General features: G+C 37.3%; 4 protein-coding genes across 13 annotated transcripts in view; 3 read left to right on the forward strand and 1 right to left on the reverse strand.

The window, feature by feature from the left end:
- Positions 1–2,519: 2,519 nt before the first annotated feature.
- Positions 2,520–107,372, reverse strand: dysf (dysferlin, limb girdle muscular dystrophy 2B (autosomal recessive)). Of its 10 annotated transcripts, none has more exons than XM_067401629.1 (57): positions 107,020–107,372; positions 97,903–97,958; positions 97,690–97,781; positions 94,475–94,580; positions 91,659–91,773; positions 90,056–90,273; positions 89,060–89,188; positions 88,915–88,977; positions 88,787–88,837; positions 88,548–88,578; positions 88,242–88,357; positions 88,022–88,148; positions 87,842–87,945; positions 87,059–87,127; positions 86,935–86,978; positions 86,745–86,827; positions 83,793–83,825; positions 83,390–83,505; positions 81,389–81,502; positions 81,129–81,306; positions 79,490–79,614; positions 79,297–79,403; positions 79,016–79,211; positions 76,258–76,404; positions 76,019–76,150; positions 74,891–75,057; positions 74,656–74,770; positions 74,377–74,482; positions 74,128–74,270; positions 72,045–72,218; positions 69,363–69,450; positions 69,164–69,241; positions 60,535–60,716; positions 57,960–58,100; positions 55,850–55,879; positions 55,300–55,335; positions 55,137–55,178; positions 51,792–51,893; positions 51,142–51,303; positions 50,287–50,452; positions 50,067–50,140; positions 38,818–38,874; positions 27,027–27,125; positions 22,010–22,138; positions 20,529–20,684; positions 19,833–19,924; positions 19,355–19,525; positions 16,010–16,152; positions 14,312–14,451; positions 12,627–12,715; positions 12,443–12,538; positions 12,018–12,159; positions 9,627–9,726; positions 8,659–8,831; positions 5,220–5,329; positions 4,908–5,055; positions 2,520–4,298 (listed from the first exon to the last, which is right to left on the reverse strand). In XM_067401629.1, exons 1-57 carry the CDS (start codon positions 107,105–107,107, stop codon positions 4,239–4,241), a joined length of 6,351 nt encoding a protein of 2,116 aa, XP_067257730.1. In that variant the 5' UTR covers positions 107,108–107,372; the 3' UTR covers positions 2,520–4,238. The 10 variants fall into 10 exon arrangements, with proteins under 10 accessions (XP_067257730.1, XP_067257728.1, XP_067257727.1 ...); XM_067401627.1 differs by lacking the exon at positions 107,020–107,372 and adding an exon at positions 103,109–103,519 and having other exon boundaries at positions 72,045–72,215; XM_067401626.1 differs by lacking the exon at positions 107,020–107,372 and adding an exon at positions 103,109–103,519.
- A 6,767-nt stretch (positions 107,373–114,139) lies between these two features.
- LOC137030702 (tripartite motif-containing protein 29-like) lies at positions 114,140–120,264 on the forward strand. Its single transcript, XM_067401141.1, has 7 exons — positions 114,140–114,197; positions 115,753–116,348; positions 117,888–117,983; positions 118,119–118,337; positions 118,413–118,563; positions 120,006–120,134; positions 120,185–120,264. The coding sequence occupies exons 2-7, from the start codon at positions 115,761–115,763 to the stop codon at positions 120,262–120,264; spliced, it is 1,263 nt and encodes a 420-aa protein (XP_067257242.1). The 5' UTR covers positions 114,140–114,197; positions 115,753–115,760.
- A 27-nt stretch (positions 120,265–120,291) lies between these two features.
- On the forward strand, positions 120,292–122,417 carry LOC137031056 (nuclear factor 7, ovary-like). The gene is made up of 3 exons (XM_067401654.1): positions 120,292–120,389; positions 120,473–120,967; positions 121,805–122,417. The coding sequence occupies exons 1-3, from the start codon at positions 120,302–120,304 to the stop codon at positions 121,861–121,863; spliced, it is 642 nt and encodes a 213-aa protein (XP_067257755.1). The 5' UTR covers positions 120,292–120,301; the 3' UTR covers positions 121,864–122,417.
- A 19,301-nt stretch (positions 122,418–141,718) lies between these two features.
- The window catches only part of si:ch73-211e3.1 (mastermind-like domain-containing protein 1), an 85,200-nt gene continuing 82,739 nt past the window's right edge, over positions 141,719–144,179 (forward strand). Inside the window, exon 1 of the mRNA XM_067401637.1 lies at positions 141,719–142,028. Coding sequence (XP_067257738.1) covers positions 141,981–142,028 — 48 coding nt within the window. The 5' untranslated portion in view covers positions 141,719–141,980. The remainder of the gene's footprint in view (positions 142,029–144,179) is intronic.

Genomic DNA, 144,179 nt, shown 5'->3' on the forward strand with positions numbered 1-144,179 from the left:
CACTGACCTGATTTTCTGATTACTTTTAGTAATAAAAAGAAATACTGAAGGAGTGACCATATTTACAGACACAAGAATACTTTGTTTTTTAATCACATTATGAGAAAATTACAAACAGCTATTTTGCACCCTTGCGCACTTTGGGAACTTTGAGAACACTTTGGGGACTTTGTTCTAAATGAGAGTGAACAACTGAATCCCTCCATGAAAGGCCCTTCCTCAAGTCCGTTAGCGAAAGGTTAAGGTATATGAAGATAGGTATATAAGGTATTACTTCAAGTAATTTAATCATTTATGGTCATGCGACCCAGGGTGGCTAATCACTTCCGATTGGAATTTGTCCTATATATATAATTTGCATAATTTTTAGCAGCCATTATTCCAGTCTTCAGTGTCACATGACCCTTCAGAAATCATTCTAATATGCTGATTTGGTGCTTAAGAAACATTTATTATTATGATCAATGTTGAAAACAGTTGTGCTGCTCAATATTTTTGTGTAATTCTATTACAAATATAAAGTTCAAACAAAATTAGTATTTACTGCTTTCGTGCCCTTGCTGAATAAAAGTATTAAAGGTGCCATCGAACGTTTTTTTACAAGATGTAATATAAGTCCAAGGTGTCCCCTGAACTTGTCTGTGAAGTTTCAGCTCAAAATACCCCATATATTTTTTTTTATTTATTTATTTTTTTTAACTGCCTATTTTGGGGCATAATTAGTAATGCGCCGATTCAGGCTGCGGCCCCTTTAATTGCTTGCGTTCTCCACCCCCTCCCGAGCTCTCGACTCTATCATTGCATAAACAAAGTTCACACAGCTAATATAACCCTCAAAATGGATCTTTTTACAAAGTGTCCGTCATGCATGCTGCATGCATACATCGGATTATGTGAGTATTGCATTTATTTGGATGTTTACATTTGATTCTGAATGAGTTTGAGGCTATATGCTCCGTGGCTAATGGCTAATGCTACACTGTTGGAGAGATTTATAAAGAATGAAGTTGTGTTTATGAATTATACAGACTGCAAGTGTTTAATAATGAAAATAATGACGGCTCTTGTCTTCGTGAATACAGTAAGAAATGACGGTAACTTTAACCACATTTAGCAGTACATTAGCAACATGCTAACGAAACATTTAGAAAGACAATTTACAAAATCACAAAAAATATTGCTCCATCTGCCATTTTTCGCTATTGTTCTTGCTTGCTTACCTAGTCTGATGATTCAGCTGTGCACAGATTCAGACGTTAATACTGGCTGCCCTTGTCTAATGCCTTGAACATGAGCTGGCATATGCAAATATTGGGGACGTACATATTAATGATCCCGACTGTTACGTAACAGTCGGTTGTTGAGAGTCGCCTGTTCTTCTGAGTTCTTTTAAACAAATGAGATTTATATAAGAAGAAGGAAACAATGGAGTTTGAGACTCACTGTATGTCATTTCCATGAACTCTTGTTATTTAACTATGCCAAGGTAAATTCAATTTTTAATTCTAGGGCACCTTTAACACTTTATTTTGATGGTCCCCTTTAGACAGTTAATAAGTAATGTTGCACCTACAACTAATTCTTATTATAGTGTTAGTAGAGTATTAGTAGACTGTCTGCTTAATATCTACTTACACTTTATTGTGATGGTCCCCCAACAGACATTCTACTGACTATAAGTAACTTTGCAAGTACATGTCAACTTATTCTACCCCTACCCATCTACTAATTCTCTTTCTAATACTAAAACTAATACTCTAAATAGCTAGTTGACACGTAGGTGCAGCGTTACTTATTATCAACAGAATGTCTAAAGGTGACCATCAGAGTGTAACCCAAACTTTTGTATGGTAGTGTATATATTATATATTCCTGTAGATACAAACATTGTCACAAATATATGCACATGACCTGGTGTCTCTAGTCTCATTCAGATGAGCCAGAACATTACGCAGAGCTACAATGAGGATGTGGTGCCAAATATATCACTCTGTTACAACATGCACTGGATACTACAATGTAGCTATTTCTCTATAGTGTAACCTGGTTACAATGAGTGTGAGAGATACAGTGCCCCTTCAAAACGGTGACATACTCACCAGATTTACAATTTTATAACATTTAACATTTCCTCCCTGCACTGTTATGTGTTAACAAAACCCATGCAAGAGTACCCTACACCAAAAGAAAAGTGAACTGAGAACACTGCATTATTGTATCAAAGAATATGCAGTATTTTTTTTTTTTTTTAAATCACCCACTTTACAGAACAGCTGGTAGAAATGCAAGAGTAAGTTGCCGTTGGCTCCATGAATCCCTGGCTGGGCACTGGAGTGCTTCTAATTTGCTCTCAAGTCAAACAGCCTGACCAGTCTGTTGTGGTTTGGCTTTAAAAGGTTAAAGCTGCACATAAGGTGGTCCGCAGACCTGGTGAAAAAAAAAAAAAAAAAAAAAAAAAAACAAAGCAACACGGTTCTTTAGAATAGACTCCAGTTACATCGGACTCAAAATGGCTCAAATCAGAAAAGATCAAAATATTCAGAATATAATATATATAGGTATATATTTGATCATAGCATACAGTGCTCATGAGATACAAATATAGTTGATTTATCACAGTGAATTCATGATAGCAGAAGCTTTAAGGCAATTAGACGACATTCATCTTTACAGTAAAACTGCAAAATATCATTCATAAGTTCAATAACAGAAATATCCATCTTGATTGTCAAATTAAGTGACTTGTTGTGAAACTTGTATATGAATGAGAACTTTTCAACTCAGAGGGGATTTGTGTTTGGATAAATGCAGTTATACAGCTATATACTGTACAATATTTGGCAAGAGAGTGTTTTTACTTAAATGCAAGGATTTTTGATTCATTTTACTTTCATAAATGAGTGATATTGTAGATCCATGCACAGATGTGCAGAAAATAGTGTTATAAATGAGAGGGGGAAAAAAGAATTAAATTGTAATCACTCTTCTTGTATTTTCTGTGACTGAGATAGGAATGCATTCTCTTCACTGTCAAATCAGTGACGTTTATGGAAACACCAAATCCTTTCTTCTTTACATTACCCACATTTTTTAACAATAAAATGTAAACAATCCTGGAAATCCTACAGATTAGGTCGGATTAACCCAAATCTCTTGACATTTCCTGTTCATAGAGAAGATAGTATGATTCCTGCCATCAGATAAATGTAATGTGAGAATGCACAAAGTTGACAACAGATGCCCCTTATGTAACAGTTTTGAGATTCCAGTTTTACTAACTATGACTCCACATCAGTTTATACTCACTTAACTAGGTAGAAAAGGAGCCTATGACTTGGTCATGAAGAGAAAACAAGCAATTTGTGTATTCTGTCATGTAACAGCTCGTTCACAGGCATGTTTAGAAGTCTGGCAACTTCTTCCAGATGCGCCTGTTCATTTTCACTTTACAGAGTAAAAAGCAAAAAGGCACAAAGGCACCGGGGCGCGAGTGTAACATTTACACAAATAAACATGCCTTTTATCTCTTGTTCTCATTCACAGCCCACATTCCACAAACATATATACATTCACACAGATATAGCCAACCCACCGTTGACCTCGAACCCATTTAGTGGGGATTTCGCTAAAGCAAAATAACAGAGTGTGATAGTAATCAGAGAGGTGGGCTTGCTGACAGCGGGGGATCAGCTAATAACCAGCCTGTCTTGGACCTTATAGCCTAACTGTACAAATCAGTGTTTAACCTAAAGGAGAGGAAAGGAGAGGAACGAATGGACAGGAGGTGTTGCGACGCGGCTCTGTCTCCCTCTCTCTGCGTGAAGGAAGAAGAAAGAAGCATCTGGCTGTGAAGAAAGAACCCTGTTTTACAGGAGACATGAAAAAGGATTAAACAGGCTGGGAGATGAAAGTGTAAGTGGGAGTTAAAGAGAATATTGAAAGAGTTCAGGACCGGGTCATATACAGGGCAGGGAGCTTGATGTGTAATACATGTACAAACACACACAGATGTTATGCAACTTTCATGCATTTAGGACTAGAACAGGCTAACGAACACATAAAGGCACACGCACACAAGACTTCAAATAATCTCAGCCCGTCTTCAGCTTTCTCTTGGCTTGCACATGTGCACGAGTAAGGCAGATCTCTCCAGTAGGACGGACAAAGATGCGTGGATGGATTTTTGGTGAGGTTGGTTTTGAAACGTGAGGGTCTGTGTCCTTTTTCCCATCACAGTCTCACTGTGTTCCCTTTCCTACTCCACTGAAGGGTCCAACCATCTTCATAGCAGCATAGTTCTGTAAAAATTATAATAATATTTAAAAATACAAAATTCTAAATTTCTAAAAATTTAAATGACGCATGATCATTCTGATATGAGGCTCAATTAATATTTCATTGCAATTTCGAAAACAGTTTTTTTTTTTTGTGTGTGTAAACTGCAATACACTTTTTTCAGAACTATTTGATTACTATATTGCAAAAGGGCAGTGTTTAAATATTTTGTTACATTATAAATTTATTTACTGTTACTTTTGATTAATGTAATGCATCCTTGACTTTGTTCAATAAATGTATTAATTTAAAAAAATCTGTAAGAATTTACTGTCCGCAAACTTTTGAATGATTATAATATAATACATTGAACTATATATGATACAGTACATTGACTGATATGTTAGACAGAAGTGTATGAAATATCTTCAGTGTGAATGACTGTATGCGCGTGTATGAATGTGTTTGCAATACTGAATAATACATGCCACATTCTTGAACTACGATCAGACACACATCTCTGATCAAACACTTCTTGATCACAGAAACCCCCATTTTTACTTTAATCCTCTTCTTTCATTGACACAATTAATACCATAAGCTTGTACACACACATGCACACAGATACTTACAGGGAAGGCGTAGAGAAAGACTCCAAGGAAGAGAATAATGAAAAAGAGTATAAAGAGGCCCAAAATAAGCCACTTAAACCTCCTCCATACAATGAACCTAAACGTCTTGTATGGGGACGAGAACCAAAGGAATGAGGTCTCAGGACGCCTGAAGAGAGAAACAGACACTATATTAGTAACCTTATATTAAATTCTATAAATCCCACCTTGTGATGAGGACCCATAAAAAGGCTAATATTAAAAGCACTTTTTTTTTTGTTGGTGGTGGTTATTTGGTGAGAGGAATGACTATGATAGGCGTGCTTGACTTACTGTGGCTCCTCTAGATGAGGATTCATGTTGGGCTCATCTCTGCCGTGTCCTGCAGGCCTCTCATCCTGCTCCTGCTCCGAGACGATTTCCAGTGACATTTCCAACTTTCCCTAAATGACAAAGAGAGAGAGACAAAGTGGTAGTTGGAAAATGCACACTCTTATATTTTAAAATATTAAATTATTAATGTTAATATAAAATATTTAAATTTTTATTATTATAAATTATTATAAATATTATAACAAATATCTCTCTCTCTCTCTCTCTCTCTCTCTCTCTCTCTCTCTCTCTCTATATATATATAATATATATATATAATATATATATATATAATATATATATATAATATATATATATATATATATATATATATATATATATATATATATATATAATATATATGGAGACTTCAGATGCAAAAGCCTCTAAGTGCCGTCAGAAATTTTCCTCTAAAATAAGCATTTTTATCAAGCTTGTATGTTTAGGTTCAGTAATTCCACTTCAATGGCAATTAATAGGTCCTTTTCATTGCTATTAAAGTGAAATAACTCAATATTAACATACAAGCTTGATAAAAATGCTTATTTTAGAAGAAAATTGCTGACAGCACTTAGAGGCTTTTGCATCTGAAGTCTTCATATACACATACACACAGTGGGTACGGAAAGTATTCAGACCCCCTTAAATTTTTCACTCTTTGTTATATTGCAGCCATTTGCTATAATCATTTAAGTTCATTTTTTTCCTCATTAATGTACACACAGCACCCCATATTGACAGAAAAACACAGAATTGTTGATATTTTTGCAGATTTATTAAAAAAAAAAAAAATGAAATATCACAATGTCCTAAGTATTCAGACCCTTTGCTGTGACACTCATATATTTAACTCAGGTGCTGTCCATTTCTCCTGATCATCCTTGAGATGGTTCTACACCTTCATTTGAGTCCAGCTGTGTTTGATTATACTGATTGGACTTGATTAGGAAAGCCACACACCTGTCTATATAAGACCTTACAGCTCACAGTGCATGTCAGAGCAAATGAGAATCATGAGGTCAAAGGAACTGTCTGAAGAGCTCAGAGACAGAATTGTGGCAAGGCACAGATCTGGCCAAGGTTACAAAAAAATTTCTGCTGCATTTAAGGTTCCTAAGAGCACAGTGGCCTCTATTATCCTTAAATGGAAGACGTTTGGGAAGACCAGAACCCTTCCTAGAGCTGGCCTTCCGGCCAAACTGAGCTAACGGGGGAGAAGAGCCTTGGTGAGAGAGGTAAAGAAGAACCCAAAGATCACTGTGGCTGAGCTCCAGAGATGCAGTCGGGAGATGGGAGAAAGTTGTAGAAAGTCAACCATCACTGCAGCCCTCTTAATTCTAAGCGGTATGTGTGGAGAAAACCATGCACTGCTCATCACATGTCCAATACAGTCCCAACAGTGAAGCATGGTGGTGGCCGCATCATGCTGTGGGGGTGTTTTTCAGCTGCAGGGACAGGATGACTGGTTGCAATCGAGGGAAAGATGAATGCGCCCAAGTACAGGGATATCCTGGACGAAAACCTTCTCCAGAGTGCTCAGGACCTCAGAATGGGCCGAAGGTTTACCTTCCAACAAGACAATGACCCTAAGCACACAACTAAAATAACGAAGGAGTGGCTTCACAACAACTGTGACTGTTCTTGAATGGCCCAGCCAGAGTCCTGACTTAAACCCAATTGAGCATCTCTGGAGAGACCTAAAAATGGCTGTCCACCAATGTTTACCATCCAACCTGACAGAACTGGAGAGGATCTGCAAGGAGGAATGGCAGAGGATCCCCAAATCCAGGTGTGAAAAACTTGTTGCATCTTTCCCAAAAAGGCTGTATTAGATCAAAAGGGTTCTTCTACTAAATACTGAGCAAAGGGTCTGAATACTTAGGACCATGTGATATTTCAGTTTTTCTTTTTTAATAAATCTGCAAAAATGTCATCAATTCTGTGTTTTTCTGTCAATATGGGGTGCTGTGTGTACATTAATGAGGAAAAAAATGAACTTAAATAATTTTAGCAAACGGCTGCAATATAGCAAAGAGTTAAAAATGTAAGGGGGTCTGAATACTTTTCGTACCCACTGTATATGTAAGCAATAAGGTACAGTACGAAAGGCTGTGCTGTATCGTGAATAAGTCACGGCTGAAGAGCATTGTTAAGCACGACGTGAAGCAGAATGCTTGCAAGTACCTTATTGCTTTTACCACACAATATAAATATTAAAGCCAAAAATATGTATCAATGCTACTTTCATGAAGTAAACTTGAACTAAAAGCCTTCCTTTCACCAGAAAAAATAGTCCATGACCGTGAACAGCAACAGAAGTTACATTATTATGCCATTAGATAGCGGCAAAGACTGTCTTTATGAGTGTGTCAGTCAGTAGTGAAGACTTTTGCATTGAAAAGACTGAATTGTAGTGAACACGGAACAAAACGCAACTGATAAATGCTTTGACCAATGCCGTCAGTCACAGGAAAACCCCCTAACTGTTAAAAGGAGAAGATAATATATCTGACATTTAAACTGATTTTTTATTATAAACATAGGACTGACCTGAAGGAAAATGCTAAATCAGAATGCAGGTAATAAACTCACTTTTTCTCACAATACTCTTCTAGTTCTACATAATACAGTAAGCTTCAATTCAGTTTACGTTGCTAAGGGTGTTGTGTAGTGATACAAAGAACCATTGGGTGAAGCAGTCATCAAGGACAGGAACTAACCGTTATATATATATATATATACATATACATATACTAGATCAAAACAGATCAAAACTAAGAAAACTATTAATGTGTATTGTACTATAAATAAATAACATATAATAGTGTCCATAAGTGATGTCCGGCCTAGCAAAATTGGCATCTTCACCCTTTATTCCAATGTTATTAAAACTATGTTAAATATTTTGTAAGCGTATTGCATAATTGTGCTTGAAGTCAATTTTTTTATTTGTGATAAAGCAATGAAACAAATTGTGCAGACATAATTTTTGACCAGGCTGTGAAACAAAGAAATTATGCATACATGCAAAAACTAGAGAACCAACAAAATATTAATAACTTATTACGTTGTAGTCAGTGTATGCTTTTTCCTGTGAGCCTTTTGTTTTTTTCTATGCTTTTTTTAAATAGTAAAATAAAACATGTAGCTGTAGTTTGCCTTTTTTGCCAAATAATAACTGTCAGAAAAATACATTAACCAAGTTTAGTCTTTCATTCTTCCTTCATAGAAAAATAAATAAATAAAATATCTTCCTCATATTTTGATGGTTTAATCAAACTTGTACACTCATTAGAATCAAATATACCATCCGGACATCACTTTTGGTCTCTATCGTATTTACAAGAAAAAAGTGAATTTCTCAACACAATAATAACCCTGGATTGTGTGCAACTCTTACAGCAAGTATCTTCTCGTTTTCTCTGTCACACACGCAAGGCCACCAGCCTTTTACACTCTTCTGCTCAAACAAAGACACCAATTTGTCCTGGGACTGAGATAGCATGTCAAGGCCACACTTCTCTGGAGACTTTGCTGGACTCAGCATATGGTTCAGGTCCATCTCCAAAGAGCCTTAGAAAGAGAGAGAGAAGAAATTAAGCACCACAGTCTTGAAGTTCAATGATACACTATAGCAGTAAAATGTGCTGAAAAGAATAGAATGGAATAGAATAGAATAGAATAGAATAGAATAGAATAGAATAGAAGCAAAATCAGCAAGTATTTGAATCTTGCTTTCCCAATAATTTCCCATAATATCAGTCAGAAAAAATGTGTGTCCTTCAGCCTTTGCTGCTGGCAGTCTGTCATTTTCTTTGAGGTTTTCACATTGTGGTCAGATGCTAATTATTTTACAAATGTACAAAGATCCGTTTATTTTATAGAGGTCTTTAAAGAGTCAGATCATAACTTATTTCTCTTTCAGTTGTGCTGAGATGTTGGAAATTAGGTTCAGTTGATAATAATAACATTAGCAGTAAAGATGTTATAGAGTCATGTGGTCTGAATGATGTATTTGCGTTAAGGTTGTTAAGTGCATTTATGCTGACGGTCACGCTTCATAATAATGTGGTGGGTAACCTCACACAGGTTAAGGAGGTTCAGGTTTTGGTAACCATCTCCCTGTGCACTCATATCCATATAGACAGACATATAGGTTAATGACAATAAACCACACACATGGTCCTATCAGTGTGGTCCAGTCCCACAAAAAGTTTTTCATTTCTCTTGTCAAGGCTGAAAAATATGCTTGAAAAACAGCTTTGTGGTGCCGTGCAAGGTTAACACGAATGAATTTGCTGAGGGTAGCAAAGCTGAGGAAGGGAGTTGAGGAGTGATCTGGCATAAGGGACGACTATTAGGTCTTACCAAGAAAATCATCAAAGGAGAACTTGTCATTGTCCCAGATCTGGATAGTAAGTTTAGGAGGAAGTTTTGTTTCAACTTTATCCATACTCCAAAAATGCTCCTGAAGAAAAGGAAACACGAAAAGATTGACAGAAGTACAATTAGAACTACTTACTAATTTGTCGTTTTGCTGGTGTAACTGTAACATTCATTTAATTGTGTTACTGTTACTGTTGTAAACGACATTATGTAGCAAATGTTGTCCATTGAGCCTAACTTGTATTGAACTTAAAAATATAACTTCAAGCAACCTGGACTAGGTGCTAGAGATACACCAATATTAACATTTTGGCTGCATAAATGTCAAGCCAATAATTATTTTCATGTTATGGCTGATTTTATATATATATATATACACACATACACCAAAATTGTATATATTTTGTCTAAATAAAAAAACAAAAACAAAATCACAACATCAACCATTTTATATTACAAGTGAATTTAGGCATCAAAACATTATCATGTACAGTAATTATTACATTTAACAATTAAAAAGCATCAGTAATATGTGACCCTGGACCACAAAACAAGTCATAAGTCGCACAGGTATATTTGCAGCAATAGCCAACAATACATTGTACGGGTCAAAATTATCGATTTTTCTTTAATGCCAAAAATCATTAGGATATTAAGAAAAGATCATGTTCCACGAAGATATTTTGTAAATTTCCTACCTTAAATATATCAAAAATTTATTTTTGTGAGTGGATATGCATTGCTAAGGACTTAATTTGGACAACTTTAAAGGCGATTTTCTCAATATATATATATTTTTTTGCACCCTCAGATTCCAGATTTTCAAATAGTTGTATATCTAATATCCAAATATTGTCCTATCCTAACAAACCATACATCAATGGAAAGCTTATTTATTCAGCCTTCAGATGATGTATAATTCTCAATTTCAAAAAATGTACCCTTATGACTGGTTTTGTGGTCCAGGGTCACATATCGTCAGATAACCGATAAAAAGTTGGTATTAAAATTCTACACACATTATGTCTAACTAAAAAAGTAAAATAATATAAATGACTAAAATCAACCATTTTAAATGCTACAAGTGAATTTAGGCATCACACATTATAATAGTATCAAAAATGGATATTCATTTTATTATATATCTTGCTAAAGATTACATTTAACAGTGTTTTTAAATTATTAATGTATTAAAGATTAGTTAGTGTTAGATGATGGCAAAAGTACTCTAAAAAGGGAGAAATGAGCATCAACAATTAAATGTCCAATATCGTCAGATACCAGCACATTAAATAATGTCCAATATCCGCCAATAATCTACATATATTGTGCATCACTACTAAGTTGTTAGATTAGACTCAACAACCTTTTAGTTACCAGCCCAAGAAATGAAGTAGAAACAAACTGACAGACCAAGACAACGACTGAGAAAGACAGAGTGAGGAAATGATAGCGTGAATGTGCGAAGCAGAATTAGGAAGAGGGTGAGAGACAGAGAGAGAGTGAGAACCACCGAGAGCGACAGAAACGTCCCAGTCCGAAAAGAGTGTTAGCGACTCCCACTACAGCCCTGACTCTGCACCCCACCGCCAGACAGGATTCCATCTGCATGACAGCATTCCCACCGTACTGTACCCATGATGGATGTGTGGACAAACACGACGAGGATAATGAACTGAACTGCTGCCGTTCACCGGTAAATAGGCCCCGTCGGTTTGCACATCTTGCCTGACAACCGCATACAGCTCCATCAAAACAAACACTGCAAATAAGGACTCACTTCCAATTTATCACTGAGAGCAGTGTTTCATGCAAGAGAATCTGTTTCACTATGTATCGCTTCTATTATGTGTTGCTTCCAACAAAGCTCAGCCAAAGTGGATCTATCGTTTGACAGCTGTTGCGGGCCGCTCTCAGTTTAATGGGTGGAACCGCTATCTTCAATCTTACTATAACTGATCTCTTGCCTGCCAAAACCTCACTTTAAGTGCCTTGTCCATCACAGCTGTTTTCCCTGAGCTGGCTTGGCTGATGTCTGGACTGTCTTGCTGTTACAAGATGTTCGTGTACCACTTTCAGTAAGTGGGACTGTGCCAGATGCAGCCTGCAACATATCTGGGTTTGAAACATTGCATTAAACACCTGCCAACTGCAGTGATATCCTTCAAAATGTGGGCGTTAGACAAAACCTCTTCAAATCACGCAGGGTGACCTTCGGATCGCCTATTCAGACTCAATCAAGGTTGAGGGTTAGGGTTTTTGTTTTTAGCAACATAGCTGAAGTGCAGCGTGCGGATATAAATGCTGACAGGGTTGGAGTTTCCCTTTCATTTCTTTGTTCTTTGTTTCCACCAAACCTAGATTACGTCTTACCTTCTTATCAATGGTGCAGAGCTGTTCTGCAGGTAAATAGTGGAAGGGGAAGAGGAACCGCCAATTAAAGTTGCCTTCACCTCCCAGCGAGCGATAGTGCACGTCTGTTTTCTGCTTGTTCTCTTCGTGGCCCTGCATCCAGCTAGGATTGAAAAAATAACATTCGCAATTACCCGACACATCATTTCCAACACATTAGAAGACAATGCAGCTTAGCTGTAATTGACCTACAGCTTGGGTCTATGGTTGCTGTGCAACTGTGTGTTTGTTGCTACTGATCGATAATTTTTGCATGCCGTTGTTACTATTGGTCACAGTGGCAACAGACAAGCAACAGGCCCATGACATGGGAAACAATAACAACTTAATCTAACCAGAGCTCATACACACAAACCCAACAACCCATTTATGACACCCAGATGTACCCTTTCACATAAATGTCACTCATCTTCTCCCCAGTAACGCTGACATCATCCAAGATAACATCTCTCGTGTTCCATATAATACAGCGCAGGAAGAACCTATGGGAGCAGAAAACATTGACATGTTATGCTTCTGGAAGTGATTCGAGACAAACTGATAGATATTAAACAAAGGCAATGCTTTTACTTTTTAGCTTTACGTGGTGTGATATTGAATGGAGGTCCCGGTGGACCTAAAGATTTAGGGAACAGGTCCACCCACATCTGTATCCGCCCCTGTGTGTTGGCAAATAAAACAGCTCAACTCATGAAAAACATGAAAAACAAAAGAAATAAAAAATAATACATTTATTTATTATTAAATAAACTAAATTAAATTTTTAAAACAAAATAAAATTAAATACATTATATATTTAAAATAGAATAAAATAAAAATAATAAATATTATTATTAAAATTAAATGAATTGCATACTTAACCCTTTGAGCGGTACGGTCCCACATATGGGATTTCGAACGTTCAGCGACGTCACATAACTGGCAGATTCAAACTGTGCTTTCGCGCTCTGGCTGTGAGACGGACACGCGCAGCTCTTGTCATATCACAACTATGCAGTGTTTTCTGCCACATAACGTTTCTTTTAAGGTTTCATAATATTTTAAACACGCATAAGCACCATTAAAACAATATATTTAGAGTTTATAAAATATACACTGATGTCAGACATCAGTGGAAGGAGCAATAACAATCCATTCATATACAATTTGCCGATATTTGTTCATATCAGACACACATAATGGGCCCAAGTAACTACAAAGTTTACTCTATTATTCTTCCAATTCACCAGCCACTTACTTGCACATATTTCGGGAGAAACTGATGAATTCACCTGCTGTAAATCTGACTGACAGGACTGCGGGGCAAACTAAGATGGCGGCGCCCATCTCGCATTATAGATCAAGATAAAGATCATTTATAAAGGCTTTTAAACGACAAAACACTCACTTACACATATTTAACGGAATATCAGATAGTTGATGACATGGTAAGCAATTTTGCGAATATTTTAAATAACAAGGAAAAAAAAAAAATAGCGATCCATCTGTCTTACAGTGTTATTATGGCTGCGTTCAGCACTCGTGACACGAATGACGCGTCGCTATGGAAACATTAAAGGCAAACAGTCGCCTTAAAAATAACGGTTGCCTTAAAAAAAAAAAAAAAACTCACTCTGGGGGGACAGTTAGAATATTTTAAACCAAAGACTATAGAATAACACAAGACGCGTCATATTGTTTTGAATGGGAGAAAGTGTAACACGCAATATGGCGGAATAAGTCCCGCCTTCTAAATAAGAGCCAATCGCCGACTGGTAAAGTCATCGCGTCACTTCAGCGGCCGTTAGAATCACCGGTTTCTACAGAAACAGTCAGACGCGCATTTAGGTCTGCGCATGCACATTAGCTTGATCCAGCCTGAAAAATACAGTTTTTTGTCATGATTCGAGCGATTAGAAACTAAATTTATGAGCCGGTTGTTGTTAGATTTCATTGGTGATTTCAAATAGGAAATTTAATCATAAGGTTGGCGAACAGTTTTGGAGAATTTGATGTTTCCCCATTCAAACAGATTGCATGATGTCCAGGATGCCCGAGAGGCGTTTCAAAGATGGCCGCCGAGTGAAATGACTTGTCTTAAAGGGACTTTGTTTAAACTCACGCTCGAAAGGGTTAAAATAAACTACGCAATTCTACTACAAATCTACTAAAATAAACATTTAAATGAATAAATATAAAATAATATGTTTTAATATATTATTTAATTTATAAATATATAATATTAATTTTTGGAATAATAAATGAGCCTGTGTAACCTGTTCTATATCTGGCTGCAGGGGGCTGTAGAGGGGTCGCGTCTCTACATGTTCAGGCACCAGACCCTGCCTTCTCAACACCAACAGAGCTAGTCGCTCCATCACTGGTCCCAGGTAAGGGTTTAGAGGTTTCCCTTCATCTGAGGAACAAATGTAGTCAACCATAAGGTCATTGTAGTTTATATTCACATTGATGCAGAAGGTCCGAAATGTGGAGGCAACTTTTTTTTAGCTTAAAATTGTTTAACAGTTATAAGGAAGATTCATTATAATGTTATTTTCCATTAAAACCATGAAATGGAACCGCTATGTAACCTCTGGTTTGATATGAAGAACATTTGGGCATCGGGTTTTATGAAGTCATAACCGAGAGCAGAAAAAAAGCCAACATTCATGAAGCATTCCACTTAAATAGTCGGAAATGTTTATCTTTCCCCGTTCCTCAGATGATGCGTTGATTTCATTGCTGTTGATCTAAGAAGAGAGTTTCCCCTTTCAAAAAGCAAAAAGAGAGAGCGAGAGAAGAAAAAAAATAAACGTCCACTGTTGAGTTTATGGTTTGAAACCCTGTGTCATGTCCCTCAGGGAAACATGGTCGGAGTGTGGAGAAAAGAGGAAAAAGATTGAAGTGGAGGAAGACATTTTCTGCCATGAAGTTGGATGCCTGAAACGGCCACCTGATAATTGCTTTGACGCGTGGGTTGCCGCAGTTACGTGGGCCAAACAAAAAGATGTAGTATTCCTCCGTGGCGAGACATGGGAGCAGGAGGCTGAGAAGCCGGCCACAGTGTTGACCTTGGCTGAACATGCTTGCATGCTAGTTCACCATAAATTTGAAGCTGACCTCGTCCCAAAGCATCATGGAAGAGAAAATGGTTGGAGAGCTTGGCTTTCTGTAGGCTCTGTGTGACATCTGAATGGTAGAAAGACGGCCATGGGACTTTAAGGGCTTAAAGGTCAAACCAGAAGTGTTGGGAGGATCTGATGGAGGTTACACAGCAGTAAGATCAACATAATGCACACCTAATGGTGAACTAGCATTAGTTAGCATTGTCATCCCAAGGGCACACTTTAAAGCAGGTGGGGACGTCAGTTTGCTGTGGCAAGGAGTGATATATTTGCTGTGAATGAATGAGTATGTCAGAGGTGCTATATGTTTACACAGGTCCTTCGTCTTTACAATATTGCACTTGTTTTTCTTCACACAGAGGAACAACTCACTCTTTCCGCTCATAGCGCCCGAGCAAGAACAGCCAAGCGGCCTCCCCGACAGCTCTGTGATCCCACACACACAGATATGATGTATGGCGCAAACCGAGACATATATCGTTATTCTTTTTCTGTCAGTGTTTTCACAGAACCGCAGCCGATCTCGTGCTCGGCTCACTTTTTTTAATGACGGAAGATGTGATGGAGTCAGGCTGCTGCTTTGATTAGCTCTTACTCGTGACTAATGCTTTCAGCAGCTCCAAAGAAAAGACTTCCAATTTCTTTTTTCGCCATCCAGCCGGTGGGTTTGATAGGTCGTGATGCTCATGTTTATTCGTTCGTAGGTGCTGATGTGCATTGCTGAGCACAGTTCTCTAAGAAGCTGCTCTTTGGTAACGACAATCGCAGAATTAACGATTTAATATCATGATCGTTAAATTTAGTGGTAGGAAACTAGGTCTAGTTGCAGTGTGTGTTTGGGACACTGACCAAGGTCTGCAATGGTGTATTCCTGTCCTCTGAAATAGACTCTATCTTGCTTGTAGACGGGCAGTTTGTAGTTTCGCCTCTCGCACAGACGATGAAGTAACTGGGATGGTTTTAGCTGATCTCGCCACTGGTTAACTCCCGACCTAGAGTTGGCACAGAAACATAAAGAGTTCATTTGTAATGCAAAACCAAGGGTGTAACTGAGCAGAATGTGTTATCACAGTTGTTGGGACAGCCAACAGTTACTCAAAACTTTAATTATTATTATTATTTTGTTTTACATTTAAGGCATGATTACTACCCACTATCCTGGTATCCTAGCCAGGCCAAGCTGTTTAGGCTGATATGTTTATGCTGAACAACCCACTAAATAAACTATAGGGAGAAAGCTATTTGAGACAACATGGCCCTGCAAAATGGAAAATATGCATATATTTAAAATAAAATGAAATAAAATTTAAAAAAAGAAGAAAGAAATTAAATCAAAATATGCAATGCTTATAGCTAATATAAATAATTTAAATATTATTATTTAGGGAACACGAATATGAGACTGTGTAACCCAGGGGCGTCCAAACTTGCTCCTGGAGGGCCACTGTCCTGCAGAGTTTAGTTCCAACTTGCCTCAACACACCTGCTTGGAGGTTTATAGCCTATAGTAAGACCTTGATTAGTTGGTTCAGGTGTTTAATTAGGGTTGGAGCTAAACTCTGCAGGACAGTGGCCCTCCAGGAGCAGGATTGGACACCCTTGGTGCAACCTGAACAAGTTAAAGGGTTAGTTCACTCAAAAATGAAAATTCTGTCATTTATTACTCACCCTCATGCCGTTCCACACCCGTAAGACCTTCGTTAATCTTCGGAACGCAAATTAAGATATTTTAGTTGAAATCCGATGGCTCAGTGAGGCCTGCATTCACAGCAATGACATTTCCTCTCTCAAGATCCATTAATGTACTAAAAACATTTTTAAATCAGTTCATGTGAGTACAGTGGTTCAATATTAATATTATAAAGCGGCGAGAATATTTTTGGTGCGCCAAAAAAACACAAAATAACGACTTATATAGTGATGGCCGATTTCAAAACATTGCTTCAGGAAGCTTCGGAGCATAAATGAATCAGTGTAAATGAATCAGCGGTTCGGAGCGCAAAAGTCACATGATTTCAGCAGTTTGACACACGATCCGAATCATGATTCGACACAGTGTTTTGAAATCGGCCTTCACTAAATTAGTCAATATTTAGTTTTTTTGCCGCACCAAAAATATTCTCGTCGCTTTATAAAATTAATATTGTACTCACATGAACTGATTTATTAAATTATCACTGTACTCACATGAAGTGATTTAAATATGTTTTTAGTACATTAATGGATCTTGAGAGAGGAAATGTCATTGCTGGCTATGGAGGCCTCAATGAGTCATCGGATTTCAACAAAAATATCTTAATTTGTGTTCTGTAGATTAACAAAGGTCTTACGGGTGTGGAACGACATGAGGGTGAGTAATAAATGACATTATTTTCGTTTTTGTGTGAACTAACCCTTTAAAAAACAGAGGTAACACTTTACAATACGGGTGCACTAATATGCATTAATTTATGCTTAACTAATGCACAGATAATCATGTGTTAATGTATGACTCATGAAGAACTAAACCATTAATTCATGATTACTGCATCAGGAACTAATAAAGTTTCTATATGATTAATAGATTAAGTAATATATGAATTGTTATTAATTAAATGTGTCATAATGTATTAATTCCTTAATATTTTATATTAATAATTAATATTAATAATATTAATATTAATTAATATATTTTATATATATATATATATATATATATATATATATATATATATATATATATATATATATATATATATATATATATTTATTTATTTATTTATTAGTGGTGAGACTCTTATCGGGCGATAAAAAAAATATTGCCGTTAATCTATTCTCAAAGTTGGGTCCCAGCTTTAAAACTGTGTAGTTTTTTAAGAAATTCAAACAATAAAAACCGTTTTGTGGCTCTTTAATGTGTCGTGACCATGGTCGTGACAGATTGCTGTAGCGCCTCAGCTCAAGAGGCTCGTAAACTGATCATCTCTTACTACGAGTCCATTTATAGCATCAAATAAACATGAATGAACATGAGAATCAATGTTGTTTCAAACGCGTTGCTTTAGTTAATCATTAACTAATGATTTGAAAATGTATCATTATGTTATGACTTTACTTGTTGAGGCACATAACTATTAACTAATTGTTAAGTAATAGGCTATGTCATTTATGGGTTTTGACAGTTGCACATGCAGTGAGTGTAATGTCAGAGAATGTGAAGGATGGGTAAGTCGGGCTGCACACAAATATCAGCACACCACAATCTGGACTAATCCATGGCTTAGTGTATAATGTCAAAACCATAATGACATATTAGCTAAGAATTAGTTAATAGTCATGTGCCTCAACAAGTAAAGTCATAACATAATGATGCATTTGCAAATCATTTGTTAATGATTAATTAAAGCAGACAACTGGAAGTTGAAGTACATGGCTTTAATGACCATTGTGTTAATTAACACATTAATTTACACTACTAGTTAATAAAATATGTTATTAAGGAATGAATACATTATTACACATTTAATTGATAACAATTCATATATTACTTAATCTATTAATCATATAGAAATTTTATTAGTTGCTGATGCAGTAATCATTAATTAATGGTTTAGTTCTTCATGAGTCATACATTAACACATGATTATCTGTGCATTAGTTAAGCATAAATTAATGCATATTAGTGCACCCGTATTGTAAAGTGTTACCAAAACAGATTTCCCAAGTTTGGAGACCAGAAAAACCATCTTAAATCAGCTAAGACCAGCAGATGGCTTTAGGCTGGTTTAAGCTGGAAAATAAATGATGCATTTCAGGAACACAACATGATACAGGATTCATTTTTTTTTTTTTAAAGGTGGATTGCTGGTCTTTACTGGTCTACCAGCTTTGGTAAACTTGATTCAACTCGTTAAGCTGGTTGTCCAGCAAAACAGACAAGTCTAATAGCTTGGCCAGGCTAGAAGACCAGCCAACCATCTTAGACTGATTTAAGCAGGTTTTTTTTTTTTTTTTTTTTCAGCAGAGTCAGAGAAGATGGAGATCAGGATCAGAATATGACTGAATCCATGGGATTCAAAGGTCAAATGCTAGGTCATGGCTCCCAAAAGATAAAACTTAAACATGAATTTCCTGTTCTTTACAGTTTTCCTAATGACTACTAATAATAACTGGGAAGTGAAAGAAAATAGGATTAGAGACAGAGGCATTTCTTACAGACAGTAGGACTGTGGCAGGCCGCAGCGAGCACCATGGCGCGACAAAAAGCGATTCTCCAAATCAATGACAGTCTCTCCGATTTTCTCATCTTTAGTGACCATGTCATAATCATAGAGCATGATCTTTAGGTCCTTCTCAAGAGGCAGAGAGCATGTCAGCTCAAACATCCTAAAAGAGAACACACATTTCAACCTTTAAATACTTCCTTTTGTCAGAAATGATTTTGCTTCAAAGTTTTCAAAAGTTACTGTTTACTGTATTTTGTCTCTGTATCTTTTAGCCACAACATTCAAACATTCCTTCTTGCACGTATCCAACATCAAGACTCTTTTATATTAAGAAAGTCATCATTATTATGAGTGTGGCGGCCCCTGCTGGTATAATCAGTCCTTGCCATGACGTATTCCTGAATGTGTGTGTGAGAATCTGTCCAAAGAGACAGAAAGAAAGAGAGAGAAAAAAGAGACATACTCACTTTCCAAAGACGGGGTCCAAAGTACAGGGTATGTAATTGTCGTGGTCATCGACTGATTTCTTGCCAAGTGTGATCTTAACATAGGGGTCACACTATGAAAGAACAAGAAGTGCTTGTTAGTATGTGTTAACATAGCCACACACTCACACATATATACTATAAGCAACAATATCCAAAAAAGCACACCCTCTTTTTGTACTTAAAACAACCGCTCTTTGCTCTCACGGTGGAAAAAAGCATCAAATCTCTGTGATCAGTGCGTGTTTCATAGGCAGCGAGTACATGTGTGAAATGTTCCATATCATAACTCCTGGCCTGAGTAGGTGATGAAAGGACGTCATCTTAGCATATTCGCAACTAATGAAGGGAAAGCCCATCTGACGCAGGGCCAACGGTGGTGGCGTGTTGGCTAGGTCTCGGGCAGCGATTGAGAGTTTATGGTTGTGGGTAAAAGGGTGGCTCCATGTTTTCATAAAGCAATTTCTCTCCTCTCTTATGACTCTGGCACTGCAGAGGCTTCGCAAAGGGCTCGTCTGGCTGACAAAAAACTATAGAGATTTGTGAATGCATCTAGTGAAAATACAAGGGCTGTTGTAACACCCTCTCCCAACCCCAAGCCGTACACAAGGACACTGAAAAGCGAACGGCTAGTTACCATGTTCCTTTCCTTTTTGACGTGTTTTATGTTGCACCTACCTTGCCATTGGCATCTTTGGGCTGTAAGCCATAGGCCTGGATGATGTAGACGCGTACCAGGCACTCCTCTATTCCGTTCGGGGGGAGTTTGCAGAACCAGCGTGGGGGTACAGGCATAGAGGGATCATCAGGCAATGGATAGATCTTAAATGAACCCTGAAGGAGGACGGGACAGGAGTCAGTGTAACTCATGGTGCAATTTAGTTTTACTTTTTTTTTCCGGAGACCTGCTGTCTGGGGCCTCCAGACAGACCTCAAATTACACTTTAATCTCTCAAATTTAGTTCCCTCAAATCCTACTAGAACTAAACCAGTTGTAATCCAAATAAACCAAAAAAAAAGCATCCACACTCTTCAAATTAAAGGTTCCTATTAGAACCAAAATGGGTTTTACAGCCATATGCTGGATGCCATAGGAGAGTATTTTTAAAGGAATACCGCACCAAAAAATGAAAAACATTTAATCAAAATAAATCATTTACAAACCCAAATGTTCCACCCCATATTATTGACATTCTTTTTGTTGGTTCTTGCATGTCATGTGACCGATCGCAACACAGATTTTTTAACAAGATTAAAATCCTCAGAAGACTTTTTTAGATTGTATATAACTTATATGGACTACTTTTATTTCTTTTTTTCAGGATAAATTATATATCGATTTTTGTTTTATGTGGAAAAGGGGTGTAAAAAAGTGATATAGTGTTAACTAAAACTATTAAAAATAGTTTTCATTAATTGAAATAGAGCTTAAATACAATATAAATATTACATGAAAACATTTTAAATTACTAAAACTAAAATAAAAACAAATGAAAGAAAATATAAAATGAAATGAAAAAAAGAATAAGATAACATAACTAGAACTTAAACTAAAATTAAAACTAAAATTGAAAATATAAAAATAAAAGCTAATTCAAAATATTAATAAATACTATACTTCTGTCATGAAACTTCTAGTCTTAAATTCTATAAAACATCACTTGTTTACCACAGAAGAGAGATAATAATGACATGTTGAAAACATTAAAATTTTAGTGTGAATATTAATTTTGTTCCACACAAACATCTTATTCCCTATTCTACCACTACAATGACCTGAGGAACCCAGAATGTATCTTCAAGAACATTTGAATCTCCAGAAGCAGTGTCTGTAAAGAAGTCAAGGAGACACGTTTTGGGAGTTCATCAAAGGAATGGCATGAGACTGTACCTGTTGCAAAAAGCTCTAAATTAACAAAGTATTCAAAGGTAAATTTGACAAATTACAAACTGAACCTGCCAGATGCAAGTATGTGTTCAGATAAAGTCTCAGTTAAACAGAAGACCCGATTCATTGACTTTTTATTAGCTCAGCTAATAAGCATTGACAGCCATCCCTTGCTTCATCTGCCAATGTCTGAATGTTTTCCCTCTTGGAGACTGAATGAAAGCACATGTGATAGCAGCAGATAGTAGCTGAGATCTTATAATGACCCTACCTTGAACTCTCCAACAACAGAAGGGTCTTCACTCTCATTCTGGGTCCTTCCACGGTAAAGTTTAAATGTTTGACAGAAATCAGCAAACTGCTCAAAGCCTTCAGTTTTCTCCAGTTCTCTGTCATATACCTGAGAAAGGAAGCACACAAGAATGAGTATTTTGTGATATATGATTTGTATGCAGATCTAGTCCTTTAAAAATGTGCTCTAATCAACTCAAAGGGCTGAAAGGACACACACTATGTACAAGACATCCATTGTTTGTCTTGCCAAAGCAGTTTTCTTTAAGAATCTTGGACTCCGGGATCTTTAATTGTGGGTTTAACATTTCAGGCACAAATCAAACTACCTCAAATGCACCATTAATGCAAAAAGATCTGGAAATTCCTGATTATGAGAATGTTTAAAAACGGCAATAAAATGCGCAAAAACGATTTGTGCCCAAGGAAAATATGCTTTGCCGTGACATTACACAACTTTTAACTAGCGGCGCACAACTCTCCAACCAAACGGCCACCCAGGAGACAACTTAGTGACAAAAGTATGAAGGAATCCTCGTAAGCGAGTCGCTCTGTTTTTCTAGTTGACTCACTCAGGCCCGGTCCCTGAACGTGTGACACGGCACACATCACATGAAACCCTCTCCCAGTCTCTTTTGCTCTTTCCCTGCCTTATCTCTCCCTCAGGCACCATAAGCCCAAAATAACAGCTCATCTCAGCAGTTTTAGGGAAAGTGTTTCTGTCTGCCGCTCCTCCCGGTGCGTGGGACACTCTCACACGGTGGCAGCCAACAACTGGGCCTGTTCCTCGCAGGTAGTCCTGAGACCCAAGGTCCCTGCCAGATGACTAATGGACACGTTTAGATTGGAAAGGTTGGAAAGAGTGGCTAAGGCAAGTAGAGAGCAAACGTGGTGACAGGGGAGATCGCTGACAAACCGGCCAGAGATCGAGGGATGATAGGGAGGTGTGGGCTGGGGGGAAAACGGCTCGATGACGTCAGTAATGGAGCCCTTGTCTGCACTTGGTTATCCCCCTGCGGCAACCCCGACATGAATTCATCGGAAAAGTTGGGAATCTGGCAGCCACTGGCTCTATTATAAATGGATAAGCCTGTGGGAAGTGGGCTGGAGTGGACTGGAGTTGGGGTGAGTGAGTGTTTGAAAGTAGGCATATGCACTCCCTAGAGGGACCGCAGGGCTTTGAAGTTCCACTGTGGAGCTGATGTTTCTGCGACCTCTGATTCTGGCATCCTTATGTTGGTTTTGCTTGGGCACTGATAATGTCACTATAGTTACGATGAACTTTTGCTGATAATCTCCATGTACAAAATTATTACTTCTGGGATCATGTTAGACATGCCATTGGGAAGACATGAGTATGAATAAACAATGACAAAATGTTCATTTTTGGGTGAATTATTCCTTCAAGTTCCACAAAGAACTTTTTATTCTCTAGCTCTGAACATGAACTGTTTTTTCAAGAGGATAGTTCCCTCCAAATTGAAAGTCATGTCGTACCAAACCAGTATGACTTTCTTTCTTATGTGGGACACAAAAGAAGATATTTTTAAAAAATGTCTTGTGGGCTTTTTTACATTCTGAACCCTATGTAAATGGAATCCTGGGTTACTTTGTTTCACACTGCTCACACTTTATCCAGGGTTAAAAATGAATTCTGGGTATTTGTAAGCTGACGTTTTACACTGTACATTTCTAAACCCTGGATTAAAGGGAAAGTTCACCCAAAAATGAAATTTCTGTCATTAATTACTCATGTTGTTCCAAACTCATAAGACCTTTGTTCATCTTTGGAACACAAATTAAGATATTTTTGATGAAATCAGAGAGGTTTCTGAATCACACATAAGTAGCAACGTCATTGCACCTTTTGAGGTCCAGAAAGGTATTAAAGACATCATTAAAATAGTCCATGTGAATCTTAAAGAGATAGTTCACCCAAAAATGAAAATTATCCCATGATTTACTCAGCCTCAAGCCATCCTAGGTGTATACTGTATGACTATCTTCTATTAGGCGTGCCGTGTGAGCGGAGCTAAAGAGTGACGAGCATGCGCAGCTTTTGCGTAGCGATCGTTTGCAAGCTATCAATGGTCAGATAAACAAATGTATTTAATCACACACAATACACCATTGCATTATCCATTGCATTATATATCACTATAATAAATATAGCGTATAGTGAATGATGAATAATGAATTTATTAATTCACTATGTTCGTGTTGTTTACATTATATGCACTTAGTCGCCTGTTGCCAACAAAACAGACATTTGAAGCAGTTTTACTCACCACCTGCTGTTCTGACTCATGACTGGGATCATTATTGCTGTGACCGCTCCATCTTTCAGTTTCAAACGATCTGTAAATCCAGTGTAGAACTGGGCCTTGTTTATGAAACCATAAGCACCGATCCTGAGGGCTCGAGCAGCCACGGAAAACCACGAGATAATCTTCATTCATTTTAACCAATAAAAAAGTTATTGCAACTATCAGTTTCTATGGTTATTTTAATAACAAATATCGAGAGCGTATCAATGTAATGCGTGAGCACAAATCTCTCAGCTCCACTGGGTTCTTTGGGAAGCAAGGTTATCTTTCCCTCATAACCAAAAACACACTTCTTTGGTGACATTGTTGAATTCGTGGTCTAATAACAAAGTGACAAATCTTTCTCAAGCAAGTCCTGTCCAGGGCTGCTGACGACTTCCGTAAAGCTGAACAAAGCGCGTTGATGGGCGTGCTCATGCTCTCTCGCTCTGGTCGATGTGTGCACGTGCACTCTTCCGGGAGAAGTGCCCGTAGAAGGAATTACACCCTTTATTACATAATAAAGGGCCATACTCTAAAAAAATGGCCAAAGTTTTTGAGCAATCTGAAGAGTATTTTTGGCACAGAAATACTCCATTATATACGTCCAACTCGTGTTTTGAAACTTTGGCCATGTTTAGCATGAGAATCCAACTCTTTAACAGTGTAATTAAGTCAGAATGCATGAAATAGCATTAGACCCCCCATTTAAAAATATCCTTAGTCGTCTAGGGTTTAAAATGGTTGTGATTGCGTTTGTCTGAAAGAAGATAGTCATATACCTCTAGGATGGCTTGAGGGTGATCATGGGATCATTTTAATTTTTGGGTGAACTATCCCTTTAATGTTATGAAGCGACGAGCATTGTCATACGCTGTTGGCGTAGTGAACGCAGTGCAGCCCTTCCAGGTTTTATGTCAGAATGCCGACTCAGTATTGGCCGGCTCCTGTGTATTTCACATGTAGAGCATCAGCCAATCCCAAGCTGGCATTTGGACGTAAACACAGAAGCGCTGCACTGCGTTCACTATGCAAACAGCTTATGACGACAGTTCAAATTGTTGTTAAAAAGTCGTTATTTTTGTTTTGTTTTTGAGCACAAAAAATATTCCCATCGCTTCATAACATTATGGTTGAACCACTGCAGTCACATGGACTACTTTAACGATGTCTTTAGTACCTTTCTGGAACTCAAAAGGTGCAGTGACGTTGCTGCCTATGTTTAGTTCAGAAACCTTTGTATTTTATCAAAAATATCTTAATTTGTGTTCCAAAGATGAAAGAAAGTCTTAAAGGGTTAATTCATCCAAATATGAAAATTGTCATTAATGACTCACCCTCATGTTGTTCCAAACACGTAAGACCTTCGTTCTTCTTCGATTGAAAATGTATGTGCGGTATACTGTCCATGTCCAGAAAGGTAATAAAAACATCATCAAAGTAGTCCATGTGACATCAGTGGGTTAGTTAGAATTTTTTGAAGCATCGAAAATACATTTTGGTCCAAAAATAACAAAAACTATGACTTTATTAAGCATTGTCTTCTCTTCCGGGTCTGTTGTAAATCTGCGTTCACGACTCCGCAGTGACGCTGCTTGTGACAGCGGTTGCTGCTGTGTAGGAGCTTCTTCCATCGCTCTTAGTTCTTCATCCGTGTATTCGGGTTCAAAATAATGCAAGTCTTCCTCTGTGTCGAAATCCTTAGACATGTTTGTGAAGGTTGTTTTGTTTACAGCGTGCGTCTCCCTCAGACTGTAAACGAAGCTTGGGCGCTATAGGTAACACGTCATGAACGCAGATTGACAACAGACCCGGAAGAGAAGACAATGCTGAATAAAGTCGTAGTTTTTGTTATTTATTTAACAAAAATGTATTTTTGATGCTTCAAAAAATTCTAACTGACCCTCTGATGTCACATGGACTACTTTGATGCTGTTTTTATTACCTTTCTGGACATGGACAGTCTACCGTACATACATTTTCAATGGAGGGACAGAAAGCTCTCAGACTAAATCTAAAATATCTTAAACTGTGTTCTGAAGATGAACGGAGGTCTTACGGGTTTGGAACGACATGAGGGTGAGAGAATTTTCATTTTTGGGTGAACTAACCCTTTAAGGGTTTGAGACAACATGAGGGTAACATTGCGTTCATTATCGAAGGCGATTCATCTGCGATATGAACACGATATTGCGTGGCTTGTCAGTGATCTACGGCTCTGTCTATTAAATGCCGCTCTATTTGAAAGCAGGTGATGACGATTTAGCGGTAATCAGGGAACCGGCTTTACTGACGAAATGCGCGTGACAATCACATGCGATATATCGCCCAGCCCTAATTCTACACAGCATTGTTTCACACTGCACAAGCTTGGCACCACAGAGAAGGTTAACACTGCAAAAGTGGTGCTAACCCTGCTCCAGAGCAGGCCAGGTTTCCATAATCCTGGGTCAAAAGTGGTGCTAACCTTGCTTCTAAATTATAAGTGTGAAACGTTTTATGCCCTGGGTTAAAAGCACAGTTTAGATTGCTTTAATGGGTTTAATGTTGTTTTGGGCCCCATTGACTTTCATTGTATGGACAAAAACAATTATTCAAAATATCTTCTTTTGTGTTCTGCAGAAGTATGAAAGAAAGCCAGTCATACGAATTTGGAACAACATGAGGTACAACATTAGTTTGATGCCTTACCTGCAGTGTATCGAAGCCCTTCTCCAGATAACTTCCGCACTTGTTCCTCTCACCTGTGGAGGCATAAAACTTGCTCCACCAGTCCATAAATTCATCCTGCTGTAGAGAGAACAGAAAGAACGAAACATTACAAGCAAGGATGGTCTATATACATATCTGACCTATATACCACATCCCTCATTCAACAGAGCCTTGCTTAATTTAATCAGTAATTTCATGAATAGGAACATCAAGTCTGAAAGCCTCAACTTACCCACCGCTCCATCTAAAGCATGTCCGACAAATTCAACACAAAAAAAAAGTTAGAAGACAAGGTTAGAAAAAGTGCAGAAAAAGAGTCAAGAGAAAATGCCCTCAAATGTCAAAACATTTTAAGCAGACACATGCATGAGTGACAGTGACACCATCCAAAGACCAAACGACCAGTGGAAACAACCTTTTCCATAACTTAATCTTTCCCATAAGTGACTGATAAATCATTCCTCTGCTGTAATGCTAGTAATTGTAAACATATCAACTGAAACCAGAAAGAAGGCTTTCATATTGTCATTTTCCTGGTACTTTCACGGGTATGATTCAGGAGCGCTAATGTTCTGCTGCAGTTTGATGTGCTAATCGCCACTGATACTGCTAGTCTCGCCAACGCTCACTCATTTCATGTGGAAAGTGTGGGAATTTTTCAGAAAGGTACAAATCAGGCAATTCCCACCTTAGCCAGCACCACATTCCCATCCAACCAAAAGACAAAAGAGTGGTGTTAATGAGGACAACACCCTTTGCAAGTGACGCTGCCTCAAAACAAGAAACAAAAGTGTAGTCTGATTATGATGTGAGCCTTGTGCAAATTCATGTGTGCGTGTGAGTGTTTGACAGATGGATAAAAGACAGACTGAGCCACAGTGGCAAAAACACAGTGTGTTTGGGAGAGAAGAGATCCCTCCATTGGCTGCATCCACACGCACTTCTTTCTCTTCTAGAAGGCCAATTTCGAGTCACCCCGAGGAGAGACTTCAAGTTTCGCTTCCATCGTTCTTTTAACTTTTACGATGAGGGAGGAAAAACAGTAGTGGTGGAGCAATGCCGGGACGTGCTGTTTTTTTTCCTCTCTCTTAGTGGTTGAGGAGTGTGGCGGAGTGGTGTGCATTTTGGTGGCCAGGCAGGGGGGCCAACAGTGTTGCTTAATTACCCCACATGCCACTGCTGTGCCAAGGAATGTGTGTGTACTTGAGTCAGATTGTGTCATATACCACTGCTGTGCAATATTATGTGTGTGTTTACAGTATGTCTGTACATGGAGGCAATATTCTGTTTACTGTCACACACTGTGTTTGAACATGTGTGTTGTACAATATATTTATTGCCTATAGCAGTGTGTGCACTTCCTCTGACACACTGAGTTATAGTAAGTTATATGTGGGTGACATTTGAATCTACTTTGCTTTGGAAATGGTAAAAAAAACAAAACAATTAGCAAGACAAACTTTGAATTAAATCTTTCATAAATACAGCTTGTTTTACATTATTCATAGTTTGCTAAAATAAAAAGGCAATAAATGAGAAAAAAAAATTCTGTTGTTTCATCATCTTACAGAGACTGATCTGTAAGACTGATCATCTGAGCAATTCTGGAGCTTTGTTTTGTCATCTCTCTGGAAATATTACTGGCTTGTTTTTTTATAGGATTGTTTATTTGGAAGTACTGTCGCTTTATTAGCAACTTCTAAGTAAAATACACTACCATTTAAAAGTTTGGAGTCAGCAAGTTGATCAAAAGTACAGAAGAGAATTAGGGCCAAGCAATAATAAAAAAATAAAACCATCTCGAGATTAAAGTTGTTAAATTTCAAGAAAAAACTTGTTAAATTTCGAGAAAAAAGTCAAAATAAAATGTTGAGAATAAACTCGTTAAATTACAAGAAAAAGTTGTTAAATTTCGAGAAAAAAATCGTTAAATTTCGAGAAAAAGGTCAAAATAAAATGTTGAGAATAAACTCGGTAAATTACGAGAAAAAGTTGTTAAATTTCGAGAAAAAAGTCGAGATAAAATGTTGAGAATAAAGTCATTAAATTACGAGAAAAAAGTTGTTAAATTACGAGAACAAATTAGTTAAATTACGAGAATAAATTCGTTAATTTAATGACTTTATTCTCAACATTTTATCTCGACTTTTTTCTCGAAATTTAACTAAATTTTTCTCATAATTTAACGAATTTGTTCTCGTAATTTAACAACTTTTTTCTCGTAATTTAATGACTTTATTCCCAACATTTTATCTCAACTTTTTTCACGAAATGTAAAATTTTTCTCATAATTTAACGAATTTGTTCTCATAATTTAACAACTTTTTTCTCGTAATTTAATGAGTTTATTCTCAACATTTTATCTCGACATTTTTCTTGAAATTTAACAACTTTAATCTCGAGATGGTTTTATTTTTTATTATTGCTTGGCCCTAATCCTCTTCCGTACAAAAGTGACAGTAAATGCATTTATAAAGTTACAAAATATGTTTCAAACAAAGTTCTTTTTTTTTTTGTTCATCATCAAAAAAAATCAAAGAAAAAAAAAAAATCTTGAAATTAATGTATCATGATTTTCACAAAAGATGTGTAGCAAAACTGTTTTCAACATTGATAATAATAAGAAATGTGTCTTGAGCACCAAATTAGCATATTATAATGATTTCTGAAGGATCATGTGATACTGAAGACTGGAGTAATGATGCTGAAAATTCAGCTTTGCAATCACAGAAATAAATTATATTTTAAAATATATTAAAATAGTAAACAGTTATTTTAAATTTAGAAATAATATTGTTTACACTGTACAGTACATGCAACCTTGCTGAGCATAAGGGACTTCTTTAAAAACATTTTTTAAAAAAACCTTACCGGCACAAACTTTTGAATAGAAATTCAGTATTTTTTTCTAAAGAATAATTTCATTAGAAGTCAAGTGTTTACATAGGAGACCTGTGCACCACCTTAACCTGAAGTCAGAACAGGCTAAAGGACTGAGTTTGGTGGACACAGCTTGAAAACAGCTGACAGCTCATGGAGGAATAACAACTAAATTTTAAAAAACAGTAAGTCCAATCTTTTACAAAAGACACAGTAGTCAGAATAGGTTGAAGGGCTGTAACCCGAAAGCTCTAGAAGTTAGAGTTAGAAATTTTGGTTTCAGGTCAGAGATTCTGAAAGAATGCAAACACAAATTTATGCAATGATTTCAAGCTAACATAAAGGAGAGAAATGACTCAACAACACCGGTAATCCACGGAGAGAAAGAGATGAGCAGAAAAAGCAGGAAGGTAACATGAAGGAAATGTTTTGGGGGGAAGTGTCCCCTGGTTCATGCATCTACCCAGAGGCGGCACACGGGGTGAAAAAGGGTGTGCAGAAAGGATTTACAGTGTATTGTGAAGCAGCCTTCAGAATCACTTAAGCTGAGTTGGCCTGGCTGTGTGGCAGCCTAACCGGCCCTGAATGGTGCTTTTCATAGTACTGCCACATGTCTCCTCTCTTTGTCTGACAGAGCTATTAAAGCAGAGCCTAAGGACGCCGTGACAGCCATGTTTCCATCTGAGTTACTGTGTGTGCGTCTTAGGTGTTTGTGCGAAAGTTTGTGTTAATCGGAGTGCGTGTGACCAAGAAAATAATGTTCCATTTTGCCTCTGAAATTATGTGTAATGAGCGTGTGTGTGTGTGTGTGCATGTTTGCCTGGTCACCCAGACACTTCAAGTGCACCAGATGTATGTGTTTAGTTATTCTATACTCTACCCAAAGGTTTTAGGGCTTAAGGGTATTATTAAAATAAGTACTGCTCCATATAAACCTGTGCGTGCATGCTCGCAAAAATGGAAACACACCGTCGAAAGAGATGTTATACAGATGAAAAGATAATGTTATGGGTATGATAAGATTTCAGACATCAGGAACTTAGAAATTTATGAAAATGAGAGTATTTATATTGGTTGCTATGCCCCAGGGCGGCATGGTACTGGAACAGGGTGGTCGGAAAGGCAGAGGGAAAACAGGGAACTTCACTGCTCCTCCAAATATTCATTCATGCAAAACCTGTTAAAATGGTTGCAAACATTCTCAATTCCTGAGGTAAAGGTTAACGTAGGGCATTGGAAGTGTTAGCTTTGGGTCTAAAAAGGCTTATATTCAATAGTAATAAAAAATAACCAAATACAGTTGGTAATAACTGAGCACCGAACAAACTTTTGAATATACAGTACATTCAGAAATATAAAGTATCCTCAATGGCTTTTGGAATTTGTGACAAAGAGGTGATGGAATACCTGTAGGTTCTAAAGCAGGTTAAATTTCTTACACGACTTTACAATTCACTCCTTAGTTTTTCATGAATGCTGTGATGGAGTGCAGTAGAAGCTGTCAGCGTATACATATAGCATATATACCAGGGGTGGCTAATGTCGGTCCTGGAGAGCCACAGTCCTGCAGAGTTCAGCTCCAACCCAAATCAAACACACCTGAACAAGCTAATCAAGGTCTGAAGGGTTGCTAGAAAGCTATAGGCAGGTGATTTTTTATCAGGGTTGGAGCTAAACTCTGCAGGACTGAGGCTCTCCAGGAACGGAGTTCGCCACCCTTGATTAATACTAAACGGTATACATTTTTTTCAACTACACTGTTGGACATTGGTGATATTTGAAATCAGTAGGTGTCTGTGTATCACAACTGACACGCAACAAAATGCTTCACGAAAAATAAAGCGCAGTTGATGAACGAACAACAAGGAAGCACCAAAAATTAACGTACAGTACACAAGAGTAAATACAAACAAGAGTTTGTTGTTAATCACCCACAGCACAGCAGCTCCAGACAATCAAACCCAGTTTTACTCACAGAAGTGGAATCAAAGCAGCCTCTGCACCTGTTTTCGGGCCTTCCCGTTTAGCTCTCTCCATCTCTCGTTCTGCATTTTTTTTCTTATTTTCAAATCTCCCTCTTGCTCATTCTATTTGCACAACCATCATACACCCCCTAATGCTGATTGGTTAGACGTTTGTTGTTGGTATCGGCCCGAATAACTGCCAAACAGTGTAGTTGAAACAATGGATACCTGTGCTAGATCTGTGTTTTGGCTCTGTGACAAACTGCATATGTTCCTCTATTGCAAGTTGCTTTGGTTGGATAAGAGTGTCTGCCTAAATGCATATATGTAAATGTGAATAGCAAATATGTTTGAACGTAATTGTACAAACCCGATTCCAATAAAGTAGGGATACTGTACAAATGATATACACTGATGTGGAAGTTTCAAATTTCAATATTTTATTCAGAATACAACATAGATGACATATCAAAAGTGAGAAAATGTATCATTTTAAGGGAAAAATAAGTTGATTTTAAATTTCATGGCATCAACACATCTCAAAAAAGTTGGGACAAGGCCATGTTTACCACTGTGTGGCATCTCTTCTTTTTATAACAGTCTACAAACGTCTGGGGACTGAGGAGACAAGTTGCTCAAGTTTAGGAATAGGAATGTTGTCCCATTCTTGTCTAATACAGGCTTCTAGTTGCTCAACTGTCTTAGGTCTTCTTTGTCACATCTTCCTCTTTATGATGCGCCAAATGTTTTCTATGGGTGAAAGATCTGGACTGCAGGCTGGCCATTTCAGTACCCGGATCCTTCTTCTACGCAGCCATGATGTAGTTGATGCAGTATGTGGTCTGGCATTGTCATGTTGGAAAATGCAAGGTCTTCCCTGAAAGAGACGACGTCTGGATGGGAGCATATGTTGTTCTAGAACTTGGATATACCTTTCAGCATTGATGGTGCCTTTCCAGATGTGTAAGCTGCCCATGTCACACACACTCATGCAACCCCATACCATCAGAGACGCAGGCTTCTGAACTGAGCGCTGATAACAACTTGGGTTGTCCTTGTCCTCTTTAGTCCGGATGACATGGTGTCCCAGTTTACCAAAAAGAACTTTTGATTCGTCTGACCACAGAACAGTTTTCCACTTTGCCACAGTCCATTTTAAATGAGCCTTGGCCCAGAGAAAACGCCTGCGCTTCTGGATCATGTTTAGATATGGCTTATTTTTTGACCTGTAGAGTTTTAGCCGGCAACGGCGAATGGCACGGTGGATTGTGTTCATGACAATGTTTTCTGGAAGTATTCCTGAGCCCATGTTGTGATTTCCATTACAGTAGCATTCCTGTATGTGATGCAGTGCCGTCTAAAGGCCCCAAGATCACGGGCATCCAGTATGGTTTTCCGGCCTTGACCCTTACACACAGAGATTGTTCCAGATTCTCTGAATCTTTGGATGATATTATGCACTGTAGATGATGATAACTTCAAACTCTTTGCAATTTTTCTCTGAGAAACTCCTTTCTGATATTGCTCCACTATTTTTTACCACAGCATTGGGGGAATTGGTGATCCTCTGCCCATCTTGACTTCTGAGAGACACTGCCACTCTGAGAGGCTCTTCTTATACCCAATCATGTTGCCAATTGACCTAATAAGTTGCAAATTGGTTCTCCAGCTGTTCCTTATATGTACATTTAACTTTTCCGGCCTCTTATTGCTACCTGTCCCAACTTTTTTGGAATGTGTAGCTCTCATGAAATCCAAAATGAGCCAATATTTGGCATGACATTTCAAAATGTCTCACTTTCAACATTTGATATGTTATCTATATTCTATTGTGAATAAAATATAAGTTTATGAGATTTGCGAATTATTGCATTCCTTTTTTATTCACAATTTGTACAGTGTCCCAACTTTTTTGGAATCGGGTTTGTATTTAGCATCCACACTATCACATCAATAAAACACCAATGCTGGCCTTCTTAACCAGGAAGTTGGATAGACTTAAAGGGACTTTTCAATGCAAGTATATATTTATAACTGAATTCATTTTGGTTTTGGGCATCTCTTGTTCACTAAGAAGTGTGCTGTATTCCTTCACTGTCTGCACATTTAAGCAGAGTCAAAGCATTCTTTCATATAACCTCCAGCATATTTGCATGGTCTGAAGAAAATGAAGCCACCAACCAATATTCCATTTTATGAGCAACCACAGTTTCTTTTTCTCCTCTCAAAACTACTGATGCGTTTTGGATCTCAACTGCTAAGACCGAAAAATTGGCAAAATTGTTGAACTGTTGTCCTCCGGAGTGTCTGAAGGTTTGGCAAAGACAATCACGGTGCGGGCCTATGTGCATGACAGTTCTCACAAAGAATAGAATAGAATAGAATAGAATAGAATAGAATAGAATAGAATAGAATAGAATAGAATAGAATAGAATAGAATAGAATAGAACCTAAATTGGAAAAACAGTTAAAACAGTTTTCAAACTTTTTGATACCAAGGACCTCAAAATATGATGATCCCTTTGTGATGGAACTTATCCAAAAATTATACTGCACACACTGAAAAAAAAATCTGTGGAAATATAAAGAAAAAATATTGATATGGTTACTGTACTAAAGACAATTAATTATTAATTAATAAGCAAATTATTTAAATCTGGTAAATGTTTTCTTTGTATTGAGCTGAGAGTGTCTCTCTTTTTCTATCCACTATTAATGTTAGATGAATAAACCTGAAAGAGACTGAAGACTTTTTCAAAGCGCTTTTCACAAAAATATTGCTCCAAAGCAGTCGTTTTGTAAAATCTTTCTCTTTTCTCTTAAATATTTTCCAGACCCTCTAGCACCCCTTTGTGGATCCAAGACCCCAGTCTGAAAATCCCTGAATTAGACGACCTCAAAATAGTGAAGCACATCTCTTCATCATTACAGAGGAAAAAGTGTGATCAATAGCTCTCTCCTCTTCATCTTTTCTCTCTCCCTACTGAAAGCAACAGGACAAGCATATAGAAAGTCTGCATCTTCAAAATTTCATTAGAGAAAAACTGATTGAATACACATTTTCGTCTCTCTCTCTTTCTCTTCCTTACACTCATTCTTTTTCTTTCTGTTCTTGACATTTGGCAATGAGTGGAAATGCACTGGGAATCTTTTAACAGCCCTATTTACTTTGGCTCTGGTGAGAGAGAAAATTTGGGTTTTTGATCATCTGGTTTTAATGTTTTTTAATAAAATAAATATCTTTGTTTGCAAAAAAAAAAAAGAAACCTCTATGTCTTGGCAAGAGCATGGAAAGAGTACTACATTTAGAGTGTGATATAAACAAGAAGTTGTATCAAAGGATTTTGCTTAGTCCTAGCCTGGTGTAATGTAGTCTTAAGGACTAGAACCAAAAAGCCCTGAAGATGTGGAGATCATTTGACTACAACTAAATTGGACCACATTAAGACCTGCATGACATCCAAGAGCAGATGGGCCTAAAAAGATGACAAAACACACCTTCCTCCTATATGCTTGCTTCTCTTTTCTCTGTCCCTCATTCATGATCTGACTATTCTCTGTTGGAAATCCCTGAACTAAAAAGTGCAGAAAGAAGGATAGTTTGAATCCATTAAGTCTCATTGATCTTAACACAAAACAGGATTCATCTCTGTGGAGGAATTGTGTTCTGCAACCAATCTGAAGCGCAACAAAGAAAACTTGAGGGTAAGACAAATATGAGGGTAAATTGGCTTTGCCTCCGAAATATATTAAAAAAAAAAAAAAAAAAAAAAACAATAAAAATAAAATAAATGGGTCTGTCACCCTAAGTTCCTGCAGTCAGTCACATGTACAAAAATCCTTCGTTGAGTTAGAAATGTTGAGTAACCACTTACAAAGCCAGCTAGATCTCCCACTTGCATATATCTTTCCTGTGATTAGAGGCATCCGTTAACCTAATTAGACTCGTGTAAATATAATTTGGAAATACACTTTATTGTCAGAAGTATATGGACTCCAGAACACCACACCCTTATGAGCCTGTTTGGACTTTGTGTAGGCCAGTCATGTTCTTTCACGACAAACTCAGTAAACCATTTTGGTAACACTTTAGAATACTGATCCCTGAATAACTACACAGGAACAAATGACTAATGCATTATTAACACTCTAGTAACTACTATTAACTAATAAGAAACTGATTAATGAATTAGTAAGTAATAGTGCTCAGTTGAATGTGATAGTTCACTATTTGCTAATCAGTAACTACTGTTTTTTCATACCTCCCAGAGAACTACTGAGAACTAAGGTTCATAGTTAACATGAATAATGCATAATGTATAATTAATTCTAAAGTAAAGGTCATGGTAACCCACTAGTAATGACTAAAGTATTATCAAATCCTTCAGAAGGAATCACTAATTTATTTGGATCAGTATTTTAAAGTGAGAACTACTGGAGTCATTGTAAACTTTTGAGGTTTTTGTAAAGTACTGGATAGTAATAACTCAAGAGTTACTATATAATTCTAAAGGAACTACTACTTATTTGGATCAGTATTCTAAAGTAAAGATCATGGTGACCCACTAGTAATTACTTAAGTGTTACCAAATACATCAGAAGGAATTACTGTACAAAACTGTACAAAAACCTCAAAAGTTTCCAATGACTCCAGTAGTTACTAGAGAGTTATCATGTGTTTCACTTTAGAATACTGATCCAAATAATGAGTAATTCCTTCTGAAGGATGTAGTAACACTTTAGTAGTTCTCAGTAGTTCTCTGGGAGGTATGAAAAAACAGTAGTTACTGATTAGCTTATAGTGAACTACCACCTTCAACTGAGCACTATTACTTACTAATTCATTAATCAGAGTTTCTTCTTAGTTAATAGTAGTTACTAGAGTGTTAATAATGCATTACTCATTTGTTTCTGTGTAGTTATTCATTAATGAAGGATCAGTATTCTAAAGTGTTACCACCATTTCTATATGGACCTCATTTTGTGCAGAGAGGCATTATCATGCTAGAGACGAAAAGGGCCTAAGACAGCTGAATGCTTGATTTTACGCACTTAACAGCCAAATCAATTCCTTTAAAGAGGGTATGCACAGTGTACTTTACATTATAGTGTCCGCATTACACATATTATGCAAATACAATGACTTAAAATAGCAATTCTTACAGGGAAGAAAAATGCTTACAGGTTAAATAACAGTTAAATGAATACGTTGCTCAAAACTTATTATTAAACTTATTATCAAAACTTGTTATTATTTACTAAAAATAAATCCACTAAAAATCATTTGTGGTGTGTAATTGAAATAAAGCTGAAATGAAATATAATTATTAGATGAGAAACATAAACTTAAGTAAACAATAAGCCCCAATAAGCCATAGTTTACAGTTAATTTATAAATTATAAAGCTGTTATAAATTCACTGAAACCATGGCTTCACAGGGCTTATTGCTTTTATAAAATGGTTACCTCACAATACAAATATTAAAGGCAAAAAATATGTATGCAACTTTCATGAAGTAAAATCATTAAAAGCCTTCCTTCCACAGAAAAAACAAGTCCCTGACCATGAACAGCAACAGAAGTTATTTATTATGCCATTAGATGGCGGCAAAGATTGTCTTTATGAGCGAATCACTCAGTCGCAAAGACTTTTTTGATATTGAAACTTGTTGTGAACTCGGAACAAGACACAAATGCTTTGACTAGGGCTGTCAGTGTCAGCAGAGCACAGGAAAACCCATTAAATATTAAAAGGACAAGATCGCAGCGGACATTCAAACGGATTTTTTATTATGACCATAGGACTGAGCTGAAGGAAAATGCTAAATCTGAATGCAGGTAATGCACTCGGTCACTCGATATCTCTCTCACAATATTCTTCTACATAATGCATTAAACTTCAATGAACAAAATCAATTGAAAACAAACATCTATTTATGTTGCTAAAAGTGGTTGCTAAGACACTCAGCAGTCAGATGTATGTTTTCGGGAATTTTACAATGGCTTTGATTGTGGCTCAACCAATCAGAATCAAGGTCCAGAACTATCCATTTTATAAAGAAAAATTAGAAATGCTGCCTTAGCAACTAATAGAAATATAAGTTCAGTCATGAAACTAACAGTCACTGATTGGTTCTTTCAGTACTGCAACACCAACCAATCAGAGGTATTTCCTAATCCACGTAGCTTTATACTACGGCGGGTTCTATCATCTTGCAGCAGCAGCCTTTCCTTTGTTGTTGAATAAGCTGAACAAATTATGTATTTGCTCAGCAGCAGCAGTAGCAGCGTAGCAGATCAAGTCTATGTACATTCCATGCTCCATGCCAATAAATGCTGGTTGAAATCTATTCACTCTGAGAGTTGTCATGACTGAAATAAATGTAAGTTAAATTTAAGTAAAACACCTAAAACTGAAATAAAATAAATTAAGCTATTTCGAAATATTAAAAAAACTATAATAAACTAATAAATTAATAAAAAAATAAAAAAAATAAATAAATGACATCTCTTAACATCCTTAAAGTAAGATACAATAAAGTGAGAAGCACAGTGGCTTAGTGACAATAAGACTTGTTTCAAGAGAATGCATCTTGACATCTATTTTGTCATTTTTTTAAATATAAATCTTTATGGAAATGTCAGATCTTGGTCTGGGTGATGTCACTTGTCCATGTATCATTGCATCGTCATACACCAAGAACATGCAGCACAGAACACAAACCACATTGACTTTGTCACAGCCATTCTGACTGAATAAGGATGACATACCATAAGCCACAAACACATTAAAGAGACAAATTAAAAAAAAATCTAATATTATTTTCCCACTTGAATTATCCACTCAATGAGCTTCAGTCAGGATGAAATGAAGGTTGCAGAGAAATGGAAAGAGATGGTAAAAGGGGTGATGATGTCATACGTACATGGACGCTGGACTGAGAAGGCGATATGTTAATAATGGCAGAGCTGGTGCCGTCTGCCTGTTATAAACCAGAAGCATTGGTTAGTTGGTTAACATTAGTAAACACACTTCATTTGCTAATCAACACACTTTCAAAAACATCCAATCATAGTAAAAGGAGCATTCATTGTGTCTAAGAAAGCCTAATCTTTCAATTTCATTATTCCAAGTCTAAAGCAAAACAGTGTTTTAGGTTTTAATGGTAAATGTTACAGGTTGTAATTGGAATGTACACCTCGTTCCAAATTATAATGCAAGTGACATATCAGTAAGATTTCAGTAGAATAAACATTCAGATTTGAGTTTTTCTAAGAAAATGTATGTTTCTTTATCCATGTTTTTTTAGATAATGGGTATCAATCTCAGACAAAATTGTTTGCCAGGTCTATGGAAACCCTACTTAGAGGTTGTTCCACATTATTAAGCAAGTCACAGTTCTCATGCAATATGGGGAGGAAGAAAGATCTTTCTGAAGATGAAAAGCACAAAATGGTGCAATGTTGTGCAAAAGGCATGAAAACAACTATTATTGTGTGAAACTGAATGGAGATTATCAAATTATCATAAGATTTGTGAGTGATTTAGAGCACAGCAGAACTCGGTCAGATTAAGGACAGCTATAAAAAAAGCCAGTGTTGAGCAACAAACAGGTATTTGAAGCTCCTGGTGTCTCCGGAGTCTCAAGAAGCTCTCCATGCAGGCTGGCAGTTGTGCGTAAAGATACATTTTACATTTACAGTGCGTGTAGAAATACATTTTCAAACAGTTTTATTGCTGTGGTGTTTCTTTGCAGCATGGGATAGTGCATTGTATTTCAGAAGGCACTATCCTCCTTTTTATATCATAGCTCAAAATGGCCGGTTATGAACTTCACATATCTTGAAAAAGTCATTTTAATATCCTCAGAGACCCTAAAGGGACCTTCCATCTCACTTCCCAATATTCCAGCCCAAATCATCACCCGCCAGCTCCTTGCAGACGCTGCAGTCTTGTTGGAACGTGGTGGCCATTCACCAACCATCCAGAAATCCATCCATCCAGACCATCTATTGCAGTACAGCATTAGTCAGTGAATAAAACTAACTTAAAAAATGCGTCTTCGTGTATTTCTACACCCACTGTTAATGTATCTCTTTGTGAGGTTTGGTTAGTAGTGGCTAAAATTCATCTTCACGCAACTGCCAGTCTGCATGGAGAGCTTCTTGAGACTCCAGGGACACCAGCAGTGTTTTAATACAATTAATAATGACAGGAACTTTCATTAATAAGCCTTTATCTGACCGAGTTCTGCTGTGCTCTAATCACTCACAAATCTTATGATAATTTGATAATCTCCATTCAGTTTTCACAAAATATTAGTTGTTTTCATGCCTTTTGCACAACATTGCACCATTTCATGCTTTTCATCTTCAGAAAGATCTTTCTTCCTCCCCATATTGCATGAGAACTGTGACTTGCTTAATAATGTGGAACAACCTCTAAATAGAGTTTCCATAGACCTGGCAAATTATTTTGTCTGAGATTGATACCAGTTATCTAAAAAGACAAGGATAAATAAACAAACATTTTCTTAGAAAAACTAAAATCTAAATGTTTATTCTACTGAAATCTTACTGATATGTCACTTGCATAATAATTTGGAACGCAGTGTATAATATTAAATAACCTTATCAAGACAAATCTAACTGAACTACACATTATACCACTCTAACAGTCAACAGTTCAATCCTGGCCGCAGTAATGATGAGACTTTTTTTATAGCATTATGAGAAATGACATGAAAACAGAGCAAGACATTAGATCAGCTGCATATATGGATGAAGTAAGATGACAGCATATATTACGGAGCAGACAGTGGATTGGATCGCCAGGTCTGGAACTCCCAGACTAAGATGCAACAGAGAGCGTCAATGAGGTACAGATGGCAACCCTACCGAACGCTCAGACTTGAACCTGCGGTTAGTGAACTCAGACAGGACTGTGTTTCTAGCTGATAGATAAATCATTACAAAGGTCAGGGCCATGAAATGTGATTCCCCGATGAAGAATGACACCCCAAGATTGTTGTTTTTCCTGGATAGGGCTCAAAAGTGTCCCCCCCCCTCCCAATAATAGCTTTAACAGATCAGGGGCCTCTACAGTAGGATGAGTTCATGCTGCAATGTATGCGCTAACGCTAATTAGCTGCAGACACAACATGCATTTATATTTCGCAGTGTTGCGCCTCCCAACATTAAATTAAAGATTTTTTTCTATGGGAACGTGTTGCAGCGAAAGTGCCACGCCAGCCATTAAACAACACTGGTGAAAATGCAATATGCAGAACAATGGAATAAAATAATTAAATTCTGAGGAGAGAGCTCTCTAAGGAGTAACAATAAGCTAGGATAACAGTATATTTTTCATTTTAAAGGCATTTGTCCCTGTACGTATTATGAAATGTGTTGTAATAAATAATATGCTCAGGGCAAACATTTAATATAATTCAAGTGCAAATGTTATTACATCTATGTCAACATATGCTCCCCTCAAAAGGATAATATATCATGCAAAACATAACAACAGCAGTTCTGCTGTTACACGGAGAATATACATGGAAGCTCTATTGTAGTTTGTTAAAGTCTGGGGTCAAAATATAAGTTAACGTGTGTGTTTAAGCAAAGATAAAACAAAATAAAGAAAAAGGTAGCATTAATTGGTCCCACTTTAAATTAGGTGACCTTAATTAATATGTATTTACATCAAAAAATAAGTTCAGTGTACTTATTGTGTTTATATTGTATTGCAAAACTGCTGTTGAGGTGGGATACAGGTATAGGTTTGGTGATATAGATTTTAGGGTGGGCTAAGGTGTAAGTGAGGAATCAACAGTGTAATTATAAATGTAATTACAGAAATTAATTACAGATGTAATTATATGCAGGTATTTTTAAAATAATGTAAAAACATGTATGTACGCAATAAGTGCATTGTATCAAATAATTAATTTAAATGTAAGTACATTGTAGTTATATAAAGTGGGATCCATTCATTTAAAAGTAATAATAATATTCTGTTTCTTTTCATTTAGTTTAATGTTAATGTATTAATTTATTTTAATAATTATTAATTGATCATTAATATTAAGCTAAATGAACAAAAACAGAATATGCATTATGTTTAGGAAAGATGTACCCATAAAAAAAGTTTATACCGCAGGAAAAAAAATATTAATAATAATAATAATATGACATTAACTGTATTTTGTTTTTCCTGAAAGAGCCAAGTTTTCTCATAATTGTCCAATAAAGCTGATTCTTAAGAATTTAATAATGTCAAAGGTACTATTTCATTTTACACGAAACCATTTTCTCCTCATAATACCACATGCACATGTTTAATATTTTCTGCATAATTAATTAGCACAGCTACATATATTTTGTGATAGGTTAGATGGCAAAAAATAAGTGACACACCTATCTCTATTAGAGCTATTTAGTGAGCCTAAAACTATTAAAAACATCTTTGTTAATTGAAATAAAGCTGAAATAATGTAATATAGTAATCTAATCCAAAAATGTCTAGTGACAAAAACGCATTTTATGCAGAGTGCAGAAATTTTACACCCCATCCTGATGAGCCTGGGAGATCGCATTACCTCATGCACTGCATCTGTCACATGCTAATCATGCTGAAGCATTCCTGATTCCGCTGTATATTGATGCACATGGTGCGGGTGATTACAATGCTATGGTAGGCTTGTGTTACAAACAGCAGAGCCGTGCCAGAGCTGTGCCTTCCCATGCAGCAACCACATCCTGCTGAAATTATGTGAAATCAAGCTTACTCTTTTACAAAGCAATCTAAATACAATCAAGAATGCTGGATGTGGCATTAAACATCAGGAAATAAACTGGCTAACTAGTCTAATAAGGGCAAGACATACGGACACATTGTTCTGTCTTTGCAAACATTTTCATATAGACTCTTATAAGAAAGTCCCGAAAACTCTGATGGCTCAACAAGCCATCAGACTGGCTTCTCATAAACAGCGACCTGGTCGCAAAGGCCTGTCATCGAGCGCTCTCATTCCCCCAGAGTCGACCCCTAGCAGGGGAGGTGTGGGGGTAGGGGGTGGCAGTTATTGTGGCGCCGGTGGTGAGCAGCCAGGAGCGGGGGGATGCAGTTGCCCAAGACGAGGACTTACCACATCAGAGGGAGGACTGAACCCTCGCAGCGCCTTCTGCTGTGTAGTGCCAGGGCATAATAAATACAACAAGAGAGAGGACTCCACACAGCTACTCAGTAGAACAGCTAATTAGGACCAGGCCACTTTGTTTGCTGTTGTCCTCCAACTAGAGGAGTTGCATTACAGAACATTTTGAAGTACACACATAAGTAGGGCTGTTTGCCTCCCTTGCTGTCTAAAGGCCTTTGGGCGAAGCCACCAGGACGTAGGATCAAAATCAAACCTTTTCAGTAGTTCTCCCTCAAGTTTAACCTCAGAAACCTCTTCAAAGCTCCTCTACATGGGTACTTGCTTTTAGCGCCCTGCTTCTGAAGTATAACGTTTAACCCACTCAAAACCGTAGCAAATCCACAAAGCCACCGGATTGGTGTTACTTTCCCCTATGAGGTTGTGTTTGGCCTCATCAAAAACCTGCTTTAAGTGACGAACCTGATCCAGGGAACGTTTTTTATGAGACCGCTAGGGAACAGAGTTGGGGTCTGGGCCAAGCCAAAGCAAAGTCTATGGGGAGATGATGGGGCTCGAGTTTCATTTAATGCACAGGGGAGTTCGGACCAGCTTGCTTTGCTGCTCTGTACACCACCAAACAAAAAAAAAACAAAACAAGGCATTAGAGGTGAAGATATTATAAATTATAATGCTTAAAGGGGAATACAGAAAAAAATATATTTCAGTCCACCGGCACGTGCTGTCTGTTGAATGCAATTTGCATGCCGTAATTCTCAATCAGTTTGGTTTGAGTGCTAGAGGCTATGGAGGATGAAACAGACTATCAAGATCTAACAGAATTTAGTGGGACTATACAACTGTCATGTTGTGTATGGTCCAATTCAAAACGCTTGATGTAGATACTTTTAATACACATAGAGAATCACACAGGAGAAAACCAGGAGAAGCAGCTGCATAATCCACCCAATTACTAAAGGCAATATCCAACCGATATATACAGGGGACAAACAGAGGCATCTAAACTAGACACAGGTGAAACTCATTAGTAACTAAGGCAACTAACAAGGGAATTAAAGGGATAATTCACCCAAAAAATAAATTATCCAATGATTTACTCAAGCCATTTTGGGTGTATATGACTATCTTCTTTCAGGTGAACACAATCAGAGATTGTATTTAGAAATATCCTGGCTCTTCCAAGATTTATAATGGTAGTGAACAGGGGGCGAGATTTTGAAGCCCAAAAAATGCATCCATCCATCACAAAAAGAATTAAGTGAAGCAATGGGTTTTTGTAAAAAAAAAAAAAAAAAAAAAGTCATACATCGCATCAGGGGTTACTCTTGTGGTGCAAGTTTATAAAAATTTGCTTCAAAAGGCCTTTATTAAACCTGGAGCCGTATGGATTTTTATGATGGATGATCGCTATTTTTTGGGCTTCAAAATCTCGCCCCCTGTTCACTACCATTATAAAGCTTTGAAGAGCCAGAATAATTTTCAATATATCTCCAATTGTGTTCATCTGAAAGAAGAGTCATATATACCTAGGATGGCTTGAGGGTGAGTTAATCATGGGATAATTTTCATTTTTGGGTGAATTATCCCTTTAACAAGACTAAACTGAGGGGTCATTTGCACACTGTTTTCAACTAAAAACGGGGAAAAAAATGTATGCATTTTGGCCTTTCATTTACACGACAATGGAATTTTGGGGGCCTGAAAACGCAAACTTTTGAAAACAGGTTTTAAAGATTTGTAAAAAAAAAACAAAAAAAACAATACCATTATCATCTCCGTGTAATCTTCATAAAAGCGAATCTGTGAAAACGGTGACAGCATGCATATGCATGTTATGTTTTTAGTCTATAGGCATGTGCGTTGGGCTCAAGTGCTTTGTAAAATAATGCGTATGTGTGCAGGCGCATAGTCTCTTTCTTAACAAAGTGACATCGCCAACCTCTGGCCTGTCATGCATAATGCATTTTTAGTCGTTTCAGTATATCGTTGTTGTATAAACGTACCCTAAAAGGAAACACAAGAAACATGAATGAAGAGACAAGAACACTGAACATAACCCAACATCACATAACTGCTGCAATTCAGGCACCTAAGCTGAATCAGACTCAACCATTCAAAGGTTTTGGGTCAGTAAGTTTTTTTTTGTTTGTTTGTTTGTTTGTTTGTTTTATTATTAATTTTATTCAGCAAGGATGCATTAAATTGATCAAAAGTGAGAATAAAAAAAAATATATTGTACAAAAGATTTCTTTTTTAATTAAATGCTGTTCTTTTTTGTACATTCTATTCATCAAAGAATCCTGAAAAATTGCATCACGGTTTCCACAAAACACTGAAAAGCTGTTCAAGATTCAACATTGATAAGAAAATTTTCTTGAGCAGCAAATAATCATATTAGAACCATATTAGATTTCTGAAGGATCATCTGACACTGAATACTGGAGTAATGATGCTGATAATTCAGCTGTCATCTGAAATTAAATCACTTTAAAATAGAAAAGAGTTATTTTAAATTGTAATAATATTTCACAATATTTAACATTACTGTTTACTGTATTTCTGATTCGTTTTTTCACTTAAATACGGTATGCAAAAGTTGCGTTTTGTGATTTTTGTGGATTCTGCAGTCTCGTAAACTGTTGATTTTGTGGTAAATTGTGTAAAACATTCTCAAAAATCAAAATCTCAAGACAAGCCACAAGATAAGGTATTTTTATCCAAGCTTAGACATGCAGGCTTTGTCATTTTTGCTGTGTTTTTGTGTTCTGTTTTTAAACAGTCAAAAGTTACTATGCACAGGATATCGATTGAAGATAATACGTATCTTCTTTCCAGATCTCATAAAGCAAGTATCAGACCTTTTACTGCCACTGAGTTTCAAACAGTAGCCACATGGAGACGATCAGATTTTCCTCTGTGGCTTTTCCTGGTTTCCTGAGTGGATCACAGCAGCCTCAGGCTCCCACTGGAATGCTAAAAGTCATGCGGGATTTCGGCCCAGGGATCAAATTGCTTGTGCTTCTAGTGCGACAGACCTCTGAAACTTCACTCTGAACCAGTGCAGCTGGCCGGTACAAAAAACCTTGCTACTCTATGTCAAAACCACCCTGGAGGAACCTGAGATATGAATGCTACATGGTATAAAACAGAAAACGTAAAATGAAGACGAGCTGCCAAAACATCTAATCAAATGCATGTTCTACATGTGCAAAACAAAAACCCGTGCAACAATAGGCCTTCTTTACAAAAGTGAACAGTTAACATAACTATTTTCCCACAGTTCCTTCACTTCATATATTCCATCAAACATATCTGATAGACAAAAATGAGGGTCACTGGGGATTCTACCACAGATGACTGTGGTTGTGATCCCTCTTTTATTTATTTTAGCAAGAACGAGCCATTTGATGGCAGTCCTCATACAAATGCACATTTATAAATCAAGCCCATAGTGCAGTGGTCACGAGACATCTGAAATCAGGAGCAGAACTGGAGGGGGTGTTTACTGTGTATTCAGCAATACATTTTCAGAGTCAAACATGTGGTTATTTCTTGAGTATTCAACTGATTTCAGTCAAACCACAAATGGTGTGGCCATTGATGCCATCTGAATCGCCTTAAGCATTTGGACGTCCAGGGGTGCGTTTCCCAAAAGCATCATTAGCCAACTAACATCGCAAGCTCCGTCATTACTAACACAGTTCAACAATTTGGTGTTTCGAAACCATAGTTCAAATGAAGATTCGCAAACTTGTTTGGTTGGAACGACAGCTCTCGAGCTGTGGTTAGAAGCATAGATTCTTGTTCTTATGACATGTGGACTTAATAAATTGTATATTGTAAATAAGCCAGCTGACATTAAGTACAATGTATATCTTTTAATTCAAATATACACAAATGTCATTTACATATTTTAGTCTGTCAAGAGATTTTAGTCCTCGGATGCCATGCCCGTAATTTATAGCAAAAAATTTAGCATTAATTCAGTCTCAAACGGATTTATTTATAGAAGTTATTACTCCACCACCTGCGTGACGTCATTCAGCAACGTGGCTGAACGACAGGTTTGCGACAATACGGATTCGGGAAACTAGCTAGTTGATTTGTTAGCAGTGAAGCAGCGAGTTACATCGTTGTACGGGAAACGCACCCCAGGCCAGTGGCACTGTTTTATGTGACATTTCAGGTTCATCATTGTGCTACAAATTGATGAAATTAAGGCAAGACATTGCAGGTACAAACATTACTTTGTCACATTCTATGGAATACAGAAAATCTTGTTCTTGGATTAGATCAACGGAAAAGGTAGCAAGTGCAGAAGAAAAAATCCCCATCAATGGCTCTTAACTAGAGCTGGGTGTGGGCTTACAAAACTGAGCTCAAAAGGGCAAGCGTGAAGTATTCCTCTTTCCACTCAGCAAACGACAGAACGTCTTACATCCACAGTGAAGCACTGCCAGCCAGGCTGGAAGGTCAAAAACCTAAATAAACTGCCGTTTGTGAGTACGATACATTTCCAAGGAAACCAAGTGGGCCATGTGGGCCCGAATCTGATATTCTAGTCTCGTTTTTCTCCCAGTGACTGAACAAGTAAAGGCTGAGAGGTTAAAGCTGAGACATGGAAACAATTTTCAATTTTCCTAATCCCCCTTGATCATTTTTTTTATGTTGTTTTTATTTATTTTTTGGGAGTATTTTTAGGTCGTAGTTATGAGAGGGAATTGATGACAGCTCGAGGAGGCGTCATTAAAGTTGGCTCTCTTTTCTCAGAAAGCGAAGCGTGTCATTGTCTCAAGATGGTGTGAACCTTCATCATACATGCTAGCGCCAAACAGTATTCCATCATGTTACTGAATTCATGATTTCATCACACACCCACCCCCAATTATGCTGTAAGTTGACTAACATGGCACCATAGCAACATTACAAGGCTAGTTTGGCCAAAATTTTACATCTCATCTTGAAATCAAAGTCTAAAAGGAAATTCAAGTAATAGATTTCGAACTAGATTTAGTAACAGCATTATAACTTTTTAGCCTTTAGCCTTCCACTTGTCACTTTCTACAGAAGCCTCGCTTTCTTGGTGCCACAGACATTGTGTCCCTCTGGGGCAATGGCGTAACCCAGACTGTATAATGAACAGGATGTGATTGCCATGTTTCACAACTAGAATCACACTTAAATTCCACCAATAAAGGCATGGAGAAAACTACCCCTAGAAGACCTTATAAAGTGGTGTGCATGCTCAGAAGTGCTTAACCTCGCCATGACAGCATACCTCATACACTAACAAGGCTCTAAAGGAAACCTGGAGAGACCCAAGCTATGTGACAAATGAGCTACTGACTAACAGCCAAGAGGACTAACATTATAACAGACAACAACAACAATTTGGTGTTTGCAAACAGCGATGACGTTTTTTATGGGCGGAGCCTACCTGGTTGCAGAAAATGACAGTTGAGCAGTAGCAGTCTATGGAAGCCACGAAATAAAAGAATAAAAAAAAGTTAATTTCGAGTTTATATCTCACAATTCTGACTTTTATTTCTCGCAAACCTGAGTTTATATCTCACATTTCTTACAAAGAAAAACAGAATTGACCTTTCGCCGGGAGTTTGATTGACAAGCGATCTAACCAATCAGAACGCCGCATCCGCCATTTTGTCCGACAAAGCAGCCAGTAGTTAAAAGATTCACCTCGGTTGAGTTAAACTTGAAAAATAGTGTGTATTGACATCTTTCCGCGTTTGAAACAACATTCATTCTCATGTTCATGGACTAATAGGAAGAGATGATCGGTTTTTACGAGCGGTTGAGCTGAGGATCTACAGCAATCTGTCACGACCATGGTCATGACACATTAAAGAGCAACAAAACGGTTTTCATTGTTTGAATTTCTTTAATAACTACACGGTTTGAAAGCTGGGACTTTGTTTAACATCATAAGTAACCTGCTCTGTCTTGTCTGTCGATGTGTGGTCAGTATCCTCTTTGTTCCGCGATGTATTTTTCACTGCGTGTGGAGTGACAGCGCCACGGCTTGTCGGACAAAGCAACAGTAACTAAGGGGGGCGGGGCTCGGCGAAAGGCTAATTGTGAGATATACTCGTTATCCTGTCTTTTCTGAATTGCAATTTATTGCAATTGCGAGTTATACTGGCCGAACTGGTAGTCATAAACATGCAAATGCAAGAAAAAAAGTCAGAATTGTGAAATCAATTTTATAGACTATGTTTAAAAGTTATCTATGTAAAATGTTACAGGTTCAAATATTATTTCATACTGTAACTGCTATGTATGTATGTCCTCTGAACTGCATATGTGAATATTATGTAGACTTACTGTTTACATCAAATTCCTGCTTTAATAGTAGACTAATCCTTGCAGGTGTCATCAGTCCAGTCTGTGAAACATCTCCGTTTAGCTTCAAAGGACGTTTTCAACGATGGTTTTCTTTAAAAATGAAGACTATATTTTTTTGCATTCCGATTCCAACATCCAGAGGCACAACAAAACGTTTTTCTCTTATTCTGTGGATTTTGCACATTTTCCTCCAATTGCTACCGCTATTTTTCTGCAACCAGTATGCGCGCGCAGCTGCAAGTGACATAATTGTGACGTCTGCTCCAAAGAGGTCTATAAAGCAATGGTTCTCAATGTTTTGACTGCATTGTCCACAACAATATTTAAAGGCTCCATAACTTTTCCAGTTGTTCATGATTTACTGGATAAAGATTTTTACATGTATGCGATAAAATATTTCAGAGCTTGGCAAAACTAGAAAAATGTATAATCATAAAATGTACAAAATGGTCCAGAGAGATATTAGATTTTATTAATTTAAATGACTTTAGAATTTTGCTGAGGCCCCCCTGGTTGATAATGACTGCTATAAAGTAATTCTTGCAAAGAGCATTTCTGAGGAAGTTTCTGAAAAGATCTGGATAGAGCATTAAATGTCAAAGAAAAAGAAGGAAATATTGCAGGTAATTATTGCAGTAAAAGACAGATCATACCTGTCCAGGAATGAGAGGCTCCTTGTCATCGATATCAATCAGAACTTCATCTCTAGGGGTCTGAGCAATTGCCTCTGTTGATAAAATTATACCATAAATACTGTAAGCATAATGTATAAAGTTTCATCAATGGAACCAAGGATCAAGAAAATCATATAATTCTTGCATTTGTTTGCAAGTTGGTTCACAGTAAGAACCGGTTCTCATATCCAACCCTCACCAAATTCCTCTTCGGTAGGATCTCTCTCCAGGCTCTCGGGCTGACAGCGAAAATCATTCAGTGAGTGGACTGCGCACTGGCCCACCACTGGCTTCCTGCCGAACTGTCGGTTGTCTATAACCTTGATCACCAATGGGGGCATATAGAGCTCTTCCTTGGGCAGTCGCTAGAGTGTAGGAGAGATTACAAAAGGGCAGAGATGTGAACAAAAAGACATGCAAGACTTCCAAACTTTTAACTCGTAACATAATGACTTGTTTATTTCTCTATTTCAGTTGTTATTCCAAAGAACCTTCCTCTCTCTCCTCTCATCCTCTGTGAAAGTATTTCACACCCTAAACTGAGTCAAACATGACATGGTATGGCACAGGACTGACCACGACTGACAGTGCAAATAATTTTCCCAGTCATTCAGCATTCTTTCCATGCGATGCCTCCCAATCTTAGATGAGTATTGGAACGGAATCCAGACTATCTTACGTTTTAGAATTAAGAACTGACGCTCATTGCTGGGGAACATTGTTACTGTGCCAGTCATCACTCAAGAAACATCCACCATGTGAAGGACACCATGACCACATTGTATATAAGTTTGTCACAACTGGTTAGCAGCATGCTGTAACAAAAAAAATGTGATACCTTATCTGGATTTCTACATGAGAATCTTTGAAGAGGACTCAGCCAAAGGTCAAGTGTATTTACTATTAACCTTTGATAGTTACGATGTGTTATTTTTGTATTCATCCTTGATGAATGCACATTCAAGTTGAATCTTAATTAATTATTACATAATTGTACCTGCTTTATTTCAACAAAATTATGCAGTTAACTGACAAATCAAGATCAAAAGCTTACAACATCAATGAAGAGGGTGTTGACGTCAAAGTTAGGGTTCTTCTTAGAATTTCGAATGACGCACGACTGAACCACATATGCTCCACATTCCACCTGAAGGCTGGGAGATGTCACACTGGCCAGCTGGAAACTCTTCAGGTTACGCAAACCCCATGCCAGTATCTAAGGGTTTAAAGGTTAAAAGGTTGTCATCAGGTGTAATGGTAATATGGCAATATTTTTCTCCATTCTGTAAATGTATGGACTTTGGGTTCCGTGCCACTGTCGCCTCTGGCTTGCTTAGTTGGGGACATTTAATATTCAACAATATTATTGATTTGACTGCACTGACACTATTGGATGAGAACTCAACTTAGCTGGATGATGACATAACTGTTTTATAGATGAAATGGACTAATTTAATAATTGATTATCTTTACAACAGAACTGAATCAACACTGAACTGACTTTAGCTGAACAATGACACTGCTTCTTTAAGAGCTGCTGCACAGCCGAAATGAACTCTGTTTGCATCATTGATTCAATTCCTGTTATCACTGTAAAGCTGCTTTGAAACCATCTGTATTGTATAAAGTCTCTATAAATAAAGATGACTTGACTGTGTTTTTAAACTGTGTAAGTGGATAACTGAGGTTAGGTTTTGGGCCCACCTCAATAGCAGTGCGCTGTAGGACAGGTTTTATCCCCTGTGGCACCATGTAGACATTGGGTTCCCTCTGTGGTGGTGGATAGGGCAAATCAGAGTCCTCTGACTAACAATAAAGAGCAAAAGATAATAGCAAAAGTCAATAAGGATTAGGGTTGTTATTGTTAACTAAAATGATTAAAATTTAAATAAAGCTGAAATAAAATAAAATAAAATAAAATAAAAATATTACACAACATTCTGAAGTGTTCCCTTGGCAATTAACTGAAATAAGTTTAAGTTAAAGCACTAAAATAAAAATAAAATATAAACAAAAATGAAAATGAAATAACTTAAACAGTAATGTTTTAAAAAAAATGGCAAAAGCACATAACTAAAATTAAAATAAATAAATTATAATTAAAATTAATAAAAAATTATATAAAAATAAAAGCTAATTAAAATATTAATACAAATTGTATTAGAATGTAAATAATACTAAAATAACACGCAAGGATAAGGATATTCTATATGTAACTATATAAGTATACACATACAGTATATACTGCATGCTATATGTAAGGAATAATTGACGATGGGCTGTTGAATTATTAGAAAATAATGCACACCCGAGGTGGTAATGCAGCCACGACGTGAAGCATCTGAAAGCGCCTCTCTCTCTCTCTCTTTTACGATTGAAAGAGAGAGAGAGCAGGAGAAAGTATGCACTTTCAGGACACAATAATTTGTCGTTTTTATCCTATTGTTTACTATATTTATTTACTTGGTCTGTGTCATTGTGGGTTTTGTTTCTTTTGTGGTTGTAGGCTGTATAACTGAAATAACTGAAATCATTTGGCGAAGTGATATGGAACTGCAATGAGGTCAAGACCTGCCTAGAACTACTTAAGCCATGCATTTGCCTGAAAATAATTGCACACCTTAGAACGGTCGGCAACCAGTCAGATTCGAGCATTCATCAGCCTCGTAGTATAAACGTATATAATACATGTATACATTTATTTAAATAAATAAATATATATATTCTCTTTTTAGTGCGAGGAAAGATGGCTGAAAATGCATTCATAGTTTCAAAATCCATGTTATCTTCACGTAATTGAAGGAGACAAAGAGTACATTTAGAGGACTCAACTTCAGAGACACTGTTTCTATTTTTCTTTAGAAGTACATTTGCGTGACGCACCCGAATTTGAAAATGGGTGTGAAAACAAACAAGAAATTGGTTACTAATAGCAGCAACAAAAAGTCAAACATCATAACTTCACTTGCCAATCAAAGTTAGCAATCATGCCACAATACACACGCACACACAACGATTAGTCAGGACTGCATTGAGCCAGTGCAATTGTTTGATGAATGGCACTACTGTTGAATACAATGGTGCTCTGTGCAAAGGAACCTTCAGAGATATGCTTCAACCATGGAGAATTGCAATGTCTAACTTCATTAAGATGGATTTAAAAGAGTGCCATTAAAGTCAGCATGAAACAAAAGTTGTGATACTTTTTTCTTCCCTATTGTGTGACGTACTGTATATCTGAGTGAAACAGCTTAACGAACAAGAAATGTAGGGCGGGACTTGATTTTGCCTATTGGAAATTGATTGGATCGTTGTGGTTTGCTATGATCTCATGTGAGTGACAGGTTGTCCTGCCCTCGCACCAGTAAACACGTCATCGCAGAAGAGACGTCATTGTGAGAGGGAGAGAAAGTTCATTTGATTAAAGATTATGAGGGCACGTGATTTTTTTTAAAATAATATTGTGCACAGATAAATCATTTATAATAAATGCTGCAATATTCCACAAAAAAGATTTGTAAATTTAGATTTCATGGTGACTTTAAAATGAAGCATTGATAATCTACTTGATTACTCATTTATCTACTTGATTACTCATTTATCATGTATCTACTTATATACTCATTTATCTACTTGATAAATGAGAATGTTTCCTGACAGTTATGCAAATTCAGCACTCAACATACTCAAGCCTTTAGACACAAACATAATTTTGGAAAGGCCATTGTATTCACTGTATTCAAAGGTTAAACAGAACTTTAAACAGAAGGTTAAATAAGATCTTAATAGGGGTGCACAATATATAGCACTTACATTTATTCATTTGACAGATGCTTTTATTTTAAGTAACTTACATTGCATTCAAAGTATACAATTTATAAGTCCATGCATTCCCTAAGAGCTGCTAGGGCCATGCTCTACTGTTTGAGATACAGGAATGCAAAAAAAAACCCATAATATTGTATATGTATTGCTTATTGACCAATTTAACTTTTTTCTTTGTTTGTTTTAAAATTACTGGTATTGTAAATTTAATTTTTGCATGCTTTTCCCCCTTTTTTACATTTAGATTACATTATCTGCCATCTAACGCTTAAGTTATGTAATATTTACCAAAATGAATATTCATGATGAATATTTGAATATCCATTTTTCATACAGTACATTATAATGCTGTAGCATTTCAAACAATTGATTTTAGTTTTTAATGTTTTATTTGTTTAGACAAAATATTGCAGAATTTTAATATTGGTCATTTAATATAATTGCATCATGCAGTTATTTACAAAAAAACACGGACAGTAAGGTGGAGTACATAGGAAAAGGAAAAGTGCAAGACCATGAACCCTTGTTTTCAGCGCCATATTTCCCATGTATTGCCAATGTTTTCATTTACTATTGGCGACACAAAGCACATGTGCTAGTCCAATGTGATTAAGTCTCTAGTGTGTTTGTATCTAATGAAGAGCGGTTATTATGCCGTCTAATAGCAGCATGTTAGTTCCACCATTAGCCCATCACTTTGTGTTTTGTTTTTTTAAACGCCACTGCAGAACAATACAAATCTTTGTACAGATGAAGTAGAATCCAGAAGATAGGAGAGCTGGGAATACAGACAGATCAGAAAGGGCTCTCAAGGCTCTCAATTTCCAAGCCACCTCCCACAAGATCTTGTCCTTGGCAGGCCTCATAAAAATTGAGGAGGTGCGTAGAAGTACATTGAGTTCTGGAGGAATCTACCCACCAGGAATAATAATAAGAAAACCATCTAGATCTAGACACCCTATATCTACAGCCTAATGAAATCCAATGGGAATAACAATTTGGAGCTAACTAAACTGGTTCCAGCTTAGTATCTTCCATTTTGAGTTATGTTGTAACATCTGAAGAGACATTTGGCTGCTATGGAGATCTGAAGGACTTTCGTAATCCTTCGTTTTTTTGGTTTAATATGATGGAACCACATGCCCTGTGTTTCTTTAGTTTTTGAGTCAAAAGTTCCAGCAAAATAAAACGTGTTTGCATATGTGTGTGCATGCTGAATTGTACCCATTGCTGTTGACTGTCAGAGAGGAACCCTGGAAGCACAAGCTTGAAGATGCCCAAAACAAACAGAGAGGGGAAAATGAACAAGAGAACAGGAAAGAGATGCTCTGGGACAACTGCAAGTAAGATTCATTGTCTATTCATTGAATCCTCTACCAACACTTACCTCATTCATGATATGTGAGGGTGGTATAATATCCCCCTGGGGGAAAAAAAAAAGAAAAATCAAATAAATAAAGTGTAACTGTGTGGGCATTTGTTTGTGTGTGTGTGTGGGTGGGTGGCTTGACTGTTCTCTAAGGGTTCACTTTAATTCAATTTCCCTTTGATTATCCCACTCTAACAGATGCCAGCTGGCCAGGTCTGGACTGGGTGGGGCCTCTGGCACTCATAAACTCCACTGGCATCTCCAATCAGTCTCCTGGCTGTCTGCATTGCCCAGACAGGGACATTTGCTTGAACTGAGAGCTGCCGAGCGGTGCCAGTCTCCAAACAGACAGGGATAGTGAAACCGGTTCAGATACAGTGGTGTTTATGTCATTTACAGCAGCTCTATCCAATTACTCAGTCGTGCCTGACTGAGAGAACAGGGAGTAGCAGTAACTTGAAGGAGGATAGGAAGTGTGTGCGTGTGTGTGTGCACTTTTTTTTATAGAAGACAGAAAAAATGACAAAAAAAAAACAAAAACAAAAGGGCTTAAAGAAATATGACTAACCTCTTGACCTGGGATGTGATGAACTGCAGGCTGTGAAGAAATAATAATAAAAAAAAGAACACAATTTAATACATTATTTCAACACACATCAATGTGTACACAGATGTACTATAAAAACTGAGAGCGGTTTTGAATTTTAAATCATATGTTGCCAGATGCTATGCATACAAATACAACTGTGTGGGTGAAGGAGCCACTAAACTTCCTCTGTGGTGCTGGAGAAGCTGTGATATGTGCCATGTAAACACTTGTGGGTTAAACTCATAACAAAAGCATCTCTTTCAACAGAGATGCTGCAGACAACAGCTGTGCTAGATACAGTGCTCAGCGTAAATGAGTACACCCCCTTTGAAAAGTAACATTTTAAACAATATCTCAATGAACACAAAAACAATTTTTACAAGTTTTACATAACATCTGTTTAACTTATAACATGAAAGTAAGGTTAATAATATAATTTAGAAAACAAAATTTTCAGTTTAACTCAAATTAGGATGATGCAAAAATGAGTACACCCCACTGAAAGTCTGTGGAGCAAAGCTAAATTTTAGACTACAAATGTCTAATTTAACAAGAATTCAACCACAGGTGAGTCTAATTATTCATTACACAGGTGTCCAGCAGACAGTTGACTATAAAAAAAAAAAGTGTTAAAACCCCTTCCCATTTCATGCTGTCAGCAATGGCACTACATGGAAGAGAAATGTCACAAGACCTGAGAAAGAAAATCATTTCTTTACACCAGAAAGGTGAAGGCTACAAGAAGATCAGCAAAGCCTTATTTATCAGTCATAATAATGTAGCAAAAGTGGTATAAAACTTTTAAAAAGATGGAACTGCAACCATCACAGAGACGTCCAGGTCATCCACGGAAGTTAACAGCTCGACAGGAGCGTCTTCTGATGGGAAGGGTTGAAGAAAATCGGCATGCAAGTTCACTGCAGTTATCTAAAAAAGTAGATAGCCAAACTGGGGTGACTAATTCCTGTGACACAATACGGCGTACACTGCAGAGGAATGGCATGCATGGGTGCCATCCGCGAAAGAAGCCTCTCCTAAAGCCCAGGCACAAAAAAGCCCACCTAGAGTTTGTCAGGACCCATGCTGACAAAGATGAAGACTACTGAGTCTCTATACTCTGGAGTGATGAGACCAAGATAAATGTTTTTGGAACTGATGGCTTCAAAACTGTATGGCGTCGCAAAAGTGAGGAATACAAAGAAAAATGCATGGTGCCTACAGTGAAACATGGTGGTGGCAGTGTCCTTATGTGGGGCTGCACGAGTGCTGCTGGTGTCGGGAGCTGCATTTCATTGATGGCATCATGAATTCACAGATGTACTGCTTTATATTGAAAGAGAAGATGCTACCATCACTCCGTGCCCTTGGTCGTCGTGCACTTTTCCAACATGACAATGATCCTAAACACACATCTAAGGCCACTGTTGGATTTCTGAAGGAGAACAGAGTGAAAGTGATTCAGTGGCTCCTGATCTGAACCCAATCGAACACCTATGGGGAATTCTGAAGAGACAAGATGAGCATCACTCTCCATCCAGCATCCAGTCTCTAAAAGAGGTCATTCTTGAAGAATGGAAAAAGACAGATGCTGCAAAATGTTGCCAACTTGTTCATTCTATGCCTAGAAGACTTGGTGCTGTCATTAAAAATCATGGAGGACATACAAAGTACTGGATGTAGTAGTTTTTGTTGTGGGGTGTACTCATTTTTGCATCACTCTAATTTGAGTAAAACTGAAAAATGTGTAATCTAAGTTATATTATTACCCCTCCTTTTATGTTATAAGTTAAACAGATGTTATATTAAACTTAGTCTTGTCAACATTTTGGAAATTGTTTTTGTGTTCATTGAGATATTGTTTAAAACGTTACTTTTCAAAGGGGGTGTACTCATTTACGCTGAGCACTGTATGTCTAGAGGACGCAAAGAATCCCACAGAATCATCACTATTATGATGGATGGTGACCTTTATGGCCTTATATCATGGTATCATCCCTGTGGACAAGGACAAGGAGGGCCAATGATGCCAATTACAGTATCACAACTGATGGTAATGACTATGAATGATAATAATTGAAATAACTCTTACTTTTTCTCTACGAATCAGCTCAAAAGCAGCAAGCAGTTCTCCAGCAGCCTTCCCAGCTTTTTGGATGGGATACCAGGCAAGGCGAGGGGAAGACACCATTGAAGGCTGGCAAACACAGCGGCCCATAAACTCATCAGAACCCTGCAGAGGTCAAATAACTTGTCAAGCATTTTCTGTTTCAAGTACAGGTTAACAGGAGGATACTATGACGTTCCTGGGAAAAACTAAACACAGCAAAGATTGTCAAAGTTTGTCAGGTTCGGGCTAGGTTTGAAACACTAAACTAATAGCAAGCAAACTAATGTTTCCAGTGTTAGGCTATTACTGTGGTATCATTAACCTGTCCCTAAATGGCATATAAAACAAAATGAACTGTGATTAATTGTTTTACACAAAGATGGTCTACTTGAACAAATATGAATTAAATAAATTATAATGCTCAATATAAATTCTGTAGTCTTGCCTCCAGTTAAAACATGTTTGTTTACTTAAGAATACAAAATATCTTAACCAGCCTGAAAAATAGCATTATTAGTATCATTTATATACTAAAATAGAATTTTGCAATGTGTATATTCTGTTTTGGTTTGGTTCTGCTGATTCTGTTTTCCTGTGTTCCTTGTCACTGATAGTTGACCTATGCTATGTTCAGAATCACCCCCTATAATCTCATTCACTATTCCCTACATTAGTCCCTACATTAATATTACCTACATTAATATAGTCCACTTGAAGAAGTGAATGAAAACAAATGAGTAAATTCAGACACTAAGTGCACCGGAAGGGCTGTCGCTTTTGCATAGTTTAATAATCATTTGAAACTTAGCAAACCGGCAGCTCCGGTAGTAATGGAAAGATTTATCTTGAACTATGTCATGGAAACTAGTAGGGCTGGGACAATAAATTGCTTCTCGATATGATCAATCCTGATATTTTCTCTCTCAAATCGATTCTGAGCTTAGCTTTAACAGCAGATGGCGCTCTAGGCTAGTTTTTAACCAGACACTCAAATGCTCACGAAGAAGAATGCTGCTCGGCCGAGTCATGTAAGTGGTTAAATATACTTGCACCTCGGCTCAGAATGCTTTTATGATGCGATATTAATGTAAACACAGCCCACTGCGAACACCCTTGTAATTTGCTTCAACCTTTTCGAACTTTATGAATGATTACTTTAGGTTTACGTGGTGTGCGTAAAGGAACCCGAAGCAAGCAGAGTACAGGTGTTTCTAAAGCACGTAGTGCCATCTGCGGTTAAAAACTAAGCTCAAAATCGACTTGAGGGATCGTGATACATCAGAAAATATCATAATCACTCCAGATTCTTTGTATCGCGAATCGAGAATCAATGTATTGTCCTAGCCCTAGAAACTAGCATGTATAAACCTTAATTAAACAATTTAATAATCAAGTAAAAATGAATTTATACCTGTATGATATTACACTGTAACCACATTAGCAAGTGGATGGATGGAAGAATCAGTTGCGGGAGCCATCTTCTGGTCAGACGCAGGAATTAATTTAGTGCTCAGCATGACTCTCACAGTGCATTATGGGTAACACTCATTATTGCAGTGCATTGTGGGATTGAATGAGTGCACTCGGTAATGTCCACTATGGTTTCGTGCCCTGTTTAAGGGTATAAGGGTTGATTTTGGACACAGCCCTAGTTTCCTCTTGTGTCACCTGTTGTTCATTTAAGGGCTATTTACATTACACCATCATCAACTAAAAACATAAAACTTTTAATGCGTTGTGGCTGTTCATTTACACGACAATGGTAACCCTAACCCATATTTTGGGTGCCTGAAAACGCAAGCTTTTGAAAACGGGTTTCAAAGTGCAAATTTTTGAAATAACAAAAACGCAAACCTGTCGAAACGATGACATTATGTACGTACATATTAAATGTTCAGTCTATGGTGTTTCATCGCCATCTAATGGCCGCAGCAGAATACGGCGTTATTAGTCGTTTCCGCGGATCCGTGTGAAAGTTTAAAGTTTAGTAATTTTGTTATGTGCTTCATTGTTGATAATTTTTTTTAAATATTTCTATTTAGCTTTCATGTATTTTTATTTCAGTTAGTTGCCCAGACAACATTTCATATTTTTGTTTTAGATTTTCATGTAATATTTAAATTGTATTTTATTTCAGCTGTATTTCGATTTTTTTTATTTTTTTTTAAAAGCTACTTTTTAATAGATTTAGTTTTAGTTAACAATAACAACACTGGTATAAGAAGTTCAATTTATGATACCAGCATTGTCGGATTTTAATAATTCAATTTAAAATACATAATTGAAAATACATTTGTCAAACAGTTACATGGATTTCTGTCTTTTCTCATTCAAGTAGAAATGAGCTGTACTTGCTTGGCGTTATGAATATGAATTCCTATAAAGGAATTTTGGTCAGATAATCTCTGCCTTACAAAGTTGGTGGTTCTCAACCTGAATAAACTGTAAATTGGACCAGACTTCACGTCACTAGTCAAAAGTCTGGCTATAAAAGACAAATTTGACATGAAGCACACCCACTTATAAAATAACACATACCAACAAAATGAAAACTCACATAGGTGTCCTGATCGTACAGCTCCACCACAATGTGTGGAGGGTTCTTCTCAGTCACTTGGCAGTCTCCAAATATTTCCACTTCATAGAAGATGAGGGTCTGGTCCCAGGTGGGATTGAGTGTGTTCCGAACAGTCACCGTCTTCTGACTCTGATGCAGGAAGGACACAATGGCATAGGGATCTAATCAAAGAGTCAAAGATCAAAGGTCACAGAATTGCACTGCATTTTCAAGTCAAGATGGGTGAGGAAGTATGGCATGAGTTGCAAGTTCACATTGAGAGGGAACAGCATAGGTAATGTGCATTTGTATACTGTCAAAAATTAGATCTAAACTGTCAAGTGAAACGAGAAAGACTTTGTCAGGTCAGACGGAGGTTATTGCCACGTAGATGGGTAAATGCAATGGAAAGAACTGCATCAAGAGTTGGGAAAGATGTGCAGCCATCAACTCATTGAAGTCTGTTTGCCATCAAGACTGAGGCAGTGCTTCGGTACGTTCTCCACAGAACCAGACTTTCAATGCATCAGTAAACACAATAAACACAAGCATTTCTGTTTTTATTTTGTTTTGTAATAAGGGTGACTTTGCCAAGAATATAACATCAATTATGGAAGTGAAAAGAACCAGAGATACCCTGAGTTATGGTGCAGGGAGTGAGAGACCATTTTTGAACTTTAGTAGGTCTATGTAATGTCTGAAAGATGATGTGTGGTTGTGAGACAGAGAAAGGGGGAAAAAAGTAAGCGAGTTAGCGAAAGCATGTGCATGTGTGAGTGTTTATGTATTTAAGCGAGTGTTTTAAACAGATAGTTCATCCAAAAATAAAGAATTATGTCATTGTCATTCCAAATCTCTATGTAGTTAGGTTCAAATTTCAATTTTTTGTCAAATAGGCATGCGTGACATGTCTTGAGAAGCCAAATTCAAATTTGTGAGCTTTGTCAAAACAGGAATTTGACCCAAGCTTTAATATTATTTAAAGAACACTAGGAACATAATGCACAAGTAGTATAGATTACTTTTTTGTCCTTTCTGGAGCATGACAACTGTGGTCACTATAAACTGTCACTGAAAACAGCATTGTGTACATTCTTCCAGATTTCTCTGCATTATGAGTTTTAATGACATGAGGGTGAGAAAATAATGGCACAGTTTTTGTTTTTAGTAAACTATTCCTTTAAAATGCACAAAATCCAAGCATTTGTATTTGTGTGTGTGTGTGTGCACGCGTTTTTGTGACATCAGGACACAAATTTGTATAATGACATGGGTATGACATAGGTATTACAAGGAGAGGGTGACTTATGAGGACATTACCCCATGTCCCCATTTTTCAAAAGGCTTATAAATCATACAGAATTAGTTTTTTTGTTTTTGTTTTTGTTTTTTGAGAAAGTAAAAATGTGCAGTTTTCTGTGATGGGTAGGTTTAGGGGTAGGGTTGGTGTAGGGCAATAGAAAATACAGTTTGTACAGTATAAAAACCATTACATCTATGGAATGTCCCCACAATTCACAAAAACAAACGTGTGTGTGTGCGTGTGTGTGTGTGTGTGTGCATGTGTTTAGAAAAATAATACAGTGACATCAACTACTTAGGAATGCCAGAGATTGGAGGGACAGTCAAAGTTTATTATTTCAGTCGACGTAAAGCAGCCTCAGTGGGATAGTTTCACTTGGGAGGGAGAAACAGACACTTTTCCCAGCTCTTATTAAACTAGCCCAGTTACACACATACACACAACTTCCCACTTCCCACAAACACAGTGGCTCAAATAAACAAAGGGATAAACAAGCTATGGGGAGCGTGCACTGTTACCCAGGAGCCAATGGGAAATAAACACAGGCAGTGTGTAATCTGCCTGCTTACAGTGAAATGTAAATAAACTGTCTTCCCCAAGGGCATTGTGGGACTGGACATGTCGACGGCTGCCCACGTGTACGACTAAAACATGATGCATGACCCTTGGGAACAATGACATGCTCAAAGAAAATAGAAAAGGGATTTTGGCAGTGGATTATTTCCCATATATCAATACTATACAGTGTTTAACTGTACAAAATCTTATTCTTATGCATGTCAAAAATACTGTTTGTACATATTATGTGAACTTTAATTTGATCTGTTTTGTGTATGTATAAATACTGTTATAAATAAAATATAAAAAAAAATGTCAAAGTACAGTAAACAATAGTTTGAAAGATCAGTAGACTTTAGACCATCTAGATAGATAGATAGATAGATAGATAGATAGATAGATAGATAGATAGATAGATAGATAGATAGATATCCAACTTTAGCACAGAGGGGCCTACAACCATATAACATCTGGCAAGAACCTCTGATTTCATCTAATCCCCCTGCGGTAGCCAAAGCACTGATGCTGCTCTACATTTTTCCCTCCTTTATAAATATTGTGGTCCATCGATCATTTCCCTTTACCAAACTCCTTCTCAAGCGCACCAAGGACAAGTGATTTCTGCCTCGAGCTTGATTTATTCATTTTCCTCAGAGCTCAGAACCCTGTAAAAGATCTAGGTTGGGTTTTGTGCATCAGGAGACTGACCCAAAACTATTTGTAGATTTGAGATCAGAGCGCCAGACTGGCCTGATTTATACCAGGCCTGTATTTTTAAAAGGATCCTCAATGTTTTTTCATCTGTGCTTGCGGGTTCAGAATGAACCTTAAACGCGTAGCCCGGGTAGCTACATTTCCAGGATTTCGCAAAAAACAAAAAACAATATACTTCAGATCTTTCTCCACCTTAAAGTCTCTTTTCTTTTCATCCTTGTCTGCTTTGTTCCCATTTTTAGACTATGGTTTTTCCATGCATAGGAGATTTATACCAGACATCTCTAATGGGTGATAACCAGCAGGCGTATTTTGCCTGCATTTTAATGATGTGGAGCACTCTGGGTTAAAAATTTCACTACCACAACTTAGAGCTTTAGACCATGGCAACACTCGCTATGGTTTAAAGGGGGTGAAATACTGCTCCGGTGTTGCCAAGAAAGCTCTTTTATATTTGACTTTTTCAGGGACTGTTTTTTTGCCAACATCAACAATCAGTGTCACATTTTGAATGAAAACTCACTTCATGTTTATTAATAGGTAATATTAATATAAGGTAATAACAAAGCCCATACGGAATCTGCACATTTATGAGGGAAATTCTGTGGAATGGCTTAAACAGAGTCGAGAGCACTACACATATTTACTCTTTCAAATTACAATTATTAAAAGAATAACCAATAAACAAACAGACAAGTGGCAGGATGGTGCAGAGCTTTGGGAATGACAAACTCTGTGGATCTGAAAAGCTTTCTGTAGATTTTTGTGGGTCCCGTTTTTTTCGTTTAACCATTAAAAGAAAAATTCACAATTCCACAATATTCACTACATGACTTTAACAGTAAAACATTACTGAAAACCTGCAAAAGGTACAAAAAATCTATAAGCAATAGCCAATATACAGCATAAAGATATGATTATAAAGGGCAAAGAAGCACTTCTACAACTGCAAAACCAGAGAATGTTTCACCTGAAATTTGTAAAGAAAAAAATCATCCAATTTTTTATATTAGCTATGCATTCCATTAATTTTGTGAATTGGTAAGTTTCGTCAGGGCACGAAGAAATATAGAGCTGAGTATCATCAGCTTAACGCCATGTTTCCTAATGATATCTCCCAAGGGTATCATGTACAGAGTTAAAAGCAACGGTCCTAGTACTAAGCCTTGTACTCCACACTGAACATGTGATCGGTGTGACATCTCTTCGTTTACTACTACAAATTGATAACGGTCAGAGAAGTATGATTTGAACCATGCCAATGCAATTTCACTAATGCCAACATAATTTTTTCGACATCACTGTTTTCTCCAGATCTGATGTATAGATGAATTAACTAAATTAATAACTACTGTTTTTTACAAAGGAATGCATCAATACTGAATTTACTTAAGCTGGACAATGACACCATTTTCTTCTAGAGCTGCTGTGCAACCAAAATTATTTGCCAGTTATCACTGTAAAGATGCTTTGACACAATCTGCATGGTAAAAAGCGCTATATAAATAAAGGTGAGTTGACTTGACGTGATGTGTGTGTTTAGACAGTTTACATAAACTCCTGCTGCTCTAACCACAATCCCAAAATTAAGTCCCAACAAAACATTACATGTGCATCTTGAATTTAAAAAAATACATGCAGCGCACGTGCTTTATGTGCACTTGTTTTGATACTTTCCAAGGACACAAGTAACGGAAGATTATTTCTTATGAAAAATTAGCTTGGCAAAAAAGGAACCAGTGCCAGTAAATCAATAAGAAAAACAGCAGAGCGGAGCAACAAATTCAGCATATAATATCTCTTTTTTTTCAGGGCTTTTCACTTTTTAAGGTTCAGAGAAGACAGGATGTGATAGGGAGAGAAATAAGGGGGTGAATGTTGCAAGCCAGATTGAAACTTGCTTCGTCCATAAAAGCCACAGCATCAGACCTCATGCACTAACCGCTAAACCATGGCTCCGACTTGATTTGTTTTACTTCATGTACCACCTCTTCTCAATACAAATGACATTTTTTACATCTTCGCTGCCAACTTCTTCTCTCATGGACACCATTGTAAATCTACTTCATTTTACTTCTGGGCTACAGTTGACCCAAACTGCCTTGGCCCAGCCTGTGCCAGGTACAATAATTCACCCCTTCTGACGTAAACTCAGTTAAGGTTCCTCTACCATTTAATCTCAAAAGACTTCACTTTTATGATTTCGTTATTTATAAAATGCTCCTATTATTCTAGGCAATACTGACCTTTAACAGAAAATCATAAAATCATAATCCTGCCGTGTTACGCTATTGCTCTCAATATGCTTCACATTAGGACAACTCATTGACCTCAATGCGTGTCACCACATGACCTGGAAATATGTATCATATTTTATGTCAAATTGATCAAAATGTCATTGCAGCTAGCACAGCACTCTTCATGCCATGTGGAATTGTAGTAAATGTCTTAAAAGGCAGATCACCGATGCCTGCTGTGTGTCTGAATATCATGTTATTACTGCATTCAGAAGAGTATATTACTCAAAATTCATGCAAATAACCAAAAGTTCAGGATCTGAGAGGTCACAGTGCAATACAAACTGCTTTACAAAATAAATGACTGTACATATATTTATTGGTACTATGCAATAGCTTTGATCAGATTTTACCAAACAAGTTTGAGCTACCTACAAAGCTTCTGTTGCCTTCAGCAAGCGCTATATGTGAATTATATGTACTATTTATTGTTGTCTATCTCTTGCACGAATTCAAGCACACACACACACACGAGTTGGGATACACATGTTTTGTGTGCGCAGCATGCTTAGTCATCCCTCGAAGGGGCTGAATGTGAGCACTGTGAGCAGCTATTGTTAAGAACGCTGCCGTTAAGAATGCCCATTCTTACACTGCCATTAAGACACCTGCCGGGCGCTCTTTGAGCGGGGTTGCCATAGCTTGCAATTCCTCACAGCTCGGGTCCTGCTTCTGCTGAGGCAGAGCAGTGGCTCAGATCGTGATGTTCATAGATGAATTATTCATAGGGGTTAGAGATGGGCCTTGCCCTTTCTCTGCCTTCACCTGCCATGTCCAGTGTTTCATCTCAGGATTTGGAAGCACACTCTGTATTTACTTCCGTGAGCTATCTCTCCCCAGAGTCTGCATCGTCCCTTAAAGCCCCAAGAGCCACTGAGAGCTACATTGGCGTTGTTGGTTAAAGCTTATTCAGCTTAGAGATATTGATGAGGGCGGGGAACAACACAAGACGGCCAAATCAATTGGCTATTATATGGCAGCCCTGGTGGCCATGGAGAGCCATATGTGGTTAAATCTGTCTGGGAAAAAAGGATAAAGATAAAAGCTTTCTGCTAGACACCCCGTGGGTGTTGAGGCGATGCTCCGGGGGAAGTGCATTTCCACCTCATTATACGGTGCCCATCTCCTCTCTGTGCCCTCAGGGGCCTGTTCTGCCAACCCTGCACCTCATGTGATTCAGAGCGCAGGGGTTCCCAGCGAGTGCACATCCCAACGTTCACCCGGAAACGTAGCAACATCGGGTTGCTCGCTCCCTCCGAGGAGGGCTCTAGAGCAGTCAAGTCAGTTGTTCCCTGCCGGTTTGCTGTTTCAGGGTGCTGCGCTAGCTGCTCAAATTATTCCAGAGGTCAGTTTCGAGAGCCTGGTTCCCTTAGTAGATTTTTTGACAGAGTTTCACTCACCCCCATTAAGCGGGGTTTTGTCCATGGTGGTGAGCATATCCTCTGGTTATGGAGCAAGAAGTAAAAGCCCTGCTGGCCAAGGGGGCCATAGAACATGTTTCTCCTCCCAGTAGGGAGTCCGGGTTCTAGAGCCATTACTTTATTGTTCCTAAAAAGGATGGGGGGGTTGCATCTAATTCTAGTTCTGTGCCAACTGAATCAATCTGTAGGGAAAGCTCAAATACAAGATGCTTACTCTGAAGCAAACCGTGTTACAAATCAGGTCAGAGGGCTGGTTTATCACGACAGATCTGAAGGACGCATACTTCCATCTTTATCACTTTGCACTTTCACAAAGTGTGTGGATGCAGCTCTGGCTCCCCTGCGACTCCAGGGCATCCACATACTAAATTATATCGACAATTGGTTGATTCTAGCTCATTCAGAGCAGTTGGCGGTTCGACATCAAGATGTCGTTCTCGCTCACATGAGAAAGTTGGGGTTGAGGTTGAATGCCAAGGAGAGTGTGCTTTCTTCAGCTCAAAGGACCAAGTGTGGTATGGGATTAGCCGTAAAAGAGCTAAAGCTAGAGACTGTTAGGTCTGATGGCAGCTGCATCCAACATGATACCTTTTGGCCTGATGTATATGAGACCTTTGCAGTGGTGGCTCAAGATCCAGGGGTTTTCCCTGAAGGGAAATCCACTCTGCATGATCAAGGTCACGTGGTGATGCCTTCGTGCATTAGCCATGTGGAAAAAACCTTGGTTCCTTTCCCAAGGACCTGTGCCGGGAGTTCCTTGTCGTCACATCATGCTAACGATGGATGCATCCCTCACAGGCTGGGGGGCGATCATGAGAGGTTGCTCAGCTCAAGGTCTGTGCTGGGACCATCATCTCTCATGGCACATAAATTGCCTTGAAATGCTGGCCGTGTTTCAGGCTCTGAAACACTTCCTCACAGACCTAAGAGGCCATCATGTGCTTGTACGTACAGATAACACATCAGTGGTCTCGTACTTAAACCATCAGGGTCGTGCCATTTATACAATCTGGCTCACTAGATCCTCCTGTGGGCTCAAGGGAAGCTGCTTTCTCTGAGGCAAGTTTACCTCCTGGGGTATTTAAATCAGACTTCACCCCGAGGTGTGGGTTGAACAACTTCCGATTTTTGAAAGTTGACATTTATGTGATTAAATTCGAGTTGACACTACTTTTTTCATAGTTTTTCTATTTAAATACACGCTAGACGGACAGTCTTGCGTCTTTTGCACAGCCATCTAAAGGTCGCTCAAGTTCAAATCAGTTCAACTTTTAACTTTTAACGTCTCGAGACCTTGTTTTTTCCCCCTATTCCACTGTCCACGTTTCGCGTTTTTGAAAGCAAAAATGCATTATGTGTGAACGACCTCGAGCTGAGAATAGAATGTGGGTTGCCTTGTGCACAGATATTATGGCATGTGACTCAGCGCTACCCACAAGCCTATGCTCCAATGTAAGTTTTTTTTATCAGTTATTTTGTCTTTGGGTCGTTATATTTCTCACAGATTTCTGCTCATTCTAAATCAGACACAGATAAAGTAGCACAGTAAAGATTTATATGAATGCATTAGTGAGAGAGCAATTGCATGTGAATTAGTTCTACTTGGCAGTGTCTCTCTACTAATAGTGAAGCTGTGTCTTTTATTTACTTAGAAATATATGCATTTCACTTGCTTATGAGTTAGCTGGTCAGCCTTTACCTTTGGATCTACAGGCCCACTCTACCAGGAGTATTGCTGCTTCCAAAGCATTACTGTCAGGATTTTCTTACCAAGATGTTCGTGAAGTTTTATGACCTTGACCTTGGCTCCACTCCAGGGATGCAGGTGCTCTTGTCTTAGTGTGCACATACGATTTCACACGGACAGGCACTTGCTCGTACGGTGGCGTGGGTATAGTGTTCTCACAGTGTTTCGACACAGTGCAAGTTCCCTTGAAAGGGAATGTCTCGGTTACGTATGTAATCATGGTTCCCTGGTTCCCCAGCTAATCAGAAGCTAACTCTGTTTGGTCTGGGTATGCTTTATAATTTCCTGGTCAATGACATCACCCGCCTATGATGTTCTATCATGCCCTTGGACTGATTCCATATGTGCTTCACAAAACAATCACACAGAGGCATTCCCACAGTGTTTCAACGCAGCGTCTTGTTCCCTTTTCAGGGAACCATGGTTACATACGTAACCGAGATGTTACATATAATAAAAAGAAAACAGTTATTTTAAATAACATAAAAAAAAATAAAATAAATACATTCTGAATTGTGCACAACCGTGATTCACACAAACCTTGATATGTCTGTAATAGCTATGTTTGGGTCATTTATGGTATGCTCACCTGAGAAACTGTCCTTATCCATTGCCATCAGGTCTCTGGCCTGATACAAGTAACATCGCAAATGATAAAGAGTCCCATCTGAAGAATCAAGAAGAAGCATGGCAGTGTTGTTTCAGTCATCATTTAAATTTTTCTGCTAATTTTTTTTAAATTCATCGTTATTTTAAATAAAACAAGAAAACTAACATGTTCGACTCACTTTCAAAGAAGCAGGATATGGTTGGGCGGTTGACACCAAACGTTGCTGTAATTGATTTATCATCATTTTTTTCATCAGTAACACTGCTCTGTTGAAAAAAAGAAAAAAACACTGTGTGACACATTATGTTACTTCAACCTAAACAGTAGACTCACACATTTTGGCATTCAGACAAAAGCATTCATGTTGGATCAAATATCACAATATTCTGACCAAAAGGGTAAACAGAGTATGTGTTAATGATAACTGCTGTCAGTTGTGGAAAGGGCAACTGTATATGCACCACAAACCACTGGCATGAAGTGATTACATGTCACCACCCCAAGACACTCAAATATTATTTTGACACATAGAAAAATCCTGATCTTCTCTGAATAAAATGCCTTATGATGTCTCTGAACCAAAATGAAACTGCTATGTCATTTGTGGCTCACAATATTTACATAACCCAATACCCTTGTACAGTTTAGGAGGAAAAAAGAAAAGAAACACACCCTCCAAATTGCCCTCTAAAACAAAAACAGAAATTGGAATTCAATTCCAACGAGTAGCTATGTAGAGCACGCAAACACTGAATTGCTATTTTTAATGTCACATTGTTCGCACATGCAGCTTTTTGTGCTAAGCAAGCTATAATCAAACCTACTTTTCGGTCTCTTATATGTGGCGGTGAAAAGTTAGATTCATTACAGTTAATCAAATCATCCTAACTCTCTTGCATATGTATGGGTAGTCTAAGCCTCAGACATCATGCACACATACCGTTGGCTGAATGTCTGATGCATATGACACACAAAGGCTGTTTCAGAAAACTGAAAAACGCTGCCTTTGGAGGATGCATTCCAAGGCAGGAAGGCATCAAGGTATGTCCGAAATCTAATGTTAGCTTCACTTCCTGTCTGAGATACCTTCATCTAATCGATTTTTGAAGGCAGCATAAATGTATCCTTCATTGCCTTTGATATCCTACAATCCTTTGCTTTTCATTCTGTGACAATTGAGTTAAAAAAACTAAAGATGGCATCTGAAAGTTGCGGTTGGCGGTCAGTTTGTGTGTAAATGTAAGTTTTCGACCAATGTTTTCCACTTCTGACGTCATTTCTAGCGAGAAATTACTAGTTATTAAATATTTGCTTAGTTATCACCAAAGCTCGCTCTATTTTATTGTAGATCATTAAACCGTTACGCTGCCTCAAAAGTCTCTCCAAAATTAATTTTGTGAGGTACTTTTATGTGCAAATGCTGGCTGATAAGTCACTGGCAACAAGTCAGCTGCCTACGTTTTTGGACACAGCCAAAATTGGAAACGCTTCAGGAGTTTCAAAGTTGTCATCTGATTGGTTGAATTCTATAGGATTTCCAGGAGACATGTGTGTCACTTTCTTTACTGGTCTGCCTGGAAACAAAGATGCCATGAGGCGAAATCAGATCAAATAAATGCTAGATTTTCAAAATTACGTGAAGTATGTAAAGTTTGCGGCATAGACGTAAAATACGTCAGAGAATTATTTGATTCGATCTGTTATTGTGGGGACATTGACGTTACATTCTCACGACCCTAAAATGATGCTGAACAAAATTAACTGTGATTGGTTGCTTTACATGTCAGTCCTTGGCCAATGAAAGCTGCCATGGAGTCCAGACTTGCTGCCTCGAGTCTGAAGGTCTGGCTACGTGAGACTAATGTAGAGGCGGCAAAAAGTGTGATTCATTGGACAATTGGACAATAGGTTCATCTCTTTCACCTTGTAGCAGTGAAAAGTCTGATTCACCTAAACAATTTTTTTATCTATAGTGGTGGATTGTTTCCTTCTAGTGAATCAATTCATCCAAAATAGCTCTCTCTCATATGTAGCAGTGAAAAGTCTGAATCATTCTAATAAATTAGTCTTAAACTGCTCTCTATCTCATAAATAGTGGTGGAACATCTGATTCATTCTAGTTAATTGGTTCACTGTAAATAGTACTATCTCTCATACGTAGTGGTGAAAAGTCTGATTCATTCTAAAAGACTCTTTCTCATATGTACCTTTAAATTAAATGTAAATGAACAGATTATGCTCTAGCAGCGGAGCTACAGGAAGAGCAGGATTTAAAAACTATAAGTTAAACACTCTACATCATATGGAAATAATCAAAAAATTAAGTATTTGATGTGATTAATAGATGTCTATGGATCAGAATTTTCAGGTGTTTTCAGAGCAAGGGAAACATCTAGTGCACTACTTGCACCATGGATCCATTCCAGACCATCGTCAACTCTCAATTTTTAACCCAGCCAAGCCCACATGACATCTCGTGCCAAAGCTGCCTGGAATAGACCCGTAACAATGGGCCCAGTGGACCAGACTATGAGTAAAAGATTAAGCATGCTAACTAGACTTTATGCATACACCGTCTTTCACACTCACTGCTCCATCTCTGTCTCCCTGTAAATGATATCCCATGATGCCCTTATTTTACCATGCTGATTCCACTTTGCTTGCCCAGTCTCTCTCAGCACCTCCGATTCGTCCAAACTCAAAGCCCTCCACACCCATTCTCGCCTTTGCCTTGTCTAAATTGCATCTCGCCTTCGTTTGATTCTCTTCGACCACTTTCCTTTCCGTCCATTACTGTCTCTCTTTCTAAATCTCAACCCAATTCCAACTCCACATCACTCAAATAGTCAACCCTCATTACCAGCGAACACTCCAAGGCAAAGATGGCCGCCGGCCCCGTCTTTTCTAACGGTTCCATACGACATCTCCAGCGGCGGCGACGGAAGGAGTCCGTCTTTTTCTGCTTGAGGTGAAACTTCCAGCCAAATAAAGAGGCATACTCCCAGCCCTCGCGCTCTGACTCGTCCGGACGCTGCTGTGGAAGATTGAGCACACACAGAAAAAGACTAATTTACATAATTGAACTTGATTATATTCAAGTATTTTTTCTCATATGCATGTTCTGTATGATCCTATCCAGTGGTGTACAGTGCAATAAACATTAAAAAAGACAAATAGCAGACATGAGGATCTTTAGATTAGTGAGGAAAGGATTAGTGAGGAATTAAAGTTATCTAATAGAGTAGAGAGACGGGAGGTACCACAAGAGAAACGTTTCTAAATCTGTGCTTAAAGAGTGCCACCATGAGGACACTGATTTTACTCATAGCAACCCCAAAAACTATTTGGAAACTTATATAAAATATATAATACTGCATTAAATAAAATATCTAAGTGGTCTTATTTATTTATTTTAAAGCACACTTTTCAAGCAAAACTTTTCACAAAAATAATTTATACTCTAATAAATTATAAATGCTTGAAATTAGAACAAAATTAGACTCCATAGTTAAAGTGCAGCTGACTTCCAGGTAAAATTTTACATTTTATTAATAAGTATATTAAAATTAATTGCAAATTTGCAAAGTTACAGAAGTTCTGGAAGTATTTCTAGCATGATTTGTTTGTCTTTTGTTTTAATAATAAATTAAATGCATAACTAATATACACTATCATTCAAAAGTTTGGGGCCAGTAAAATTTTTTTTAAGAAATTAATACTTTTATTAAGCAAGTGACAGTAAAGACATTTGTAATGTTTCAAAATATTTCCATTTTTTTTTTTTAAAAATGCTGTTCTTTTTAACTTTCTAATCAAATAATCCTAAAAAATGTATCATGGTTTTCAAATGATTGTTAACTGTGATAATTCTTGAGTACCAAATTTCTAATTTCTAGTAATACTGTGAAATATTATTACAATTAAAATAACTGTTTTACAGTATTTTTGATCAAATAAATGCAGCCTTAGCATAAGAGCACATGCTGAAAACTTTTCAAAAATATTTTTAAAAAATCCTTACCGACCCCAAACTTTTGAAATTTTAGTGCATTAATAGATTTGTATTTATTTAGTTGTCCAAATATTTTTTAACCACCTTTTGAACTCAACACTCTCTCTCACGCACCTCTACCTTGTAGCTCTTTACCCACAAACGTAAACACTCTGAGCCTCATTCAGGAAACACGAGCAGAACAAATTAGTGTGTAAATCTTTCATAAATCCATTCTTATGTAAACTGTCACATTGAATTGAATGTGAACATTTACATAAGAACGGCTTTACAAACGATTTACAAATGTGTTCTGATCGTGTTTTAATGAATGATGCCCACTGCCATTCTCTGTGACTCTAAAAAGCAAATATGTTGATGTTTTTCAGTCTAACATTACTATTATCAGAAACAGTGATCTGCAGATTTTTGTTTTTTGATCTTTATTAACAAAGTGTGTTTTCCCCAAACTTGTTTGCCTATGTGGATAAGAACTTTCACAGATTAAAACAAAAGGTCTTTATCGCTCTCTCTCTCTCTGTCACACACACATGCCCCTACACACACCCTCACACAGATGATGAACATTAAACATATTTGCGGCAGGACTTTAAAGTTGGACCCGGGTTTTCCTGCCAAGTGGATTAGAGGTGGGGGATTGATTTCAGATTATTCTCAGATGGCATGATTAATTAGGTGTCCTCTCAAGCTCCATCTGCCTCTCACCAGATGCGTTCAGGGACAGGGGAAGACCTCCTGAGACTACACAGAGCTCTTTATGTCACGCCACCCTGAGCTTTACCAGAATCCCCCGGAATTCAAAGGGAACAAAACGAAACTAGGGCCAAGATTCTTTGTTTTGTTTATAAGTTGCTCTCAATGTGAAACTTCATTATTTCTTTGACTGAAAACAAACCGAGCGGCAACACTTTGCTAATGACTGATGATGTACTTTTCTGAGCGCCTCCATTTTCAGCATATCTCTACGGCGGAGTCGGATCCAACGTCTCCGGCGGTTGGTGTGGTACATCTTCTCGGATGGAACCCAGGACTTTGGCCGGCGGTCTGGGGGGAGGGTTATTCCATATTCCCACCCTACAGGTAAAAGAGATGGAGATGCGTTGCTTTTGAAAATCATCTCTATATACAAAATAATGAAGAGCAGAAGTCAGTGGCATAAGACTTCTCAAAGTTTCCATACCTTGATCATCCACCGCACGCTTCAGATCCTCGCTCCACTCAATATCCTCCCACACCCAGCCGGGGGGACACTCGATCTCATCTTTAGGCACGGCCTTTTCTCCATTCTGCCCCCCGGTGGACACATAAAGAACAAAAAGGTCAGTTCCTGCCAACTGATTTCAATGTAGAACATATTAGTCCACTTTTTAAAGTATTCCTATGTGCCTCATGAATAAAACTAATAACTACACTGTTCATCAGTTTCATCAGTTTTGTCACAATACATCTACACACTGACCACATCTGTGTACCCCTCCGACATGCCGATCCACTGTCCTCCTGGCAAACGCATCTGATTTTCAAACACCTCCTCCAAAAAGCTTGTGTGACCCGCATCAGCGTCGTAGAGCATTCTGGGCATCATGGGTATAAAGACACATCCATCTTACGCCGTTTTACAGGGTGTTCTATGATGTTGATATCACTAATACTAAAATGTCTGTGAGCAAATTTAATGATAAGATGGTACTCACGTTTTCTCTGGGCTGACGTACCAGTCTCCTGCCCAGCTCCATCCTGGAGAGGGTTTGAAGCTCTCCTTTGGCAGTTTGATTCTGCCAGTCACATCGCTGAACTTGGGGTATGTCAGACCCGTCGTACCCCAGTTCCCCACCAGGGCTAGTTTAGTCTGGTTCTCATACTGTGGATCAAAATAACTCCTTTAGTAGCTCAGTAACTCAAACACATAATGCTAAAAGAAGCTCAAAAAGAAGCTATTAAAGAACTTCAACCAAAGAATGTGACTGTATAAAAACAAAGAATGAGCAGTCGAGCACCATTCTGAGATTCTTTGTTTTATTTCACATACACTAGCATTCAAAAGTTTGTTTTTTAAAGAAGTCTCTTATGCTTACAGAGGCTAAATATTGTGAAATATTTTTCTATTTTTAATAAATTTTAAAATGTAATTTATTCCTGTGATGGAAAAGCTGAATTTTCCAGTCTTCAGTGTCACATGATCCTTCAGAAATCAATCAAATATGCTCAACAAACATTTCTCATTATTATCAAATTTGAAAACAGTTGTGCAGCTTATGTTTTATTATTATTATTATTATTTATTTATTTTTTTTTTTGTGTGAAAACCATGATGCAATATTTTTTTCAGGATTATTTGATGAATAGAAAGTTCAAAAGAACTGCATTTATTAATAACAGTATAATTCTTTGTAATTTTGATTAATTTAATTCATCATTGCTGAATATAACTACTAATTTCTTTAATAAATACTAATTTCTTAAAAATGTACTGACTTTTTGAAAGGGAGTATAACTGTACATAACTTTTTTTTTTCAACTTCAGGCATTTTATGTCACAGGGGTTTCAACCTTTTTTCTTACTTGGAAAAAAATTATATGAATTAATATAAGTTATAAAATATGAATTGCTATATTTTTAAAACATATGATAATCTATTTCACAAACTATTTCAATGTTTACTGTGTGAAATTGATTTCCATATAAATAAGTTGCTGTTAATAGACAAATTAATATGTAAGTAATAGAGTGAAAAAGGGTTTAGTAAAATTCCACAGGGCAAAAGTGCCAACAGGTGAAGAAACACCAAAAAAAATTGCATGTTTGGTAACTGCCCACTCACTGTTTCTGCATACACAGAGAGTTTGCCCTCTGCAAACTGGTTAAAGGATTTGACATCAGCAGCAAGTCCGAACCACAGCTTGACCCTGATCTGAGCTGGGATCTTACTACATCCCACGTCCTCCTGCGGATACTGAGCACAAGATTACTTACAGAGATTTATCAATACCCCTACAGTTCCATTCATCATTTGCACTGTAGCATTAGTATGTTTTGCTTCCAAATAGTGTATTTAGTTACCTTCATGAAAACCGTTTGAAGTTGGCCGCAATGCTTGCCACAGTAACCCTGGGAAAAGAGAACTTGATGGGCGGGAATTCTGTGGTAGGCCACTCGTCTGTCTCCCTGAAGCATCCAGATTATTATATCTGGAAGACTGTTCTGGGGCTGAAAGAAAGAAAGCACTGCTGTCAATTGATTAAAAAATATCTAATTAATCGCACATTTCTAATAATTAATCATGTTTTTTTTCTCAATTTCTGGGGATAAAATGAGTAATTATAGCCATTCAACATTAGAATATAATTGAAAGCCAACATTTAAAGGTGGGGTGTGTAGTTTTTTCAAAAACACTGTTTGGAAGGTAGTCAGGCCGACACCAACAACAAACGTGTAGCCAATCAGCATTAGGGTGCATATGACGGTCAAGGAGACAGAGAGAAATTTGAAGGAAGACTGCAGAAATAGATATGAGGCACAATACAAAAGAGCTCAAAAGAATATCACTGGAATGAAGGTTTATGACTGAACAAGCACTTTAGGACCAGAGGTCTGCTCCTTCATTGGACATTTTTAAATCTTCTCTTAAATCGTATTTTTATTCTTTAGCGTTTGGAAACTTGTAAATTATTCTTGTGTAGATCTACTTTGTATAGCACTTTGGAACAATCTACATTGTGTTTAAATGTGCTTTATAAAAAAAAGTTGTTGTTGTAGAAAAGCTTTCCAGCACTGGAGAGAGCTAAGCGGGAAGGCCTGAAAACAGATGCGGAGGCTGCTTTGATTCCACTTCTCATGTCAGCAACACTGGGTTTGAGTGTCATTGATTGTCTGGAGCTGCTGTGCTGTTGGCGACTAACAACGAACACTTGTTTATATTTACTCTTGTGTACTGTACATTCATTTTTTGTGCCCTGCCATTCGTTCATCATCTGTGCTTTATTTTTCATGAAGCATTTGGTTGCGCGTCAGCTGTGATAAACTCATATCCACTCTCACATTGCGTGCGTAACAGTGGGCAGATAGTGAGAGTTGAGCAGGTAAACCAAAGCGCACTGAAGACCGCCAGACGATGCGGTGTTTAGCGTCATTGTTTGTGCACTCGCCTCACCAGCAGCGATTGGGCCGGGTTTGAGATCGACTCGGAGCAGGGTGGTTAGGATTGGAGGGTAAGTTTGGAGGTGGAGCAATAAAGAGAGTGGTGGGTTTGTTTGGGGTGATTTCAAATATCAACAATGTCCAACAGCGTTTTTGAAAATCTACTTAACCCACCTTTAATAGACTTTAAAATTATAACAGCTTTTAATTTAACTTAAAACAATCTTCACATAAACCCATTAAGATAAATGCGACATTTAGTCTCAATGCCCCAACTTGTTTTTGACCATTGCATTTTAATAAATAAGGTTATGACACCAACATTTTACATATCAGTGAAATTTCACAATCAGTTCTCACTTACAATTTTTATACCACACCAAAAACTATTAGCTAATTAATATAAAATTCAAACATTTTTAAAGGTGCCCTAGAATCAAAAATTGAATTTACCTTGGCATAGTTGAATAACAAGAGTTCAGCACATGGTAAAGACATAAGGTGAGTCTCAAACACCATTGTTTCCTTCTTCTTATGTAAATCTGTTTAAAAGACCTCCGAAGAACAGGCGAATCTCAACATGAAACCGACTGTTATGTAGCAGTCGGGATCATTAATATGTATGCCCCTAATATTTGCATATGCCAGCCCATGTTCCCAACATTATGAAAGGCATTAGACAAGGGCAGCCAGTATTAACGTCTGGATCTGTGCACAGCTGAATCATCAGACTAGGTAAACAAGCAAGGACAATAGCGAAAAATGGCAGATGGAGCAATAATAACTGACATGATTCATGATATTTTTAGTGATATTTGTAAATTGTCTTTATAAATGTTTCGTTAGCATGTTGCTAATGTACTGTTAAATGTGGTTAAAGTTACCATCGTTTCTTACTGTATTCACAGAGACAAGAGCGGTCGCTATTTTCATTATTAAACACTTGCAGTCTGTATAATTCATAAACACAACTTCATTCTTTATAAATCTCTCCAACAGTATAGCATTAGCCGTTAGCCACGGAGCACAGCCTCAAACTCATTCAGAATCAAATGTAAACATCCAAATAAATACTATACTCACATGATCTGACGCATACATGAAGTATGCATGACAAACATCTTGTAAAGATCCATTTGAGGGTTATATTAGCTGTGTGAACTTTGTAAATACACTTTATTATAGTCGAGAGCTCGGGGGGCAGAGAGCGCGAGATTAAAAGGGGCCACAGCCTGAATCGGTGCATAGTTAATGATGCCCCAAAATAGGCAGTTAAAAAAATTAATTAAAATAAATCTATGGGGTATTTTGAGCTGAAACTTCACAGACACATTCAGGGGACACCTTAGACTTATATTACATCTTGTAAAGACTGGTTTTAGGGCACCTTTAAAGACAAGCAAACAGTCATTAGCAGACTAACTTTTATCTCAAAACACAACGACTTTATTATCAAAATTTAATGATTTTATTCTCAACATTGTTTGTTTAAACTTGCATTATAATGACTTTAATCTCAAGATGGTTTTATTTTTATCATTGCTTGGTCCTAATCCTCTTCCGTATTAATGACACAGACTGCAGCAGGTATATTAGGCTGCTGTCACTATTTGAATCAGGTGCAGGTCACACGAAACCACCAAAATATATAATTTCGACATGCGAGCTACATCTCCTTCACCTCCTCAGCGAGGTGACGTAGTCTCATGGCCCAGTCCTCAGCCTGCTCCAGCACTGCACTCAGCTCGGTCTCTGGTCCGTGTTTGAGCGCCAGTGCCACCTGCACTATCTGCTGCATGTTAATCTTGCGCAGATTCCTCAGGGCTTTATCCAACGGAGTCGCACAGGGCCATTTATCCACCTCGGGGAGCTCCTCACTACAGCACATGCACACACAAGAAAGCTTTAGTTGGTCATAGTGAGTGCGGTACAGCTTTACAAAACACTTGAGCACATCTGCACCTGCAGTCGGCTATGACATCATCAAGCAGCTGGACAACCCTCTCCTCCACTTCCTGTTCGTCTCTTCTTGCTTTGAGCTCCAGCTGTACCTGCTCCAGGTTTGATTCCTATTATGATGAACATATTATGAAATACAATTATAAGGGATTGTGCTTTGATATATGTGCTTTTTTGATGTGTAGACGTTCCTCACCAGTCGGTCAACTATGCTGAGCAGCATGTTCAGGGCCTCTATGCGAGGGCTGATATCCTCCCACTCTGAAGACAAGACCACCACAGGTTTCACATTTCCCCATGGCAGGTAGTAGTAATGGCAGCCTAAATAACAATGTAAAACAGTGGAAGTGATGTTAGATACTTGAGTGAGTATCACTCATTGGCTTATAGGTGATAAGATCCTTCGAAATAATCTAAACTGAAATGTTATTGGGCATTTCATGTAACATAGAGCTTCTTGCTATTTTGTTTTTTGAAATATTTAAAAAACAAAAAAAATTTACATAGGGCTCTGCATGTACTATCGTTTAGAAGTTTAGACTAAGGTAAGAGTTAAAGGGTTAGTTCACCCAAAAATAAAAATTCTGTCATTTATTACTTACCCTCATGTCGTTTCACACCCGTAAGACCTACGTTAATCTTCGGAATACAAATGAACATATTTTAGTTGAAATCCGATGGCTCAGTGAGGCCTCCATAGGGAGCAATGACACTTTTTCTGTCAAGATCCATAAAGGTACTAAAAACATATTTAAATCAGTTCATGTGAGTACTAGGGCTGGGCGATATATCGAATGCTTTTGTCACGCGCATTTCGTCAGTAAAGCCGGTTCCCTGATTACCGCTAAATCGCCATCACCTGCTTTCAAATGAAACGGCATTTAATAGACAGAGCCGTAGTTCACTGATAAGCCACGCAATATCGCGCTCAATATCGATATGAATCACCTATGAGTACAGTGGTTCAATATTAATATTATAAAGTGATGAGAATACTTTTGGTGCGGCAAAAAAACAAAATAACGACTTATTTAGTGATGGCCGATTTCAAAACAATGCTTCAGAAAGCATCGGAGCATTGTAAATCTGTGTGTCGAATCTGCAGTTCAGAGCGCCAAAGTCATGTGATTTCAGCCGTTTGGCGGTTTGACCCGCGATCCGATTCATGATTTGATACACTGATTCATTTTTGATCCAAAGCTTCCTGAAGCAGTGTTTTGAAATCGGCCATCACTAAATAAGCCGTTATTTTGTTTTTTTGCCACACCAAAAGTATTCTTGGTGCTTCATAATATTAATATTAAACCACTGTACTCACATGAACCAATTTAAATATGTTTCTAGTACCTTTATGGATCTTGGCAGAGGAAGTGACATTGCTCCCTATGGAGGCCTCATGGAGCCATCGGATTTCAACTAAAATATCTTAATTTGTGTTCCAAAGATTAACGAAGGTCTTACGGGTGTGGAACGACATGAGGGTAAGTAATAAATGACAGAATTTTCATTTTTAGGTGAACTAACCCTTTAAGAGGGCAGTGACCAAGGTGGCCAGGACTGCCTTGTGGTGCTGACACTGTATATAAGGATTGAAATTTCTTTTAAAGGATATTTATTAAAACAATAAGAGGAATATTATACATTTTTACAACCAGTTATCCATATCCACCTTGAATTATTAGGTAAAATCACATAGAATAAATGTTCTGGAGTCCGTCAGATGAAAACATATACCACAAGTATCCACTTCAAAGTAAAATAGCAGTATATATATTGTATGTGGGGCATTCCAGAATATATGTTTGAACTAAACATTTCATTAGGTGGTTTCTCACCATCAAACACAGCCCTGCTGAACTGTGTGGTGGAAGCCAGAGGCATACAGGTGTTGTCGAACTTGTTGCCGTAGTTACCAATACTGACTTCAAAATGAATTGCATCATCCACATCCTGAAGAAGAGTTGCTGAGTAGAATGCAGCAAAGAGGGAGAACTTCCTCTTCCGCATGAATTTCTGTGTGACAACACAATAGAGGTCTTTCATTTGATGATCACATGTCTGATGCTAAACCCAGGTGGAATAACCGTGATCTCACCTCTACCACCAGCAGGTCATCCGGGTGTATGTCTTCAATCTTTTGCTCCACCTGATCAGACAGCTTTGTAATGAGTTCTAACAGCACACGTCCTCGATAGGCCACACCCTCTCCCTATGTCAAAAAACACACATATAGGAAATTCTCATTTCATGCATTTCTAAAATGGTTAAGTTTTATTAAGTAATATTAAAGGGGCTATATGTAAGAATTTTTTTGAGAAAAACTCTGGACAATTTTGCCAGGAAAAATCAGAAGGTTCTGATGTTCATGCATGATCCCGACAGCCTCTCTTCCATTCAGTGACACATGAAATTAATGCTTATACAATGTTCAGGATAATGCAGAATGAGCCATTCTGTACTGTAATGTCAATGTGGCATGCAAAGAAAAGGGATTAATTCAAATTATAGTATGAGATGGCCAGATCTATATAGTACTTTATAATCAAACTATCATAACTGTAATTTAAATGACTTCATCTGTTGACATGATGCCAGTGAATTGCAGAGCTAGTGCAAACATATCCATATCACTATGATCAGATGCTTTCTTAACTGCTGTTTTCTCACTGCTATCATTTTTGTTGTTTTGTTGTTGTTGTTGTTATTTTTGTGCTCAGCACATATTTACTTAAAGGTGCGGTAAGCCATTTTTGAAAAATGCTGTTGAAAAGTGGATTGGACCGAGCACCAAAACAAACTTGTAGTCAATCAGCAGTAAGGGGCATATACACTTATGATGGTGGAGGAGAGAGAAAGCTCAGTGTATAAGACAGACATTAGCAGAACGACTATAGAAAAAGAGAGATGGCAGAGAAAATACAAAAGAGGAAAAGGCCAGGGGAATATAATTTTTAAAAAAAAAGGTTATGAAAGGAAAGACCTCTTAGGAAAGACCTAAGAGAGAAGGACCCTAAGTTTGCTTCATTTCTTCTCGATACGTGAGTAACGTTGGTTTTTCTTTTGGTTCCCCTTTTAGTGATCGCTATAACCCTTTAATCTTGTCACATTTGTAATATTTTAGTTACTTGTACTCTCGCGTTATGTATGGAGCTGTTCATGAAAACAGTGTTTGTTTTTTGGGAAAGAAGGGATTACTTTGTCATTGAAGGGGTAGAAGAACTAAATAACCATTAGACATTCGACCAATTATTATAGTAACACAAATTGCTTTAACTTATTGATGACATCATACCCTCGGCAGCAGGTACAGCAGATTCTGTCATAGTCGGGGAGGAGGCATCAAGATAGCGGTGTGATCCTTTTGGGTATAGGGGCGTGCTTGTTTTGGTGATTTCAAATATCAACAGCGTTTACCAGAAATCACTTACTGCACCTTTAATCATCTAAATGTCGCTCTCAGCAGCATGGATGGCGTCCAGATGTTTTTTAACAGTATAACGCTGAAAATATGTTCCCAACTTTTTTTTTACTTCTAAGCAAAAAACAAAAAAGTTTATTACCGTGGGCACTGAATCACATCTAGTACGTTACATGTGCATGAGTGTGAGCACGAGCATTAAATTGCTGACTGCAGTTCACGCTACCGGTGTCATAATAACAATGGTTTCTGAATTCTACATACAGTATATGCCTTTTAAGTATTAAGAAAATACTCAAACTTGAATAACTAAGAGTTTATAGTCAGCTATATGTATAGTCAAAATGCTGTGCCACTCTCCAAGTCATTTCAATTCATTTGAGGATTAAGCGAAAATATGAATATAAACGAGTTGTTTATACAAAATTAAGATATTCATAATACAGAAATGATTTAATATTTAGAAAACTGCAATCTGGGGAAAGAGTTTTGGTTTTCAAGAAACATAATATATTTTAAAAAGATATTTATAATACAGAAAATTACTAATGTAGTGAAACTAATGTAGTTAAACCATTTTGATGTTTAAAAATAGAAAGACAATATTTTACAAACAAGCTGTAAGAAATTCTGTATAAGTCTTGTATTATTTTTTTATATATATATAGTAAATCTCACCTTTCCCAGGTTTAGTGTCTCATGCGGGTCTGAGAAGGCTGTGAACTCTCGAAGGCTCCCATACATGTTGACATAGCAGGGGCCAAAGGTCGGAAGAAAGCCTATATTGTCGTCCACTTTTTGAGATAAAATGGAGGAGAGCAAGAATTAGACACAGCAGTCAGCTCTAGCTTTAGGAGCAGTAAAAATAAAAAGCAAATTGTAAATTGCTGTATTGTCATATTGCTTGTTGACATAGATTCAGTGGCAAATACGTTTGCCACCTTATCTAAAGACCGTGGAAGAAAGCTATAGGCAACTTATAAACTAAAAGTACTACAGCCCAACAATAGGCCAAATCTGACATAGGTGTGATCTACAGGAAGGGTAGCACACATGTTTAAGATCAGAGAGACACACATACTGGTGCCGTGGAAGGTCCTGGGAGGGAACTCATCTGAGTGCAGAGGGAAATAGAAGTATTGAGACACAATGAGGATAGATGAAGTGAATGATGCAGGCAGTGCAGCCGATGCTATACAACCTGACTCATGCACATGCCTTTATTAATCACGTCTGCACCAGGCATAGAGTTAGATTTGCACACCAAATTCACTCTATGCAGCTCACAAAATACCACAACCAACTGCTAACATAATGAAACCACCCCCACCCCAAATGCAACAATACTACAATTCTTATCTGTCATACCTCCTTGGCAGTAAAAAGAGTAGCTAAAAAATTGTAGTAGTTTGTGTCATCCTTGTCTCTAATTCAGAGTAGATCACAAAAGCCAGTTTTGGACAACACTTCCCAAAATGCAGTGTTAATTTCATTCTCTAGTTGCAAATCACATTACTCATATGATGACAATACGAAGTGGTACAAAATCAAGACATCAAATCAGCAAGCAAACAACAAGTAGTGTTTTTCCTCACTTCAACACTGGAACCGGCACATTACTCAAAAAATGTGACGTCACTCAACATTGAAAATGCAATTAAAAGGTGAAGAATATTTTCTTTTGACGATACGTCATTACAACTATACAAGCTAAATAGACAGACTACAAATACAAACCCGATTCCAAAGAAGTTGGGACACTGTACAAATTGTGAATTAAAACAGAATGCAATGATGTGAAAGTTTCAAATTTCAATATTTTATTCAGAATACAACATATATGACATATCAAATGTTTAAACTGAGAAAATGTATCATTTTAATGGAAAATAAGTTGATTTTAAATTTCATGACATCAACACATCTCAAAAAAGTTGGGACAAGGCCATGTTTACCACTGTGTGGCATCCCCTCTTCTTTTTATAACAGTCTGCAAACGTCTGGGGACTGAGGAGACAAGTTGCTCAAGTTTAGGAATAGGAATGTTGTCCCATTCTTGTCTAATACAGGCTTCTAGTTGCTCAACTGTCTCAGGTCTTCTTTGTCGCATCTTCCTCTTTATGATGCACCAAATGTTTTCTATGGGTGAAAGATCTGGACTGCAGGCTGGCCATTTCAGTACCCGGATCCTTCTTCTATGCAGCCATGATGTTGTAATTGATGCAGTATGTGGTCTGGCATTGTCATGTTGGAAAATGTAAGATCTTCCCTGAAAGAGACGACATCTGGATGGGAGCATATGTTGTTCTAGAACTTGGATGTACCTTTCAGCATTGATGGTGCCTTTCCAGATGTGTAAGCTGCCCATGCCACACACACTCATGCAACCCCATACCATCAGAGATGCAGGCTTCTGAACTGAGCGCTGATAACAACTTGGGTTGTCCTTGTCCTCTTTAGTCCGGATGACATGGCGTCCCAGTTTTCCAAAAAGAACCAATTTTGATTCCTCTGACCACAGAACAGTGGATTGTGTTCACCGACAATGTTTTCTGGAAGTATTCCTGAGCCCATGTTGTGATTTCCATTACAGTAGCATTCCTGTATGTGATGCAGTGCCGTCTAAGGGCCTGAAGATCACGGGCATCCAGTATGGTTTTCCGGCCTTGACCCTTACGCACAGAGATTGTTCCAGATTCTCTGAATCTTTGGATGATATTATGCACTGTAGATGATGATAACTTCAAACTGTTTGCAATTTTTCTCTGAGAAACTCCTTTCTGATATTGCTCCACTATTTTTCGCCGCAGCATTGGGGGAATTGGTGATCCTCTGCCCATCTTGACTTCTGAGAGACACTGCCACTCTGAGAGGCTCTTTTTTATACCCAATCATGTTGCCAATTGACCTAATAAGTTGTATTTAACATGTACATGTACATTTAACTTTTCCAGCCTCTTATTGCTACCTGTCCCAACTTTTTTGGAATGTGTAGCTCTCATGAAATCCAAAATGAGCCAATATTTGGCATGACATTTCAAAATGTCTCACTTTCAACATTTGATATGTTATCTATATTCTATTGTGAATAAAATATAAGTTTATGGGATTTGTAAATTATTGCATTCCTTTTTTATTCACAATTTGTACAATGTCCCAGCTTTTTTGGAATCGGGTTTGTAAATGACTTGATGCTATTTGACTTCCCAAAGAATGTGGCAAACATTGTGGCACAAGCACTGCTGTTTGAGTAACTCAACATGTCAAGGTTTGGCTCAACAAATGTTAGTTTTGGGAAGGACTGATTGTAATAAGCTTTTGCACTGGGAATTGACAGTTGACAAGATGTACCATTTTTCAGCAGTTATGTTTGATGTTGTTAGTTGTGCAGAATTAATACACGTCATCTTTAAATTAAACAGTTAGTATAGAGCAGTGGTTCTCAACCAGGGAGGGGACAGGGGCCCATTAGGGGACCTTAAAAAAAACTTCCAAAGGGATCTCAAGATAACTCAAAATGATTTAAAATTAGACAAAACAAGCATTAAAATAAACTAAAATTACTAAAAATCAAGATGATTCTTATTTTCTTGGAAAAGTCTTGGAAAATCTGGGTATATGAGGTAGCCTATTTTTAAAAGTGTGATTTCTAGACTTGGAAAAGCTCTGTGGGCATTTTCAAAAATATTTACATAATTTGTATCCTTTTGCAATAAACTACAAACAACTTGTAAAGTCATATAGTACATATAGCCGACTATAAACTCTTGGTTAATAAAAGTGGGAACCCTGAAGAACATTTGGCTCTTAAAACTTCTAAAATTCTGAATTTTAATTGGAGTGGGCAAGTGTCTTTGAATGTTGTTGAGGACAATAGGGGGCTTTGGAGTCAAAAAAGGTTGAGAACCACTGATATAGAGTATAAAAACTGTAAAGCAGAACAGTGACCCTCTAGATTTGATATTTCCACTTAACAACAGCCTTCAATCAAACTGTATTTTTAAGCAACAATTTGTACACTACAAAGCACTACCTTCAATATTTCCTCCAGGGGCTGAGATTTTGGACATACACAAGTGTGTAGTGCCAATAACATCATTGTGGCTGGCACGATCCCTGAGAGAATGAGAATGGGAAGGCAGGTAAGATAACATTTTAATCAGAAATAAAGCAATCCATATTACCATATGGTTTCAAACACGTGAAAGATAAATTTAACTCACCAATCTAAAATGCGTATCCTCATCTTTTCACACATGGATGGAAACTGGAGTGAAAAACACACTGTTAATAATTCTAATGAAACACTTGTTAGGTTGTTCTGTGAGGTGAGTTTATGTGCTTTACCCTGATGGGCAGCGTGAGGCTCTGGTTCCACTGAGGGTTGGCGTTTTTCTCCAGAATCTTACTACTAATCTAGAGATATAAAAATATAATATCAGTACCTCTTGATCCTATAAAGCATGGCATATAAAATACTGTAATAGTTGAAAAAATCTAGTTTTTGAAATGGAACAGACAAAATCATTCTTTTGTAGTATAAATTTTATTCAGAGGCCCAAAGTGAATATAAATATCCAATATTTATCCAATAATTTGATATGATCTTTATAACACTATAGCAGACTACTTGCATACATTTCACTTAAATATCAGTTCTCAGGGGGCAAAACATATAATTCAATGTAATACAATGACAATGAAAGATGTACAAATAAACATTTGTCAAAAGCCTGATGTATCATATTTGATACTCATATTTAACCAGATTTTTCTTTTTAAAAAATAGATATATGAATAATAATGTAAACTGCCGTTGCTCGTCCAGTAAATGTTCATCTTGAAATATTACTAAGAATAAAAAAATGATTCCTACTTTTACTTCATAAAAATCAGTAAAGATTTTGCAGCAAAAAACCTGAATAGGGACGTTTTTAGAATTATACTAAAATTATACTAAAATGCCTTTTACTAAAAAGTATAAACTCTTTAATATGACAAAAGTCATGTAGTAGATTCTGAACAACAGCAAAGTTTTGATCATTTAGAGGTCATAGAAATTTGCATATCAAATATAGGCTTTATAGGCTAAATTCCTTATGATTAATCAAGTTACAAAGACAGAAGTACCGTTTTTCCTGCAAAATTGACCTCCACCAATGGGTCCACCAGGTTTTTACGATTGGTTTCAAAACCAAGGAACTGTTTGACACCATCCATGAGAGCATCGTCCACTGTCCGAAGAGGAGAGCAGATTAACAGATGCGAACAGAAAACCCACATCTACACACAGAAGTGTTTGATACTCACTCTGAGGCAGATCTTCTGCCCTGTACACCCTGAGAGTAAACGAGGCGCCCCTCAGGGTAAGACCAGCTGGTCTCAACAGGTTCCCCTCTATATCCTCTTTTTCTTCCAGACCCTCTTTCTTATCCATCTAACACACAGAATTGATGTATTCAAAAGAATGAGAAAAATTTTCAGTTTGTTAATATCCTGCTGAATCATGCTCAATCTCCCTCTCACTTACCGGAGGTTCATCACCTGCGGCCAGCACAAACATGCTGACCTTCAAATAACCTCTGGCTCCTGCAGAAAGATCATCAGGGTCTGACAGCAACAACCATTTCCTGAGAATTGCATGTCCTGTTCAGAGGAATAGAAAAAAAAATCTATGTATATAAAACACTTTTTAGCTTCAATTTTAGAGGCAACAAGCTTAATTAAATCTCAAAGCTGACTTGTCCAGATCCAGAGGTTTGTTTATTCTGAGACAATAAAAATTGTGCTTTGGAAAAGAGCAGTTAACATCACATTTTGACTATGTGGTACTTACGGTGTTCATTATACACCAAGCCAACATCCAGCTGAAAGAGAAAACACAAAATCAGCACTATTATTAGCAAAGCCTGGAATAACAGAAACATGTCTGCTGAAAATGATAGATCTAAGAAAAAACATGCCTGTGACCAGTAAAGAAAATCAAAATAAAGATATCCTGGAACTCAGTGAAAATGAGAAACCACCAAATGAAGACAAGAGAATGATAGAGGGAAGAAATAAGAGCAAAGCTACCTTGAATTCTCCAATGACAGAGTCTTTCCGTAGTGACTTGGAGTCAAATACCTTGAAACGGACATAGATAAGATAACTGCTGGTGTGTGTTAAATAACAACATTAATAACGATAATAATATAACTTACGGTTATAAATATAGGTTCATCAAAAAGATCTGAAGGTTTCTCATAGAAGTTTAGAAAGAAAGTCTGAAAGGAAAGAATATATTCATATGATTATACATTCAGCATTTACTCAATCCAGAGTGATAAAACAGGAAAAAATAGTTACCTCATCAAAAAATGGATTATTGCCCTTCCTGATGCGTGTTCTCTTCGTCTGTCCTCCAACTGTAACCTTGACAACTGGTTTAATGTTAACACCAGGGAGCTGTCTTCCCTCAATGATGCGCAGCCGTACCTAAAATTAACATACAAATGAATGTTTCTAGACTTTTGTAATCAAAACCACTCCGAAATACATCAGCTAACAATGGCATTAAAGCACTTTTAAACTAATCTTTGGATAAAAGCTTTGCTAAATGTCTAAATTGGTGGTTCTCAACTGGTTTTGCAAGTTTACATCAAATGACGATCCACTATCAAAATTCTTTATGATACAAAAACATCCTTAAAATGAAATTTTATAATAATTATTATCCGCATTATTGCTATTGCTTACAATTCTACTTAATATTAATAATGAAATTCAGCAAATTAATTTTACTTTAAATTGTTTTGTTAGTTGGATTTTAATATTTTTATTTATCATTGTCATTATCAACCACTGTCTAGTCAATGGTTTCAAAGTCTAAATTCAATTCTTGGATCTATTCTTCAATCCAATGTTTAGATGATCAGACTGTCCTGCCTAGAGCAAATGAGCAAGTAGCCAAAATAGCCAAAATAAATGTTTGACTTATTGCACAGTACTTTACATTACCACAAGATGGCCCTATTTTCAAAGTAGAAGCATAGAGTGAAAAATGACAATGGCTAAAGTGGGCAGTGATTGTCATGTGATACAGATATTGTACATTTACTATTTACTATTACTGAGCAATAAGAAAACTATTAAACGTCTTTTTACAATTTATAGACGTTTTAAGTCCATTAAAGTCTATCTTGTTGTTAGCATCTGCTTGACCGGCACAAATATACAACAAAAAATATATATACATTTCATGTGTGGCTATAGAGACTAGCCACACATGACAAAGCAAATTGTGGATTCATAGACACATACAGAGATGCACACCCAAACAAAGATTCATACTCGTATACACACCTGGAGGTCCTGGGGTTTGTCAGAAAGGGGGGATTTGTTTCCTTGGCGTTTCTTTTTCTTAAGGCCGTGGTTAAAGTTTGGTGGAGCCTTTTTGGGTGGTGCTGTAGGGGCCCCGATGTCTTGCCCCTGTGGCCCTGGAGTAGGTTCAGGCTCCTCCACCACCTCCATCATCAGCATGCTCTCAGTGTCCTCCTCGCCCAAAGTGTCCAATGAGAAAACTGCGCAGTCATATACACAGGTCAAATGAATCACATCGCACAAATGCGATGTCATACTGATGCAGCCCTCAGTTAACAAATATTAATGAAACTCTTGCATCCTCTAACAGGGAACTCACAGTACATGTGTGTTTGAATGGGACCTATATACAGTGGCATGAAAAAGTATGTGAACCCCTTGCAGAATCTGTGAAAATGACAACTATTTTAATAAAATAAGAGGGATAATAAAAAAATGCATGTTATTTTTTGTTTAGTACTGTCCTGAGTAAGATATTTTACATAATAGATGTTTGAATTTAGTTCACAAGACAAAACAATAGCTGAATTTATTAAAATAACCCCATTCATAAGTATGTGAACCATTGATTCTCAATACTGTGTGTGGTTACCTGATGATCCATGACTGTTTTTTTGTTTTGTGATGGTTGTTCATGAGTCTCTTGTTTGTCCTGAGCAGTTAAACTGAGCTCTGTTCTTCAGAAAAATCCTCCAGCTCCTGCAGATTCATCAGTTTTCAAGCATTTTTGCATATTTGAACCCTTTCCAGCAGTGACTGTAGGTTTTTGAGATCTGTGTTTTCATACTGAGGACAACTGAGAGACTCAAACTCAACTATTAAAAAAGGTTCAAACATTCACTGATGCTCCAGAAGGAAACACGATGCATTAAGAGTCGGGGGTGAAAACTTTTGAACAGGATGAAGATGTCACAATTTTTCTTATTTTGTTTAAATATCATTGTTTTTCATTTAGTACTGCCCTTCGGAACCAACAGAAGATACTTGCATGTTTCCTGGCAGAAAAAATTAAATACAATTTACCTTGATATTCGAATTCAAAAGTTTTCACCCCTCGGCTCTTAATGCATTGTGTTTCCTTCTGGAGCATCAGTGAATGTTTGAACCTGTTTTAATAGTTGTGTTTGAGTCCCTCAGTTGTCCTCAGTATGAAAACACAGATCTCAAAAACCTACAGTCACTGCTGGAAAGGATTCAAATATGCAAAAATGCTTGAAAACTGATGAATCTGCAGGAGCTGGAGGATTTTTCTGAAGAACAGAGCTCAGTTTAACTGCTCAGAACAAACAAGAGACTCATGAACAACCATCACAAAACAAAAAAACAGTCGTGGATCATCAGGTAACCACCCACAGTATTGGGAATCAATGGTTCACATACTTATGGATGGGGTTATTTTAATAAATTCAGCTATTGTTTTGTCTTGTGAACTAAATGCAAACATATTTTATGTAAAATATCTTACTCAGGACAGTACTAAACAAAAAATAACATGCATTTTTTATTAAAATAATTCTCATTTTTACAAGTTCTGCAAGGGGTTCACATACTTTTTCAGGCCACTGTATTATGTTAGTAGACTGACCTGTAACTGTGTCCAGCTCCACTGGGGTGTGCTGGGCCTCTGGCTGTGGCGGAGGCTGGAAGATGGGTGCCATCCCTGGAGGAGGGATGTAGGAAACCTGCAGGGTTACTGTGGCCTGGCAGAGGGAATACAGATTGAAGATGTTTTGACACTTCTCAGAAAGACTGAAGAAAAGAGCACAAGATCTGCAATGATGCAACAACAATGTAAAAATCAGCAACAAATAACTATTTCCAGAAATAAATATTTGCTGTAATAAAACTCACAGTTGCAACTCTGATATTTTCTTCTCATATCACAGTCTGTGGTCGGTTATATCTGAATACATTTAATCTAGTAGCTTAATGATTATTCAAATTGAGAGATATGGGGTGTATTGATCCAGATGGAACTATATTTATTATTCATACACCTCCTACAGGAAACAAATACACACACTACATGTGCAATATACAATAACCTGAATATACTAATAGATGATAGATGTACTATCACAGATTCAAAGCACTAATGTACACTATCATACAAACATTTGGGCTCAGTAAGTGTTCTTTAAAAAAAAAACTTATTTAGCAAGGATGCATTAACTTGATCAAAAGTGACAAAGACATATTTATTTCAGATTAGATTACTATGTCAAATAAATTATGTTCTTCTGAACTTTCAATTCATCAAAAAAATGTTTTACTGTTTCCACAAAAATATTAAGCAGCTGGAATGTTTCAAAATCATCATATTAGAATGTGACACTGAAGACTGAGTAATGATGCTGAAAATTCAACTTTGCCATCACAGGAATAAATTACATTTATATTAAAATGTAATAATATTTCACAATATTACTGTTTTTACTGTATTTTTGGTAAAATAAATGCAGCCTTGGTGAGCACAAGAGATTTCATTCCTATATATATATATATATATATATATATATATAAATCTTACAGAGCCCAAACTTTTTAACAGTAGTGTACTAATCGGTTGCCTGTAAATACATACAGGGCCCTGTCTGTTATTCACATCATACACACACATTTACATCACAATGCTCATACAATACTATATATACAGTACAGTCCAAAAGTTTGGAACCACTAAGATTTTTAATGTTTTTAAAAGAAGTTTCGTCTGCTCACCAAGGCTACATTTATTTAATTAAAAATACAGTAAAAACAGTAATATTGTGAAATAGTATTACAATTTAAAATAACTGTTTTCTATTTGAATATATTTCACAAAGTAATTTATTCCTGTGATGCAAAGCTGAATTTTCAGCATCATTACTCCAGTCTTCAGTGTCACATGATCCTTCAGAAATCATTCTAATATGCTGATCTGCTGCTCAAGAAACATTTAATGTGTACAATTGTACAAAATATTTGTGTACAATATTTTTTTTCAGGATTATTTGATGAATAGAAAGTTCAAAAGAACAGTGTTTATCTGAAATCTAATCTTTTGTAACATTATAAATGTCTTTACTGCGACTTTTGATTGATTTAATGCATCCTTGCTGAATAAAAGTATTCATTTCTTTCATTTCTTTTCAAAAAAATAAAAATTCTTAGTGACCCCAAACTTTTGAACGGTAGTGTATAATGCTACAGAAGCTTTGTGTTTCAGATAAATGCTGTTCTTTTGAACTTTCTATTCATCAAGGAATCCTGAAAAAAAACATTGAAAATAATCATAAATGTTTATTGAGCAGCAAATCAGCATATTAGAATGATTTCTGAAGGATCATGTGACACTGAAGACTGGAGTAATGATGCTGAAAATTCAGCTTTGCATCACAGGAATAAATTACTTTGTCAAATATATTTAAATAGTACACAGTTATTTTAAATTGTAATAATATTTCACAATATTACTGTTTTTTACTGTATTTTTAATTAAATAAATGTAGCCTTGGTGAACAGACGAAACTTCTTTTAAAAACATTAAAAATCTTAGTGGTTCCAAACTTTTGGACTGTACTGTACATATTACAATTCAGCAAAAACACATACACCCAATGTTTACTTATTTATTTTTGCTTTATTTAACTCAAAAGATGTTAAGCACCTAATCAACCTTCTTCTTTCTGTTGTAAGTCTATCTGTGTTTTCCCTTTTTTCCTCTTAAGCCACACACACTTAACGATTGTAAGGCCAATTATGAATGTAAATTGATACTTAGGACTGACCGCGCTCAAACGCGTCCAGTCAGAGCCAGTTTCGTTCAGTCTGCGATTACAGTCAGTGTTCAAATTCCATATGTAAGTATTGCTAATTGTCCAGTTTCTTGAAAATTACTTCATATGTTACTTGACTTATTATACAAAGTCCTAAATGAAGATGTGGCTTTTTTTGGGAGGGGTGGGAAAGAGAAGCTAAATGCTAGAGTTGTTTTTGAGATTAGACCGGCGTCAGGGTGATACCTTATAAAGTACTTTCCTGAAATTATTTCCGGATTCAGCTATTTCAAGAGCACACGGATGCAAAGGAGCTAAGAAAACCAACTCCACCTTTCCCTCTACTTCTTTGCGTTCTCTTTCACCCAACGTCAACCTACACGCATACTTAACCACACAATTCCAGGAAGTGGCACTCTGTTGTGTAAGAAATAGCCTTGTAGTATTTCTTCAAAATATCTTTCTTAAATTACATGAGGGACAGGGGTGACATGAATTTGAGATTCAAGTGAGGTAAAGACTGAACCTGGGATATTGCTACCAACAATGAAGGTCCAGGCTGCGTGTAGTTTCATCATTTAACATAAACCTAAACGTGATAGACAACGTCAAATGAAATGTGAAGACAAACAGAGAAACGCACCCCTGTGCTGTTCCTTTTGGTGTCTACCAGGGACACGGTGAAATTAGCAGCTAGGTTTGGAGAGTTGAGCACATCTCGAAGAGCTACTCGACACTCCCCCAGAAACCTGTGAAGATACACAAAGGGCTTAACAACTGTTATGCTATTTAAAGGTGAGGATTAACAATCTGATGCCAAGAAATAAAAATACACACACAGACATGTCTGGTTCACTATCTTTATGGGGACTCTCCGTAGACATAACAGTTTTTATACTGTACAAACTGTATATTCTATCCCCCCTACGCTAACCCTACCCATCACAGAAAACTGTCTGCATTTTTAAATTTTCAAAAAAACTCATTCGGTGTGATTTATGAGCTTGTTTACTCATGGGAACCTCTATAAGGAGTCTGCGCGCATTCAGGTTGAAGTCCCCACCAGGATAGAAAAACTTGTACACACACACACACACAAACACACACACAGACAAACAGTTACTAAAGCTAAAACAATTGTGACACATGACCCTGAGTGACAGATTTTTCACTGTCTAGCCAGCTTTTCTAAAAATTGCTGTTCTTCTATTGCTTTCTGAGGCTCAGATAAGGTTTAAAAGGAAAGAGAAGACATGACAAACCACCCTGAGTCACTTCCTGTGGGCATTGCCCTCCATCCAATTGGCTTTTCCTTCCTCTTCTTTCCCTCTTCTCATATTACTTTATTCCATCATTTAAGTGACAATATTTCACACAGAATCTGTTATGCTAATATGTGACCCTGGACCACAAAACCAGTCATAAGGGTCCATTTTTTTAAATTGAAAAAATTTGAATAAATAAGCTTTCCCTTGATGTATGGTTTGTTAGGATGACAATATTTGGGCGAGATACAACTATTTGAGAATATGAGGGTTCAAAAAAATCTAAATATTGAGAAAATCACCTTTAAAGTTACCCAAATGAAGTCCTTAACAATGCATATTACTTGTAAAAATACATTTTTTGATATATTTACATTAGGAAATTTACAAAATATCTTCATGGAACATGATCTTTACTTATTTTCCTAATGATTTTTGGCATAAAAGAAAAATCGATCATTTTGACCCGTACAATGTATTGTTGGCTTTTGCTACAAATATATCCGTGCAACTTATGACTGGTTTTGTGGCCCAGGGTCACAAATAGTATTCACTGACGCTATTTTTTTTATCTCTGTTATGTATTTGTGTGTAAACATTTACTAAGTATGTAGTGTATCACATTCACATGACATTTTGAGATAAAGCCTATGAACAGTCTATAAATTATAAAAAATTTTACAAGGTCTAACATTTATGTTAACATTAAAGTGTCATGAAACCCCAAAACACTTTTTTGAGATGTAAACAGATATGTATAGGCTGCACATCATTGAAAACACTAAAGGTACTCATTAATGTTATTCATAAGTGAAAAATAGTAATTTTTCAGCAATTTCTGTCTTCCAGTTTGAAAAGCTGAGTCGGAGCAACGTCACAAAATCTGACGTCATCGTGTACTTTCGGCCCAAGTATGGGCATGGTTGAACATGCTGACGTAGACCGTTTTAAGCGATTCTTGGCATATATTCATGACATAAAGCTCATTTAATCCAATCACTGCACTGTAGTATGCATAAGATTATAATTGCGGTATTATGCATAAGGAAGTATCACTTCTCTCGCCTCGGTCTGTTGTCATTCAGAGACATATCGTTGGTGTTCGTTTCCTCAGTGCTTCAACACAATGTTTTCCTGCGACGCGACCAGAGCAGAGGTTTGTGTGCATGTGGGTTGTTTTGCTGTAATCTACCAGCACAAATGGAAAATATGTTCGCATGAGATCGCATTACAGCGGAGAATTCAAATGTCACAAAAGTGCGGCTCATTCACGAGCCGTAGGCTGTTTCCTTCAGCACAGCAGCACATGTGTTATTTGTATTTTGCTCGCAATGCAGTCAGAACTGGAGTTTGAATGCGAACTCATGAAAAATACGACTGTTATTATGATATACACGCGGAGCTCCGCGATGAGTTTAATAACACTAGCCACGTGGCACATAGCTCATACAGAATAAAGTATCCGTGTTTAAAGTTTTTATTTCACACATTCTCCTGCACCAAACATTAACCAGCACGGCGTAGTTATGCACACATATTTCATCAAGTCTTCTTCAAATGAATTATATGTGCAAACTGGACACTGATACAGTGATCTGAACGCGACGACACGATTATTCTAATAGACAAAAGACTGATTTTGAGACTGCAGTGCTCGTAAATGTAATCAAAGTAGCCTATTATTAGCCCTATTAAATATTTTTTCGCATTTTTTCCTTGTGCTTGGGAGTTTGTTGTCATTTTCCCTGTACTCATATATTAATATTCATTATTCTGTATAATGAGTGTGTTCTGTGTTCACACACACACACACACACACACTCCCACTTTTCCAGAGCTTTACACACCCATTTTTCCAGCTCAGAAGTGTGAACGACCAGGCTAAAACAGGGGGGTTTCATGACCCTTTAAGAGTTAAAAGACAAAACACAATTTCAGGTCTAATGATGAAAAAAGATTAATTAATTAGAAAAATATATTAGAAAAATCAAACGAAAGTAACACAGGATGAAACTACATTTTAAAATAAATTAAAACAGAAAACAGTTATTGTAAATTATAATAATATTTCACAAAATTACTGTATTATTACTGTATTATTACTTGGTGAGAATGAGCTACATAGCTTAGAAACTATAAATGTAAAAGTGTCAGAGTGGGATTCTGAAGTAGACTCAAAGACAGTAAGATGTAATATAGATACTAATGTGACAATATAGAGTGTAAAGTCTATAATTTTAAAAAGCCACTCATTCACTACCTCTATAGATGTACAAAATGGTCTAAAAGCTGATTTAGTATGTCCTACAGTATATCAGCCTAATTTCATGGGCATTAGATAGCAAGAGGCCAGTTAGAAACCACTTCTGGTCAGGTCATGAGGAGGATGTAGCTGTTTACCACATTCTCTACTTATGCCACTAGTCATTTAAACAATGTTGCATTCCATAAATTCCACAGCTCTCCCAACTGAATTGTTAAGCAATTGTTTCATGTTGGCAGAACAGTTGCTTTTGCATAATATTCTGAGAGACACGTTCTTACATTCTCATGAACAGAAAGTAATAAAGATAGAAAATGAGAGAGACGTTACCTATTTCTGCCCATTTTCTCATGGTCCTTGACAACAACATGAAGCTCTGCTGCAGAATCTAAAGGAACTCCCTTCAAGTCCCACTCAAAGCCCTGGAAGAAAGAAAAGGGAATGGTGAAAAAAAAAAAGAGAATAATGACTTTATAAAGCCCATTATGGCAACAACTAGTGTTAGTGTTTAACTCAGTTAGATGTAAGAAGCAATTTACCAACCTCGTTCCAGACAGGATTGACATTATTTTTGATGACTTTGGTCTTCTTTTTTGTCCCTACAGGAACATGAAAAAAGGTACAGTCAGTGTGTTTGTCATTAAGTTTTTCATGAGATATGCACTACTGTACAAATGTTTCAAAATAAAAGAAAGATTTGAAAAACTAGGAGAAATCTTTTCAGATCGGGGCATATGAGGACAGTGTAACTGACGTAATTTTCTGCAGTGGCTGGCCTCCAATAAATCCGTGATGAAAATGTTTTAGTGAGAGGAAGATGGACAATGGGTACTAACTTCCACCTGACAAATACAGATGAAAGATTTCCACAGGGACACAGATTAGGCTTGACATTGAGCCTGAATTGGTGAAGGACAATTTATAGCTGATCTAATGAGCAGACACACATTGTGTGTTTGAGACCTCTTGGTACATACAGTAGTCACATGCACAAACAAGTATACCAATAGTATGGTATATCTATTGTATCCATGCAAATCACCACTGGTCTGTCACGCTATAAAGTGTTTTAGGAAAGAGCTTCCTGTTTTGATTGTAGATGTCAAGAGGTGTGAATAAACCAAAAACAATCTCCTTTTGTAGATATACCCTCAGTGGCATTGTGGGAAAACTCTCTTTGTCTTCCTGAAATAGACGTGAAGCCAGAAGAGGACAACAAAAGATTGAGGAAAAAGGCAAACACTGGCATGCTATGACATTCTCAACCAGAATGTGATGGAAACTGACTTGAATGTAAACATCTAACCCTCAAAGTCTTGCGCTTTTCTGGTGTACATTTCAAAAACACAACAGATTCTAGTTAATGGGTGGAGACAATCTGAGAAATAGCCAGGAAACTGGACCTTTGATAAGTATGAGTTAAAAATAACAAGATTGAGATACTGGAGTTTCAGGCCCAGCCTAAATACATTTATTTAGTTAGAATTAATGCTGGTACTTTGGTAGAAACTCAAAATTTTGAAAACTGCAGTACTGTTAGTAGGAGTCAATCCCAAACCTACGTGTTGTGGCCTATTACCTTCACAACACACGAGTAAACCCGACACAGAAGGCACAATCCATATACAATGTAATGTGCTAATCAATGTCATCAGTACATGTTAATACCAGTTACAATTTTATTAACTTATAATATTTTTTTAAATTATCCTTCACCTTTTTTGACTGGGTCTGCCTTGATTATGAAGCATTATACTTGTCAGTCATGTATTTGTATTTTATATTATATGTTTTGGTGTATAACTCCATTGCTCTTTACTCGTCTTTTCGAAATGTATGTGTGACGCATCAATTGAAGATATCTATGAAGTCAATACAGATCTTAAATAGTATTTAGACTACTAAAATGTATTTAGAGATATCTCAAATTGAATTTCTTACCAGCAATTATAATTGCATATGTCTCTAATTATCATTGTGACTAGTCAAATTATAATTATGACTCCTCAAAAATACAATTGTAACTAAAATATATTTATGGAAAGTCAGACCATAATTTTATATGCCAATTCCACCTGCCATAATGTGAGCACTCTGTGGACTGTGAAAAAGGTTTCTATTTACAACCTGTTGCATTGTAGCCAATCACAGGCATGTTTGTTGAGCGTATGAATGTAATGGCCAATTATAAGTGTTTAAAGGAACACTATGTAGCAGTTAAAAAAAAAAAATAAATATATATATATATAAATAAATAAATAAATAAATAAATATATATATATATATATATATATATATATATATATCGGATTTTATCAAAAATATCTACATTTGTGTTCTGAAGATGAACGAAGGTCTTAGAGGTGTGGAATGACATGAGGGTAAGTAATTAATGACAGAATTTTCATTTTTGGGCGAACTAACCCTTTAAGAGACAGAAACAGTTTACATGGAAAGGATCTCAAGCTGGCTAGCAAAAGGCATTACTGTAGCTAATATAGACATGGCACTTCCTTGAAAATAAATTCCAGCACAGCACTACAACAAACCATAATGAACTGAGCCTTCACAATAGATAATGCCTCACAATGAACTACACATGGAACTTTAACTGTTCAATAAAATACCTTACTTGCCTGTTGAGTAATAAAAACACATCTCTGTAGCTTTTAAACCCCTCAGTACTCGCTAGTGGTGTAACGGTACATGAATTCGTCCTGAACCATCATGGTTCAGTGAATTCAGATGACAAATACAGTAACAGGCGATCCACACTCCAATCCAGAAGGGGAAGTGTTGAAGTAGCCAGACTTTTCGAGTGGGGTATTTTATTACTGCTTTTTTATTTAAACTTTTTAATGCAATGCTCCCTTATTTAAACGATATTTAAAGGCTATTTAATGTATTATTTATGAATACCATTAATAATCAAATATTGTAAAGTATTTAATATTTTTTTTTCAAATAGTTAAATAAGAAAACTATTCAAATAAAATAGTTACAATAGTGTAGACTGGGTAAACCCAGCCTAATCTGCCGGCGATTTGATTTTGCCCGGCAACTCAGTCTGGAAACCCGTACATTCATTTCTACTGCTTCTGTTACACTTTTGCGGGAACCAATCACAGACTGGCTTATCCACCTTGCTCGCTATTGGCGGGTATAACATGATGGCGATAGAGAAGCAACGGCAAGCACAACCGTCAATCCAATTCCTTTAAACCTCTCGACGATGCTGAATGACTTCTTTAGTTTAGCAAACAAATCGCTCGAGTGGGTGTAAATGCTACTTTCATGGGTTTTTTTTTGCACAACCTGCAAAAATCGCTCGATGCCATTGCTGCTTCTGCAAACCGCTGATCAATGCTACAAACCAATACAAACTAAACCTGTCTGGAGTTTTCGCGTCGCTCTGCAAAGTACGTCACCCGGATCGTTGATCTGATTGGTTGAAGGACTATCCAATTGCGTGAATAATGCTCGTTGATCACGCCTCTTGTGCAGTAGAAAATACATACAGACTCCCCAGACCAATGTTCAATTTTAAATTGAGCTTGGTCTGGTGATAGCCAGACAAACATTAATGTTCTCTATGGTACTGAAATTGGTACAGAGAACCGTGAATTTTTACTGCTATTGGTAATAAATTTTGGTATTGTGACAACACTAGTTTGTATTAAAAACAATCAAGATCTCATCCTTGGATGCAGCAGATACTGATGCCATTTCAGATTTGCCATTTTGTCAGTGAGTTAAAGTTGGTTGTCAGCAATGGCAACAGCCTACGTTTCTCTGTACAAAGTCTCATGCTGTATCTCCCTCTTGCGCAGTCTGCATATATTGTTGCTTACTCAGAGCTCAAACTAAGGACTCTGGCAGTTAGACCAGGAGGATAATTTGCGTCTGTGATGTCTATAAATGGAGATGGTATTTGATACCGTGCCTGAGGAAAAAAACACTTACTGCAGCTACTTGTATGTCTTCCAGTCTCATCCCCTCCTATTCACATACACCGGAAGACATACTGTACACACACAAACATAATTAAGAAAACACAAGATTGTTCTGGTCAGTCTGAAACTAAAACCAAAGAAGCTCATCTATAGAATTATTAGAACAAAATAAAGAGAAAAACAAAAAATAAAAAGGTGTGACCCCCAAATGTCACAACCACAAGCCCTAAAGCCATGACCTACTCTTTGTTCAAGTCAGAATAAAGGCCAGAACACATAATTTTCCTTCAATTGTTTGGTGTCATTGTTTATAGAGTGGATGGAGTGACTCAGTATCTGTTTCTGACAGAATGAGGGGAAGCCTTTACATCACATGACAAAGAGGTGGAAAAAGAGATGACCCTCAGTAATGATGCGGAAGTACACAACTATGACAAGCTATGAAATAACGTGTATGGAAAAGGGGGTTCAAAGAATCATTCCAACAAAACTTTAATAAATGTAATGAACAAAAAATTAATAAACAAAGTAACAAGAGAATGAATAAATGGATGAACAAACAAACAAATGAACAAATCAGTGTTAATGTTAACTAAAACTTAATTTAAAAAAAATATTTCAAATGGTTTAACTGAAATCGTTTAAATTAAATAAAATATAATTAAAATAATTAAACCTGAAATAGAAATATAACAAAAAAAACTAAAATAAAAATGAAAACTAAAATAAAAAATAAAAGCTAATTCTAAATATTAATGAACATAATGCTAAAAACACTGAAATGAATGAATGAAGATAATGGCAGATAACCAAATTAGCATTGCAAACTCTCTTTGTTTAAAAAAAAAATAAAAAATAAAAATAAATCATACAAGTATCCACATGAAATTTAGAAAATCTGTTTTCCTTGATATTGACCAAAACAAGATAATGATCTGCTAAATAACACAGGCAGGAACTGCATTGTTTCTCTGAGCATCCTGCAAAAACATTTCAGAAAATAACTAAATGAAGTCATACTCAAAACAAACCACAACTTTATTAACTTAATATTTATTAACTTAATCATAATCATATGATGTTGTTGTTTTGTAATAATTGTGAATCAAATGGGATCATGATATAAGAAAGAAATGGAAGGATTTTGTTGCCATGGAAACTCAGAATACAAAAACACTTCAAGCTCATCAATCCCACACGCTCACAAACGCATGTTCCTGTACATCCCTGTGCTAGAACAGGAAGCATGGAACAATGAGAGGAACTGCCACTCAGTTTGCTAGGTAGTCTAAAACTAGTGTCCGTACATTCATTCATTCAACACAAGAACTTATCAAATTTTTAACAGAGCTCAGATCTATCCAGAAATCTTCAAGATTATCTAGCATTTTCCAGTGATAAACAGTAATGGCGTCACTCTGCAATTGACTATAATTATCTATTGATCTAGCCTAGAGCAAAGTTATCAAAACATTGATCATATACTTGGCAGAAATCTGCTATCTTTACCTCTCAAAAATCAATGTCAGATTGACCAGTCAAAAAAGGTCCTTCTAACTCTAACGGCAAATTATTTCAACATTAATTGTGTAAAATATATTGTTAGTAAAGGTGAACACTGCCAAAGTTCTGCTCCCATGTTCCTATTCCAGTTTTGAAATTCCTGATAATTTAACATAAGCATCCATAATTAGCATCAATCTACCCAAAAGAGTCTTAAAAACTGAAATCTGAAGATCTTACTTTTTCATGCCCTCAAAAAGCCCATCAATTGTGTTTTTGGTGTCAATTCTTACCTCTGAAAGTGATGCTAGCAAGTGGGTCACTATGCCTCTCCCCCTTTTCTACATTTCTCAGGTTGGTTGCCCTCTGTAGCAAACACCTCAACATGCTGCCTTGATGCCCAAACTCTCCAACAAGAAACAGGCCAAACTACCATCAGACCACAGAAGAGGGACAGATCCCGGCAGGACCCCCGCAAAAGTTGCTCTAAAGATAAATGCGTCTTGTGATCTTTAGGTCCAAAGCTGAAGATGAGCGTGACGTCCAGAATGGAATGTATCAGGAGTTGTATAAGCTCACCACTATCCTGAGAAAATCAATTTTTGCCTGTGTCCGTGATAAATGAGTCTCACAATGTTCCCTTACAAGCACTTCTCACGTGTACACAGAGACCGTCATGTAGGAACTTATGGAGCCTAGCTTACTCTGGACCACACTTTCCTTTCCAGTGACCCAGCCCATAACTCAAGAGGAAATTTAAACATTTCCTGCAGCTTGTTCTTCTCTCTCCTCATCTATCTTATCTGTACTATTTTACTTTTATTTATATATAAAAACCTTAACGAATATAAAATCTCTTTGAGTTTTAAAAAATTGCATATTCCAGTGATCCACATCTTGTAACAATTAATGTAAGCAAAGGTATTTAGGGATTTAATGGTATCTGTAATAGCCTTGATCAATAATAAAATCCACTTATTTAGGTACTTACGCATATTAGTTTATCATAGAGAATGATTATATTATGTCAGTACTACTATACTTCTCTGTCTCTATGGTCTCTGTGTAGGCTTGTTACTTAGCTGACATTTCCAGGCGAGGAGCACCACCTACTGCCATGACTCAGTCAGATTACTGAAGCCTGAAGCTTTTTTGTTTTATATTAAAATACTTTCAACTATCTTTAGTATGTAGAGACAACTATAAGTTGATTTAGCTGAAAAGGAACACCCCTTTATAGCCTCCTAACCAGCATGACACAGCAAGAGTGGCTCAGCCAGTGGTGTAAGTTTGGGGAGAGACTCTCTGTTGGCAGATGGAGGGAGTGTTCACAAAAGTGAGGTCTTATTTTTGCAAATCAGTTTGCACATGCTATCCTACACTGCCATTAAGCTTACATCATCCATCCATAAAAATGCTGATATGGATTAAGATATTATGCTAAATTGGAGGGTGAGTATTTAATTACAGAATTTTCATTTTTGGTTAAACTAACCCTTTAACTTGGCTGTGTAAAGACGTCTAAAGATTTAGGAATGAGATTTAGTCAAAACAAGTCTTCTAAAACCACAGCAATAAAATATGCAATAACAGAACAGTGCGGATCCAACCAGTAAAACTGAGAACATAAAATTATAAAACACACATATTGGTCTGATATTATGATTTATTGTAGCACTTTAATACAGTCATCTCTGATTGTGCCTGCTGGTATATGATTGCCTCATGACTACAATGACTACAAACCCTCTATTGAGCAAACAAACTGCATTCCCCAAGAAACACAGAGGGTACAGAGGGTAACCCTGAGGGTGATTGAACTCCTGCGTGTGTCTTTGAGAGATTCAGGTCAATGTACTTGATTAAGAGAAAATATTGCACAGACCGCTGTTTGGTTAACCAGGATCAGAAATATACAGTTCAAAAGTTCAGGGTTGGTAAGATTTTCAATGTTTTTGAAAGAATGCTCTTATGCTTTTTGGCTGCATTTATTAAAAAGATACAGTAAAAACAGTAATATAATGAAATATTACTACAATTTTAAAAACTGTTTATATACATATATATATATATATATATATATATATATATATATATATATATATATATATATATATATATATATATATATATATATATATATATATATATATATATATATATATATTTGATCAATTTAATGCATGCTTGCTAAAAAAAACAAAAAAAAAAAAACAAAACATTGATTTCTTTTTTAAAAACCTTACTGACTTTTGAATGGTACACTCTAAAAAATGCTGGGTTAAAAACAACCCAAGTTGGGTTGAAAATGGACAAACCCAGCAACTGGGTTGTTTTATCCCAGCGGTAGGGTTAAATGTTTGCCCAACCTGCTGGGTAGTTTTATTTAACTATTGTTTAAAAATTACTTTTTTGCTTAATTAAAATTAACCCAAAATATGTTGGAATGTTCAATGAATAATTATTAAACAATAAACATTTATTAAATTTCTTATTAATAAATGTATATTAATACACTATTAAACTATTAAATTTATATTAATAAAATATTAAAGCTTATTAATAAACATTCACCTTTTGTCTATTATTGTTGCCTCTAATTGCATCTGGTTTTTAATTTCCCAACTATTTTGGGTTAATTTTAAGCTAGCCATATAGAAATTTTCAAACAATAGTTGGTATAATTAAAACTACCCAGCAGGTCGGGCAAACATTTAACCCAACCGCTGGGTTAAAACAACCCAATCCCAACATTTTTAGAGTGTAGTGTATTTTTAAAATATAATGATGTGTTTGTCTTAAAGGTCCTGTTCTTCGTGAACCCATGTTTCAAACTTTAGTTAGTGTGTAATGTTGTTGTTAGAGTATAAATAAAATCTGTAAAACTTTAAAGCTCAAAGTTCAATGCCAAGCGAGATATTTTATTTAACAGAAGTCGCCTACATCGAATGGCCAGTTTGGACTACATCCCTCTACTTCCTTCTTTAGTGACGTCACTAAAACAGTTTTTTGACTAACCTCCGCCCACAGGAATACACAAAAAAGGGGGCGTGGTCTTGTTGCGTTCCCACGGAGAAGAGCAAGAGTTGCGTTTGTAGAGTGTGTTTGTCGCCATGTCGTCGAAACGCTGTTATTTTCATCCCGCAGTCCAATCACCTTTGTTTGGCCTTCCCAGGGACGCTGTACTTAGAGATCAGTGGTTACAATTTATGTTTAACTCGGTTCCCGAAAATTATAATTGTGGTATCCTTACTGCAATAGTTAATGTTGGACTGCAGTGCACATAATGGCCACAAGAGGGGACTATGTTTATGTATATGGCTGTTTTCCGTATGAGGTACTCTTCTGAGTGCTAACGTTGTACATTTTCTGTCGCTGCTTGTGGGGATTAAAGAGTTCAGTCTCTCGGGAATTATTGTCTTTTGTGTTCATTCGGCACACCACAATAATCCACATGTAAAACTATGTGCAGCACACGTTATGGTAAGAGGCGTGACCTTTCCGGGCAAGATGCGCTAAGCTGCTGTCGAATCACAACACAGGAACCGCTGGCACAATCAGAACTCGTTACGTATTTCTGAAGGAGGGACTTCATAGAACAAGGAAGTCAACAGCCCATTTTTATGACAGTGGAAACAGCGGTATACAGATAAGTAAATTATGTGAAAAATACTGTGTTTTTTTACACGTCAAACATGAACACATGCTATATTTCACACTATAAACACAATCAAAGCTTCAAAAAAACACGAAAAACGGGACCTTTACTATTTACAAAAAAAGAAAAAGAAAACAAAGAAACCAACCAACAGAACACAAGAGGAGCCCCTCTGATCCATCTCATGAATTATGGGCCCCTAAAGCTTTGAACGTAAAGCAAACAGGAACCCCACATTGAACCAAACTGTGATGACATAGCATCTCTTAGAAACACAGAGCAGCTCTGCAGCACTCATTCAAACACGCATATTCCAAGTGCAACAGGACACCCATAAATATACACAAGAGAGAGAGAGACTGCAACTGCTTTTCCAATAATAGCCCGCTTGATGGAATGTGGAAAGTAGGAAGACTGACAACAAGGCAGTGAAAGAGAGAGAATAATTGTGATTGTGCAGAAAAGAAAATGCCATTCTAGGCAAACTCTCTCTACAACATATTTTATATAAACCCCCCTACTCATTTACCCTGGTCTGGCTCCTACCTTCATAAGTGACGGTGCAGTAGGCATCGCTAATATCCTCATCATGCGTCAGCACATTCCCGGCACACAGGATAAACACACGCAGCATGGGTGGACAGTGCTTACAGTAGGGTCAGCTACTAGTAACACTGGAGAATCACAGTACAGCTCACTGTGGTCCGCAGAGATGGACCACTAGGGGTGTGTCAGGGTCCCAGATATGTCCCAAAGAATCACTCTGGTTTTCCCTTCAAGACTAGAAAATGAAAAGAGATGAAAGGAAGGAGAGAGTAGAGAGAGGTAGATAGAAAGAGAGAAAATCTCTGCTACAAACTGCGCATAGGACAGCAGTCTGATGTGGTTGCTGCCCCACCTCCTGGCAGTGCACACACTGGCTCTAATGCCCCTGACTCATATACACACTGTCCTTTCAATCACAGACTGCAGCTCCTCTTAAAGGCACAGGATGCTTTTGGTCAGCACCTGTTAAAGCAACTGTGACTCACAAGTTTTGGGGAGATCACTTCTCCTGCTGCTGTCTATGTCGCAAGTAAACCTTTCCTTTAAAAAGCATTGGAGATCTCATAAATAGATTTTAACATTAATAACAGTGCTATTAGGCCAATACATTATTATTTACAATACAAAATATTTTTAGTAGGGTTGTATAATTAAAATTTCACTCATGCAAGCAAGAATGGTTTGACAGCGCCAATGGCCAAAAAAATGCACTCAAAAGCTTGCAATTTTTCTGAGACTATTGAGAATGTGTGATTTCAATTTAAACAATTGAATTTGAGTATATTAACATTTCTTACAAACATGAAGCCATCCATCTATTCTCCAAACCGGTTGTCATCTGTAGGGCCACTGGAAACAGAGACATTTTTTCTAACACAATGCTACATTAGTGTAGCGACTAAATTTTAGCATTATTTTTTATTATTTTAAATGCATTAAATAGCTTGTCCTTGTAATGTGTATATTTTGTTTTGGTTTGGTGCTCTTTCTGTATGTGTATGTTCACGTAGTTTCCTCGTGTGTACAAGTTAATCACTAAATAAAGGGTTAGTTCACCCAAAAAAGGGAGGAGGAGTCAGACCCAAAAAAGGGTCTGACTCCTCCATAGACAGCAATTTAACCACCACTTTCAAGGTCTAGAAAGGTACTAAAGACATCGTTAAAATAGTTGACGTGACTGCAGTGGTTCAACCTTAATTTTATGAAGCAACGAAACCAACCAAAGCAGCATGAAGCAGCAACCAAAATACCACCTCATCCACAGTGGTACTGCACGATCAACCACCTGCTGCCCTGACCTGCTGCCTCCCGCCTAAGGTCCACTGTCCATCGTGGAACAAAAGCCAATGGAGGAGTATGTTGAGGAGGCTCTTAAGCAAGATTTCATCCATCCATCAATTTCCCCTGCAGCTTCTTTCTTCTTCGTTGGAAAAAAGGACAGAGGCTTGCAGTCCTGAGAACACACTGCAGAGAAACCAGTGCAGATTACCGTGCAGATAAATGACGCTCTTCACCGACCAGTCCACTGATAGACGCCTGCTTTCAATCACTCCCACTCCCGTTTTCAAAACGCTTTCAAATTCAAACACTTCCATGTGCTTTCAAACGCCCCCTTGTGTTGATCATTGTAGCCAATCACAGACATACAGTGGGTATGGAAAGTATTCAGACCCCCCTTAAATTTTTCACTCTTTGTTATGTTGCAGCCATTTGCTAAAATAAACTTGGCCAGATCTGTGCCTTGCCTTCCAGATCTGTGCCTTGCCACATTTCTGTCTCTGAGCTCTTCAGGCAGTTCCTTTGACCTCATGATTCTCATTTGCTCTGACATGCACTGTGAGCTGTAAGGTCTTATATAGACAGGTGTGTGGCTTTCCTAATCAACTCTAATCAGTATAATCAAACCCAGCTGGACTCAAATGAAGGTGTAGAGCTATCTCAAGGATGATCAGAAGAAATGGACAGCACCTGAGTTAAATATATGAGTGTCACAGCAAAGGGTCTGAATACTTAGGACTATGTGATATTTCAGTTTTTCTTTTTTAATAAATCTGCAAAAAAGGTCAACAATTCTGTGTTTTTCTAACAATATGGGGTGCTGTGTGTACATTAATGAGGAAAAAAAATGAACTTAAATGATTTTAGCAAATGGCTGCAATATAACAAAGAGTGGGGTCTGAATACTTTCTGTACCCACTGTATCTGTTGAGTACGTGAACACAAAGGCCAATCAGAGGTGTTTACGAAGCTGCTCAATTTCACTAAGAAATGCTCATTTCACTAAGAGGACTACCTACGGCCCTGGAAACAGCAGAAACCCTCTTTCAACAACCCTTCTGTCATTTCGGCATCCCTGAAGAAAATGTCTCTGACCAAGGTCCCCAATTAATCTCTTGTGTCTGCCATGCCTTACAACTTTTTGGAGTTACCATCAGCTTATCATGTGGATATCAACCGCAGTCCAATGGCCAGACTGAGAGGAAGATACAGGAAATCAGGAGATACCTGTGCTCATATTGCCATGATCACCAAGACAGCTGGAGTCGTTTTCTACCATGGGCCGAGTATGCACGGCTACCAGCCGCTCGTTTCCCTGGTCAGGTGAGCCATCCAAGGTTCCAGCTACCCATCATTAGTTTTAGTTCACATCCACCTACAGAGGGACGTTTGAAGACAAAAGAGCCAGGCCGATGCTAGAAGAACAGTGACACCCCAATACTATCCTGGACAGAAGGTCTGGCTCTCAACCATGGACATCTGTTTTCCACTGCCTGACGACAAGGTGGCCTACTAGAATACCTCGTCGACTGGGAGAGGTTCCCAGAGGAAAGATCCTGGGTCACTTTATATTGTCTTTTAAGTTTCAATAAACTTAAAAAATTTTAAATTATGAGGGTTTTCCCCTCCACTATTGACACTCATTGGTCGGTGCGAGGATACCTGGCTTAATCAAGTCTGCACAGTCTTGGTGTATCCTTGATAAAAGGGTCGGAGCAAGAACATTTGAATTGTACTTGGCTAGATGTGAACTTTGAATTGGAACAGTACTTGGGCAGCGACTAATAACATTTCACAAGAACACAAGTAAAGACAAGAATGCATATTGAGAAATGGCCTTGTAAAGGGGATAGCTGATTGTGTCACTGCAGCGTGACGAAGGCTGTCCCAATTCAAAGGCTCCTTCAAATGCAGCCAACAAATGCTGCCATTGTTTCCTGTGAAATGAAGGATATACAATAGATCATTTGCAGCCTTGTCTACCACACAATTCATTCATCTGAAAAAATTTGATTTTTTTTTTTTTTTTTGAGAAATTGCCAGATTACACTTTTAAATGTAAGCATTGGGTTTCAATTTACTCAAGTAATCTAATGTATGTAATAATAGAAATAAAAAAAATACAATAAAAGTTTAAATGTTGATTTATATGTTACCAACATATAGTTATAGTTATATAGTTCTTCTCTATATTATGTGGAAATATGCACTCATCCCAGATGTCACCCTGGCAGAAGCCTTACCATGGTCTCTATTGTGGCAGGCTGGCAGCCTATCCAGTTCCAGCAGCACCACCAGGGTTTCCCTGCTCAAATATTTTTTTTTTTAATATGACTCCTGGTTTTTAATATGACTCCTGGTCTTCATTCATCATTTGTTTAAAAGACCTCCGAAAAGACCTCCGACCTCCAAAGAACAGGCAAATCTTAACATAACACAGACTGTTACATAACAGTCGGGAACATTAATATGTACGCCCCTAATATTTGCATATGCCTGCTCATGTTCAAGGCATTACACAGTGATATTTGTAAATTGTCTTTCTAAATGTTTCGTTAGCATGTTGCTAATGTACTGTTAAATGTGGTTAAAGTTACCATCATTTATTACTATATTCACGGAGACAAGAGCCGTTGTTATTTTCATTATTAAACACTTGCAGTCTGTATAATTCATAAACACAACTTAATTCTTTATAAATCTCTCTAACAGTGTGTAATGTTAGCTTTATCCACGGAGCACTATCAAAACTCATTCAGAATCAAATGTAAACATCCAAATAAATACTATACTCACATGATCCGAAGCATGCATGCAGCATGCATGATGAACATTTTGTAAAGATCCATTTGAGGGTTATATTAGCTGTGTGAACTTTGTTTATGCACTGTATTATAGTCGATATAGTCGAGATTTAAAGGGGCCGCAGCCTGAATCGGCGTATAGTTAATGATTCCCCAAAATAGGCAATTAAAAAAATAAAAATAAAAATCTATGGGGTATTTTGAGCTGAAACTTCACAGACACATTCAGGGGACACCTTAGACTTATATTACATCTTGTGAAAAAACGTTCTAGGGCACCTTTAAAACAAAAACATAAATCTTTTTGACGAAATCTGAGTGCTTTCTGTCATGTTTGTGTGAACTATCCCTTTAAATTGAAGACTTCCCTGAATTTTTCCCCAATATTTTGTGACAGCTTGCAGCAGTAAATTAATAAAAAAAAAAAAAAAAAAAAAAAAAAAAAAGCAAACTTCAGTTTCATTTTCCTTCGCTGCTTCATGGCACTACCAGCACCTCCAGCGAAAGACACAGGCGTAGGCCTGTTGACATTTGGGATAGTATTACGTACAGATGATTTAGCACTCACCTTTAAAATAAAGTGAAATCGAAACTATATCACCTTAAAAACATTACCTGTACTGAACATTTAGTTCCTCAATCTCTGGTTTTTAAAAAACACAGACAATCAGTTCTGCTGTGTATTTTCTCCTGAAAGTCAGAGGCAACACTAATAGAAAGGTGAGAGGAATGAGTTTTCTTATGAAAAAAATCACATGAGCACTACTGCCGAGCACTGCAGTGTTCATAAAAAGGCTTTTGTTATCTGTTGCTAGATAATGTATTTAATAAAAATTAGTCTATTAAAATCTAAATCATGATAATGCAGAGAAAGCATTAGGCCTATGGTGTATATTGTTAAATTATGATTAAATACATATTGTATTTAATTACTTTGCAGTCAAAACTCTGCTTGAAAATGATTTAACATAAAATGTTCATTGTGACAGAAGTGAAACTGAAATGAATTGCCCTGTCTGGAAAAAAAGCAACGTTAGGATCTTAAATGAAACCGAAAATATGTTTAACAGATACACCTTTAAAGGTAATATAGAGCATGTGATTCAAATTACAACGAACAACCTCATGTTATCACTGTTTCTCCACAAACAGCCTTGACTTCCTCCAAATGTTGACAGGCAACTGCAGTGCCATATCAGGAGGTGTGCGCTGACCCAGTCACCACTTCATATAGACACAACTTCTATAGTGTCTGTATTGAAAGATGTTCAGTTTAAGGACAAGTCCGAATCCAAAACTGAAAACAAGTACAGATTCTTTAGAGGCATCTGACAACATGAAGATGCAAAAAAGCCCAAACAAACCTAATGTTCTGTGTGATGCCTGCCATGGAAATAAAAAACAAATGGCAGTAAAGTCATGTTTGCAATGTGTAACATCTTTCTGTGAGACTCACTTGGAAAATCACAAAACAGCAGCAAGGCTCAAAAGGCACAAACTGATTGACCCTGTGGAAAACCTGGAAGATTATATCTGTGAGAAACATGATAAAAACCTGGAGCTATTCTGTCGAGATGACCAGACATTTCTCTGTCTGTTCTGCACTGAAGCAGGAGACAAAACTCACAATATTGTTCCTATACAACAAGATGGTGAAAATAGAAGGGTGAGAAATATGACACAAATATCTGAAGATATTTAAGTAACTAACATTCTTGAAAAAACTCAAGCAGAAGTCAAGATGATGATATAGGACAGAATGAGGAGATAAAAAACACAAAGTGCAGTTTCAGTGATTCAAAACCATGAATACTTGACATGTGGTTTTTGTAATGATTGCTCAGCTTGTGGAGCTGGTGCTTCTGAAGGGTTTTTTTCTAACCCTATCCATCACAACTAAAGTGTCAAAACCAAACCCTTGACCTAAACCTAACCTTAACCTAATTATAACTGTAATGGTGGCTGTTTCAGAGGAACGAGAGTAGGATCCAAGTGCAATAAACATTTATTCAAACAAACATAATAAAACTAAAACCAGGCAAAACTGATAAATCCAGACACAGGCAAGGAATGCAAAGCAAAACTGACAACAAGCGCGTGCGCGCACACACACACATAACATCCATGGAAGGACAACACCAGACAAGGAACATGAGAAACACTGGGGTACACTAGGGGTGACTGGCAAACAAGACACACCTGGGGAAGACTAATCAATGGGGAAAACTACAAACATGGCCACAGGAACAGGACACAGGAATGAACACAGATACCAGAGGAACATAAAAACATTTCAACATAAAAGTCCATACAAAACCAGCTGAACACCAGGATTGTGACAATAACCTTTAGTCTTGACACTCAAACAGGCCTTTAATGGGGTCTGAGCTGTTTTTACAACATATATTGAAATATGCCAGTGCCATTATTTTGTCTCAAGATGCACATCAATAATGTTTTTTTTTTTTTTTTCCCTAAGGCATGTCCTTGAACTAAGGCTTAATCCTGGCTTAATCTAAGATCTGTCGGTGAAACCAGGCCATAATTTAATATAATATTATTTTACATTTTATTGTAAAACTATGTATTTTAAAACTAAGTGTTTAAGTTTCACTTTTTTGTTTTATTTACTTTAAGGTGTCTATTTGTTTGAATGCACTTAAAATAAAGCATAATAATTTAGCAGAAGACTTAACATAATCAACTAATATGAATAATATTTGCAATTAATCAATCAGGTGATACTGTCACACTCTCTAATGATGTTCCCAACATGACAACTATAAATAACAATAAAAGGGGGGAAATATGATTGGTCCAGTCTCAAAATATATACACTTAATATAAGATTTGAGTGATAATCTTATTATAGTTGTTGGAATAAGAAAGTATGACAAATTAAGAACAAGGTGTTTTGGCAGTATTATGTAAGATTCACTGAAATAACAAAACCGACCTTTACAGTGAAGTGAAACTGAAACCTTCCTTACCTCACTATAAAAACCTGTCAAGCTCTTGGTCCTGAATAAATGAGGAGTTGAGATCTGCTGTGTACTGTATTCTTCTCCTGAGTCCTGAGAAAACATAAACAGACAGGTGAGATTTCTTAGACCAAAACTAAAAGTGATGTACTGTAAAGCAATTAACTTAACAATGTTACTTAAATATAAGATTAGACTATATAAATCTTAGAAAGAACAGACAGAGCACCATGTTGTAGAATATATACTATTGTTAGAACAATAAGTGACATTTCATGTAAATCAATCATGATTTTACGGAGACTTAGTACAGTGAGTACTGGTATTCAACAATATTATTTATCTGTTTTTCAGTGACATTTCACATGTAAGTAAAATTAGATTGTCTGTGAAGAATAGCTAAATCATACTGTATTTTATCATTAGCACTGTTTTAAGCTATTTGTTACATATGCTGCCTAAGATCACAGCACAATGTTTAAACTGTTAAAGGGTTAGTTCAATCAAAAATGAAAATTCTGTCATTAATTACTCACCTTCATGTCGTTCCACACCCGTAAGACCTTCGTTCACCTTCGGAACACAAATTAAGATATTTTTGATGAAATTTGATGGCTCAGTGAGGCCTGCATTAACAGCAAGATCATTAACACTTTCAAAGGCCCATAAATGTACTAAAGACAGACATATTTAAAACAGTTCATGCGACTACAGTGGTTCAACTTTAATGTTAGGAAGCGATAATATTTGAAAACAAGTACAAAATAATGACTTTATTCAACAATATCTAGTGATGGACAAAAAAAAGCTTCATGAAGCTTCGAAGCTCTACGAATCTGTTGTTTCAAATGAACCAGTGAAATTTCGAAATGTTTCGAAACACTTATGATGTAACGAAGCCTCATTTACTGAAATCACGTGACTTTGGCAGTTTGATACATGCTCCAAACCACTGATTCGAAACAAAAGATTTGTAAAGCTTCGAAGCTTTATCAAGCAGTGTTTTGAAATCGTCCATCACTAGATATTGTTGAATAAAGTCGTTATTTAGTTTTTTTTTTGGCGCACAAAAAGTATTTTCGTCACTTCATAACATTAAGTTTGAACCACTGTAGTCACATGAACTGTTTTAAATACGTCTTTAGTAGCTTTCTGGGGATTGAAAGTGTTAAAGGGTTAGTTCACCCAAAAATGATAATTCTGTCATTTATTACTCACCCTCATGCCGTTCCACACCCGTAAGAACTTTTCCCATAAGAAGATATTTTTGTTGAAATCCGATGGCTCCGTGAGGCCTGCGTAGGGAGCAATGACATTTCTTCTCTCAAGATCCATTAATGTACTAAAAACATATTTAAATCAGTTCATGTGAGTACAGTGGTTTAATATTAATATTATAAAGTGACGAGAATATTTTTGGTGCGCCAAAAAAACATTGCTCCCTATGCAGGCCTCAAAGAGCCATCGGATTTCAACAAAAATATCTTAATTTGTGTTCCGAAGATAAACGAAGGTCTTACGGGTGTGGAATGACATGAGGATGAGTAATAAATGACAGAATTTTCATTTTTGAGTGAACTAACCCTTTAATGTTTTTTCTACCTTGTTATATAATATATTGATCATTGATCACTCCTATATCGAGCCTCATGGTGTCACTGTTTCTCCAGTTACAGCCATGAATTCCTTCAGCTCATCACTCTCTGATGAGCTGCTCCAGTGCCATATATGTCTGGAGGAGCTCCTTGACCCAGTCACCACTTCATGCGGACACAACTTCTGTAACAGCTGTATCGAGGCATGCTGGGAGAGTGGGCAGCTCTTTCTGTGCCGACTCTGTAAGGAAGAGTTTGATAGTAAACCAGATTTAAAGATAAATGCAGCATTTAAAAAGGTTGTTGACCGTTTCAAAGTGCATCAACGGCCAAAGAAACTTGAAGAAAATAAACACCAAACAAAACATTTTCAACAACTTTTATGTGACGTCTGCTCTGAAAACAAGCAAAGGGCAGTAAAGTCTTGTTTGCATTGTGTAACATCTTTCTGCAAGATTCACCTTGACAATCACAAAACTGCACCAAGGCTCATAAGGCACAAACTGATCAACCCCGTGGAGAACCTGGAAGATTATATCTGCGGGAAACATGATAAACCACTGGAGATGTTCTGCAGAGATCATCAGACCTGTCTATGTCTGTTTTGCACTGAAACAGTACATAAGACTCATAATGCTGTTCCTATAGAGGAAGAAAGTGGACACAGGAAGGTGAGCTTAGAACTAAAAGCTTAGAATATATTTTATCATATTTATTCTATTCAACTTAAAGGGACTGTTCACACAAAAAAATGTATTTAATCATCTCCATGTCATTCCAACGTCTCCTGTGAAACAAATATCAGCTCTTTTTCATTCCAAAGAGGCAATGCTGATTTATAATGTCAAGCTTCAAAAAGACAAAAAAGCAACATAAAAGTATCATAAAAGTAGTCCATAAGACTCACATATCAGGGTTCCCACTCTTTTTCAGCGATCATTTTCCAGGACATTTTCAATTTTACAAAAATGGGAGTAAAAGACTGGGATTACGACCTAAAGTAATATATTGCTCTCTAAGTCTTTGAAAGGTTTATTGCCATGACTTAACTATAAAATCAGTTTTTAATATGAGCTCTTAATCATACATTATGACTATGGAAGATTGTTTCCGTTCAAAAAAAAAGGTAATTGCGACTTACTTTTACTTTTTATCTCGCTATTCTGATTTTTTCTCTCACAATTGCAAGTTTATATCTCACAATTCTAAGAAACAAAGTAAGAATCGCAAGATATAAACTGTCAAATGCCAGAAAAAATAATAATTGCAAGAAAAAAAGGTCAGAATAGCATGATATAAACTCGCAATTCTGACTTTTTTTTCCTGGCAATTGCAAGCTTATATCACAATAATGTAAACTCGCAATTGTAGGAAAAATATTTAGACTTGTGAGATAAAAAGTTGCAATTAGGCTGACATTATTTATTTATTATACAGTGGCAAAAACAAGATTCCATAGTTTATTGTCATTACTTAACTACTGATACACACTTCTATTTTTTTGGCAGTAAGTTTTGGAAGATCATTATCTTTGCCAGGTGGACTAAACGCAGCAATTATGAACACTGCACTTTCTGCAACTAATGGTGATTGTATTACGTCAGTGATAAACTCTTTGGTCTCGACTAAAGAAAAACCCAAGAACTTTTAAAAAAATAATTTTCCAGGACAAATACAAGATTTTCCAGGACATTTTACATTTTCTATAATTTTCCATGTGTTTTCCAGGACTGGAAAATTTGTCATCAATTTTCCAGGTTTTCAAGGTTTTCCAGGACGAGTGGGAACTCTGCATATATTAATAATTTTTGTGAGTCAAACAGTCCACAGTTTAAGTTATTGGCTGATCATTTTCTCCACCAAAAAGCTGTGAAAGAAACTATAAAAACTGCACATTGAAACTACAGGAAAATATCAGTTAATAATTTAAATTTTGGCCTGTTCTTCACAGAATGATACACACATGAGTTTGGGTTTTTTAATGATGACAAATTTTTCAAGTTTGGGGTGATCTGTTCCTATTCTGTTTAAAAAATGAACCGTGCTGCCAAAGTATACATCAAATAAAGCATTGTAAATTAAATTCAATTGGGGAAATCCACCAAATTCACTGAAAAGAATATTTTTAGTATAGTAAGAGAACAGTTTAATACAGTTAAGGTTTACACTTTTTGCAGTTGCTTTAACATCATATTGCTTTCTGTCCTCAGGCTCAACTGGAAAAGACACAGGCAGAAATCAAGGTGATGATCCAGGACAGAAATAAGAAAATTAAGGAGATAAAAAACTTAGTGGAGTCCAACAAGGTCTGTCACTGGTGACAAAAACATTACTATAAAAATACAAACTGGCATATTTGTTGAGTCTTAAAGCATGGTGGAACGAATGGTTTGGAATTTGATTGTGATTTGACTGTCTAATATTCTTCTCAACATACCCAGAGCACCACAGAGAGAAATAAAGTTGAGCTGTTCGCTGATCTGATCCGCTCCATTGAGAGATGTCAGTCTGAGCTGGTGATGGAGCAGAAGCAGAAAGCAGCAGAGAAACAGGCTGAAGAGCTCATTAAAGAGTTAGAGCAGGAGATCTCTGAGCTGAAGAGGAGAAACACTGAGCTGGAGCAGCTCTCACACACTGAGGATCACCTGCACCTCCTACAGGTCAGTGTCCGTCTCTCTGCTCTCCTCACAGGGCAACACTACTCATTCTGAAGAAATTCTCCTGCATTTCTCCAGGTTTACTCATCTATGTGCAGCCCTCCACAAGTGAAGACCTGGACAAACATCGACATTAACATAGATCTACTGAACACAGAAACTCTAGAGAAAGCCCTTACTTGCCACAAGGAAAAAGTCAACAAGGAACTGAAAAAAATCCATGAGATCAGTAAGCATTATGGAAATTTATTAATTTATATATGAACCAGAATTCTCAATTAATTCTGAATGGTGCATGCTTCTAACTGACTTGAATCTAATTATTTAAGAGGATTCTCGTGTTTAAATTATACAAGAATATCCACAGTTAGACCACTGAGAGATTTCTAAACAAGTATTAGTACTTTAAATTGCTATTAAAGGTGTAGTAAGTGATTTCTGAGAAATGCTGTTGAAAGTGGATCGGACCAAGTACTACAACAAGCTTGTAGCCAATCAGCAGAAGGAAGTGTATTCACTCATGATGGAGGAGGAGAGAGAGTGAGCAAGAGGGAGATTTGAAGAAAGACTGTAGAAAGAGACATGGGAGAGAGACATTACAAAAGAAAGGTCAGAGGAATATCACTGGAAAAAGAAGGGTTACGATTAGGCAAGCGCTTTAGGACCCGCATTAACATTAGAAAAGCTTTCCAGTGCTGGAGAGACCTGAAGGAGAGCAATGAAGGGAGGGGTGTGTTTGTTTGGACTGATTAAAGATTTTTCTAGTCGACTATTAGTCAATCATATAAGTCAGGGGTAGGCAAGTTCGGTCCTAGAGAGCCGCTGTCCTGCAGAGTTTAGCTCCAACCCTGAAAAAAAAAACCTTCAGCTGCCTATAGCCTTAGTAATCCTGAAGAGCTTGATTAGCTTGTTCAGTTGTGTTTGATTAAGGTTGGAGCTACACTCAGCAGGACAGTGGCTCTCTAGGACCGAACTTGCCTACCCCTGATTTAAGTCATTAGTCTACTAATCGTAGACTACTAAAGCCTATTCCGTGCTCAAGCATACGCATAAAGTGCGCTAATACTTTGGCTTCCATACTCTGCAAAGAAAATTGGATATGCACCTAATAATAGCGCAAATTTATCTAGGTTAATGTTAGAAAGAGCGAGCATTTAAAGTTGCTACTACTTACATGTTTCAAATGATAAGCCATATTTGAGGTCGATGGATGATAGGCAAACGTTTGGATTTCCTGCCCGACATGCTGTAATTACCACAAGGACCCGCCGTTAACGATCTGTCCCTCACGGATTGCGTGACTTCGCCACAACTTTTTTTTGGTTTGCGAATAACCGACTTATAAAAATTTTGGTCGACTGAGCCTCTTCTAGTCGACTAGAATTTAGTCAACTATTAGGGGGCAGCCCTAGAAATACCAAGTGTTTCTCAGAATTTACTTACTGTACCATTAAATGTGATTGCAAGTCAGCTTAAATATATGCTCAGTTGTTTTGTTTTTTTTGTCACAATCCTGATTGCCAGCAACATTTTGTATAAGCTGCAGCTGTCTAATGGTGTGTTTTGCTCAGTTCTTAATCTAGTGATAAAATAAGGCTTGCATCAGTCTTGTTGTTCACTAAACATCTTAAACTTAAACATCTCAGTGAATTTTCACATTTACTTTCACAGTTCAACTTCCTGTTATTCAAGGATTCGACTTCAATCAACTAACATCACAACCTTCAGCCAATAGGATATTTGTATTTGGCAGCGCTAACACAGATTCTGTTCCCTCAAGTCCTTTAAGGGTACCTAAAAGTTCTTTAGTGACTGAAAAAAAGAATGAGACTGTGAATTTGAGAACACAGCAAGGCACCCTGACAGAGATTTCAAAAATCAAAAGAAGCGAAGTTCAGACAGAGGGCAAAATCTACTTTACTCTGGATAAAGCAGACTGCAGCACTCCCTCAAGGAAGAGAGTGGGAATGATTAAAGGACAAGTGAAGGTCTCACGCTTCGGTGCCGGTACTTCTCCATTATCAGATCTGAGCTCAATACAGAAACTTTACGAAGGTAAGATAAATATGAATAATAATAACATGAGATTCGGGGGTGCTTGTAATGCATTCATCGCCTTTCCTGTCTTTCTATTGCAGTGTATGTGATTTTGGATCCTAACACAGCTTACCCTAAACTCATCCTGTCTAAAGACAGGAAACAAGTGAGTTATGGTGGAACCTGGACAGATGTTCCCAATAACCCTGAGAGATTTGACTCCTCTGCCTGTGTCCTGGGAAAGGATGGGTTTTCCTGTGGGAGGTTTTACTTTGAGGTCCAAGTCAGTGATAAGACTGAATGGGATTTAGGTATGGCTACAGAGTCCATTAGGAGAAAGGGGAAAATAAGAGTGTGTCCAGAGGATGGATTTTGGTGTATATGGCTACGGAATGGCTGTGAATATATGGCTAATGAATCTCGTCCTCTTTCCCTTTCCCTGATAGACAAACCCCAGAAGGTGGGGCTGTTTGTGGATTATGAGGAGGGTCTGGTCTCCTTCTACAATGTGGAGACCAAGGCTCTTATCTACTCCTTCACTGGTCTGTCTTTTACTGAGAGAATCTATCCATTTTTCAGCCCTTGTAACAAAAGAGGTGATATGAACTCAAAGCCTCTGATTATCTCTACTGTTAAAGTCTAATTATCCTATGTTCCTGTAGAAAAAAAGTAATACAACAACATATAAAGGCCATTGTTTAGTGAACACACAATTATGAGTTCATTTTTGAGGAATTAGGCTTACTATACTTTACTACTAATCCTTTACAAGGATTACTTTACAAAATCCCCAGAGTTAAATCAACTCTGCTCAGAGTACATATGGTCCCTCTCTAAATAGTGTTAAAATAACACTGAAGCAGAGCTAAATTTAATGAGATAATTAAGCATTTAATTAAGTAATGATTGTGCATTAGTGATGAACACCTGCTGTTAACAAGCAGAATCACTGAAGAAATAAGAAAAAACACAAGAACTACAAGTGACTTAAGTCAGCCTTATTAACTGCTTAATTGTCTCATTACTTTAACTCTGCTTCAGTGTTATTTTAACACTTAGAGAGGGACCATATGTACTCTAAGCAGAGCTGATTTAACTCTGGGGATTTTGCTGTGTAGTTTTTTTATAATGACCACAGAACTTAGGTTGTTAGATAAAACACACTACTTAAAGCTGCTGTCCATAACTTTTTTTAGTTAAAAATTATCCAAAATCCATTTTTGAGCAAGTACATAACCAGCAAGTGTTCAAAACTATCTTCTTACCTTAGCCCGATTCACAATGACAAGCTTGTAATAATGTTTTATAATTCGGGGGGTACTGGTTGGTTTCCGCAGGAAATTCAAGCACCATTTGATGTAATATGAGTTAAGTGATCGTTAGTTTTGATCACCATTGGTAGCGTGATTTATTGTAATGTTTTTTTTTCTCAGTTGGTCAGAACAAAAGTGGCAGATTTGTTCAGATGACATTCTCCGGTGAAAATTCTTAATTGGTCATATTTCCAAGACTACAATCTGTGATTCAGAAGTACAGTATCTATCCACCAGTGCGGTGACAGTCACACATTCTCCTCAAAACATTAGATTCATCCGCGCAAAGTAAAGATGATAATTCCGCAAATAACAGCAATTGCAGGTTTCGAACAGAGATGGCGACAAAGAGGCAATTCTTACGGACTGTAGCTTTAAAATTTTACTGATAAACATTTTATTATTATTGTAGTATTTAATGGGAATTTGGTATGGTACCACTAGACATATTGTTTTCTTCCTTAGATTGCTTCATGTCTCCTCTGGTAGTAATTATTTTCCTCCCCTGGTATATTTTTTATGGATATGTCGACTGTGCTCAATATGCTTAGCATCTTTTTGTACCTGTGATTTTATTTTGTAAAGAATTATTCATATTTATTATTATTTTATTCATTTATTTATAGTTTTGTTTTGTTTTTTACTATTTGCTTGTCTTACTATCTTGCTGTTATCATTATTATTATTGGTATGTTTTTTTCTAGCATTAATTTTATTCTTTTGTTATTTGTTGTTTGGATCCTATTATTAACAAAAGATATATATGGAGGTTATATAAGTATATGTATATGTTTTGTAATTGTATGTTATATTTTGTTATGGAATATGGAATATATAATATATAATATGGAAAATTTAAATAAAGTGAGAAAAAAAAGATTGCTTCTTGTTATTTTCCTTTGTTGTTTTGGGTGTGGAAAAAAAGTGTGCTAAATGAATAGCCTAAATGGTGTCATTTGACATTAGGCTAGATTTTATGGCTTGACTCAACATCCTGACCAACTCAACAGGTACACAAAAGAGGAATATGAAATGAGGTAATTCTATGCATGTTGTTTAAGTTTTAATTTAAAAACAAAAATAAAATAGCCTATGTCAACAAAGCATCACTCTTGACACGTGTCCAATCAAAAAAAAAAAAAAAAAAAAAAAAACTCAAACAAAAAGTGGCTAACCATTACAAAACAAATGGCTTGCTAAGAGGTTTGTTTATTTCAAATATCACATAAAGCTAGAACTGGTGCACCCCCCAACACCCTATATTAGCGGACGCGCGCTTCTGCTTCGTCTCTGTATTTATATACGTTGAGTATTTACTTCATTAACGAAAGTTACCGGCCATTGAGAACTAAAAATTTGATCATAATAAAATGTAATTTTACAGAAGGACGACCACATTTACATCTAAATATGCTACTAAAGTACACGGAACACAACACCATCAAATTGCAGGACATAATTCCATAATTTTGTTTTGGTTCATTTAAGTCTTGCAAAAGATCATGTTGATAAATATGCGCGCAGTTTAGAACAAGAGACGTAATCAGAAGGCCTATAGATACTTATTTATAAGTGTTTTTTATGTTTTGACACTTTTATATTACCAACCACTGAACATGAATATCATATCATAGCCTACCTGTAATAGTGAAGTTCAGCAAAGTAGCTGTTGTTTCTAACTTGTTTATCCGATATTTTCTTAGCCATGCTTCAACAGAAGAACATACAACCGCCTTTTGAGAGCTGAGGTGGTCGAAATAATGGCTTGGATTCGTGTTAGAATGACACGCAGATAAAATGGGCGTCATTTACAATAATTTTCTTTTGCAAAGTGATTTCAAATCTTAAACTTATAGTCATAAAGCTGGTAAACCCAAGCATGTTTAAATATATTTATTATTTACTGTATTCGAATGACGACCACGCAGTGATAAAAATAAAGGGACGTCACGTGACCCTTCATAAGCAAAAACGCTTTTCTTTTTTTTTTTTTCTTTCTTTTTTTTTGGAATATCATAATATTGTGTCGTATCTAGAAAGGCCAATTTCATCCTGCAAAAGGATAATTTATACAACTTTACAAACCACAGATATCCTAACACATTTGAATAATTCAGTAAACATATTTATTGAATAATTTAAGAAAATTTTCGTTAGTTTTAATAAAAATTTGATTCGCATTTCAGCTTTTAAATCCTCCATTAACGATCACTCTTTATCCATAAGTACTACTATTTTCGCTAAAATTATTTACTTGAACCGTTTTGAAATACTCATGAATTCATATTTCACCAACATGCCACTAGATGGTGCGCCACTACTGTGAAAACTCTTGATCATCTAAATCGTAAAACCTGTGTTGAGATTAACAAACAAAGGACTTCATTCGGAGAACGTCAGATAAGCCACTTTGGTTCAGAAATGAAATAATAACAGCAATAATATTTAGTTTATGACTGTGTATCTTTATGTTTTATATAGTCACACATGATGGAGTTGTCTCAAGTTGACCCTAACAGTGAATTTGTGTCATTATTTAAGTATATATTTAAATAAAAAAGTAATTAACATCAGCAGTTCTTGAATTTCAAGATTTTTTAATTCCTCATAAACACAAACGCATTAACTCGCAACACCTTGGCTTGTACGGCTACAGAATGTCAGAACATCCCCATCACACCCCCACCCTCTTCTTTTTCTGCTTTTCCCTCCCTCCCTGTTCCCTGTTCTTTTCCTTCCCTTTTCCTGGGCTGAATGAATGGAAGGTCCCCCGCAGCACAATGGAAGCTGGTCTCGTAGGAATGACAGAAATGTCTGGAGTCAGCAGGAGGCAGGTGGCTATGGGCAACACGCCCCCCATGACATCACAGACAAGTACATTCCACCCTCCTACTGACTCCACTTCACTTCTCTCCCCCGTCCCTCAGTTTTTCCAAAGTAAAGTGATACATTTGAGGACTGAGACAAAGATGTGAAATGTATAGATATTTTTACTGGTGAAATGCATTGAGAAACTTTGTTTTTAGGAAAGAATGGTGTGTAATGTTCACATTATGTATATTTAACATTGATTTGGTTTTATGCACAGCTCAATAAATCCAACAGTTTTACTCTTTATAACACTGAATATGGTTCTAGGTCAAACAAACAATGCATTGAGCATGTTTCCACACAGCCTTTCTCTGTAATATCTTTGTGACACTACTAACCCAAGGCTAGGCTTTAATTCTGTTCTTTTGACAGAGCAGCATGTGTGCAGGAAAACATCCCTGGTCTGGTTGTCATATGGGGGACTAGTATCCATAAATGGAAAAGCACAGCAACAATCTGCACCGTTTGATTCATGTGATATTGGATTTCTCTCTTAGCTTTGTACAGATCCTTTTTTCCCCCATTCCTTTTCTCTGTTTCCCCCACTCTGCCTCTCTCATTCTGTCTCACTCTCTCTATTCCGTCTTCCCTCATTCTTTCTGGCAGGCATTCAATTTCACACTTGGGGGAGCAGAATGAGGGGAAGGTCAGGGCTGTGTCAACAGAGGCCAGCATTTTTTTTTTTTTTTTCATTTTCTTTTTTTTCTGCTGATACAGGGAGAATGAAGGGAGAAAGAGAGACCTAAGTGTCCCTTTTCTTGTCTCCTTCTCACATTCACCTACTTCTCCCTGCTCTCTCACACTCTAGCAGACACTGATTCCTTCCCTCGGGTCTTCTCACTGCAGTTGTCTTGTCTATCCAAGCAACAAGAGTTACTAGTGAAAATGACCTTCACTTATAACATTTCAATCTCTCAATGATAAATACCATGTAACAAAACTGGCACGCAGGTTAACAGCTTGTCCATTTTTGGGCTTTTATACACAAGCTTCGGAACTGTTCAAATCAATATTAATTAGTGCTACCCGGGAAAGTTCTCAGAACTTTGACTAATATTCTGGCAAGGTTCTTTCAAAGTTGTGAACAAATGTTATCCAATCTTGTTTGCAAAATGATCGCCCCAAAAAAAAAAATTTACTTCATATATCTATCATGGAATAATTTTTTCTGAAACATCCGAGTTGGACATTTGACTGTCTTTAAACATTATTACTATTATTACATTATCACAATATAAGATTTTTGCAGTAAAATATCCAAAAACCACTAGGCCAGTGTTGAGTTGTTGTAAGTTGAGTACTTCCAATATCCCAAATGTTTCCAACTACTTGTAAATCGTGAGAAAAATTGCGATTTTAACCAAATATGGGACGTGTACGTGAGTCGCCTGTCAATTGCGTCATACCCGCGTTACCCTCGTTTTCCGGTGTTATTTTGTAGAAACCATGGAAACACTAAAGACGTTTTATTATATAAATCTTATTATTTAAATCTAGTTTTCTTGATTTTCCAAGAGTACCATGCTTTACCATGCCTCAGAAAAAACACTATTTTGTCAAGTAGCTAAGTAATACAGCATTTTCTCCATCATACAGTACGTTTTAAAATTAATGATATGCCATTTATCAACACAAACTACCCATCATTTATTATTATGATAGTCTAAAATCGATCTAGCTTACTGCAGTGTCAAACAATTGTCTCACAGCAGCCGCCAAGTGAATGCACAGAGCTCGTCATAACATAATTTTCAACACTCTCAAATGTGTCTGATATGATAAACAGCGCTGTGTTACCTCATATGCTTGACCGGAAGAAGCGGAAGCGGCGACTGCAGCATATTAAAAGCTCCGCTGCTCGCGAGGCGTGTGTCGCGTTCGTCTCTCATTAGCAATCGCTCCAGCGGCCTCATTCAGCTCCAACATCACTCGGCCCTGCTCTGCTTCATACTACAGTAACGTATATATTCTCATCCATGAACATGATTTCTGCTGGAGTACCGTCCTGATTCTTTTCCACTGACCGTGAGGTGAAGATGACATTTCCCAAGATTCCGTGCTCAAACTTGGCATCATCAAGCTCTGATCAAACTACGCATTCGTTTTGAATAGGTGACCTCTAGCGGTGAAAAATGTACATATTGTAGTTTAAAGAGAACATTCAAAAGTTACATTCCCATGTTTGCAAAATAACATTTTCATAACTTAATGGGAAAATTAGCAAAATGTTCTTAAAATATATTTTTGTTAGCTGAGTATGTTTCTATGGAGGGGACATGCATGGTGATGGGGAAAAAATGAGATGGGAGAAGATTTCAATCCTTTTGTGTTCGCTCGCAAAACTTTTCGCATTCTAAAAAATATCGAGTTATCCCAAGAAACTTTGCAATATATATTTTTTTCATCCCGTAACATTATTTCCATGAAAGCAAATGCAAAAGTTTCTCAGAGGAACGCAACATTTTTGCACCATAATGCAAACAGTGCGAACAGAGTTTCTTGGGAGAAAGCAAAGTTTTGTGAGAGAATGCAAAAACATTGAAACAAAATTTTCCCATCTTAATTTTTTTGGCCATGTCCTCTTAGGCCAGGGGTGTCTAATCCTGCTCCACTGTCCTGCAGAGTTCAGCTTCAACCCCAATTAAACACACCTGAACTAGCTAATCCAGATCTTACTAGGCATACTAGAAACTTCTAGGCAGATGTGTTGAGGCAAGTGTGAGCCTTTGAAGTGTGAGGATTTGTCCTTATTCAGAACGTCATTTATAAAAATGTCATTTGATTCCGCTTTTGCACATTCATTCTTCTGCAGATCAAAGTGGAACACCATACTAAAACACAAAACACTAAAACTCTGACACTACTTTGGGGCCATTCACATAGAATGTGTTTTGTGTGTTTTTTCTACATTAGCATGCACTACACCAGTGGTGCCTAATTCAAAGTTCAGCTCCAACCCTGTTTAAACACAACTGAACTGGCTAATTAAGATCTTCAGGAGCACTTGAAAATAATTACAGACAGGTGTGTTGGATCAGGATTGGATCTGAACTCTGCAGGTAGGTAGATTGGACACCCCTGCACTAGACAAACGCCTTTGACTGTTGCACAACTTTAAAAAAAAAATGCTTTTTTTGTTTGTTTGTTTTTTCATTCTATTTCCATTTGGCGATAATGTGTTCTGTGTGAATGAACCCTTATTCTGTGGTCCCCAACTTTGATACTGAGGCCACATCCACACGAACCCAGAGCTTACCCTGTCCGATTTTTTTCCCTCGTTATAAAAAAAAAAATCCATAAACACGGCATTGTCTCAAGAACTATCTGCATACACACAAAACCACTGAAACTGACTCAAAATAATGTAGTCTACATGCCAGACCAGTATGTGGTGCTGTAATTGTGCCACAGAGATACACTAAAAATGGAGAAGAAGACTTTGAGCATGCACATAAACCTTGTGCGCTGTATAGAGGGTATGCACGTGACGTCACCGTCGACCGTTAGGACTGCGGTCACGCACGCTGAGTGGCAAAAGACTGAGCGGCAGCATTGGTTTTCAGCATGAATGTCGCGAAAAAAACACAAAACACATTCAAAACGGGAAAGAGCTTTGCGGCTGACTGTACAAATAGACTTGACTCAAACCCGAGGTATATATTTAAAAACTAGAGAAAGCAACAGAAAAAGAAGCAAATGGATCACTGCAATTCACAGAAACAGCTGGACTCCAGCAGAGAAACATGGATTTGCAGTTATCATTTTGTGTCGAATTGTTGGATTTTGAGGTAAAATCATACCTTATATATTGTATTGTTATATATTATGTTGACGACTCATCAATTAAATATTTTCCATCTTATATTATGCATAATTGGGTGTTTTTAAATAAACAACACTGTCAAAAACTATAGGCTACTATAAAAGTTTTAGGGCTTTACAATATGATATAACATTGATATAAGTGATTAAGCAGATTTAAACCTACCGATATTGTAGTTATATAAAATATTCACAGGCAGATTTGCTTTATGTATTTCCCCAGCGTCAATCAGGCACATAAATGTCAGGAAACACGACTCTGCATGTCAATATCCATGGATTAGGTTTATTTGACAAGTTGTAAGAAACACTTTCGAGTCCAACCTTTAGGGTAATTCGTTAGTTTTACTCGCGTTTTCGCCGTTTCTCCTATTAATCCAGTTACGCAGCTGGTTCTTTTGCCACTCAGTCTAGCTGAGGGAGCGCGTTTTCGGCGGGAAAGTGACGTCGATGCATAACCTCTATACAAACTTTAGTAAAGCTTAGGAATGAAGTAATAGGTTCAGTAGCTTTTGTGGCTCTAACACTTGCATGTAGTCTGCCATTGTTGCCATTACGTGACATAGTGGTGTCTGACTAGGGTTGAGACGTGGGGTAATGACATCATTGTTTCACAAAATATACGGATTAGCTGTACACACGAAAACACAAGGGTGTTGTTTTCAGATTTATCCACTCTGAGACTTTCAAAAAATAGTTTTCAGGCTCTCAAAACACCAGATCTGGTCTGGACGAAATGCCTATAATGATAAAAATGTTTACATATACAGCTAAACGCGTCTCCATGTGGACGGGCCCTGAATCTACAGTGCAACCAGTGTAGTCTGATTCCCAAATGAATGACTCTTAATCAGTGTAACCAGTTTTCCTTACAAACTGATTTTAAGTGAATCAACCAGTGTAGCCATTTTATGTACGTTTAGTATGCCATTCCATTCTGGTATGCCTAATCCAATTCAGTTCCTGACAGATAAATAATCTCTGTCTTTTTTCTTGTTAAATATCATGTTTCACTCAGAAATGTCACATTACAGAAGTACATTGCATAAACCTATATTTTCATTCAGACCTATTAACTAATGTATATGTGTGTTTGTGTGTGCTGGTGCATGTACATGAGCAAAGTTCATGCTGTGATTTTCTGACACACCCTACTGACTGACTCACATTGGCTAATGAGTGCAAAAGCAAACAAGGTGAGGCAGATCAACAGATTTAGTTACATGTCTCATTCTACCATACAGTGCCATTGCTCTCTTTCTAGCTCTCTCTCTCTCTCTAATTGCTCAGTTGTTGGCAGTGAGTTTTGTAGTGTGGCAGTGCCAGCAGGGCACAAAGGATTTACTGACCTATTGCTAACACTAGGAGCTTCCTCTAGTAAGCTCATAAAACACTGCACACACTTACACTTCAGAATTACACCAAGCAACCCCAGTCCCCAGCATATGGCATTTAATGCAGATGAAACTTGTGCGCAAAATATTATGTATGCTCATTATAAAACATAGAAGTGCTTTTTTAGGGCTCAATTGAAATTTGATATTGTAGCACTATGTGTTCTTCTGTATTGCTGCCTGTGGTGCTTCTGCTCATAATGTTCTCTTTTGTAAGTCATTTTGGATAAAAAAGCATCTGCTAAAAATCTAAAAGTAAGTATATTCTCACCAATATGGCTCCATTATACTGTTATCTGAATACTAACAATTAAAATAGAGTTAAAACCAATCATGTTTTCTCTGCATGGAAGTGCTGTTATTGCAAAAAGGTGCTGAGCTATTTGAGCTATTTTGCAAATTACAACAACAGCCTCCCTAATAAAAACACCTTCCAAAGACATAACGGCAACCCCAAATGCACAAATTTATTCACATGGAGAGAGAGTGTTAATAATTGGCTAAGTTTCCTGATTGTGTGTGAAAAGCATAGGCCTGTCCCTTTATTTATTTATTTATTTATTTATTTATTTATTTGCTGTTACAGAAGCAGGTGTGATTTCTCAGGACAATAATTTCAGTCATATCTGTCAGGTAGTCTAATTAATTTCATTTTCTTATATATATATATATAAACACTGCTGTTTGGATTTTAATAGTCAAGTACTTAATCTATGAATGGATCATTATTACACTGGTTATTATGTTTCTAGCTTGTTATATGTTTGGCAACAGTTCTTTTAACCTTTAAAGATAGAGTGTGTAGCTTTTCATTTCTTAAACAACCATGTAGGAAGACACATCGTTGCCATATTTCAGGATGACAATGTCAAGATTCATCAGCGTCAAACTGTGAAAGAATGGTTCAGAGAGCATGAAGAATCATTTTCACACATGAATTGGCTCTTCTGAGTCCAGACCTTAATATCATTGAAGGTCTTTGGGATGTGCTGGAGTAGACTTTAATTTAATAAATGTTGTAATGTTATTTCCATCAAGAGCTGCATCAATTTTTGGTCAAGATCTTGTATTGACAATGCAAGAGGTGAGCACTCTGTAAAGTCTCCTCCAGCACACAACGTTGTTCGGGAAGCAGTTTAAATCTAGACTACAAATGCATCTCTTTAACCTGGCATACACATAACACATAATCAATTTATATTTTCAAATCTGTTAAAGGATTATTAGGCTGCATAAATTAGGTCAGCCGGAACCGGGAACACTTCCTATAACACCAGATGTACTTGTTACATCAGAAGAAGAATGGCATCTACACTAATATTAGTCTTTCTGTTTATCCCGAGGTTTACCATAGTCAACCGGATCCGGGCCGTATCCAGTTGAGACCAAGGACCTGCGCCTTGACATGACCACAACACAGCCCTGAAATATCAGCAGAGATTGAGTCAACTAGATCATTCATTGTGAAGACATCATCAACACAACAACCAGTGGCACAGTTCCTCAACAACCGTCCATACCGGCGTGATGAATACGATCCTCAACTGGATGGAACTGAAATAAATACTTGGAATATTGCGATCCTGTCGGACTTATGATAGCAACCTGAGTCATAACAAAGCACTGTTCGCCAGAGGAGAACTGGCCCCCCGACTAAGCCTGGTTTCTCCCAAGGTTTTTTTTCTCCATTTTAACACCTATTTGGTTTGCCACCTGATGTCACTTGATGGAGTTTGGGTTCCTTGCCGCTGTCGCCTTTGGCTTGCTTAGTCGGGGACACTTGACAATTGATTTGACATTTGATATTCAACAGTGCTTTGATCTGCCTGCACTGACACGATTCTTTAAGAGCTTCCGTGCACCAAAAATAATGTACCAGTTATCAATGTAAAGCTGCTTTGACACAATCTACATTGTAAAAAGCACTCTATAAAGAAATGTGACTTGACTTGACATCCCAAAGACTTACACTGAGGCTAAGGTCAGTGCCAATTCATGTGTGAAAATGATTCTTCATGCTCCCTCCCAACAATTCTTTCACAATTTGAGCTTGATGAATCTTGACATTGTCATCCTGGAATATGGCCATGATACATCTTAATACATGGTTGTTTAAGAAATTAAAAGCTACACTCCATCTTTTAGGGTTATAAGAACCGTTGCCAAACATATAACATGCTAGAAACATAATAATCACTGTAATAATGATCCATCCATAGACTTTATTTGCCTATTAAAATCCAAACAGCAACTTTTTTTTTTTTTTTTTTTTTTGGCCAGGCAGTGTATAAGTAGTACTTTACCATTGAATCACCACATGAAACAATATAGAGGAGCCTGATGAGGAGCTGAATCCATGTGTCGCTAGTCAACAGCTGTCTAACTCAGGAAAAGTCATTAAGTCAGGAAAAGACGGCAGGCTTTGCAAGCAGCCAAGAGATTAAGCAGGCTCTATTACAGGTGACTTGTCAAACAGAACAAAGAACAGGTGCAAAAAAAAAAAAACAGAAACCATGACAACACAAATAATACTATGCAGACAAGGACCTCTGGTGGTGAACTTGTGAATCTGTGCTAATGGATTTTATACAATGTCCTTCCTACTAAGATACACTACCATTCAAAAGATTAGGGTCATTAAAGGTGCCCTAGAATCAAAAATTGAATTTACCTCGGCATAGTTGAATAACAAGAGTCCAGTACATGGAAAAGACATACAGTGAGTCTCAAACTCCATTGTTTCCTCCTTCTTATGTAAATATCATTTGTTTAAAAGACCTCAGAAGAACAGACGAATCTCGACATAACACTGACTGTTACGTAACAGTCGGGATCATTAATATTTATGACCCCAATATTTGCATATGCCAGCCCATGATCAAGGCATTAGACAAGGGCAGAACGTCTGGATCTGTGCACAGCTGAATCATCAGACTAGGTAAGCAAGCAAGAACAATAGCGAAAAATGGCAGATGGAACAATAATAACTGACATGATCCATGATAACATGATATTTTTAGTGATATTTGTAAATTGTCTTTCTAAATGTTTCGTTAGCATGTTGCTAATGTACTGTTAAATGTGGTTAAAGTTATCATCGTTTCTTACTGTATTCACAAGAGAGCTGTCGCTATTTTAATTTTTAAACACTTGCAGTCTGTATAATTCATAAAAACAACTTCATTCTTTATAAATCTCTCCAACAGTGTGTAATATTAGCTTTAGCCACGCAGCATAACCTCAAACTCATTCAGAATCAAATGTAAACATCCAGATAAATACTATACTCACATGGTCCGACGCATACATGCAGTATGCATGATGAACATCTTGTAAAAATCCATTTGAGGGTTATATTAGCTAACTTTGTAAATGCACTGTTTTATAGTCGAGAGCTCAGGGGGCAGGGAGCGCATGATTTAAAGGGGCCGCGCGCTGAATCGGTGCATAGTTAATGATGCCCCAAAATAGGCAGTTAAAAAAATTAATTAAAAAAATATATGGGGTATTTCACATTCAGGGGACACCTTAGACTTATATTACATCTTGTAAAAACTGGTTCTAGGGCATCTTTAAGATTAATATTCATACTTTTATTCAGCAAGGACACATTAAATTGTTCAAAATTGATAGTATAGACTTTTACATTCTTACAAAAGATTTCTATTCAAATAAATGCTGTTCATTTTAAATTTCTATTCATAAAATAATAAAATGTTTTCTGGTTATCACACGAATGTTTTCAACATGGATAATAAGAAAAGTTTCTTGAGCACCTAATCACTAATGATTTCTGAAAACTGGAGTAATGGCTGCTGAAAACTCAGCTTAGCCGCCACAGGAATAAATTACATTTTAAAATATATTAAAATAGAATAAAATTATTTTTTATTGTCATATTTCACAATTTTATTACGTGAAGTTTGTGTATAAAGGGACAAGGATGAAGGAGAAAACAAAGAGTGATATTTAATAACAAAAACCGGCAGAAACTCACCATATACAACTTAACATTGACGAGAATGGACAAGGAACGAGGGAGAACACAGGGTACATATACAAGAGGCAAAAAAAGGGAACTTAATATTTTAATTAATAGGACACAGGTGAAAGAAATGACTACTTAAACAGAATGGGGAAAACTAGGTCACAGAAAACACAAGAGACACGACAAATTTACTGTTTTTGATCAAATAAACACAGCCTTGGTGAGCATAAGAGACTTTTTTCAAAAACAATAAACATCTTACAGACCTCAAACTTTTGAACAGTAGTGAAACCCTTGGAAAAACCATCAGGTAAAACTTAGATTATGAACTATTCTGTAACTGACATGTTTGGCACAACTGTACTCAGATTCAGAGAACAGAGAATGTGAAAACTGTTAACAAACCAATCAAATAACTTACTGTTACTGCGTTTTCTGCCTTTGTATGAAGGTAATGACGTCCAGGAGACTTCATATATCTGGTTTGACCAGTGTCGGACAGCTGTCTTTGTTATCTTTTCCATTTGGAGCTCTTGGAAGTACCAGAAGTAGGGAAATGGTGTATCAGTTATTTTCATTGAGATGGTGGAAAACATATTGAAATGCTGGGTGTGCTTTAGTAGATTAGGAACACAAAGCATGCATATATTTATACACATATTGCCATAAAGTTGAACATGAAAATAAGAACCAAAATAAAGAAAGAAAAGATCTGAGGTGTTGTTCTGCATATACCCGGGTACATTTATTTCAGTTTAAGAGCTGCCTCATAGCAGGGGGTCTTTATAATCACTAATCTCTCTTTGGCTTAAGAGAAAACTTCTAGTGTGTGTGTGTGTGTGTGTGTGTGTGTGTGTGTGTGTGTGTGTGTGTGTGTGTGTGTGTGTGTGTGTGTGTGTGTGTGTGTGTGTGTGTGTTTGGGGTAGATGGAAATTACAATTCAATAATGGGAGGCCTAGGAGTGGTGCTGAATGCAGTGGCAGACTGGTGGCTTGGAAAGTTCAGTTCTTGTTCTTTTGTCAGTTCTTTTGGTTTTGTGCTAATGATGGTTTTAGGGGGTGTTCTACCCTGCTGTTCAAAGAACAAAACTGAGAGAGAGAGACAGAGAGAGAGACAGAGAGAGAGCTGACCTTGGCGAGTGAGAGGAGAGGTGGGTAAATAGATTGTATTGAGGTTACCTTGACAACTGGCTATGCTGATTTTGGCCATCTCTGGGCCTATGGGAAAAGGAAAGGGGGGGAAGTAGGGAGAGAAAAGCAGAGAGAGATGGAAGAGTCAGTAATTTTTTGTGTGTGTGTGTGCGTTTTTGTGACATATCAGGATACACATTTGTATAATGACATGGGTATGACATAGGTATTACAAGGAGAGGGTGACTTATGAGGACATTATTCATGTTCCCATTTTTCAAAAGGCCTATAAATCATACAGAATGCGTTTTTGTGAGAAAGTAAAAATGTGCAGTTTCCTGTGATGGGTAGGTTTAAGGGTAGGGGACTAGGGGTAGTGTAGGGCGATAGAAAATACAGTTTGTACAGTATAAAAATCATTACGCCTATGGAATGTCCCCACAATTCACAAAAACAAATGTGTGTGTGTGTGTGTGTGTGTGTGTGTGTGTGTGTGTGTGTGTGTGTGTGTGTGTGTGTGTGTGTGTGTGTGTGTGTGTGTGTGTGTGTGTGTGTGTGTGTGGGAAAGGGGGGAGAGAGAGAGAGAGAGAGAGGGGCTGCCAGGCATGGACTTCATATTAATCATTAACACAATGTTCCCAAAAGTTCCTGCCAAACTAATACGGAAGAAATTCATGATGCATTTTTTTTTCCCTAAAAATGTTCTCTCTCTCTCTTACACACTCTCTGTCTATCTTCCTCTTGCTTTTTTCTACACCATTATAATTATAGTGGAATTTACTTGCTATTCTTTTCCTAATATAACAAGGGAAAATGGAAGTGGTGACTTCGGTCAAGCAATGATGATTTATACACGTATATACACATAAATTTGTTTTTTTATTATGGTGGGGAATTTCCATAGACTTCAGTGTTTTTAATACTGCACCTACCCCTAAACCTAACCCACCCTCACACAAACCTTTCTGCATTTTAAGTTTTATTAGGACCTTTTTTTATTAAGACTATTATTTACAACAAATGAAATATTTTTGGTCAGTATGTTTTTATTTTTTTAAGAAATTAATACTTTTTCAGTTAGTTCACCCAAAAATGTTCATTTTTTAAAGGGTTATTTCACCCAAGAGTACAGCAAAATTAGCATGGTACCATGGTAATACCATGATTCTTTTTTGGTACATTTTGCTGCTGCTGCAGTGATTGTCTGCATGCATGTGTAAAGTGTGTGACTGCGCTAAAGTGTTACTTCAGCCCTGTAAAACTCTACTCAGCAATCATCAGCTTAATTGAATTCGCAAGGCATTGAACGGAGAAAATGTAACCAGCATTTTGCCTGTATCAGCTGTCCAGATGATGAATGAGAAAGGAAGAAAGAGAGAGTGAGCCTACGTGTGTGCACTGTACACTCATTTAACATATACGGCACGTGTGTATAAGGCTGTACAGGAAAGACAAAGGAATTAAGGGGGGAGAAAAGCTGGAGAACTTCCTAACACGTAAACCAGCGAGGCTGTAACCTTCATGTCAGCCTAACTGGAATGAGTGACTTCACTGCATAAACACAAAGTCGATGGAAGGAGCGTTCTTGTTTAGACTATACTCTTGTTGAACAGCACCCTCTCTCTCTCTCTCCCTCTGGCTGTGTACGACATTGTGATAGCCTTAGTATGTATGAGTTGGAACGCTCAACAATGCAGTTGGACACAGGAAGAGAAAAGGGGGTGGGTCGGAGGGTGAAGAAGAGGTTTAGCACATTTGTAACCTGATGCGAATGAAGGAGTTGCAGGGAGTGTCTGAATGCTTGAGATTGCTATCACTGTGGGATTGCGCTTTTTTGTGTATGTTTGTGTGTGTAACCATATGCACTGCCATGAGAGTTGTGGCATTGTATATGAAGTACAAACACAGACCTGTGATAAAGGCGAGCATATAGGCTACAACTGAAACTGTTTTTAAGTGATATCGAACCCTCACACTCTAGGGGCCATATCGTCCCGATGCTTGTCAAAACATGAAAAGTGATTAACTTTGTATTGTAGGCTTGTATTTGAATGAGCAGGGTGGGGGGCTCCTCTATCTGTGTGCATTGTGTGTGAAAGAGCTTGGGAAGGGGGGTGCCTCTCTCTCTCTCTCTCTCTCTCTCTCTCTCTGTGTGTGTGTGTGTGTGTGTGGCGCTCTGTAACCTAAACTCTCCTGACTCCAGGTGCAAGTAGAGGATTAGAGAGCTCTTTCTGTGTTTGTGCCAGCATTGATATGAGACTGTTTGGTAGGTTATATGTAAATATGTTCACCTATCTGAATCTTTTTGAATAAGAGCTAGTGCAACAACTAATTTTTCATGTACTTTTTGTACTTTCTTGGGAAGAAATGCCTATTAGAATAGAAGTATACACTTTATCTGAATTTAGAGATATGTGGTTCATAATAATAATGATGTAGATATCCTTATCCCTAAAATTAGGGGGAAATGATAGGTAAATAAGACCCAGGTTGCAAGCCTAAACTTGACATAAATGTAAACTTGTCCCTCAAATCTGATTGGTTGATTGGAAAGCAGAAAAGATTTTTTTTTATGAAAAAAAAAACCAAAAAAACATTGGCCTTTTTTTAGTCAGTTGAGAAACAAAGCTGTGTTTGCAAAATAGCAGGTTGATATGATAAGATTACTTACAAACTGTAGTCGGTTACTGATTCCCAATTACATGACACAAATTGTAGTTATTAAAGGGTTAGTTCGCCCAAAAATGAAATTTCTGTCATTAATTACTCACCCTCATACCTTCATTCATTCTCGGAACACAAATTAAGATATTTTTGATGAAATCCAATTGGTTTTTTTATCTCTCATATAAGCAACGAAATTACCACGTTCAAGGAAGCAACTACAGTGGTTCAACCTTAAAGGGGTGGTTCACTGTTTTTGTGCTTGATTGTGTTTATGGGCCGCAGTTTAACATGTTTAACAAAAACGCTCCATTGTCATTTGAACAGCTAGTTTGACTTCCTGGTTCTATGATACCACTCCCTCCGAAATATGCAATGGGCTCAGATTGGTTAGCTGGCCAAGTGTATTGTGATCGGCTGAAGCGTCTAGCACACGTCATACGGAAACATCACACCCCTAACCATTACGGGCAACAGTTGCATGCTTTCGATGGAAATGTAAATAATGGACAATTTTGCCATATCAATTTGAGCCCGAGTCAGTCCCAGATAGCAGTAATGAAGAAGGTCAAGCAGAACCTCTTCAAGCACGGCTTTTAAAGGACGTTTCTGAATGGTAAGTATTTCCTTTTGTAATTGTGTCAAAGTGTTTAGATATGCAGTCACTTGTAAATGTTACTGCTGTTTATGTTAGTGAGTTCAATATACGGTTTTATCCTGATTAAAGCTTTACTGTAGCCGAATACATGACTGAGTAGTCGCATTTTTGTAAAGGTACCGTTTAATTTACGGCATGAACAACTGTTTGTCTATGAACATAGACGTTTGTTGGCGCTTGTTGAAGTATGCAATAGAATTTAGCTAACTGGCTAGTGAAGCCAAACTGTGTTGGACTTTGTTTACGTACTTGATGCAACCAAAAATAGCAACAGAACTATACATTTAAAAGACATATACAAACAATAAAACATACTTACAGTTTGGGGCCCATAAACTTCAGCTTAAAGTGGGAACTGCTTTATCTTTCAGTAATAGCCTTTGTGCAAATCCAGCACTGAACTCGTGTAGATTCTGGAAGCTGTCTTCCACGCCGCATCCAGTGTAGACAATATCACTGATTATAATGGGTTCTGTTATCTTTTGACGCGTCACGTCGCTCATGTCCGGTGTAGACAACTCTTCCTCTTCCATAATGCTGCTGCCACCGCACGACATGGCCTCGCCCACTTTGTTGCGTGTTCCCGGGGGCAGGGTTTATGTTAATTGCAGGGTTTATGATGTCACCAACCCGGGAAGAAGCTCTTTGTAGTCCAAACCGCTCGTAATTGTAGGCATTAATCTGCCATAACTTTAAAAGGCAATATCTCAGTTTGCATTGAACTTTCAGCGCTTTAACTTTGCAGATACTGTTTATGCTCAAACAGCAACATTACACACTAACTAAAGTTAAAAAAGTGAAATCGCAATGAACCACCACTCTAATGTTGTGAAGTGATGAGAATACTTTTTGTGCGCAAAAACATTACAAAAACAAAGACTTTATTCAACAATTTTTCCTCTTCCCTGCCAGTCTTTTACGCAGTTGTTGCAGTGAACGCAGTGCAGAGCTTCTGTGTTTGCGTCCGAACGCCGGGCTAAGGATAATGACAGGGAAGAGGAAAAATTGTAGAATAAAGTTGTTGTTTTTGCACACAAAAAGTATTCTTGTTGATTCATAACATTAAAGGGTTAGTTCACCCAAAAATGAAACTTCTGTCGTTTATTACTCACCCTCATGCCGTTCCACACCTGTAAGATCTTCGTTAATATTCAGAACACAAATTAAGGTATTTTTGTTGAAATCCGATAGCTCAGTGAGGCCTGCATAGCCAGCAATGACACTTATTTTCTCAAGATCCATAAAGGTACTAAAAACACATTTAAATTGGTTCATTTTGTTCAATATTGAAGGTGCCGCAGAATGGAAAATTGAATTTACCTTGGCATAGTTGAATAACAAGAGTTCAGTACATGGAAATGACATACAGTGAGTCGCAAACACCATTGTTTCCTCCTCCTCCTTATGTAAATTTGATTTTTTTTAAAGACCTCTGAAGAACAGGTGAATCTCAACATAACACAGACTGTTACGTAACGTATTAATATGTTAAATCAGTAATAAATCAATAATATGTACACCCCCAATATTTGCATATGCCAGCCCATGTTCAAGGCATTACACAAGGGCAGCCAGTATTAACGTCTGGATCTGTGCACAGCTGAATCATCAGACTAGGTAAGCAAGCAAGAACAATAGCAAAAAATGGCAGATGGAGCAATAATAAATGACATGATCCATGATAACATGATATTTTTAGTGATATTTGTAAATTGTCTTTCTAAATGTTTTGTTAGCATGTTGCTAATGTACTGTTAAATGTGGTTAAAGTTACCATAGTTTCTTACTGTATTCACGGAGACAAGAGCCATCGCTATTTTCATTTTTAAACACTTGCCACTTAAACACAACTTCATTCTTTATAAATCCAATGACTCCAATAGTGTGTAATGTTAGCTTTAGCTTGTTAGCCACAGAGCATATAGCCTCAAACTCATTCAGAATGTAAACATCCAAATAAATACCATACTTATGCGATTAGACATGCTGCATGATGAACATTTTGTAAAGATCCATTTTGAGGGTTATATTAGCTGTGTGAACTTTGTTTATGCTGGGTAAGGCAGTCGCGAGCTCCAGGGGCGGGGGAGCATGAGAATTTAAAGGGGCAGCAGCCTGAATCGGCACATATTTAATGATGCCCCAAAATAGGCAGTTAAAAAATGAAAAAAAAAATCTATGGGGTATTTTGAGCTGAATCTTCACAGACACATTCAGGGGACACCTTAGACTTATATTACATTATTACATCTTTTGAAAACGCGTTCTACGGCACCTTTAATATTATAAAGCAATGAGAATATTTTTGGTGCACCAAAAAATAACAACTTATATAGTGATGGCTGATTTCAAAACACTGCTTCAGGAAACTTCGGAGCGTTATGATTCAGCGTGTCTAATCAGCGGTTCGGACCGCCAAAGTCACATGATTTCAGCAGTTTGGTGGTTTGACACGCGAATCATGATTCAATACGCTGATTCAATACGCTGATTCATAACGCTCCAAAGCTTCCTGAAGCAGTGTTTTGAAATCGGTCATCACTATATAAGTCGTTATTTAGTTTTTTTGGCGCACCAAAAATATTCTCGTCGCTTTATAATATTAATATTGAACCACTGTACTCACATGAACTGATTTAAATATGTTTTTATTACATTAATGGATCTTGAGAGAGGAAATGTCATTGCTGACTATGCAGGCCTCACAGAGCCATCGGATTTCAACTAAAATATCTTAATTTGTGTTCCGAAAATTAACGGTGTGGAGCGGCATGAGGGTGAGTAATAAATGACAGAATTTACATTTTTTGGGTGAACTAACCCTTTAAGGTTGAACCACTGCAGTCACATGATTATTTTAACAATGTCTGTGACCTTGTGGTAATTTTGTTGCTTTCTATGGGAGATAAAAAACCTCCTGGATTTCATCAAAAATATCTTAATTTGTGTTCCGAAGATGAACGACACGAGGGTGAGTACTTAATGACAGAAATGTCATTTTTTGGGTGAACTAACCCTTTAACATAATCCCTTACATTCCACTTTTAAGGTAATATAATCTGACTACTTTTAGATCAATTAAATTGATTAGGGTTGGAGCTGAACCTGAAGGTAGATCGCAGGAACAGGATTGGGCACCCCTGATCTAGGCTATTTATTTTACAATTCGACTGAATGAATTGTTCACACAAAAGGACCCTCGCTACAACCTACAGAACGATTTTTTTGCTGAGCGGATTTAAAAGATTCGAGTCGCAGGGATGAATCAAAATCCCCAGGCACTATTGTGAAAAGCCTATAAGCGTGTGAACTAGTGCACAGAGTCGCCAATCAGAATCTCTGTGGAGGGACGTAATGTCCCTTTAAGTGCAGACGGCAAGTGGAACATCTGCGTCTCCTCCTCTGTGACATCGCGCAGAGGAGCGTCCTATGGACGGGCTGACTCCGCCCTCCAGTCAGGAAGATAGAGCTCTCTGATCGTAAGTGGCCGTGTAGAGCGAGAGCTGATACAGACGTTTGTGTTATTAGTCCCTGTTCAAGAGAATCAACATGACTGGCGCTTGAACGGAATGTCAGATTAGCTTTCATTTGGACACAATCCTCATTCCTAGTTATTTATCGCACACACAACTGGGCGATAGCAAAGTTTCCAGACTTAATTAACCATATTTTAGTAGATTCCCAATCAGGCTTTTCTTTGTAAGACAGTTTACACATACTGAAACAAAGTGGATTTAACAGTGGCTACGTGGTTTACCCGCACTCCAAGATGCTTCTGGTCTCCCAGCGGCTAGACTCACCTCGCATGGACCCATTAGTGAGTTTATGAGTTTCATATTATTGGATTGCTTTGAATGGTGGCTCGCTCTAATGTTTCGATCATTTGGTGTTTACAACTACCCTGCTTATGTGTCACTTTGTCAGTACGCGCACCTCGTATCCACACACTGGCTTTTTACGCAGTAAACTCTAACACTCCTACTGTTATGCTTGAGTTCCACAGTGAAGTTCGGAAACTTGAGTGGAGAAATCCCAGGGTTTTGTGTGTGTTAGATAAGGCAGACAGAGATTAGATGACAAGCTTGAAGACTGCATCAAAGATTAACTGGCGCTGTCTCACGCATTTACGCACGCAGTCCGAGGAAGTTCCATTTACTAAATTGATTTTTGCTAGTATTCTTGATGAATCTTAAAAGCAGCCATTCTGACTAGTCGTGACAAGTTACTTATGAAAGCTATTGTAACAAAAGAGATCGTGTGTAGCAACTGAGCTAGATGGGAGACTTAAATAAGTAAGCTGTTTATGTATTAATAAAAAAACTACTACTTTTAGTCAAAAATGTGCAGTTTGTTACTATTAGCAATGGAATGGTTATTTGTCACGACTGGGATAGGCTAATGACTAATTGAATAGATTCCAGTCATTGTTGGAATAAGGCTTAGCTAATGAATAGATCGATTTGATTACTTTATGTAATAGTAACATAAATAATAGATACTAGTTGAAATGCTTGCCATAACTGCTATGACAACCTCTGATTCGGAAAAATAGCAGGTTAAGAGAGACTAGAGATCCTATCAGCTCAGTCATTTAAACGGGTGGCTTGCTTTATGGATGCATGCAAGGCAGCTTGACGATTGATAAAACCTTTGTTTTCATACATACGGCTGAAGGCAATGTAGAGTCAGAGAGGTAAAAGCCCCACACTGTTAAAGCAGCATGTGGTCTGCTTGTTGGAATGAAATGGCATTTATCAGACACCCAGCGGGGCTGCGCTCGCTAACAAAAGACTGAAAACTGGGGACTTGGACGAGAGCGCGGCTCTGGGGCTGCAGACGCTGTGTAAATCATCTCAAAATGAGCGATAATGTGAGTTTTCACTGTCGGAATTGGGGCTGCGTTTAAGCCTAGTGTTTAACAGTTAATGTGGATTGCTGAGAGATAAGAAAGACGGACGGTGGATGAAATGCGGGACAGGACTGCCAGTGTGTTCAGGATTAAGCCGAGCTATAGCAGAATACGTAATGGGATTAAAAAGGTGGCGGAGGGCTCGTTCACTCTCAGAATAAGAGACTAGAAGGCAGCATGTATCACCGCTTTTTATAGAAATAACAGCAACGTGTCTATATGTCTGTCTGTTTCAGAACACGCTTGAGATCGCATGTAATTCAGTTTCTTGTCGATCAATAAACTATAAAGGAGAACGTGCAATGACGAGCCTGATTTACGCGCTGCTCCCCTTCGCCTTCGCTTTGTCATGGATTTGCCCAAACACATTTCCGAAAGCTATTATTGTATTTCCACAGATACGGCATGTTTACCCCCGCTGGACAGTCCCAGATTGTCAGTCTCATAAGTTTCCCTTTAGTTCAACAGGGAGTTTCCTCTATAGGGGTCGTTCTCTGTAGCATTTGACAAGCGTGATGTGACTTAATTGTCACAAATAATAAAATTCTTGCATATGATCATTAATACAATAATCCAATGCAGTTGGCGTATATCGATATTTTTTGCAAAATGTTACAAAAGCTCATTTTTTGTAATTATTAGCCTATATATTATTAATAGAAATATAATTTTACATTAAAAATAGGCTATATATGTGACATAAATACTATATTTAACCTATATCATATTAAAAATGTTAAAATTCGGAGCTTTTCTGAGTTAAGATAGTTGTTTCTCCGAAAACAAATAACACAGTTGTAGATTTCCCGCACCGGATCTTTCTGCTCCACTCGGTTTGAACTGATCTGTGGCCAAATGAGTCAGTGCGCTTTGAAGCTGCTGTTGACGGATGAATAAAAGGGCCGGAGTGGAATGCGCGCGCTAGTCTTCAGATCTCGTGCACGCACAGAGCGGTTCACTGTAATGCGAGCAGCGCTCGTGAATACACTTGGATCTCACCTCAAAGTTAGGTGAAAGTTTAAAACAACACATCCAACTTTTATCTTACCGACGTTTCTA

The sequence above is a fragment of the Chanodichthys erythropterus genome, chromosome 11 (assembly GCF_024489055.1).
Source record: "Chanodichthys erythropterus isolate Z2021 chromosome 11, ASM2448905v1, whole genome shotgun sequence".
NCBI lineage: Eukaryota > Metazoa > Chordata > Actinopteri > Cypriniformes > Xenocyprididae > Chanodichthys > Chanodichthys erythropterus.

What these genes read in the sequence shown, in the direction of transcription:
- dysf (XM_067401626.1), bottom strand. Translation starts at nt 103,202, where the DNA reads ATGTTGAGGTGTTTGCTACAGAGGGCAACCAACCTGAGAAATGTAGAA. An exon ending in TCAGCATAGTTGACCGACTG is followed by an intron (nt 79,404 to 79,489) that starts GTGAGGAACGTC and finishes TCATCATAATAG; the next exon opens with GAATCAAACCTGGAGCAGGT. An exon ending in TCTGCACCATTGATAAGAAG is followed by an intron (nt 9,727 to 12,017) that starts GTAAGACGTAAT and finishes CCTTTTCTTCAG; the next exon opens with GAGCATTTTTGGAGTATGGA.
- LOC137030702 (XM_067401141.1), top strand. Translation starts at nt 115,761, where the DNA reads ATGAATTCCTTCAGCTCATCACTCTCTGATGAGCTGCTCCAGTGCCAT. An exon ending in AAGAAAGTGGACACAGGAAG is followed by an intron (nt 116,349 to 117,887) that starts GTGAGCTTAGAA and finishes TTCTGTCCTCAG; the next exon opens with GCTCAACTGGAAAAGACACA. An exon ending in ACTTAGTGGAGTCCAACAAG is followed by an intron (nt 117,984 to 118,118) that starts GTCTGTCACTGG and finishes CAACATACCCAG; the next exon opens with AGCACCACAGAGAGAAATAA.
- LOC137031056 (XM_067401654.1), top strand. Translation starts at nt 120,302, where the DNA reads ATGATTAAAGGACAAGTGAAGGTCTCACGCTTCGGTGCCGGTACTTCT. An exon ending in AATACAGAAACTTTACGAAG is followed by an intron (nt 120,390 to 120,472) that starts GTAAGATAAATA and finishes TTTCTATTGCAG; the next exon opens with TGTATGTGATTTTGGATCCT. An exon ending in CAGCCCTTGTAACAAAAGAG is followed by an intron (nt 120,968 to 121,804) that starts GTGATATGAACT and finishes TTTTTTTCTCAG; the next exon opens with TTGGTCAGAACAAAAGTGGC.